A 144,179-nucleotide genomic window follows, 5' to 3' on the forward strand; every position below is an offset into this window, starting at 1 on the left:
GCGGTAAACCACAATACACAATACTTGGTTGCAACGTAATATATTAACAACAAAAATACAGTAATCCACATCTCCCACACACCAACTGCTTCAAAAATGGTTTGCTCCAACGACAGTGCCTGGTTTAAACCAGAATATTTGGTATATTTCTTAACGTCAACCACTTAATACCAAGACACTTTTGTCAGTACCAGTCCTCATTTTTGCTGCATTTAATCGTAGATCACAGTTACCTAAACAGAGGTAGTGAGTTTTTTGAATTGGATCGAGAGAAGTTAGCTGTTGTGTCATGTATATGTGATAATATTAAAGTCAAGGTGCTACTGAATAGGTTACTGACTGGCATAGAGGTTTCTAGATGTTTTTTAGGGGTGCTGTAGCACCTCCAAACTGAATCTCAGCACCCCTAATCCTCTGATCCTAGAAGTGCCCCCGATTTGACCTGTAAATACAGTGTGTTTGAAAGTGCAGTGCAGTCTACCCTTAGAAACTCATTTGGGACTATGAGTCATTGGCCATACGGCACTTAAGAGCCAATGTCAGAATTGCTTGTTGGCATTCACGTCACATCTAATTCTCGGTTTCACTTTTAGCATGAATACAACTGTTCGTAATTACAGAGACCTTTTAATTTATATCTCAAGGTTTATGCAGCTACCGTAGCTGCATAAACCTTGCTTGAATGAAGAATGGGTCCCCCACACCCTATTTAACCCTGCTCACCAATTGAGCTCGCAGTCTTACAAAGTCATGGGAGACCTGCACTGTTAACCTACTTTGCTTAGTCTGATGTTAATTTACTTATGTTCAGCCTTGTCATGTTATGTCAGAGCAGAATCTCTTACTACTGCTTTAAATACTGTTTATTGCATAGGAATCTTAATTAAAGCATTAAAAAAAAAAGCACAACTTTTTACTGAAAGTGCTATCTAACGAAGAAAATTATGATTATTATTCCTCATATCCATTTCTTTGGACTACATTTAGTTCAGGTTTTCTGGTCTGAATCATTTTCTATTATTATTATTTTATTCCAAGAGACCCTAAATGTGTCACAACAATTGTGAGATTGCGTTGTGCCACGCTTGACAGCAATAAATGAAATCAAGTATTTGTGATAACTGATGATGAGTCTTTTGCATCACCGTGGAGTTAATTTTTTCCCATTCTTTTTCACAGAATAGTTTTAACTCAGTCCGATTGAAGGGTTTTCGAGGACGAATTGTGTTTAAGCTCATACCACGGCATCCAAATTGGATCTAAGTCTGGACTTTGACTTGGCCACACCAAAACCATAATTTCTGGGTCTTTTTAGCCATAGTGCCAGAGGTGGACGTGCTGGTGTTTTGGGTTGCTGTCCTGTAGAGTGCTTGAGCTTGAGGGCACAAAGTGATGGCTGGACATTTGCCTGCAGGATTTTCGGGTTAGTAGCAGATTCATTGTTCCATTAATCAAAGTAAGTAGTCCAGGTCATGAAGTTGTGAAGCAGCCCCAGAGCGGAGTCCGGAGTGGTGACGGGAGCACACTGATAAAGGAGCACAAAGGAATCCTAAATCGATAGCCGGAGCATTTCAACATCTTGCACAACAGTAATAACCCTTCAGATGCCTCCTTTTTGCGAGGCCTGCCGTCCCAACCAGTCATCAATCACCTACCAACACTGGATAAAGTGCAGATTGTGGTCTGTGTCTTAAAATCTAACAAAGCACCTGGAGTAGATCACATTCCGGCTGAAATTTTGAAGTTTGGTGGGGCTGACCTTCTCACTGAGCTCCATATTTTTATCGGCTCAGTTTGGGTTATGGGCCACGTACCTCAGCAGCGGAAGGATGCCAAGATTATCACCATATATAAAAACAAAGGTGACCGTGCTGACTGTGGTAACAGCCAAGGCATATCACTGCTATCTGTGGCTAGCAAATTTTTGGTCAGGATAATGCTTGCCCAACTGCTGTCACAGGTGACCAACGTGGTACTACCAGAGACACAATGCGGTTTTCACTCTGAATGCTCTACTGCTGACATGGTCTTTGTAGTTCACCTGCTGCAGGAAAAGTGCCATGAGCAACTAAAGAACCTCTACATTGCCTTTGTTGACTTGGCAAATGCATTCAATACAATCAACCATTCCATTTTATGGACTATCTTAACCAAGTTTGGCTGCCAGCCGACCTTCCTTTCTGTCATCCACAATTTCCACAATGGGAAGCATGCTTGTGTTGCCTGTGGAGTAACTAAATCAAAGTTCTTCCCTGTGAATGTCAGAGTGAAACAAGGATGCGTGATAGCACCAGTCATATTGAACCTCTTCATGACAGAAGTGACCCTGTATGCTTGACAGTCATTCGACCGAGCAGACAGCGTCTCAATTCGATATTGACTTGATGGCAGCCTTTTCAACCTGCGTCGCCTCCTAACCATAACAACAAAGTCTCTCGATCATGTTTTTAAATTACAATCTGCGGATGACACGGCCCTATTGTGTCATATTCCTTGGGGTGTCCAGCCACTTATAACTATCATGGTTGGGGCTTATGCAGATGATCAATGTTGATCAATGCCAGGACAACAGATGTTATGCAGCAGGAATCTGGCTGCTACCACACTAAAAATGCGCTCTACGTGGGGGAAACCACACTAGCCAATGGGAACCAATTCACATACAGCAAGTACAACGGTGTATAAACTTAGCGTCTGTGGTTTTTGGTCAACTCGCCCATAGATTTCCTCAACCCCAACCTCATCATCCAGACAAAAGCGGCTGTATACAAAGCAGTATGCGTATCAACGCTTTTATATTGATGTAAAGCATGGTTTCTTTACCGCCGTCACATCAAGATCCTGGAACATGTTCACATCTCCTGCCTCCATCGCATCCTGGGTCTGCACTGGTGGGACAAAGTCCCTTACGGTGAGGTGTACTAATGTGCAAAGAGTTTCTCCTTGGAGGTGTTGCCGCCTGACAACTTAGGTGCATTGGACATGTAATCAGGATGCCAACCAACCAGCTCCCCTTCCGTGTGCTGGACAGTGAACTTGAAGATGAGAGTCGCTCAGCCGGTGGCCAATACAAGCACTTCAAGAAACACCTGAAAGCTACGTTGAAGAAATGTGGACTCGGACCTGCGCAGCTGGAGACAGTCACTAGCGACTGCAGAAAATGGCAGAGCGTCTGCAAGGCAGGTATTGTCAATCTCCAAACCACGATAGACCATACTGCTGAGGAATGCCGAATCCGTTGACATACCACATCAGGGAACGCACCTTCCACCACAGCTGACACCGATTTTCAGTGCCCTTCATGTCAACGGCAATGCAGGTCACAAATCGGACTGTTCAGCCATCTAAGAACTCCCAGAAGCTGGAATGTACTCGTGATCCTCGACGTACTTCTTGATGATGATGATGTTCGTGGGTTTTGACTGGTCGGCAGCTTGTCAAAAGGTACATATAGACAAACAGACATTAACAACTATGGACCATTAGGAGTCTTCATGAACATAAAATGCATGTTTTTGGAAGCTGGGAGGAATCCGAGGTGTCCAGAGAAAACCCACACAAGGATGGGAAAATTTAAACTCGACACAGTAAAGACAGAGACTGGATTTAGAACTGTGAGGCAAATCTGCTAACCAGTAGTTCACCTAGTTGACGTTTCAAAAAAGCATTTTGAACATAACTGTGTTCACTGTGCCTAATTATGAATTTCCCCATCAATTCAATGTAAAAAAAACGAAACAAAACCATTGTTAGTGTCAGCAACACACATAGTCTTGCATATTACAATGTGTCAGTTCCAGTGCTTTGATTTGATTGTTTTCAAAAGAGCATTTGATCTTTTCAGCACAGAAAAAGAGAAAACGCCAAACTGCAGAGAAAACGTTTAGGTAAATAAGACTTTGTCACAGATGCTACCTTGGTTGTTACTGGTTTCTTATTTTGGTACACTGACTTAGAAAAAAGCAGCTGCTGGGTTTTCATTATTCATCTTGGTACGCTGCGTCGTCTTCGCTAAACTTGATATTGAAATTGACTTTTTTAATTACAGCATCTGCTTGGTGACAAATAAGACAACGTTACTGTTCACGAATGTGAACAAAAACACCTCTTTCTACTCATTAAGAGTCAAACATTTTCATATTTTTCTACAATTCGCTATTGTCCTTATTGCCTGCCAGCGGGAAATGTAGCAAGAATGCTTCTTGGTTACTTCAATGTGTTAACAACCATCCATCCATCCATTTTCTGAGCCGCTTCTCCTCACTAGGGTCGCGGGCGTGCTGGAGCCTATCCCAGCTATCATCGGGGAGGAGGCGGGGTACACCCTGAACTGGTTGCCAGCCAATCGCAGGGCACATACAAACAAACAACCATTCGCACTCACATTCACACCTACGGGCAATTTAGAGTCCCCAATTAATGCATGTTTTTGGGATGTGGGAGGAAACCGGAGTGCCCGGAGAAAACCCACGCAGGCACGGGGAGAACATGCAAACTCCACACAGGCGGGGCCGGGGGTTGAACCCCGGTCCTCAGAACTGTGAGGCAGAAGCTCTAACCAGTCGTCCACCGTGCCGCCGCGTTAACAACCATAATCGTTTAATTCTTAATCTTGGCAATTTCACAGTGAATATGATTGCAGGCATTTTTCCAAGATGTACTCCTCCTCTATCCTCCTGTCTGGATTGTTAGACTTGTCGTTCCTAACTAGCACATGTGATTTGCCTTCCTTAAGGTTAGAGGAGCCATTGAGGGCAGAGGTTCAGCTTCCCTGTAGAAGAAAGAGTTTGGCATAGTTCACGTCAGGTCAGCTTTAATTCAGGAATCGTTCCTGCAAATTTTGCATTCGCTGTAGGGATATGCAACTTTTTTCTCTCTTTTTTTTAACCCTGTAGCACGCTGTTATGCGATTTATGTTATGTCATATTTTATCTGAAGAGTGCAGTGATGAAGTAACAAAGTGTCTGAATATTTTTTAGGCTCCTTTTATAACATGTTTTTACAGCTGCCTGTATGCTTTTTTTTCTCGCCAGTATGATGGAAGTATTGCTCCATTCGTGATAAATACCACTTTTGGCTTGAAAGTAGTATTACTGAACAAATTTGGATTTTTTTTCATGTTCCATTAAATGGTTTTGATTGTGGCCAGATCATTCTTTTCATCCCAAGGATAGTCTCCTTCATTGTCCTTCATCTCCAGACAAACATATACAAATTGCCATCAAATTGCCATCAATGGAGAACTTGTTTATCCAGTCAAATAAAACATCTTATCGTAATGACTTTGATACACCAATTTTGTTGCGTGGGAGAAGCCACATTGGGCTATTTGTTTGGAACAGTATTTAATACAGCTATACTTGTGGCAATGAATTTCAAATAAGATTGAAGAACAACTGTGCGCCTGAGGTGGTGTGATCCTGGGTCACTGAGTTCTTCTCCCTGTGGACCTTGCCTCTCTTCCAGAGGACTATTCGGTTGACTCGTGACATGTTGGCATGAAAAGTGTCTCTCGCATTTTTTTTGCCTTTTCTTGATCAGAACTTACCTAAAAGAGAAGGCTCAGACCTCCCACACCATGCTGTCAGTAAAATGAATGTGTCTAAAGTAAGTGTGAAGGGCAAGTGAAAGAGTATTCATTTCCCATACATTAGCTTGGCTTGGTATCATACATGAGTCTGCAAATTTTTCCCAAGGAGGAAACTGCAGCCCCTCCTGCTCCCGACAGATCAAGGCTGGAAAAGAAAGTTGATTTTAATCCCTCAGAGGATTAAGAACCCCCATGGAAGATTAGATGAGACCTCTGCCTCAAAGAGGACAAATTACTGTACCACCTCAGACTTGGGAACCGCTTATACAATGCGCTGTATAAAACAAGTAGATTAGATTTCCATTTTGATGTTAGCTTTGTGATCAAGGGTTTGACGACATATTTCTGCTCCTTAGAGTCTTGTCAGGAGGATGGAATTGGATTCCGAATCTATCGTATCCCAAGCATATTCACTAAATTATCAAGATTAACTGCATCAATTTAACTTGGAACAATTCTTAATTGAAGATCATGTGATAATTACTCTTGTATTTACAGATTATGCAGTTTATATTGGCGTACCACCTATTTTTACCACTGTCTCTATTATCTCCCACTCACAGAGGACAAGTATGGATAACAAGGCGTTGGAACCTGACTCTGTGAGTATTTCCATGGAGACCAGTATCATTTGTAATGGAGGTACTCAGAAACAGGAGACTTCCATGTTGAAGTCGAAGAAGGTTGAGAACCAGATGACCGAAGCACAGCGCTTCACCCACCTACCCAAACGCTCTCCGGTGGATCTCGAGTTTATTGACGTCTCTTACACCATTCAGGACGGATCGTGCTGTAGGAGGAGAGGTAATGCACATTACATTTATTTTACATACAGATTGTTCAGTTATCCATTTGGCTGTTCACATATAATTTTTGTGATATATATATTAGGAATGGGCAATTAAAAACCAATTACACGTACCTTAAATGTTCTTCAAAAATATTTGAATTCTTCCCCCACACATATGTTTATTTAAATGTTTTTTGTTTTTGTTTTAAATAGGAATTGTTCGAAGTAGCTTAGCCAACATTGCTGATGTTCTTCCTCAGGCCGCAAACTAGTTGACAGTGAATCAACAGTGCCTCTGCTGGTTGCAGTCGAGTAGTGCATTCCCCTTTGCCTCGACTGCGTCAAGACACGATGAATCAATAAACATTTCCCCACTATCTTAATTGACTAATGGATTGATAATTGGCACATTTGTAGGAATACTGTGGCCCACACGTCACTGCAAACAATGCGCTTTATGCTTCATCGTCTTGCCTCTGTACAGCAATACAAACTTGGAACTAAATATCCACGGTAAAACGCAAGGATTATTGCACGTTTCTGACACATGCCTTTCGAACAAAAGTCCAACAATGAATGCACATTAAATCTTAGATCTAACTGAAACTTTCTGTCTGCGACTCACCAGTGAAAATCGCTAGGAAACGATATTCAATTCAAGTTCAAAATATCACATGCTTGTCTTCAATGTTGTTACTAGGAGTCAAAGCCTTATTGAAAGGCCTGTCTGGGAAATTCTGCAGTCGAGAGCTTGTAGGAATCATGGGTCCCTCTGGTGCTGGAAAGTCTACCTTAATGAACATTTTAGCAGGATACAGGTGAGCTCACTTTCCTGTAACGCAAAAAAATAGTTTAGGGTAAATTTCAACATTTTTTAAAGTACTAAGTTCAAAGCAGGTTAAGATGTTTATTGCTGTTTCCCATATGGTCACTTCAGCACTATGTACTGTTTTGCATATGCATTCCTATTTTTCTTTGCACTTTGGTGTTTTCTGTCCAAAATGAATTTATCCTTTATTCTGATTAGGGAAACAGGAATGAAGGGTGAGATTCTTGTAAATGGGAGACCCAGGTACCTGAGGTCATTTCGGAAAATGTCATGCTATATAATGCAGCAAGACATGCTACTGCCACATCTCACTGCACGAGAAGCCATGATGGTAAGCACTAACAGATTATTTGTAAACATTTACATAAAGCGTGTTCTTGCTGATGTGGATTTTTTTTTGTTCCACGCTATTTGTATTATGTAATAATTATGTTACAGGTGTCGGCCAACTTGAAGCTCAGCGAGTCTATGGACGTGAAGAAAAAACTGGTAAACAAGACCGAAAAAGTAAACAAAGTTCTTAGGCGCAATTTGTAAATTCTAGCAGTTTATGAGAGGCTCCAAAGTAATGTAGACGTGCTAATTCATCTTTGGGTTTTCTCACACATAACTGCATGTAGTTACAGAGAAAACTGCCAAACAACATGGTATTTTTGTTTTTACTGTCATGTGTTCACCTTACTGCATACCGTACTGTACATACAATGATGTACCAATTGGCTGAAAAGTTGATCGTTATCAAAGGACATTGGACCACTGATGGCAAAAATGACGGACTGCCAAGCGCTATCCTAAAGCCCCCACAGTGGCATTCTTTTGCTTGAGAGTCTGGAGGCATTTTGAGTGTAGTCGGCTAACGAAAGAGATGTGTCCCTTATGTGCCGATTGGAATTCCACTCATACATTTTTATTCCTCTTGACGTCCGTCTTTCTCTGATAGGTGAATGAGATTCTGATTGCCTTGGGGCTTCTTGAATGTGCTCATACTCGTACCAACGCGCTATCAGGCGGTCAGTGCAAAAGGCTCGCCATTGCCCTTGAGCTGGTCAACAATCCACCAGTCATGTTTTTTGATGAGCCTACCAGGTGAGACAGAGTTCCAATAATTTACCGTTGACTGCTGCACATATTTTCAATTGTGAGCTAACACTTTAGTAATGAATCAGAATCTATTATCAGAATCAGAAACTCCCAAGGCTACTTGTTATGCTAAAACAATGCCACAAAATTACAGAATACAAAAGTCAGATGTTGAAAACATTGCAAGCTGTCATATTTCATTCATTATTCGTGACCTTAGAAGACCAGATCTCAGTAATTAACATTGTAAATACTGTATATGTGGAGTTTTGGGAGGACCTGTTGTATAGCTTTAAAATAAAGTGGTTTCTTGCTCTACAGTACGAAGAAGCAACATTCAGTCATACTGTAGTATTTAATCATCTTCGGATAAGTTGCACAACATTCGCTGTGCTCATTGAACTTGTGTCTCTGTTTGTCTCTGCAGTGGCTTAGACAGCGCATCATGTTATCAGGTCGTGTCCCTAATGCGTTCTTTAGCACTGGGAGGAAGGACTATCATCTGCACTATCCACCAACCAAGTGCAAAACTTTTTGAGATGTTTGACAAGGTACACATTATTTCACAAAAAGCACACTCACTCAAACACGAATGCAACATTTGTATCATACTGTATGTATAAATACTCTACATTATAAAATGTAGTTTTGTAGTTGTTCTTCCAAGTGCTTTCGTTCATTTCATTAAGTTTTGACCCCCTTTAGTGACCTATAGGGTTATTTATTTATTTTCTACTCAAATCTCTTTGTTGTTTTCACCGCACTCATAAATCATCCTTCATTTGCCCTGCCCTGCCCTGCCCTGCCCTGTTACTTTGTTGCATGAGTCATTGATTCTGCTTTCTTCATTCTGTGAACCTGTTTTTGATTGCGGGATTACTCTTGTTTGTATTTCAGGTCTTGTTTCATAACAGTCTTCATTGAAATCCTTGTTGATTTTTCCATTGTATTTATGAGTACATTTTAGTGACCTTTGCTTCTCGTTGAATCTCAAAGTGGTTGGAAAAAAAATAAAAATGGGAAAAAAAAAAACACCAATTTGCTTTCTACTGACTTATTCTCCATAATATCACCCCAAAACGTACCAGTAATTAATTTCTTAAATCTGTCCTTTAACAGCTCTACATTCTTGGTCAGGGTCAGTGTATCTACAAAGGCACAGTCCCCTACCTCATCCCCTATTTGAAGGGACTGGGGCTTTACTGCCCTACCTATCACAACCCTGCAGACTTCAGTAGGTCTACCTTTGTTCTATAGAGCGTTTAAGGTCATCGAACGTCTTAATTTGCGCTCCCTTTCATGAACATTACATCTTTCTGATTCTGATCCAGTCATTGAAGTGGCATCAGGAGAGTATGGAGATTTGAACCCCGTTTTGTTTGAAGCAGTCCAAGGAGGAATGTGTGCCATAGAAGAGAAGAAGAACCAGTGCGATAACAATGGCTCATTGGTCTGTACCTCAAAACACTCCAAGGTGAGCAGTGCTGCTGAATTTTGTTTTCCGCCAAACAAATAGAAGCAATATGCACAGTAAGGTTATTTATATTTACTTTTTTTTTTTTTTTTTGGAATGTTTATTTTGAACATGAAAACAATAACCATTCAAAATAACGACAAACAAGCAACAATGGACACTGAGACATGCTCAAAAAGGAGTGCAGGGTGCACCGTGCCTCTCGACTGAAGATATATATATATATATATAAAATACAAAAATAAATACAAAGTGCCAAGTAATAGTAAACATAAATAAACATATAAATAAATGATAATCGACGAGTGACTGTCTAGCACACTCCCTGTTTCATCGCTGTATCTTGTGAATATGTTGTTTTTCTATTTGGTTTTGAATTGGTTTCTGTTTGTGGTTTCTGTTTGAATCCCTCACCTGAACTGTTCCATGGTCTCACCCCAAAGAATGAAATACAAAATGTTTTTCTGTATGTGCGAATTCTGTTCATTTTGAAATGATATTTTCCTCCCATCTCGAAACATTTTTGGAATGTTTTGTTGTCACATCTTTTTGACTTTGTACACGATCTGTGCTGTTTGCAATTTCATTATATCATCGAATTGTAATAATTTTGAACGCAACAAGAGTGATCCAGATGGCCAACTTTGACACAGGAAGTAAAATACGGCAAGATTATGGAACAGTACAGGATGTGGAGTCAACTATGATCCAGTACCCATTTAGCTTTAATTCAAACTGAAATGCTCGTCGATAGTTTGGTTTGTACATATTCCAACTGATTTTTTTTTCATCCGTTATGACGCCTCGCAATTTATTTTCGTGAACCCTTTCAATCTGCACCTCATCTATCTTTATTTGTACAAGGTGAAAAATTACAGTTGACTGCTTTAACATACTACGCCTACAAACCCATGCCAGCCGACCCCCGATAACTGGACAAAAATGGTTGCACTGCAATTCGATCTCATAATATAGTATAATACCGACTGTCTCAATTTTGCTCAGGATACTGGACACATAGAGAGACATACTTTTGCCACGAGCACACTGACACAGTTCTGCATCCTCTTCAAGAGAACCTTCATAACTATTTGTCGAGACCAGGTAACGAATTACAATGCCGTACAAATGCTTCAAACGCAGTCGAAGTAACACGATATAGACACACGGCAATGAATGATACTGGATTTCCTGTGATTTCAGGTTTTGACCCACCTCAGACTGATGTCCCACATTGCCATAGGTGTGTTGATAGGCTTGCTGTATCTGAACATTGGTAATGATGCCAGCAAGGTGTTTAACAACACTGGGTTTCTCTTCTTCTCAATGCTTTTCCTCATGTTTGGAGCGCTCATGCCAACGGTCTTAACCTGTGAGTATGAAAAAGACCAGAGAGCTGTAACTTGCGCATGTTCGTGATCGTGTCAATCAGTATACGCGTTTCTTACATTTCAGTTCCTCTGGAGATGTCAGTGTTTCTGAGAGAGCATCTGAACTACTGGTACAGCCTGAAAGCCTATTACCTGGCCAAGACCATGGCTGATATTCCATTCCAAGTGGGTTGGTGGTGGAGTATTAGATTAATCACAATCAAATGTCCACATTACTCAGCAGCATGCATCCTTTTTCAATGAAATATGATCAAGCAAAAGACACCTTAATCAGTGAAAGGAAAGTCCAACAATCATCATCATTTCCTTACAGGAGTGTGCTGGTGCTGTAGATGTGCACACTCTTAAAGTTTTCATGCGCCATAAACAACATAAAAGGATCTCAAAAGCATTTTATTGTATTTATTGTACTTTTATATTAGGCCTCTCCATTTAAATACATTTCATCCAATGGACAGATACAATATACAGTACAAATGCTATACTACAAGTAAAGGACACAAAGTAGTAGTACAATAGTGCAAGTATACTACAAATGGCTGGTGGTAGGTAACCACAATGCCTCCCATGGGGCATACAGTCAGTAGTCATTCAACAAAAGAATCTGTAGGCCTATCCAATAATAAAGGTGATGATAATTTTGGCAATCAAATGACATATATTGCGTGAAATTTTGCTCAAGTGTAGTTTACAGTGGTGTAGAAATGCACTGGATCATAATGACAGCTACAGTATGGCTCATATTTCAAATCTCATGTACATTACTACAGTACTGTATTACACTACCATGGGCGGCTGTGGCTCAGTAGGTAGACCAGGTTGTCGAGTGACTGAAGGGTTCGAATCCCGGCTACGGCTGTCCGCATGTCCAAGTGTCCTTGGGCGAGACACTGAAACCTAATTTCGTCCCAGTGGGCCTGGCAGTCCCTTGCATGGCAGCAACCGCCCATTGGTGTGTGTGTGAGTGGGCGTAGCGCTATATAAGTGCTATATCAGTGCAGTCCGTTTACCACCCACCTATAGCACACGAGAATAGGTTGGGCTAAGTTACAACAATATCTGCGTACATATTTACATGATGGGCAGCACGGTGACGCAGTTAGTTCTGGGGTTTCAGGTTTTGGTGAATCTCGTCTCCGGCCTTCCTGTTTGAAGTTTGCATGTTCTCTCCGTGCTCGCATGGGTTTTCCCTGGGTACTCTGACTCATGTTACGCTCACTGAAGAGTAAATTGCCCAAAGGTGTGAATGTGAGTGTGGACGATTGTTTATTCTATATGTGCCCTGTGATTGACGGTTGACGAGTCCAGGGTTTACTTGTCTGTGGCCTTAAGCCAGCTGGGATAGGCTCCAGCTCACCTACGGTCCAATTCGGACAAGCAGTATTGAAAATGGATGGGTATTTACAGCACCAGCCAATGAGACAACGACTCTATGTACAGTACATCGATAATAAATTCGATATACTGTGCATGGGATCCTCGGTTTGAATTGTGATGTTTCAATGTTCCGAATGTCTCGCAATGAAGTAATTTGAGCGGCAGCATACAAATGGCCAATCCCGCGCACCGCACGAGACTTGATTTGACAACTTTATATGATAAAATAATATATATTATGTTTAGTAATTATAGGCAGCAGCAGCATTGCACGTGGTGACTGGATCAACAATACTATATGTGATTATTGTCAGATGGGAAAGAAGCTAGCAATATTCAACCATCACAATGTTCTTTCAGGTGATCTGCCCCATCATGTACTGCAGCATCGTGTACTGGATGACAGAGCAACCTCCTGAGGTCAGCCGCTACCTCCTCTTCATCGCTCTGTCCATTTGCACTTCTCTGGTAGCCCAATCCCTCGGCCTGCTCGTTGGCGCCGCCTCCACCTCACTGCAGGTACTCCACTTGTCAAATAAATAAACAAAAAGGAAGAAAACATTTCACCTTGTGCGTATAACTATTTCCGTGTATCTGCACACAGGTGGCCACGTTCGTTGGACCAGTCACAGCCATCCCAGTGTTGCTTTTCTCTGGATTTTTTGTGAACTTCGACACAATTCCGAAGTACCTGCAGTGGAGCTCCTATGTGTCATATGTCAGGTGTGTGCAGTGTCGGCATCAGAACACATCTGGGTGGGCGGCACAATCTGCCGCTTAATAAACGTTTGATAATGTTACTTTTCTGTCAACAACTAAGACAGCGATCAATCTCTTGTACCAAAACATGCACTCACATTGCCTGAAAATGCCAGTGTGTGTTCTCTCACTCACAGACACACACTGACATAACACATGTACACACACACATTCAGCATGAAGTGATAAAAAAAAAAAAACAGCTATGTCATGCTCGACGTTGTAAGGGAACGATAAAACATGGCTGAGCTTTAGAAGAGTTGAGAATTTTCTACATGCGACGGTGTCCTTCCATTTGTTTTTTTCCGTCTCTCTTTCTTGCCAGCGAAACCCACTGGGCCTTTGATTGTATGAAGCATTGTGAGCTTGTGCTTTGAAAACCCTTTTCTCAGTGGACGTTGAATTCTCGCACATTGCCGTGGAAGCGGCAGTGTACGCATGGCTGCCAGATACGTGTGGTAAAGTACTTTGAGCGGCTGTGACGTTACCATCTGCTAATGATCAACGTTCGTTTTCTTTTCATTTGTTTTTATTCATTTTTTTCCTTTTTAGTGACTTCAATATGTAGCTTTACACAAACCCTTTCCAAAACATTTGAATATTATGGAAAAGTTTATTTGCTTCCATTTTCCTCTTGATGAATCCCCACAGATTCTCAGTGGGGTTTCGATCCGGTGAGTTGGCTGGCCAGTCAACCACTGTGATGACATGGGCATCAAACCGGGATTTGGTGCTTCTGGCGGTATGGGCAGGTGCCAGGTTCTGGTGGAAGATACAATCTGCATCTCCAAACAGATCCTCAGCAGAAGGAATCATGAAGTCCTCTAAAACATTCTGGTAGACTGTTGCGGTGACCTTGGGTTTAAGAAAGCAGAGTTTACCGACACCTGCACTGGACATTGCACCCCAAATCATGACTGACTGTGGATATTTCACACTGGACCTCAATCAGCTTGGGTTCTGTTCTTCACCCGTCTTCCTCCAAACCCTTGGACCTTGATTCCCGAATGAAAGGCAGACTTTACTTTCATAGGAAAAGATGACCATGCACTACTGGCCAACAGTCCGGTCCTTCTTCTCCTTGGCCCAGTTGAGACGCTTCCTACATTGGCTCAGGCTCAGAAGTGGCTTGACCCGAGGAACCCGACAGTTGTAGCCCATCTCCCGGATGAGTCTGAACGTGGTGGTTTTTGAAGCTGTGACTCCCGCCTCATTCCACTCTGATAATCTGCTGAAGCCCACTGTCATCTCTTTTGCTGGTGCATCTACCCCTTCCACATTTTGTCCTTCCACTAGACTTTCTATTGATATGCTTGGACACAGCACTCTGTGAACAGCCAGCCTCCTTAGCTATGAACTTTTGTGGCTTACCCATCCTATGGAGGATGTCAATGATGGTCTTCTGGCCAGTTGTCAAGTCTGCACTAATCCCCATATTGAACCCAATTGGACTGAAGCAATTTAATGACACCTGGGGAAACCTGTGCAGGTTTAGTAGATGATTAGTGTGTGACATTCAGTTTAAAACAGTTTTTTCCCCCTTAATAAATGAAATCACCATTTTAAGTTCACTTGGGTTCTATTCGTCTGATATTTACATTTGTTTGATGATTTTACACATTAAAGTGGGGAAACTATGCAAAAATCAAAGAATTAGAGAAGTGGGCCAATACTTTTTCATGGCACTGTATACAGGTATGTATACCAGTCTGCCGATATATATTAGGGCTGTCAAAGCTAAAGCGATAACTCATGATTAATTACAAAAAAATACATATTGCATGAAGCATGACAGCCTTACAGTGCTGAGGTCAATGGTTCGAATCAGGTCTCCGGCCTTCCTGTGAAATGTTTGCGTGTGGTCCAAAAAAATGAAGAACTCCCCTGTATGTAAAACAAACAATACAAAAAAACGAATTCTACGATAGTACTTTGAATGATTAAGCCCTGTTATTAAAATGTCACATTTATTTGGGTGTTCAATGTGTTTACACGTCTCCCACAGGTATGGCTTTGAAGGAGTGATTCTGTCGATCTACGGGATGAATCGTTCGGAGCTGGAGTGTCCAGGCAAGACGTGTCGCTTCCAGCAGCCCGAAGAAGTTCTCGAGCTGTTGGACGTAGAAGACGCCAAGCTCTACGTTGATTTCATCGTCCTGGGTGTTTTCTTTATCGTTCTGCGGTTAGCCACCTACCTTGTCCTCCGGTACAAGATAAAAGCTGAGCGGTAGCTTGTCTTCCAGAAGGTTTGTACTGTTGCCATTCTAGACCAGGCCATCATTCTCATTACATACATTACATACATTTTTTTTTTTTACTATATGCATTGCTGCTAAAATACTTCCTGAAGGTGTCAACTGTATTTCATTGTTAATTTGGATTACCTCAACGCAATAGACTTCTTCTTTTTTTTTTTTTTTGGAAACACATCAGCAGTTCAATCAGGGCCCCTCAACAGTGCATAAACATATTTTTTGAACATTAAGATGGGTGTGCACATGGATTGTTTCCACTCAGTGTAAGGGGTTACAGGTCAAGCCTCCCTTGGAAAAATATAAGTGTACACGACGTTGTTTAAGTTTGTTTTCATTTGACTAAATGACTTTAGAAATCACCTAATTCTTTATGCTGGATGGATTGTTTTTTATTACTATTGTGTTCTCAAATTTTATATTCTATATACAGTATGTGAACTAAAATCTGTCGAATCTGAATCAAAATACGGCGTTATTTTCATACAATTGTCTCTGTTGTGTTTATGCACTAACAAATGAGTATTTAAGACACAAATTAATGAGTTTACTTTTGTTTTATTTGTGCCTGCACAACCTCCAGTGATGATCCCAGGAAACAACATGCAATCATGTTTGGTGCTAACGATCATGATCAATATAGCAAACTTAATGCATCTGGACCGCATGGAAAAAGTAGCACTTGGAACAACAAGAAAAACTCAAAGCAGCTTTGTATTGTATTTGACATGAAGAGTTATTGTATTTCTACTTAAATTAGTCTTTTGTTTGTGTTGTATGTTTGTTTGTTTTTTTGTTTTTTGTTTTTTAGCTTGACTGCACAATTACGTCAAAAGATTGAAAATACAATAAACAATGATCTGACTGCAATGGAATGTTTTGAATCCTTCATCGCTCGCTTACATTCCCCTGGTGCAGAATAATGGATCATATGTTTATTGTTTTCTGTTAAGCCCTTGATGAGGTCTTTCCGTATATGTAATAATTTTCTCAATATGTCCTGATATAGTGATGCAGCATTATGGACCCTTGTACTTGTACAATGGTATCCATTACATTGACACTGTCAGAGAGGTATTAATCCAACATTATCTTCTTTATTCTGGTTGTCGTCTGCGCTGGTGTAGAACTGTACTGCACCATACCGAAAGCTGTTCCTAATATATCTGACTGTCATAAGTAATCACGTAACACTACAATGGTTAGAGCGTGAAAGGCTCCTACTACTGGCTGAGAGAGGTAACTAGCAGAGCCAAGTATGCTGACTACTTATTATGTTTTCCAAAATGGATAAAGTACAATTTTTGTCAGCGTAGCTTTAATGAACCATACTTTTTTACTTTTACTCGAGTATTCATGATTACAAAAAGGATACTTTTACAATAATCGACATGTCGCTCGCGACTTTCATTTATCAATAATTGCACGTGATCTATTTTTAGACTATCGTTTTCGATTTCCGCGTTGGGCGCCGTTGCTCCAATCCACCGTGATTACCACAGTCACAGCTTGACTGAAATTCACCAATCAAACGACACAAGAAAGTCACATGTCCACACACAAAGTCTTCTTTTGGCCTTTGTGGGCCAATCAAAGTGAGTCGTTACAGCACATGGAACAAACAATCATTCGCACCAACGGGCAATTAACCTACTGTGCATTTGTATATATATATATATATATTGTATTTATTGTATTTAAATACATTTCCCCATTGATTAATTGATTGGTTTCCACTCAGATATTTACCGTGCATGTTTTTGGGATGTGGGAGGAAACCGGAGTTCCCGGAGAAAACCCACGCAGGCACGGGGAGAACATGCAAACTCCACACAGGCGGGGCCGGGGATTTGAATCCCGGTCCTCAGAACTGCGAGGCAGATGTGTTAACCTGTCGGACACCGTGGCGCCTTCATCCTTGCGCAACCAGATTTGACTTTTTATTTATTTTATTTATTTTAGTTTATTTTACCAGGTAAAAGACCAGTTAAAAGAATATGGCTTTTTCAGTGGTGACCTGCCCAAGAAGGTAGCAAGGTAAACGTCAAGCCCAAGTCAATCACATTCAAGTTTATTTGTTTTTTATTTTCAGCTTCCCTCTAAAAAAGATCCAAAAATAAATCAGTTGAGTTGTACAAATTCTAGGTCACATTAATGGTGGAGAAAGTTTGAAAAAGATTTTTCTTGGTCAAAATTCTTTCACAACACAAAAACCTGGCATTTGAACAGGGGTGTGTAGACATTTTATATTCGCTGCAGCCTTGTTCCTGTTTTTGTAATTTGCTTGGTAAGCCTACATTATTGTGCTGTTTAACAAGTAGAAATAATATATAGTCAAAGACCATTTCCTGGAGCTGAATTTGCCTTAATTTGTTATTTTACAAAGATTTATAAAATTGTATTTATGTTTTAGATGAAGGGACGTTCATACTGTGATTAAAAAAAAAAAACAAATCAGAAGTTACTCACTAGTTACTCAGTACTTGAGTATTTTTTTTCACTAAGTACTTTCTTACTTTAACTCAAAGTAATTTGGAGGACTACTTTTTACTTTTTACTTGAGTCATATGATTCAAAAGTAACAGTACTCTTACTTGAGTACAATATTTGGCTTCTCTACCCACCTCTGGTTTTTCATGATACAAACTGTTCAGGCATAGGCATGTCTTTTATGCAGTAAACATTCCCTGCTTCTAATAAACAGGTGTCAGGGTCCAATATAATTCTTAATGGAATGTATGACATAAGTGACAAGCACCAATTTAAATGATGACTAGGAATGATATTGCTCATAAACAAATTATTTTATTTAGAATCTGTTATGAATAAATGTATCCATCCATCCATTTTCTGTACCGCTTATCATCACTAGGCTCGCGGGCGTGCTGGAGCCTATCACAGCTATATTCGGGCGAGAGGCCGGGTACACCCTCTGAACCGGTCGCCAGCCAATCACAGGGCACATAGAGTCTCCAATCAACCTACCCTGCATTTTTTTGGGGATGTGGGAGGTCTTCATAACTGCCACCGTGCCGTCTTAATAAATTTCAATAATAATAATGAAAAAAAATTCCATTACCTTCCATACTGGGGAGAGACACCACCTCTAAAAAACAGGGAGGTGATCTACAGTGGAGGATTTTGTAACACATTTTTTTTTATATGTTGTAAGTGTCTATTGTGTGTTTTGCATGAAAATGTTTTGTTTTTGTTGTAATAGACCAAAAGACGTCTTTACTCTTCTTACGAATGTTCTTATTCTTTGGTGCTTTTTTTCTCGGGCCTTGTTTTGTTGCTATTGCGGTTGGGCCAAAGGCCAATCAATATAAGCGGCAATCACAAACCAACTCTGAATAAAAACCAATATGATTGGCCGAGTCGTGTCATGTGAGAGGCGTTACTATTCACGATGTGTGTTTGTATTTGCTGTGTGCTACATTTGCAACCGAAATATCTGAAAAGGCTGTGCAAGTTCAAAAAGAGCTGCACTGGATTTCAATCGTCTGGATCCGTATCGAAAGTTGTAGTTCGCAAGCAACATACTGCATATGACTAATAACGTTCAGAAATACTGATGACTTTGGGACAAAATTTCTTTCAGCATTTTACTATTAAATGAAATCAGATGAAATACTTCTTCTTTTGACATTTTTTAATAAATGACTATACAATTTTAAAAAGGCTCATAGAGTAATTATTCCTTTAAAAAAGTATTTAAAAAAAACAAAAACGCTGAAACTACGAACTGGAAAAGAGTAACTTCTGCTATTGATACAGTCAGAGCAAGGAAGGAGTCAAGGAAAATGATAATGATGGTGATGAATATTAGTAAGAAATGCAAGCATGTCCATATCATGCACATTGGAACCGTCAGCACATCATTACCTCAGCCTTATCTATCTTCTTTATCAATACTAGTTTGTGTTTAAAGCAACACACCGCTCTTAGAAATCACAATCAGCAAAATTCTGATGATTATTATTTTTTTTACTTTTTTATCAACAATAATTTACATATTTTAAAAAATGAAATAACAATTATGTTCTCATTTTAGTTTGAATGTTTTCATTTATATACACGTACAGAAACATACAGGCTTTACAATCATGCTGCTTCACACATTAAATTGTACAAATTTACATCTTAAATTGAATAAAACTGAATTTATCATCTTTGAATTTGTGTGCGTCTTTTTCTGAAGGTTCAAATACAAATGATGGATACAAATATTTTAGGTCTAAAATTTTGTATATTTTAATCCCAGACAGATTTTTTGGGAGGACGAGTCAAGCTCGAGTCAGGGAGTAGTAATACATCCAAAACACATTTTGTTGATTCACTCTTTTCAGTAGTCATACACAGAAACTTGTGGAAATCATTGGTGCTTTTCATACCATTTACTATGTCTGCATTTTTATAATGAAATGAATGAACACAATCAATGGGTTAAACCCTGCCCATGCGTATGAGGGATGTTTACAGTGTCTTCACAATAAATTAACTACAACAAGATTTGGGGTTATCGGCCATCCCACCCACAAATAAATTCTTATCAAATGCAAATTTTTCATTTATTACACACCAGATTAAGGGCATTGGGCACAAAACAAACAAACAAAACCCTTCATTGCACATTTATGAGCCATGCAACATTACTTGAGTTGTTTTCATTGGTCTGTAATCACTAGCCCCTTTTACACAGTCTACTAAAAATAAAAAAATGTAAGAAAATTCCGTGAATAAACGGCTCTGAGATGGAATGAGGAGGGACCAAGTAATCTTGGCAATATTCCACATTTGCAGGTAGTATCAGAGTCATAACAGAAGCCTGCGTATACCGAGCGATGTAGCCGAACCCGCAGTGTGCTGGGTTCGGCAACAAGGTTTCATGATTGGCTGACAGTGGACCACTGGTTTTGCAGTGATTTGCCGTTGCACGCTGTCGCAACATCGCCGATGTAACAGCCAATCAAAATGCACATGAGCCTTCACACATGCAAACAATACATTTCGGGGTTTTAAGATAGCTAGACCCAGCCTGCCGCCACGACGCCGCCGAGCCATACAAATACAGTATACTGTATAGTGCAACCTCGATTTAACGGACGACGATTTAACAGACTTCAGACTTAATGGACAGGAAGTATTGTCCAATTGGAACGCCAAACTCCCTTTTGTTTATATATATATATATATATATATATATATATATATAGAGAGAGAGAGAGAGAGAGAGAGAGAGAGAGAGACCTGGAGAGAGAGAGATCTGCACGTAGAGCATCGGGTACAGTCGGATACAGTCAGGCAAGACAGCCTCTGCAAATATCCACACTCTGCTTTAATCTCACCCACTTCCTCTCTTTGCAGCAACCTTGACCATCACACAATTATTTGATGGGTTAATACAAGTGATACAGTACAATATACTATATGTGAAGCTTCTGTCACAGCGCATCAATAGATACAATTGCTCAATGTGCAGGTGTGAGTCGCCAACTGTCATTTTTTTGCGATGGCCCATTCCAGTCGGGTTCAGCTGCATCACATGGTGTGGTGGGCCTATAAGGGAATTCTGCAGGGCTGTGAAGTAGACAACTGATATTCACTTTTACTGCCCTTTTGTCCATCCATCCATTTTCTATACAGCTTAGCCTCATCAATTGTCTAATGTTTTAACATGACACCAGACATCATCTAATTATCTGATTAGGGGAAGCCTTCTCGCTGTGTGAAAAACTACACCGTTGCAGCAATATCCTGCCTTTGCTGGTTTCTCCGTAAAAAGAAAAGGTGGATAAATGTCAGCTCTTCTATTATGGCTCTGATGCGTCAATTTTTACGTTTTCTCGGTGTAAAAGAGGCGAGTGAGAACAGTGAAGCTTGAAAGTCATCTGCCCATAGTTCAAGATCTAAAGGACTCGATGCTTTTGCACATGCAGCTTCAAGCGCTCTGCTTTACTTCTTTCCTATTGGATCATTCCACGAACTGAAGAGGTTGTAGACTTTTGGCATGTGTCTGCCCCCTCTTGAGCCAATCCTTGCTCCACTTTGCAGTGCTCCGCCTCCTTCTTGAGCGTGATGAACCTTGAGTGCCTCTCTCAGGTTCTGAGCCCGTACCTCCTGACTCTGGATCTCCTCCACAAGTCGACTTGGGAACCATCCTCTTTCGCCATCGTGTAGCCTTTCCCCCATCATCCAGCCTGGAATCAACCCAAAATAGAGGCACGATGACTAAATGTAACACTGAAAAGCTTTGAAGGTGATATAAGGGCTACAGACCATCATCTGTCCTCTCCAAGAGATTCAAAACATCAGCCATTTCAATGGAGAGTTCATCTGGCTCCTGAGAGGAGTAAGACTGAATACACTGCACCTGCAAAGAGTCTAAAATCCCAACAGATAGATAGGTTGCGTTAATAGCCTAATTTTTGCATGTTAATTGTTTATGTAATTTGATATCTCACCTGATTGGTGTGCGCTTGTCGACATAAAGCGAGTGCGCGGGTTTGGAGTCAGCGTGCACATCCATCGAAGCTTATCACTCCTGTCCACAGGATTTCAGTGACTAGTAACAACTCTAGACATTTACTTGTTACTTAGATTCATCATGAATACTCTACAGCTACAGTTAGTGGTCTGAAGATTTCACCATGGGCATGAATGCCGTATTGATTTGGGAAATGTAATGACTTCTTGGAACCTGTCCTTGTCCTCACGGGGGTCGCGGGTGACCTGGAGCATTCACACCTATCGCACCTAGATTTGACTTTTGTTTTCATTTCAACACATATACAGTACGTATACAGCACCAATCATACATAAGGCACAGGGTGTGCAGTGTCCTACCAGATCCAGCCAATGTGCTTCTTTCTTTCATTGAAAATGTGTTTTTCGAGCACTGAAACCACAAAGGTTGTATGGCTCAGGGGTCTGAGGTTTATCGGGATATAAAGTTGTAATCTTACAAGAAATAAAGTAGTATTTATCAAATTTAAGTCCTCAAATTATTATTATTAAATTATTAAAGCCAAAGATTAACCAGGGAAGAAAGTCATAATTTAACAAGTGATTTTCAGAAACACAACTTTATTCTTGTAACATTATGCCTTTTATTCAGGTAAAGATGGCTTTGTTGTATAAAAACAGGACCATAGTCCCAAAAATAGACCTTTTGTTCTTGGAAAAAATAGGACTTTATTCCTGTGATAATATCACTTTTTTGATTAAAAAAGAAACAAACAACTATTCATGCGGAGGGAGATGTCCAATTTTATTTGGGCCAAAGCTAAGTTAATTGTTTTATGATGTTAGTTTTAACATCATGCCATATATAGGTATGCACTATTTGAAATAATACGACATAATGATTTATTGCAAATATTTTTGCGGATCCTCAAGATACAGCTTGTGGATCCCTGGTGGTCCGGGGACCCCGTTTTGAGAATTACTGCAGGATGGATACAGTGGATAACACATTTATTAGACCACCTGTTGTCAAAACAAGTCCATTCAGAATCATGAAGTTATTCCACATATCTGTTGTCAGGTGACACTTTTAACATTCACTTACTGCTGCACGTGCTCTACTTCGGAATTGCAAATTTGTACTAAACCTTAAGGTGTTGTACCATGTCTCCAATCCCAAAAGGTTCTCTTAAGTGTGAAATTTAGAAGGACAAGGTTTTATGAGATACTCTGATTGCTCTCTAAAAACTCTATTCTACGCTACTAAAACATATATATTATATATCTTATAAATTGAGTGAGAGACAATGTTATTTTTTGTTTCTTTGTTTGTGTGTACATCACTTCTTGAGCACTGACAGTGTCATGAGCTGTGCCCTGCAGTTCATTTGTTGGAGCTTGGGTGGCGCTTTGCGCACCCCTCACCCTCTCTTTCTCTTCCCAGTAATCAAGCCTGCCAGATCCAGGACTCCACTGCCAGAGTATTAACGTTCACCCGTGGCACTCCGGCTCTCATTGTCCATCCGCCTGGACAACCGTTTGAGGGAAAGAGCATGAGAGAGGGGGGAAAGAGCGTGTAGAATGGTATCCTTAGCGGGCACTACGCCGTTAGCACCTCCACCGCATTCTGAACCCCCGACCAACTAACGTATTCACCAGTGCCCCCATCCTGAGGCACCCCGACTCCAGTTCGTTGTGGAGGTTGACGTCTTGGACACTGGGGCGGAGGCTGTTCTCTCGCACTGGGATCCCACTTCCCAGAAACTACATTCCTGTGCTTTTTTACCCCGTCATCTGTTCCCTTGCGAACGGAACTATGCCATTGGTAACCGACAGCTGCTGGACCATTGTCTGGACATTGAAGGAGTGGAGGCATTGGCTGGAGGAAACTGACTCGCCGTTTATCATTTGGACCGATCACAAAAAAATCTTGCCTACCGCCGTTCACCCAAACGTGTTAACCCCCGACATGGGCTTGGATGGGCTCTCTTCCCGAACCGATTTAACTTCAGCCTCTCCTTCCGCCCTGGTTCCTGCAACAGCAAGACTGACGCCCTTTCTCGCATGTACTAACTCCCCTCCAGCCCTGCAGAAGAGGAAACCATCTTCCCTTCTCCTGCTTCGTTGGGGCAGCCACCTGGGAGGTCGAACAGATAGGTAAAGATGCTCAAGAGACCCAACTGGATTCAAAGACCGGCTGTTCGTACCCGACTCGGCATGTTCTGACGTTCTTCAGTGGGCCCACAATTCAAAACTCACCTGTCATCCAGGAATCACCCGCACCATCCAATTCGTACAATAACACCTCTGGTTACCCAGCCTGGTGAAAGACACCCGGGAGTTCGTCCAAGCCTGTTCCATCTGTGGCTGAGGGAAGACTGCCCCCAGCTGGTCTCCTTCGCCCCTTACCTATCCCGAGCTGCCCTTGGTCCCACATCGCCTTGGACTTCATTACCATCTTATACCCCGTTGAAGGTAACTCTATCATTCTTACTATTATTGATCAGTTCTCCAAATACGTCCATTACATATCCCTCCACAAGCTACCCTCTGTCTTCGAAACCGCTAACCTCCTCGTCAATCACTTCTTCAAACTCCACGGAATCCCCATTGACATCGTCTAGGACCGAGGTCCTCAGTTCTCCTCCCAAGTTTGGAATGAGTTCTGTAAATCACTGGGCGCAGCAGCCAGCCTGTCTTCCGGATACCAGACGGAACGGGCAAATAAGAGTCCGGAATCGGCTCTTCACTGCATTGCCGCACACAATCCCACCTCCTGGAGCACATTCCTCCCATTGTAATATGCCCACAACTCCCTCACCAGCTCCACCACTGGTATGTCTCCTTTCATGGCCTGTTACAGTTTCCAACCTCTGTTGTTTTCGGGAACAGGAGCATGCGGTTCCTGTGCTGATCGGAATAAATGACTCGCGGACCTTCGTCGCTCCCCCACGCCTGAGTACAAAGTGGGTCAGACGGTTTGGTTTTCCTCCCGTGACCTCCTGCTCCAGACCGAATCCCGTAAGCTCAGCCCTCACTTTATTGGTCCCTTCCCGATCACTAAACTCAATTCCACGTCAGTTCAACTAAAAGTCCCACAATCTCTCAAGATCCATCCGACGTTCCATGTGTCTCCGCTCAAGCCTGTCTCCACCTGCGCTCTTAGCCCTCCGGGTGTACCCCCTCCGCCCCCCGCGTTATCGACAACCATCTGGCCTTCACAGTTTCGCGTGTCCTTGATGTGAGGAACCGGGGCAGCGGCTTCCAATTCTTAGTGGACCAGTGTGCTTGGTCATGGTGGCACTGTTGCCTTACAGTACTCGTCATAGGCGAGTCGCTTTTGTGAGCCACGAGGAATTAGTGTGCTTCCTAGTTCCAAATCTGTTGCCAACGGTGAACTGCTTGACAAAAAAGAAAACTGTTACTGTACCAAAAATAGTGTTCTTGACTCCAAAGACTTGTTTTTTACTCGTCAGAGTTACCGCTGCAGTCATGCCACTCTCTCTCTGCTCTATGTACAATAGACAATACATAAGCATCGTCACATGGCCGCCACGTTAATAGCCCACATTCAACATGGCTGCCACATAGGCATGGGAGGATCTAGTCTTGTATATCTTTGACCCGGAAATACGTCAGTCCCATTCTCTGCATTGCGCCACAGCGCCAGTAAACAACGGCAGCCAATTCTGGTACTAACAGACTTTGTCACCGGCATTTTAAGTGACAAATGGAAACAATTTTTGGACACATTGTTCAGTCCTGACAGTCCATTTTATCCGATATCCGTTATATCGGGGTTTGCCTAGACACAATAAATATATATATGTTTTCTTTAAAGAATGACACATTACAAATTCTGCCCAGAGTAATCAAACTTATGAGCATAACTGTGTAATGTTCTCTCACTTAATAAATGAAAGTAGGGCTACATTTCAAAATAAGAGCAAGTAAATTAAAAGTGAAAATCGTGTTAAAATAAAGTGCTTAACAGAAAAATAAAGAAACAAGTGTGAGTTTCCCCTTTTCTGTTTAGCATCCTGACACAACAGTGAAGTCTCAAACAATTTTACATATTTTACTTTAACAAATCAAAGAGTAAGGGCAGGCCAACTAAATGGTATTTCTTAATATAATTAAGTTTGGTTTGCATATGTGCTGCGCAGTGTTGACACTTGTATTTGTTTATCTGGATTTGAAACATCTTTGGATGTGGGCTTTTTCATGAGTTCAGTGAAAGTAAACAGTAGTATTGGATATGTGCCACTTGAAATGCTTATGACTAGATCAGAAATGGGCAAGGAGGTGATTGTCGTTACAGCCTTAACAGTCTTTTTAACTTTCCAATAGATGATTCACAAACTTACATGCTTGAGGTCTTGAGCATGTAGCTGACTTGACGGTCCTCTTGGTTCTCTAGCAATCTAAGATTAAATACATAGGCCAGCATCTGGCCTTGATCCTCAAGATCTTCAGTCCTCAGCATAGCCCGTGTGCAGGAGTCAAGAACCTGAAACTTTTCCCCACTGGAAAGACATTACCATTTTGTTCAAGACTGAAACTGACAGATCAAATTTCAAGTGAGAATGATTGAATAGATGGTCACCTCGAGCTGCGCTTGGTGACCAGCAACAGGTTGTTGAAGAGAAACAAGACGACGGGTTGGTAGAGCTTACGACTTCGCAATGTCCTGGTGCTCTTGGGTCCCGCCATGAGCTGCATCTCACCCTTCTTGAGCAGCCAGCGGGAGTGGGAGATGATGGGCACAGACTACGAGGGAAGTAAGAAGGTTTCGTATATTCAGTACGTTTCTACAAAACAGGCTTGCGTCACAGCATCTCAGATGAGCTTGCTCCCATTGGACAGTGATCATATTCACAGTCTGACTCAATTGGCATTGAAGGGGCTTTATTTGCATGTGTAAATGCAGCAAAAAAACTGTTTGCGTGCAGGAGTATTCCAAGGATTTACTGAGAATACATTGCATTATTCTTTCTAGACCTGTATCACTTTGCTCCATACTGTAGATGTAAATGACATGTTCTCTTGGACAATCATCTCTATGTTATAAAGCTTTACACTATTAGCAAACCTCTTTCAAGGCGATCTCACAGAATTTGGGTAAGAGGGAGAAATTCCTATTGTCTGACAAAGAGGCACAAAAAAAGCAGAGAAACCTAAGTCCTGAATCTCAAGACAATGTCCAGGACAGACTAAAGCTACAGAAAGAGGAAACAGAGGTCAAGTATTGAATCTTTGATAGCGCCCTTGACAAGCGAGGTGAGATATTTGTCTTTGTTCTCATAAAATCACAGTTGTATGCATCACAGTATTTGTATTCTCGGTGGCCGATGGTACCAAGCTGATAAAAGTGAAGCATCCGTCTAAAAAACATCTCGCCTACTCTTTGAGGTCAGATACAGCTGCAGTACATGTGGATTACAATCCAGACACTTTCTTAAACATATGGATGTGCAAGTCTTTCCATTCCTTTGTTTTCCCTGCAGTATGTGTTTAATACTCGTGCATCCTAGTGTTCTTGTTCTTCTGCCAGTTGTACCTTTCGTCTTCCACGTTTTAGCAAGTTTAGTTTTAGTTTAATATTGTGTTTTCTGTTCTTGTTTCATTCTGAGCCTTGTGTAGGTGTTTGACTTTTTGTTTTCCTTCTTGTACAGTAACTTCTTCCTGTGGCACTCTGTCCACCTCTTTTAGTTGGTTCCTCTTGTTACTTTTGTTTCACACATCAACCTTTTGTCACAGCACTTTTTGTTGTTTTCATTTTCACACTTAGCGTGCATCTTTTGTTTAATAAATACTTTGAAATCTGCTCAGTTTGCTTTGGGGTCCAACTTATTACTTGATTATGCAGTCATGATAGTCTTCTCGTCATCGTAATTGTCGCCACTTGTGTCCGATTCTCATGTGTATAAATGATATATGGAGTATTTGAGGCTGATTCTGATATTTGGCAGAATAAAATTCTGACAACCAATTCATCTGCCGAATAATTTAAAAAATACAAATCCTGATTCCAATGAAGTTGGGATGTTGTGTAAAATGTAATTACAAACAGGATATGATTTGCAAATCCTTTTCAACCTGAATTCAATTGAATACATTACAGAGACAAGATAATGTTTAAACTGATGAACGTTGTTTATTGCAAATATTCTCTCATTTTGAATTCGATGCCTGCAACGTTCCAAGCTGGGACAGGGGCAACATTGTGGAATGCTAAAAAAAAAAAAAAAAAACTGTTTGGAACATTCCACAGGTGAACAGGTTTATTAGAAACAGGTGAGTTTCATAATTGGGTATAAATGGATCTTCCCCAAAAGGCTTAGTTGTTAACTAGCAAGGTTGGGACAAGTTTAATCACTTTGTGAAGAACTGTATGAGCAAATAGTCCAACAGTTTAAAAACAAAGTTTCTCAACTTACAATTGCAAAGAACTTCGGGGTTTCATCATCAACAGTCCATAATATCATCAAAAGATTCTGAGAATTTTGAGAAATCTCTGCATGTGGGAAGGCCCATGAACCTTCGATCCCTCAGGTGGCATTGCCTCATTGTGTAAAGTACATTGCCATGTGAGCTCAGGAACACTTCAGAAAACCATTGTCAATTAACACAGTTCGTCGCTACATCTACAATTGCAAGTTAAAGCGAACGTCATACATCAACAACACCCAGAAATGCCGCCAGGTTCTCTGGGCCCGACTTCATCTGAGATAAACTGATGCAAAGTGAAAAATGTGCTGTGGTCTGCCGAGTCCACATTTCAAATTGTTTTTGGAAATCCTGGATGTCGTGTCCTCCGGGACAAAGAGAAAAAGAACCATCAGGATTGTTATCAGCGCAAAGTCAAAAGCAAACATCTGTGATGGTATCGGGGTGTGTTACTACCCATGGCATGGGTAACTTGCATATCTGTGAAGGCACCATTAATTCTGAAATGTACACACAGGTTTTGAAGCAACATATGCTGCCATCCAAGGAACGTCAACAACAACCTTTTTCAGGGACGCCCCTGCTTATTTCAGCAAAACAATGCCAAGCCACATTCTGCACTTTACAACAGCGTGGTTTCGTAGTAAAAGAGTGTGAGTACTGGTCTGGCCTCACAGCAGTCCAGACCTGTCTCCCACTGAAAATGTGTGCCGCATTATGAAGTGCAAAATACGACAATGGAGACCCCGGTCTGTTGGGAAACTGAAGTTGTACATCATGCAATAAAGGGACAGAATTCCACCTACAAAGCTTCAAGAATTTGTGTCCTCAGTTTCCAAACACTTATTGAGTGTTGTTAAAAGAAAAGGTGATGTAACACAGTGGTAAACATGGCCTTGTCCTTTTTGGAATGTGTTGCAGCCATCAAATTCAAAATGAGGGAATATTTGCAAAAAAAAAACAAAAAAACAAAGGTCATCAGTCTTTGTAGTGTATTCAATTGAATATAGGTTGGAAAAGATTTGCAAATCATTGTATTCTGTTTGGGCGGCACGGTGGCCGACTGGTTAGAGCGTCAGCCTCACAGTTCTGAGGTGCGGGGTTCAATCCCCGTCCCCGCCTGTGTGGAGTTTGCATGTTCTCCCCGTGCCTGCGTGGGTTTTCTCCGGGCACTCCGGTTTCCTCCCACATCCCAAAAACATGCATTAATTGGAGACTCTAAATTGCCCGTAGGCATGACTGTGAGTGCGAATGGTTGTTTGTTTCAATGTGCCCTGCGATTGGCTGGCAACCAGTTCAGGGTGTACCCCGCCTCCTGCCCGATGACAGCTGGGATAGGCTCCAGCACGCCCGCGACCCTAGTGAGGAGAAGCGGCTCAGATAATGGATGGATGGATGTATTCTGTTTGTATTTACGTTTTTACACAGTGTCCCAACCACATTGGAATTGGGGTTTGTATATAATGAATAAAATATCGTCTTTTTTGTTCCCTTAACGCTTACAACAATAAACTTCAGTTTTACAATACTTTGTCCTTTAAGGTTTGTTTGAGTGTTATCTCTGTCTTATGTTGTTATGTGTTAACATGTAAAAATAAATAAATAAATAAAAGGCAGATTTTCTAATATCGGCGCCGGCCGATTAAACGGTCGGGCCCTAGTATAAATAGTTTGCGTCTGTCCATGGCCTCCTGTAACGTCCTTAACAAGTTCTTGTCACAAGCCTGACTGTATTTCATGTTACCAAGAGTCCATGCGTTTTTGTTTACCCGTTACCCTGAACTGGAGAAGAGGTTAAAAATACATGAATGGCAAATAAATGCTCCCACATCAGTGCCACAGACAAAAGGAACATGTGCAGTTCTGCAGTTAAAATGCCAGAGTAGAAGTACAGTACAGTTTTTTACCTTGGATTTAAACTCTAATGTCTTTTCAATGCTGATAAGCTCCTCTGTACGACTCATTTTTCGGACGCCCTCGTTACACTCTTTCACAATCTGTAGGAGACACGCACATGCGCACACACACACATTACTATTACAGATCAATGAAAAATCATGAATATTATTCTGTTATTAGTCAATGTTTTCCTTTGACAGCAAAATTAAATGACTATAAATGAATGCTGAGGAGAATCACTGTGTGTAACACGTTTTACGTATTATTCTTTTCTTTATTGCTACAATGTTTCGTAGCAATATAATGTATGCACCATTAAAGACCATGTTAATTACTGTATTACTGTATATATTGTATTGTATCAATACTGGAATGTATTATTTACAAGGTCAAAGGCAGGATCCTAGACAGAAAGCAATGATACGCATAAACAAGAATGTCATGGCATTGTTCTGAAGCCCTCCAGCTATGTCTCACAACCATGAGGACATATTAGGGCAATACATTATATGGGAGCTGTTATTATATGCAGCGATATGATTTCTTTTAAGTACTTAACAAAACAATTTTGTGAGGCAAAGTGTAACATTACTCCCTGTAGCTTTAGTTTATTTTTTTTCTGGTAAAGAGTAATATGCTGAATAATATTACATTTTGGAAGAAACTTTCCTAACAATAATTAGTGTTTTTTTTGCACTTATAACAATTATCAAGTTAAAACAAAAAATTTATGGTACTTTTATTTTATTGTGTCAAAAAATTGCCTGGAATGGATTTTTGTAGTTTCCATTCATTTCTAATGAGAAATATGTGGCAGGTTAACGGAATGCATTGTGTGGGGCTTACCGGTATGTGTGTCTACTATTTATTATTATTATTATTATTATTATTATTATTATTATCTGCGATTGTCTGGCGACCAGTTTAGGGTGTACCCCGGCTCCTGCCCGAAGATAGCTGGGATAGGCTCCAGCAGCCTGCGACCCTAGTGAGGATAAGCGGTACAGAAAATGGATGGATGGATATTATTATTATTATTATTTACTCTATTTTGTTAGCTCCATACATACACATACAGAGAGCCAATTCACATTCTAGGTAATGTGCTGAACAGCACGTTGAGTATATACTGTACTGTACAATACATTACAGTCACAATCGTGACTTCATGGAACTTCATTAACACAGGAAGCTATTCATTCAATGTGAGCCTTCCCTTGATATTTGGCAGTTGGTTCGGTCATCTCAGGTAATGGTAATGTCATCAAGCAAGCATTCACTCAAACTCAATACCTTTGTAAACAGACCGTCATCATTTTAATGCTAATGTTTACCTGCTCCAGTCGTTGGTGAGCTTTTATTGCATTTGCTTCCCTCTCAGAGTGTTCGTCAACATTTTTCAGGATATTCTGTGTGAGAAAATTCAGTTAACACAGAAGAACAGTGATAGAAACACTTCAAAACTATGACTGTGTCTTTAAATCAAGTTTGTATTCTCACTTGAACAAGCAACTTGAGCCTTGTGATCCTCTGAAAGGGAAGGATGAGGAATGATGTAAAGGACAGCCCTCTGACACATGGATGGTTCTCCAATCCTGCCATGGTCTCCCGAAATGCCTGGTTTCCCTCTCTGGAGAAACACACATATTCACGGTCCCACAAGGTGGTGAATTAACAAAAGTACTGTACTATATTTCCTCAAATAGTGAGGGGGGAGTTTGTTTACTCAGCTGAAGAGAATACCGGTATGAAGAATACATATATTTAAGAGCAGATCTCAAATGACGAGACAAGATTTACAGCATCCATCCAAAGTAGTAAGCAAAGCATGAAGGGAACTTGACAACTGTCAAGGGGCCTAAAGTATTGAAAGTAATGATGGTATCAGTAGTCAGTATCATGAGTACTCAAAAGTGAACACTTGCACTAGTATTGGTCAGAAAAGCATTAAACGTCGCTGTTTATTTTGCTTGTTAAACGTGTTGTCTGCTTTTTGTCTTTGATCAAATCTGGGTTGCTAGTTATCTGGTAATGCCGGTACAATTTTCGTTTTTTTTTTTTTTTACAATTGTGCAAAAAGATAGAGAGTCCTCTAGCACTTAGAGCAGTTCAAATGACTAATCTCGCAATAGTCGGTGCAATGACCATTGTGCAAAGGGCGCCGAGACTTCAAGGAGTGCATGCGGTTTAAAGTGACGAGTAGTGCGATAATCTGGGACAATGCTGATTGTGAAAATGTTGCAGATACTCCTCAGTCTGTGTGCAAATGGGGCAAATGCTACTCTGGCATGAGTGGCCAGTATTGCTCAACAACAGATATGCAAATAGTGTAGCATGGCAAGACTACTATAGTGAGTGCACGAGTAGTGTATAATTGGCCCGACAGAAAGGTGACAACAAACTCAGACAAAAGAAATTGGTAGCATGTTGCAATGGAATTGTAAGTTAGCAGTTTAAGAAGTTGATTGCAAGAGGGAAGAACCTGTTGGAATGTCTGCTAGTTCTAGTTTGCATTGATCGGTAGCGCCTACCTGAGGGAAGGAGCCGGAAGAGCCGCTGACCGAGTTATACGTCTTACAGTTATTGCTGCCATGATGTTACACTCTTTACCCAGCTTGTGCAGCTATCTGCTACTGTATGCTGATCTAACATCTGCGACACACTCATGGTGGAAAATGCAAGCATATCAGGGTGCAGCATTATGGGTGTACCACTTTGTGGTAACATGGCTGCAGTAATTAGTATTAACAATTACAGCGAGCTCGTGGAACCACCTGTTGCTTTATGTGAGGTGTCTACTTGTTCCGTGGATGACGCACACAGCAACAACACTAGACGTCATTGTCCATCCCCATCTACAACTACATTTACCTATGTTAATCTCTATCTATCTATCTATCTATCTATCTATCTATCTATCTATCTATCTATCTATCTATCTATCTATCTATCTATCTATCTATCTATCTATCTATCTATCTATCTATCTATCTATCTATCTATCTATCTATCTATCTATCTCCACCCCATACTCAAACAAAGATAGTTGATCATTCTCTGTATCTACAGTATCAAGAGAGCAATGTGCAATGTGATCTCTTGTGTATAATCTTTCTCCGAGTGTCAGTTTCAATGTGTGGGCTCAGACACACCTATAAGATAGGTGCGCCTTTTATCTTAAAAGCCGGCTCTTCCAGAACACTCCCTCTTTTTATTTCCACCTCTCTGTTTAGTCTTTATAACTAAATCAGTGGTACAAAATTTCTTGAGTTTGTTTTGTTTTGCCTCTGTACCATCTAAATGGATGTCTAAAAATAGTTGAATGATTAGCAAATGATGATGCAGTCAATTTCAACCTGCACACACAATGCAAGAGTAGAGTAATTTCCCTGTTGCAATGACGCTGCAGTCAAGCCAAAACAAACTATACAACACTCAGTTCAATTGAATAGTTCATCTCAGTCATTCACTGTCAAACCTAGTTTTTCCAGTTCAGAAAAAAGGGAGACAGATAGCCACTGCTCATGGCACTTTGGCTCTGACACCTTCAGCCAGGGCTACAGTCTGATGTTTTGTTCTTTCCACTCACGTTCACACATTTCTGTGTGTAAACATCTGCCTTTACCAACATGACGATGGGTTGCTTTTGACTGAGAGAGAGTGAGAGCGACAGATGCTGCCTATTACTCTTAAAAGGTGAGGCCCAGTGAAGAAGCTGTGCTCACAATAGAGACAGTATATCCTTTGTGGGACAATGGCAAACACATTTAAACACCCTGCCAAGCAGAACAAAGAGAAATGATGGGGCAATTAAGAAGCGTTAAAGACATTAGAGAGGATGGTATGTTAATAAGCGATACAGGTTTGCTTTCTCCACACTGCAGTACTAAAAGGAAAATGTATCATTAGCCACCAGAACAAACAAGAATACAAGCTCACAATTTGCTTATGAACAATGAGCCCAGTGAATATTCTGTAATGGAATCAATCCCAGTGAAAACTGTCAGCCTGCCTGAATAAGATGCTTTAGTACAAGAGACAGAGATGTGTTGTCACCTTTTTTCCCACAGTCAGATCACATTCTTCTCAGGCTGATCTCACTGACACACTTGACTATGTGCTATGTAACAAAGTGGAACTCCCAACACTTTTATGCTTGTAATCTGACTTCTCCATCTACCCATCCATCCCTTTTGTATTCCGCTTATCCTGGGATCACAATAAAGTTGGAACCTATCCCAGGCAACTGAGGGCGAGAGACGTGCTACATTGTAAATTATTGATCAGGACAACCGACTCAAGCACGATGCTTGAAAGTCAGTCATGTGAACCACTACACAACCGATGACGTCTGATGTCATTTACGTCATCAACTATTATGAACTTGTGTTTTTGTGCATCTGTGCTACCTGTCTTGTGCAGTGTGTGGGGACATGTCACTAGTTCCGTTGTGTTCTGGTGTATGTTTGATGGGAAGTGATCGACACTTTAATTTCACAGGCAACCACACCCTGCGCAGTTGTCATTATCATAAACAAACCTGTTTTCATTCAAACAAGTGTGACTTCTAGTGTACTCACATGTTCGCTGATTTTGTTTTTGTAGCTCACACGCGAATTATGCAAATCCCAGTGCAGATATTTGAAAACAACATTTATTGTTTCTGTCTAAATGATGAAAGAACCTGCAGAGATTTATCGAAAAAAAGGGTTGAATATTGATATTTATGTTTCCTACCTTGTTAAATCATTGTTGATAATTAGTGCGAGAATTATTGTATTCATCATTATCATTCATTCTTAATAATATGATATCATTTAAGGTAATTTGAGCAAATCTGTTATTTCAAAAGTATCAAACTGGTAGCCCTTTACATTAATCAGTACCCAGTACCCAAGAAGTAGCTCTCTGTATCAAAAAGTTCGGTGACCCCTGCGCTACAAACAATTGATCCAGATATTTTCCATAAGTTGGAAAGTACTCTAATTTGAATCAAAAAACCTCAAGATGTAACAACCACTTTAATTATAATGTTGTGTTTTGCGGGCAAAAACAGAATTCCTTTCCATATTAGAAAAATATTCAGCTGCACAGTGAATGTAAATTGAAATAATAGTCAAAATATTTTCCCATAATAATGGGATGGAGTATAATTTCAGGTTTTCCTTTCTTACAAAATATAAAAAAATGCTAATGACAACATCACAAAGATAAAGAAAAAAGATAGAAGAAAGATAAAACCGTAATGAAATTTCAGTCTACAGCAAAAATAAGAATTGGGTTCACTGTTCCAATGCTTTTGGAGGGGAGAGTATGCATACTATAACTAGTCTATTCCCACAGTTGCTACTTTGCTGGAACATCAGAAACACTGTAATTTGTGTAGGAGTGCAGTTTTGTGACTGGTTTTCTGTACCGAAAATGGAGCACAGTGAGAGGAGAAAAGACACTCATGGACTCGCAGAGCTTTCCAGGAGAACAGAATTAACTATTGTGACTGGATTTACACTAAATTGTTCAAAAGACACAATAAATTATTTTTTTTTTAGATATGTGGCAACATAAAGAGAAGAAAATGCAGGAAATTAGATATTATAAGATCAGAATCAGACCTCCTTTATTTGTGAATACAAATCCTATATGGATCTGTCAATGTGATGAAAGGGTAAAGGGACAGATCAGATATGTCCTGTCAATGTGAGCCTGAGGTAATACATATACACTGATCGGTGATGTATACGCATGCATCTAACCATAACAATAAAAATAAGCACATTAAAATAAACCTGCTTTAAATGTTAACCACAGTGAATGTGCAAATACATATGGTACAACCCCAATTCCAATGAAATTGGGACGTTGTGTTAAACACAAATGAAAACAGAATACAATGATTTGCAAATCATGTTCAATCTATATTTAACTGAATACACTACAAAGACAAGATATTTAATGTTCAAACTGATAAACCTGATTGTTTTTAGGAAATAATCATTAACTTAGAATTTGGCTGCCACACGTTCCAAAAAAGCTGGGACAGGGTCATGTTTACCACTGTGTTGCATCACCTTTTCTTTTAACAACGTTTCGATAAACGTTTGGGAACTGAGGACACTAATTGTTGAAGCTTTGTAGGTGAAATTCTTTCCCATTCTTGCTTGATGTACACCTTCAGCTGCTTAACAGTCCGGGGTCTCCGTTGTCGTATTTTACGCTTCATAATGCGCCACAGGCGGCACGGTTAGAGCGTCTGCCTCACAGTACTGAGGTCTGGGGTTCAATCCCCGACCCCACCTGTGTGGAGTTTGCATGTTCTCACCGTGCCTGCGTGGGTTTTCTCCGGGCACTCCAGTTTCCTCCCACATCCCAAAAACATGCGTGGTAGGTTAATTGAAGACTCTAAATTGCCTGTAGGTGTGAATGTGAGTGCGAATGGTTGTTTGTTTCTATGTGCCAGTTCAGGGTGTACCCCACCTCCTGCCCAATGATAGCTGGGATTGGCTCCAGCACTCCCACGACCCTTGTGAGGATAAGCGGCTCAGAAATTGGATGGATGGATAATGCGCCACACATTTTCAATGGGAGACAGGTCTGGACTGCAGGCAGGCCAGTCTAGTACCCTTTTACTACGAAGCCACGCTGTTATAAGACGTGCACAATGTGGTTTGGCATTGTCTTTCTGAAATAAGCAGGGGCGTCCATGAAAAAGACGTTGCTTGGATGGCAGCATATGTTTCTCCAAAACCTGTATGTACCTTTCAGCATTAATGGTGCCTTCACAAATGTGTAAGCTACCCATGCCATTAGCACTAACACAGCCCCATAGCATCACAGATGCTGGTTTTTGAACTTTGCGTCCATAACAGTCCGGATGGTTCTTTTCCTCTTTGGGCCAGAGGACACGACGTCCACAATTTCCAAAAACAATTTGAAATGTGGACTCGTCGGACCACAGAACACTTTTCCATTTTGCATCAGTCCATCTTAGATGAGCTCTCTGGGTGTTGTTGATAAATGGCTTTTGTTTTTCAAGTTGTTTTCAAGTTGCACTTACGGATGTAGCGTCAAACTGTATTTACTGACATTAGTTTTTTGAAGTGTTCCTGAGCCCCTGTGGTGATATCCTTTACACATTGATGTCGGTTTTTGATGCAGTGCCGCCTGAGGGATCGAAGCTCACGGGCATTCAATGTTGGTTTTCGGCCTTGCCGCTTACATGCAGTGATATCTCCAGATTCTCTGAACCTTTTGATGATATTATGGACTGTAGATGATGAAATCCCTAAATTCCTTGCAATTGTACATTGAGGAACATTGTCCTTAAACTGTTCAACTATTTTCTCACGCACTTGTCCACAAAGAGGTGAACCTCGCCCCATCTTTGCTTGTGAATGACAGAGCAATTCAGGGAAGCTCCTTTTATACCCAATCATGGCACCCACCTGTTCCCAATTATCCTGTTCACCTGTGGGATGTTCCAAACAGGTGTTTGATGAGCATTCCTCAACTTTCTCAGTCCTTTTTGCCACCTGTCCCAGCTTTTTTGGAACGTATTGCAGCCATAAAATTCCAAGTTAATGATTATTTGCTAAAAACAATAAAGTTTATCAGTTTGAACATTAAATATGTTGTCTTTGTAGTGTATTCAATTAAATATAGGTGAACATGATTTGCAAATCATTATATTCTGTTTTTATTTATGTTTAACACAACGTCCCAACTTCATTGCAATTGGGGATGTACATTGGTAGCGGAGGGATCGCGTTTGATGTGCGTCCCGCATCTGAGAAGCACAAACAATTAGCAGGGACGCATTAAGTACGATTAAAGTACTCTGGCATGGTGCTGGAAATCCAGCGTATGATTTTTATTTTTTTTTGATGAGACTGGACTCTAGGGTGTGACTAATTTTGGTTGCATGTGCGCCCTAATTTCTGAATGATGTGACAAAAAATAAAGATGAGAAAAAAAAAGAAAAAAAAAAAGGGTGCGAACAGGTGCCCAGTCATTTGACGAAGACAAAAAAAAATGTTCACGACTTGAAAGCAGACACACACGATGGGTTTCATCATCGTGGTCTCTAAACCAATCAGAGATGGTGAAGAGTGGGGACCCTCCGTCTGATTCCCTGTGTGCGTGTCTGTGTGCGTGTGTGCGCACGCCCGTTCATGTGTGTAAGTGCGCGCATGCGTGCATGCATTTGAAATGCAGGCACTCGCGTACACGGAGCTAAGTTTTCTGATGGTGAGCCGATAGCTGCAGTTACAGAAAGTTGAGCGGCATAAATGGAATTAGTTCCAAAGCCTAACGCCAACGCGACATTGTGGAAACATTTTGGATTCAAGCCAGATGAACGCAGCCATCCCGCTAACACCAACGAGCTGGTATATCGAATGTGTATGAAGACGCAACAAAGACAACACAACTTCAAACCTCAAATTGACAAAATCTATTTGAAACAAAACCATCCCAAATAATAATGAATACTCACAAAATTCGCCTGTAGTTCTTCTCCTGGTACACCTGGTTAATGACGTACTTGATGAAGACACTGAAGTGCTCAACAGCATGGTTGCAAACAATGTCACACACATCCGAAATCAAAATTGACTTCTCGATTCGGTGTTCGAGATCCATCAGGAACCTGAGAACATAAAAAGAGTTTAATGATTGCTGTAATGGATTAAATCGTGGGGGAATTTGTGTTAAGCAAAACTTTGCCCTACCGTTCACTGGCTTTCATAACTTCTTCGATGTTGGAGAACAGAAAGTGCATATCAGATTGGCTGAGAGTGTTGATTAAAGAAGGGTTACGAAGGAAGTGCGTTTCTAAAATCTCCAAACTCTTGTAGTAGGATGCCTCCGAAGTAATAAGTTCAAACATGGCCTGGACAGAAATAGGAAGTAATAAGTAAGTTAAAAATTGTGGCCTAGCCATAACACAATCATTATTAAAATTACTGTATTAATAATGAATTCTTGAAAGCTTATAGTAGGAGAGGTAACAACTGTGCTCTTTAAAAACCGTGTATATCACGAAATAAAAGCAGATTCATCAAAATCAAAAGTATAGTATTAGGTCCACACTGAAAAATATATAAATACTTTTATACTAATACTAATCTTGAACTAACTATAAATGGTAAATATGCGTAACATACAGGATGTAATACAATCATTTGCTTGCACTATGCTAACAATAAATATTCAGAAAATATTTTTAAAAAAAATAATGTTTTGGTGGACTTTACTCAAAATGGATATGTTGTGCTGTAACCAAAGAACAAGCGTATTAAAAAAAGTAAAACAAAAGAAACTTTTTGGAAGATAACTGTGCCAATTAAAATGCCCCTCCCAGTTAAAAAGGATTTTTAATCACCTCTTGCATTATAATTTCTTTTTGTGGCAACTGGGTAAGTAGTCCACTGGTTTGCACCACGTCTAGGTTCTGCCACAAGGTCAGTGCACGGGCATTGTTTCTCAGCTGTAATTGTAATGCTGGAGGTGATGAGACATTGGATCCTGCCAACATGGTGGAAGGGAAGCGATTCTCACGCTGGCGCCTTTGCTCAATCTCCTGCTTCTTAGATGTATCTCTGTATTCCTGATACAAGAAGGCTGGAAAACAAAACATGGCATTAGTGCTCAGATTTTTTTTTTCCTCAGGCTCCTTTTTCTATACTCGTCAGAGGTGGTCCTGGATCAAATGTCGCCCTGTGCGAGGGCCATAAAAGTCGATGTGTCCTATTCGATGCCCGTCGAATTTAGGTCATAAATATAAAACAATCAAATGGAAAAATAGTGGAACGGTGGTCGACTGGTTAGCACATCAGCCTCACAGTTCTTAGGACCCGGGTTCAAATCCGGCTGCGCCTGTGTGGAGTTTGCATGTTCTTCACGTGCCTGCGTGGTAGGTTAATTGAAGACTATATATTGCCCGTAAGTGCGAATGGTTGTTTATTTGTATGTGCCCCGCGATTGGCTGGCAACCAGTTCCAGGTGTACCCCGCCTCCTGCCCGCAGTTAGCTGGGATAGACTCCAGCATACCTGTGACCCTAGTGAGGATAAGCGCTTTAGAAAATGGATGGATGGATGGAAAACCAGTAAGTACGACGAAAACTGAGTGTGCCTTCTTGCCCCATGTGACGACGTATACTTACACCTCGTGCCATTTTTAACCTCGAAATATCGTCATATGTCGGGAAGAGAACCCCATGTACTTGCAAAAGGTGCGAAGTTGGAGTAAGAACTGAATCGTTACCAGTCAGAATGTGAATGCATGGGCCATAGAGTGGTGAAAATTAAAAGAAATGTACTTAAAAAGGCAGCTGGTTAGCACATCTGCCTGTACGTGAAAAACAAAAAATGACTTAGAATTTTTTTAAACAGGGTGTATGCATAGCTACAAGCTTCATTCTAATATGTTTGATTGTATAGCATTTTTTAAATGTTGTAAGTTCTATTTGTATTTAATCAGTGATTCTTTCGCTTGCCAATAGAGAGAATCCATATACCACTAGTGGTACCCGTACCATAATTTGAGAATCAATGCTATAGGATATATGAAGAAGTATTATACCCAGTAGAAGAACAACTTAACTCATTCACTGCCAGGCCTCCATGTTATCATGGATATTTGAATTCAACAGCCGTCAATGGCAGGGAATTTAAGTGCTACGACCTCCTATATAATATGTACAGTATATACATACATGTTGTTGTTAAGTTTGATGTACAGTATAGTACACTAAGAAGGTAAAGCCCACTCAAAAGGCTAGCATAAAGTAAGCACTCTATATTAAGAAAAGTATTTGGGCACGTCATCACTGCATGAAGTGAACATGGAAAAACAAGATACTTGGTCCCCCTTTGTAGCTCTAACAGCAGCCATTCTTACGGGAAAACTTTCTACAAGATGTTGTAGTGTCTGGAAATTTTAATCCAGAAGAACATTCATGAGGTCAGAAGTCACTCACGCTGGACCTGAGAGAGGGCTTGCTGGCTCGCTATCGGTTGTAATTCATCCCAGAGGTGTTTGTCGGGGAAGAGGCCAGGGCTTTGTGTAAGTTCTGCCACACCAAGCTCACCCAAGCTTTGTGTAAATACAACCGTAAAGTAAGTTGTTCTCACCAAGTTGGAAGTGTTGTACTGTCCAAAAGGTCTTGGGAAGATGAATAATTGAGATTTTATGGGGAATAAGGGGTCTTGTCCAACTCCTGACTGATTAACTAGTCGATTGTCCATCCATCCATTTTCTGAGCCGCTTCTCCTCACCAGGGTCGCGGGCGTGCTGGAGCCTATCCCAGCCATCATCGGGCAGGAGGCGGGGTACACCCTGAACTCGTTGCCAGCAAATCGCAGGGCACATAGAGTCTCCAATCAACCTACCCTGCATTTTTGCAAACAAACAACCATCCACACTCACATTCACACCTACGGGCAATTTAGAGTCCCCAATCAATGCATGTTTTTGGGATGTGGGAGGAAACCGGAGTGCCTGGAGAAAAGCCACGCAGGCACGGGGAGAACATGCAAACTCCACACAGGCGAGGCCGGGGATTGAACCCCACTCCTCAGAACTGTGAGGCTGACGCACTAACCAGTCGGCCACCGTGCCGCCAACTAATCGATTTTGTAAAATTTAAAAGATTTTCTCTTCAGCCATACCCTTCACAAAGTTGTTTGTAGCTCTTGGGTCATCCCTCTTGCTAATGTGAAAGCTAAGCTAAGTGGACCAAATGTGTGCACCCTCTGTTTAATTGATTTACTTTGGTCCAGACCAGAGTACTCAACTACAAGTGTGAAAACAGCCAAAGAGACAGGTTAAGAACCCAGAGAGGCTAATAAATGGAATGTTATTTGTTTATATATCATACTAAATTAAGTTGCAGTGCAGTGTTATTGATGTCTAGAGAGACAGAGTATGAGTCTAAACATAAAGTAGTGCAAGACAATGGATTTGTACTAATGGGGAGAAGCACTGTTGTTGTGCATTCAGTTGTAGGTGTTGGAGAAGCACACCACTTTTTAAGGTGGGTTCAAAGTTCAATGAAAAGAACAGAAATTTTTTTCAGGGCATATAGACTGCATGTATACCAAAAGGTAAGATGAATCCAAACAACAGGAGTGTGTTGCATAATCTCTCCCAGTCATATACTGCAGATTGGTTTGGTGGGCGTCAAACTGGATTGCGAGTTACATAAGCGTGAAAAAATATGCAGCTTAAAAATGCACAGGATAGAGATGTACGTATGTGTAAATAACAATAAGGCATTGTCATTTTCCAATGATTTTCAAATAATGTATGCATTATTTAACCTGAAACATGGATTTAAGCGACAAGTTTTAATGGACCCTTAACCAATAAGAAAGTAGTTACCCCTCTGATACCATTACTACTCTTAACAAGTGTAACACGTCAACTAAGAGTCCAATTTGTGGCAGCCGCAGAGGGGATAACTGTAAGAGAACACGCTGTACACTGTGATGAGTGTTCTCACCAATGTTTTTGACAATGTTCAGGCTGTGACTGATTGTCTTAGAGTAAGCTCCATTGCTCAGCAACCTGAAAAGAAAGAAGAGCAGACAGATATTTGTTCAGACAAGCAGGAGAGCAGGTGGAAGAATATGTTCACTATGTGTCAGAGGATAAATTAATTTAAATGAGGCAACAGTACAGTTGTTATGTCACAGCACATACTGTACACTGTTATTTGTATTTTACCTACTTTTCATGAGCATTCACTCCCTAGCAGCACAATATAACTGCTTATTAAATTGAATTTTCAATTGCTGTGCACATAGGACAGAAATATACATTTTTGCTCCTTGTTTATGTTCCTGGTGTGCTGGTTTTCAGATCATTTAGTTATAGCAAAAACCCACAGGCTTTAATTATTTGCCCATATCCGGTGTTTCGAGTGTAATTTGGTCAAACCTGTGGTTGAAGTTATCCCGGTCAGCTCCCTCAGGGCTAGGCATTCCCGAACTCATGGTACTTCCAATGTCGCGTACAGTGCAGGCTGCGGTTGTTTGCTCAGACAGCTTTTTAATGTCTCCACTCTGAATGCTGTGAGTCCGGTATGAGATTGAGTCGTCTGTTAAAGCACTGTTGTGGTGGTTGGGGGTAGCAGATATGTCCACGCTCCCTCCTCCCACACTCCCTTTTCCCTTATTCACAGCATCCTTGTTGCACAAAGAATAATATCTGCTGCTGGCCTCACCATTGCTTGGCAACACAGGTCTGGAATGAGGGAGATGTGGTGAAATAAGAGACTTGCATTTCATAAAACAAATGCCACTTTAGAGTAAAACTATCCAAGCCATTCTTGGAAGAGAAATTCCAAAGAAAAGTGTGATCATTATCTTTACATGTGTTGGTTTGTTTTCAAGGACGTGCTAAAAGTCTAGCCATATATACAACTATTTGTTGGAATTTCACCTCCCGTATTACCACAATTGCTCACTGATTATGGGTTGTGAACACATACAAGTTTGGGAGCTGAACAATTTGTACATAAATTAGTTTTAAAAAATAAATACATATATATATATATATATATATATATATATATATATACACACACAAACAGTATATGTCTTCATTCAATTCAATTCATTTTCTACACCATTTATCTTTATCAGGGTCGCAGTTGAGCCTATCCAAGCTGACTATGGGCAAGAGCTGAGGTACACCTTAGACTAGTCACCACCCAAAACCCTCATTCACACGAGGACAATTTCGTCTAACATGAGCATGTACTATTCACAAATCTATTCATATATTTTGTTTAACTCGTACTGAAAATCAAGGTCATAGGTGCCACTAGTAATGTTGGTAACACATTTCTCCCAAAAACTGCCATTTTGAGTAACAAGCAAAGTAACACATTACTCTTCCTAGGAAAGTAATTAGACTACAGTTACTTTTGCATCATCGATGCCTTTCACCAAATACTAATTTGTAGCTTGGGACTTGACAAAAGAGCAGTCCAGATGTACAGAAGCATTTGACCAAGACCACTCTTCTTTTCAGCTAACAAGAGAAAGCAATTGGGAAGTAATTGTTTATTACACAATGAACAGTGACAGTGCAGTTCCATAAAAAGCAAAGAAATGCCCGATTTCCTTGTCGCCACACTATTTTTGTTATTTTCCTTAATAAAAAGTGTATTTGATTGTTGTTACTTTTTTTATTTACACATTAAGAATACCATTTTAGTGGCGTGTTAAACTCGCAATCCATTGTGGGTTAATCATTCATACTGAAGTGCGCGGTCATAAATCGGTCGTGGAGGGTAAGGACTGACTCACTGAAGGACTTAAGGCCTCTTTATACTCCCGCGCTTGCGCGGCCGACAGCGCCCGCATTGCATCATATGACCGACCCATAGGGCCGCGCTGTCGCTGTGCGGCACTTGACGCGCACACGGCATAAATTGACGCCGTGCCCAGAATGCCGCAGAGATCATCCCTCGTGATTGGTCCGTTTTAGTCACATGCTGTAATGACATACTCAGCTTTCCCCTTGGTTCCACATACCACCTACGCCGCTGCCTTCTTGATCCATGTTGCAGCATAATTAAATGTATCATCTGGTCATCTAGGTCCATTTGTTCTGGCAGACTGTTCCACGGTCGCCATTGTTGTTGCTTTGTTCCTTGTTCCGGAAAGGAAAGTAAAAACGGCTACCGGAAATGGCCATAAAATGCAGAGGAAACTCCATCCTGTGGCATCCTAGCCAATACCAGCCGTAGCGACACTCCCGACTTGGAGGAGAACTGCAGGACATTTTCAAAACAGCACGTGTGGGTTGCGCTCGAGTATAATGGCGTCAGCGCGGTCACCGCCCACGCGAGTGTAAAGAAGCCTTTACAATACTTATCTTAAATAATATTTACAATGAAAAGTGAAGTCTGGACTGTGAGCTGGTTTAACGCCCTGCACGGCTGACATCACGTAGTAAGAAAAAAAAGTTTTTATCAAAAATTACTGTGGTGGGAGTAATGGTGTGTGTGTTTATGTGTGTGCATGTGTGCGTGTGTCACTCACTTTCACGCACAAACACGTACAGACACACACACACACACACAGTTGCCTTCATGGATCACAATCGGCAGTGAGAATGGTGTGCTTGTTTACCTTTAGGTACTTACTGTACTCTGTTGTCATTTCAAGTCTGCACTAAGTTGCTCATTTAATGAGGCTTCAACTACACTAATATTTAAGTTATTGGTTCATGTTGATGACATAATTCTGTAACTTGTGTGGCGTATATTACCATTGCTTTTTTTTTTTGGACTGCGGATAAGTGCTATTCCTGCCACTTGGCAGCTGCTGAAAGTAACTAAAAAGTAACTTTTTAAAAAATGTGTTACTTTTGAAATCAAGTAATCGGTAAAGTAACTTAAGTTACTTTCAAGCTCAAGTAATCAGTCAAGTAATTAAGTTACTTTTTCAAGGTAACTGTGCGAATGGTTGTTTGTTTCGTGTACCCCGCCTCTCGCCCAGAGTCAAGCTGGGATAGGCGCCAGCACGCCCACGATCCTATTGAGGATAAGCGGTTCAGAAAATGGAAAGATGGATTTTTGTTTTAACTAGTACATGCTTTTCAGTTCCTGAAGACAAGAGTGAAAGCACGTACACTGTTACACAGTCCTGTAAATTCTACAGTTATTTACCACATACCATCCATCTATTTTCTATACCGCTTATCCTCATTAGGGTCTCAGCTGACTTTGGGAGAGAGGCAGGGCACACCCTACACTGGTCGCAAGCTAATTGCATATTTACCACATACTTTCCAGTAAAATTATTCAAAGTGATTTTACAGTAATTAACTACAATTTCCACTGCATCATTGGATTTTGGTTGACGTCGCACAGAGAGGTACTCTATTTTGCACTGCAGCATAATCCATCCATCCATCCATGGATGATGGATGGATGGATGGGTCACACAGAGAGGTACTCTATTTTGCACTGCAGCATAATTGTGATCTGTAAATCTGTATACCTTGTGTACCTCCTCAGCACTACAATGAATCGAAACATTGATTTCACACTGCAGTAAGTTACTGCAATTCAACCCCATGAAACATCTAACAGTGTAGCTTCACCAACAAGAACAAGAGAAGGTACCGGCAGTGAGGTTGCATGCTTGTCTGCTTATGACAAAACATCATTTTGTGTGTACAGCATGATATTGCTTGTATAAAATCACCACACATTTGCAGCTAATTCCCAACATTTTTCACAATTCGTGTTGAAAGTGATTACTAGTTGTACCTCTGAATATTTTATGGCCGTTTGCAATCTTTATAATAATTTGAAGGTATGTGTGCTCTGTTTAAAAAATAAAATAAAAATCACATACAAATGCCTAGAGGGTACCATGAGGTTTGTGACATGTAATTAAATGTGAGTCATAACAGGAAGGTGACTTTACAATATTGTAGCTGTTTTTACAAATACAGTACAGGTTACATAAGGTATAATAAACCACCAGGGTTGGGAGATTCACTTTAAAAATTTATTCTGATACAATTAAAAGTTACCTGTTAAAAACATTTAGTCTGTAACGTAATCCAAGTACCACAATATTAAAGTAATGTAAATTGATTACATTCAATTACTTTTGGATTACGTCAACACCAAATATGACAAAAGAAATTCAATATGCATAGTAGATATATTTGTAAATATGATTTTGTCTTGTTCTGGAAATGTTTAATGTGCACGTTTTTGGAATGCGGGAGCGGGAGGAACACGTACAGAGCACCCGGGATTCAGAACTGTGAGACAGACATGTGAACCTCTTGTTCACCGTTCTACCTAGCTTTATAACAAAGTTTTTAAAACCTATCCACATGCCTGGAAAAGGTTGGGGCTCAAAATCAACCAGTTTCTCCCATCATTAAAATTCTAATCCTGCAAAATAATCCCGATTTTTAATACATCTACCTGTAATCTGATTTCATGTTTTTTTTTCTGTTACTGTAATGGAATACAGTTACTTTTTTTTGGTATTCTGATTACATAATCCCATTACACTTATCGGATAAATGTTATCCCATTACTCACCGAGCCTGTAAACCACATAACAGCATTTAACTTTTACTGTTTGATTAGAATGTTACATACACAAATAGAAAATTGATTATACTCCTATAAAGCTCAATTGATAGAGAACTTTACTCACAATTCGAAGCTCTAGCATCGTGCTCGATGTAAACTGAAAATGCCAGAGCTGGGTCTGTTTTCATGACAATCAAATGGCCCTCAGTGTGTCTGCCAGCAGTGTTTCAACACGCAACATGCAGTAGTTTTTTGTTTTTTTTTGTCGCTGTACTTTTTGGAGTGCTGATTTTGATAGCCAAGGTAAATCAACTCACCGACCAGCCGTAGACAGTTCAGGTGATTTATGGGATGGAGTATTAGAATAAGAGTTTGTTGGTGTGTTGTTGTCCACTCCAGATTTAGGAGAACCTGGCGTAAAAGGTAAAAGTTAGACATGGTTCAGAAAGGAGGGGAAAAAAATTACATTTATTGAAATGAAGTACAATATGACATAACTGCAGTTCTGTTTTTGTTTTTTTTTTGCTGGCAGAAAGGAGTCAGTAGGCAATGAACATTTCAGTGTTACCGTGATTATATTGCAATGGGATTGAGTATAACAATAAATTGAATGTCTTTCAGCAGGTGCAATATGTGCACAATATTCAACATTTTAAATAAAATAGGATTCATTAAGATGCTGGCTAGCCATTCTAGCTAGCTAGCTGCTAGCTAGGACTCTATATCATAAATGGATTGATTATTCAAACAATAGAAAATTATGACTGTCTACACTCAGTTTCAAACTTTTATGGTGTTATGGACAGCTGAGTCAAAGATGAAGTTTAACCAAGATAATGGAAAGGCTAGCTTCAGGACAGGAAGGATTCTCATGATCCCAAACATACAAGCTCATCTGTGGAGGTAATGTGATGATTTGGTTTTGCATGGTATCTTCATTGATGTACAACGTAACACATGACAGCAGTGTCAAAATTAACTCAGAAGTCTACAAAAACATTTTCTCTTCTAATTCAAAGATAGCTGCAACCAAACTAATTGGGAGATGCCTCATGCAACATAATAATGAACCAAAACACAATGCATAAACAACAAATGAGTTGATCGTGGGAAAGAAGTGGATGAATTTAGCCTGGCCAAGTCAGACTTAAATGCTACACAGCGCGCACTTTACCTACTAAAGAGTCCAAGTACTTTAGTGCACCTGAAAATGTGTTCTTTCATTAAAAATAATGCTACCTTCTAAGCTGTATGTCAGATATATTGTAAGTACCCAGGAATAAAGGATGAAATATGGATATTTTGCCTCATATAATCCTTAATGTTCATGAAACAATAATGATTAATGTAACATTGATCATGTGTGTTTATGTTAGCCGCAGTTCGTTGAATGTGTGTCTTATTTAACTCTTGCGTTACATGTACTGGGTCCTGCACTTTTTTCATGAAACGCTGACTGTGGGTTGTGTGCAATAAAGTGACATCCCGCTCAGCTCTACTGTATGCTAAGTGAAGCTAACATAAGCGTTGCCTTGCTTCGTCTGCAGGACGAAAGAGCTCTCACTTACCGTGTCAACCTCATCAGCACCATAATGAATAGAAACATTGATTTGACACTCTTGTCAGTAAGTACTGGAATCAAGTTTACAGTAATCAGCTTACTGGCAACAAGTTACTGTAAAAACCCTATGAAATGTCTAAGAGTCCAATTTTTTTTTCCACTCTATTGCAAAAACAAATGAATTGGCCTCACTGTTCCAATACTTTTGGAGGGGAGTGTATGTGGGAGGTCAGTCAGCATGAACTTGCTGCATGTCACCTAGTACTCTAAGCGATTGCACTGCACCCTCCAACCTGAATATCATTCCACCATATCGTCTGAACAGATGTTTTCTCCAGTAATGTAAAGAATCAGGACATTTTACACATTGATAAAGTTGTTTACATGGCATAACTATGAGGAGAACAATTATGCAACCAGCACGTTGTACGTTAAAGCCATTGCTTTAAGGGGAGTTTGCAGTTAAAAAAAAATCATAATAATTACATTTGAAAAAAAAAAAACTTTTTGTCAAATGTTAAAACTTGTATGGCCTGAGAAAATTCTCAAAATGATCTTTTGAAAAATAATCTTTCTCTGGCCTTTCTTATTATTTTAAAACACACACCATCCGGGTAGGAATACCCTATTACAGACTGGAGAGACAAAAGGCATGGATGAGATGCTGTCAATCATTTACCGTGCACACGCCGCAGCCTTGTTTCCTTGCCTGGATTATTTACCTCCGGGTAGGAACAAAAGTTAAAAAGAAGGAATTGGACAGCTCTCAAGACAAAACATGTGTAAACATATATACACAGATGAGGGCCAGCCACCGCTGGGGTTTCAACATGCACTGCCGCCATCACCATCAACAAGAGCAAGGCTAAAAGAGCTGCCGGTGGCCTCTCTGAGGAATCAGGAGTGAGCATGTATTTGCCCAGCACTAGCTGGCCTGTTAGAGAATCTGCCTTTCAGAGGTGGTAGAGCCACGAGACACATAAGAGGATTCAGGACGGACGTGGAAATGTTTCTACTCTTTTGGATTTTTCATTGATTGTACCTTCCAATATCAAACATTTAGGGCTCTATTTCCATAGACAGCACATCTGCGGTGGGTGCAAATGCCGGCAGATTCTGATTTTCATGCAAGCGCAAGGCAGAGAGATCTGCGCCTAGCTGGGCATTCTGTCATAGTGAAACTTGTGTCCTTGGAGATGCGCCCGGCGGAGCGACAATTTGGTGGCAGAAAGCCAAATATGGACAAAGCGGATACAAAACTGGGTCAAACAGAAGTAGCTGTCAGAGGGGCCTTTTCTGGACACTCGTATGACAAAATCAAGGTGTTACACTTTTATACTAAGTCCATGTTAGATAGTCACTCTATGGAGGTCTAAATAGCCAAAATAAGGGACCTTTAAATAACTTTGTAATATTACGAGAATAGAGTTGTAATACCATTTTATACTGGGCTGAACCCCAATTTAGAGGCACCAAGATGTGGGGCAATAGTTATACCCACACCTGCTTGAAGCCTCTCACCCTAGTCCCATCCCTATCAAGACTGGTACCCGAGGGCAAGCTATGTGTTGAGGTGAGCCCGACTATTTCTCGACCTCGCACACCAGCTCAGGTGCTTTCCCTGCTAGAGCGGTGACGTTCCAAGACCCTAGAGCCAGCCCCTGTAGCAGCAGCTCAGACCATCAAGGTCACAGCCTTTGGCTGCCACCCACCTCACAGTGCACCCAACCCCCTTGGCCACTCCCACAGGTGGTGAGAAAAAGTTGGCGTGCCCTCTCCTGGCCAAGGAAGAACTCCTGCCCCAAGTGGAGGAGTTAAACTATCTCGGGGTCTTGTTCACAAATGAGGCAAGAATGGAGCCGGAGATTGACAGGCGAATCGGTGCAGCGTCTGCAGCGATGCGGACTCTATTGATCTGCCATCGTAAACAAGGAGATGAGCTGAAATGTGGAGCTCTCAATTTACTGATCGATCTACGTTCCTACCCTCACCTATGGGCACCAGCTGTGGGTTCTGACCAAAAGAACAAGGTCATGGATACAAGCAGCCGAAATTAGTTTTCTCCGCATGATGTCTGGGCTCTCCCTTAGAGATAAGGTGAGAAGCTAGGTCATCTGGAATTTTGCACTGAGTCGAGCCGCTGCTCCTCCGAGTACGAGAGATGAGGTTGGGCATTGAGCAGGTCAAGAACGGCACTCCTCATAATATATACTGTATATGTGTATGAGAAAATCCCTTGAAACCTTGGCAAGAGAGGCATAGAAACATTCCCTTTAAGAACCCAGACTCTGTCTGGCAATTGTCTGCCTCGGACTGTTGGGTTGAGATGGAGAGACAGAGTAGAGGGACAGAGGGTAAATAGAGAAAACAGAATAGAGGGGTTAAGCGAACAGGTGAGGGATGAGAGAACAATGGGCATAACAACAGCCAAATCAACAACAGTAATAAAGTCACAATATAACGAGAATACATTCGTAATGTTAACAAGCGAATGACAAACTTGTCTCACAAACATAAATACAATGACTAAGAACAGCACTATATATACAGTGTTATTGTATTACTGTGTATTATATTATTATTTTCAGTGTGGCCCACATACGCTTTTGTACTAAAACAATAAAGTGTTAAATAGCAGCAGAACAGAGACATTCCCTAAAAACTGGCCAAGAAAATATGCACGCACCTGTTAGTAATGTGTCATCAGTGCATATTGCATAAAGTGAAAAATAAATAAGAAACATTTTCTAATTGTATGAAAATGTCAGTCTCAAAAAGTGTGGATACTTTTTCATTCTCAATGGAAAACAAATCTTGTTGTCGCACAAGCAGCAAATGCCAATAAAGAACCGAATATAAATACAATTTGTTCAGTATGCGCACGTATTTTTAGTTTATTAACAAGTGAAAGTAGACCTCACTGAGACATGATCTGATTATCAGCGCTTCCACTTTCCTGTACGTGCTGCAAAATCAACAACCTTATCAACAGATCTCTGACAACGCATTTTGACAGGTCTCTTTTATGACTTGTACTGCCTTTTCAATGCATGCCTGTCTCGTTATGTATTATCACCCTATAACCCTTCCCTTGGTGGCCTGTTTTATTATGCGCAAAGTCCAAGCCCAAACACTTTGGTGTGGCTCAATGAAAATGGTTGTTAATTCCTGCTGAGAACAATGGTTTCTATACATAGTAAAAAATAAGCATTTCTATCATTCACCTGACAGTTGTTGAGTGTTAATCTGTAAATAAAAAGGGAGTTGAATTTAAAAATGTACTCCTAATTATTTTTGCTCTGTCTGATGAAGTCAGAGGTTGACACGTAACATTTAGGTATTACTCAGACAATTGTGTTATTTTAACCCAACAGGTTACTCAGGTTTTACTCACACAGACTTCCACTAGAGTAGAAGACGTGGCAAGCCTTTGTTCCTTTTTTCGTAGCGTCTACATCTATTTGCCAATTTGACAGTCATACAGAGCTACACAATATGGCGTCTGAAGTTGAAACCATAAGTAAAGAGCTCCGAGGTGACAAGTATATTGCTCTCCAACAGAAGGGTGTTCATTTCTTCATTCTATTCAATTTAAAGACACGGAATTTCACTTTTTTGTTTGTTTCGTTTTTTTTCAACATTTCTCAAACTGTTACAGATTAAGGCCCATTTAACCAACGTAAAACTAATATGACAACTACTAAGGTCATGTCCACACATACACAGACATAAAAAAAAAAAAACATTCCTCGCTCTGGGGTAAAAAAAAAAAAAAAAAAAAAAGATCAGAAGCCTGAAAAAGCAACATCAGCTGACTTTGTTGTGCATTCCATCACCTCCATTCCTACATTATGTTTAAAAGCTCTCCAGTCTGTCATTGCGGGGCATTAACTCAGCACATGTAAGGTGATAGCATCATTAGACCTGTTGTATTGTTGAATATTGTTTCAACACATAGGACCATGTTGCACATTTCACATAACTCAAGCCAAAACATGCTGTTCTCTCCATCACAGACACAGATAGTGAAGAGGAAGTTTTGGACATGGACAATGTCTCACTAACTTCAAGAAAATGTAGCAATGACGACGATAGAACTAAAACATAAACTGCTTGTTGCCAGTGGTACTCAAATGTTACGTTTCGCCACACATTTGAATGTTCTCCTGTTTTACTATCAACAACAAAAAATATTTGCACGTACAAAATGGTAAATTATGCTAAAATGCTACTTAAAACATGTACTGTATTTGTAGTTTGTGACACTGTCACAAAAAATACAATATTAGGTAGCTCATGGACTACTTGTGGTGTCTCAGGGACCACTGGTGGTTCCACAGACCACAGTTTGAGAAATGCTGGATGAGATGATTGTTGAAATGCATTGTCGCCATTATGTATGAATTCAACTTGTATCGCAGCAGAGTGAAACTAAATCACTAGATGATTAGATGTTTTCTTACTTTCTGAGTTTTCAGAGGCACCCATTCTCTTTCTCCTCATTGAACGGTAAAAGCGAGAGTTTCTCCGAATAGGCTCTCTGCTAAAACCCACCCTGGATTCATCATCGTCATCATCATCATAGTCCTCCTCATGTCTGTGTAGGGCCACAGTGGTCGGATGCTTGTCAGGGCTCTCCTGGGATTTTGCCCCCCACTTGCCCCGAAACAGGGCAGCCACAGACATGGTGAATGTATCCACGATTTCTCAGTGTGCTAAGAAAATTCAGTAAGACTTGGAGGAAACAGTGTGACAATAATCCATCCTAATCAGCCAGAATCCAGAAGAAAATCCATCTTGAGAAATGATTGGTTTCCGTGACTGTATTCATTAAAAAGAAACAAAAAACAACAACAACAACAACAAAACGAAATCCTAAGCAAGAGCAGTGAATTGTAGTGTAATCAACAAAACAAAAAGATCAATGTTGCTTAGGTCCTCTCCATTCTGTGCTGTTGTTAGCTACGCTGGCAGCCAGTGAGACCAGAGTGCGTTGCTTATTTCTACCTAAACTGTAATTATTGCATTTATGACTCACTCTCCCTCTCCTACTCTTTGTCCCTCCTCTGTTTGGCTCCGTCCCTCTCTCTACACCACCCTGTAATGTGCTGACATTCCTAAACTCAACCTGGCCTGGCTGGCTGCTTCTCTGCTCTAAAATACACTTGGTTGCCGAACCAGAAAAGTGAACCACTGGCACATTACAGTGCAATGTGGTTCTACATTTTAGATTCTTGGCTCCGCCTTAGAGCAAAGTTAAATTATACATCAAAAGCAGAGCATGAAATTACTTAAAATAACTGTTAGCTGGTAGTGTAAGTGACTTCCCATGTGTGAAAGTATGTGCTAAGAACTACGAGTAATGTTCCTGATCCAGTTGAGCCAGGGCCCCATACACAGGTCATTTTTTTCTGGTCAGCTGACAATAAGAGTTTAAAGTTCACGTTCTCCTTTTCACATAGCGAGAATAAACCTGCATGTGTCGCTATTCAACCATGTCCTGTCCTGTCCCCTTTTATCCTAACGGCAGACTGAGGGCACTTTTGAACTTGGTGTCTTTAGGTAGCTTCAGATATATGTATTAGAATTTATAACCATATCAAGAAATGTGCATTCAAATCAGGTGCATGTATCATACGGGCAATCAATGTTTTGTTTCATTTGGAAAAGGTACCCTTATTCTGGGTATATTGTTTATGCATTCATTATTACCAATTAGCTTGTTAGGTTAGTGTCTGTAGCTGATCAATTATATTTCTTAGACCGAATAATGCACTCGTTTGCAACATACGTATAAATAGTTGAAGCTCATGGTGACTGGAGGATCATCACTTGTTAACTATAAGTGTGGCTTGAACTAGCCACGCAGTGAGCAAATCTTGCTGTCAAACCTATATGAGTCAACATTACAACTCTTTATTACAACTCTTTATTAACAAAGTATTTAATTGATATTGATCAACTATTCATTAAGCCTTTTTAAAGCTACCCTTGTTGTACAATGACGAATTGGTATCACCGATAGATAGATAGATAGATAGATAGATAGATAGATAGATAGATAGATAGATAGATAGATAGATAGATAGATAGATAGATAGATAGATAGATAGATAGATAGATAGATAGATAGATAGATAGATAGATAGATCAATAAAAGTCGACAGGCCCTTGTTCAAATGCCAGGTTTTTGTGATATAAAAATTAGAGTGAAATAAACCATTTCAAAACATTTTCCACCATTAAAATATATATCCAGTCATCCATCCATTTTCCGTACTGCTTATCCTCACTAGGGTCGCAGTCGTGCTGGAGCTTATCCCAGCTGACTCTGGGTGAGAGGCAGGGTACACCCTGAACTGGTTGCCAGCCTATTGCAGGGCACACATAGACAAACAACCATTCGTACTCACATTCACACCTACGGGCAATTTAGAGTCTTCAATTAATGCATGTCTTTTGGGATGTGGGAGGAAACCGGCCTACCCGGAGAAAACCCATGTAGAGATGGGGAGAACATGCAAACTACACAAAGGCAAGGCCAAATTTGAACCCAGGTCCTCAGAACCGTGAGGCAGGTATGCTAACCAGTCGGTCACCGTGCCGCCCCCTACACACACACACGCACGCACACACCCACACACACACACAAACAGCGGCTGAAATAAGTATTTAAGACGTCACCATTTTTCTCACTAAATATATTTCCCAAGGTGCTATTGACATGAACATTTCACCAGATGTTGGGAACAACCCAAGTCATCCATACATACAAAGAAAGTAGAACAAATAAGATCAAAAATTAAGTTATGTGTAATAATGTGAAATGACACAGGAAATAAGTATTGAACACTGATATTTATTTAATAATTTGTACAAAAGCCTTTGCAATGACAGGTTCAAGATGCCTCTGGTATGGAGAAACTAGTCACCTGCATTGCTCTGGTGTGATTTTGGCCTATTCCTCCACACAAGCGGTCTTCAAATCTTGCAGGTTCTGTGGGCTTCTTTTATGCACCTCGAGTTTCAGTTCTTTCCATAGATTTCTGATTGGATTCATGTCAGGTGATTGGCTGGGCCATACTAGCAGTTTTTTCTTCTTCTTTGAAACCAATTGAGAGCTTCCTTGGCAGTATGCTTAGGATCATTATCCAGCTGAAATGTCCACCCTCGTTTCATTTTCATCATCCTCGTAGATGGCAGCAGATTTTTGTCAAGATTGTCTCGGTACATTTGCCCATCCATCCTTCCTTCAATAATGTAAAGTTTACCATTTGCGGAAAAGCACCTTCACACCATCATGTTCCCACCTCCGAACTTGACTTTTGGTATGGTGTTTTAGGGTGCATTATGGCATCCAAAGAGTTCAATTTTGCTCTCGTCAGACCAGACTATATTCTCCCAATAGTTAACTGGCTTGTCCAAATATTGTTCAGCAAACTTTAAACGAGCTTTGACACGTTTTTTTTTCCAGCAATGGGGTCTTGCATACAGACCATGCATATAGGCCATGTGTCAGGGTTGCTGTTTCAGTACCCTGAGTCCAGACCGTGTGTGTGTGTGTGTCATGAGTGCTTTGCAGGCTTGACATGTTGGAGTCTAGCAGCTGTACCTTGTGATCCTAATTACACCTGACTGCTCTTAAGACGCTGTGGGACTCCAACTCGTCGCCAGACTATCAACGCTCTACGTCGAGTTTGTAGCCTATCCAACTTGCCTATCTTTTTGCTTCCTGAAGACCTAGTAAGTTACCTCTATCTAATTCTTGTTCTTTGTCCCCAGTCTGCCATCTGTCCTTGGTCCCTGCAAACCAGTGCACCTCTTGCAGCCCACCGACAACACGGACTCCTATCCTGCCAGACCGGTCCTCGTTGGAACCCTGCCAATCCCAGATTTAGTTCTCGGAGTTCCTTTGTTCGCTTCCAAGCTGCAATAAACCGTTATTCACAAACTCACCTCCCTGACCTCTCTGCATCTGGGTCCAACTTGCAACCTGAATCCTGACACCATGGCGGCGGAGTGCATTACTCACGGTTTTCCTTGTGACAACATTACCTGTTAATTCCAGGTCTTTTTGAAACTCTCCACAGGTGGTCCTTGGCTCATGGACAACCCTTCTGATTATTCTTTGCACTCCTCTGTCAGGAATCTTGCGAGGAGCAACTGATTGAGGCAAATTTATGGTGGTATGATTGGCTTTCAACTTACATATTATGCCCCCTACCGTGCTCACTGGAACATTCAGAAGCTTAGATATGCGCCTGTAACCAATGCCACCGTTATGTTTTGCACCAATTAGTTTGCGATGGTCTTGAGACAGCTCTCTGCTCTTACCCAACATGAAATGTGTCTTGACTCACACCTTGGCAATAAGACCTTTTTGTAGGCCATCAATTAGGACCAACTCATATTCATTTGCATTGACAAGGGGCTGGATTGCTGTTTGATTATTGATAGATTTTAGGTGTTGTCTTGGCTTTCCATGCTTTTTTGCACATCCCTTTCTTCATGTGTTCAATGCTTTTTCCCTGTGTCATTTTACATCATGACACACAACTTAATTTCTGATCTTATTTGTTCTACTTTCTTTGTATGTATGGTTGTTCCCAACATCTGGTGAAAATTTCATGTCATGAGCACCTTTGGAAATATGCACCGCATACACCCATCTCTGGGGGGGCAGTGGGTCTGGGGCTTTGGCTGTGAGGCAGCAGTGCCAGTGCCCGTCTCACTGGCCACTCCAGATTTTAAGGAACCACACCAATTGGGGGGGGGCACTGATACACAGGGTAGGGCCAATGCCTGCCAGTCGGGGACCTGGCAGTTATAGTAACAGGGGGGGTTTTCACGAGCTTCATGGTGGCATTGGGTCCTTGCGGCTCCTCCGGGTGGCCGGTTTTCGGGGCACCTCGGTGGGACCGGTGGACCGCCCTGGTTCCCTCGGTGTGGGACGTGTCCTGTCCACCGGGCTGCTCTTGGGTGGACTCCTGGGCCCGACTGTCAATTCCCTTGCATGTGCCCACAGAGACACACCACCGACGACGTATTCGCTGGGTGTGGGGCCACTCGCTCAATGCGACAAATAAATTATGAATAAGTGAATTGCTTGGGTATCCCCTCACTCACACTCTGGTCCAATAGATGTGCATAATTTACACAGCCACTCACACCACACTTCAGTTGTACAGCCAGGTTCGCGACCCTTGTCCTGCATGCTTCCCCTCCTGTCCTTGTCCTGTCTGTCCCTCACAGGGTGTAGCACTACTGCCCCATACAACACAAATATCTAATGTGTCATTTTCCAGGTATATGATTTACTTTCTTCATCTTGTTTACACTTTGTGTTTTGTCTTTTGTTGTCTTCTTTTCTCACTTCCCTCAAGAAACTTTGTTCTGTTCAACTGATCGACTCTGATTCTCAATAAATATCCATTAAAATACTAAGAAACCACAGCGGCAGCTTAAGAAGTCCACTGTGAGACAGTAAAACTGTTTCGGCATAAAGGGATACAGATCCTCCTTTTTGCTTGACCTAACAGCGGAACAGGACACACACACAAAAAAAGTAAATATATTTAGTGAGAAAAATGGTGATGTGTTAAATACCTATTTCAGCGGCTGTTTATTTATATATATATATATATATATATATATATATATTTTTTTTTTTTACCCACCATTAAAATATATAAAAACAAAAAACTGAGACGATGTGGTAGCACACATTTTTTCCACGTGATTTGGAGATATCCTTATGGTCCAATGAAACCAAGGCTTAACTTTTTGACCATAATGGTATATTTGCCACAAGCAACACAGCTCATCACTAAAAGAAGACCATACCTACATTGAAGCATGGTACTGGCAGCATCATGCTTTGGGGATTTTTTCCTTCAGATGGAATTATGAACAATCGGGGGGAAAAAAGGTCAATGTTTGCACAAAACCTTCCAGGGTTCTGCTAGAATTAAACAAAAGTCTACGAGAACAGGTAAACATTATTTGTAGTTATTCATCGGCACTGGTGGCAAGTGTGTGCTGACTCCCATTTAACATAAATTTGAATGTCATTACACTGTTAGACAGTAACACAGTAATTTACAGACAACAGTGTTAAATCAATCTTTCAATTCATTGTAGTGCCAATAGGTTACACTATTAAGTAGTGATGGGCAAATGATACCGAGGCTTTGAAGCTTGTGTCACTCTTCCTGAAGCGGAGTGATTCGAAATGCTGCGTCAGAGCTTGTATCAAAACACCAGTGTCACGTGACCGAAAACGTCATCGCTGTTTCGCTTTGCGCTTCATTCCTTCAAAATGTTTCAAAGCTTTTCATTGGCTCATGGCGTTTCAACGCATTCTGAGCCAATGACAGCTCGACAGGTTTGACAGATTTGAGTGGTTTGGCATAAGATAAATCATTATGCTTCAAAATGGGGTTGTGAGGAGATAGAGATTTGGAGAGTCCCCAAATGACAAACCATTATCTTTAAAGGTTTTCCTTAAAAACACCACACACACACCAACAGCGGCTGAAATAAGTATTTAAGACGTCACCATTTTTCTCACTAAATATATTTCCAAAGGTGCTACAAAACAATGTTTCTGAATTCACACACCATGATCATTGACAAAGTAGGAAGGGTCTCTAATTCTGTTAGGGAATTTTAGTACAGTTTTTAAATAAAGCTCAACGCTTTAAATATACCCTTAACCAACATTTAACCACATTTAACATTGAATATAATTTGCATTTATTCTTTGGGTTAATCTGGAATGTGTTTTAGAGTATGGGGGATAGCATTTGCATATTTTAATGTAATGACGATATAATCATTATTTGATATGAATGGGCAAAACACTTGAATGGCCATACAGATTTTTCTGAACTTTCATTGCTGTCATGGGAAACAGTGCCAGTGCTTCAGTCGTGCTCTTTAGAGACTGTTATGGCTACAGTTGTCACCGTCACTGAAGCCTTGAAGGTTTAAATCTTTTTCAGCAGAATTGCTAGGAAAGCCTCAGTGCTTCATGAGGCTTCACTTGCCCACCACTAAGGTTAAGTACCTCCTAGTAAATCACTTAACACACAGCAGAACTGACCCGTCCGTTAATCTATTGCACACAACCCACAGTCAGGGTTTCATGAAATAAAAAAATTACAAAATAAAAAAATAGTGCAACATACATGTAACGCGAGAGTTAAATAAAACACACATTCAACGAACTACAGGAAACATCAACACATGATCAATGAGCTCATGGCTTCACAAATCTCCAAAATACAGTTGTTTTCTGAAATGATGTTGAGCAATACTCACTTAATTAGAAGACTACTAACACAAAGGGTGTAACAACAATTCATATATGGAAGTACTTCAGTATACAAATATAGTATAAAGTACCTCGGCTGTTTGTTTTGTTTGTATACTGTTCTTTGTATACTATACTTCATACTCGTTCCTTCGATTTGTATCTGAGCATTTTGTAAAAAAAACAAACAAAAAAAACAGGTAACTCTGTGTGACGTCAACCAAACATCCCATGATGCCGTGGAAACTGTAGTTAATTACTGTAAAATCACTTGAAAGTTGTTCACTGTTAGGTATGTTGTAAATAACTGGATAATTTACAGGAATGTCGAACAGTGGTTAATTCGGAAAATAGCCACATAGCAAGACGTGTGCACACTTTTGCAACCACATTCTCCCCTTGAAAAGATAGATTGTTTTAAATTGAGTAGAACAGGTTATCGGAAACAACTCATTATTTCAGTTCCATTTTTAAATCACAATTGAACAGGGGTGTGTAGACATTTCATATCTACTGTAGATTTGTAGATAGAACATTGTCAATTGATGAAATCTGACCCGAAACAAATAAAAATAATTATCAAAAGAAAAAGTGGTGCGAGTTCACTTCACGGAAGCCAATGGAGCTTCCTCGCCACCTAGTGCCGAGTTTTTGTATATATTTTGAGCTCATTGTTATTATTATTATTGTACTTCATCATCAAAAATTTAAAATAAAAATGGCTGGCCTCACCACTGTTTTAGAAACTTTGCCCTTCATCCTAGCAGAGACTCTTCTGTCACACAACACACCTGACACCTTCCTCCACCCGTTCCAAGCTGCTTGGACCCGTTTCTTCACTCCATGACCACACTCACCATTGCTCTGGACGGTTGACCCCAAGTATTTAAAGTCCTCCACCCTTGCTATCTCTTCTCCCTGTAGCCTCACTCTTCCTCAAAGACACAATGTAGCTCCTTCTGACCTTCTCTGTACTTTCCCATCAACATCCTCGAGGCAAATAATCCATCTGTGGTACACTTTATTGGCATGAAACCATACTGTTGCTCGCAAATATTCACTTCGGTCCTGAGTCTAGTCTCCACTACTCTTTCCCATAACTTCATTGTGTGGCTCATCAACTTTATTCCTCTATAGTTCCCACAGCTCTGCACATCACCCCTGTTCTTAAAAATGGGCACCAGCACACTTTTCCTCGATTCCTCAGGCATCTTCTTACACGCTAGAATTATATTGAACAAGCTGGTCAAAAACTCCACAGCCACCTCTCCTAGATGCTTCCGTACCTCCACAGGAATGTTATCAGGACCAACTGCCTTTCCATTTTTCATGCTCTTTAAAGCCTTTCTGGCTGCCGTACTTGCCCATCACTTCTTCATCACCCCTATTTCCTTCACCAACATGTCCATTACAATCGGCACCAATCACGACTCTCTCTCTGTCTGGGATGCTCAGAACTACTTCGTCTAGCTCCTTCCAGAATTTCTCTTTCACCTCTAGGTCACATCCTACTTGTGGAGCATAGCCACTAATCACATTATACACAACACCCTCAATTTCAAGTTTCAGCCTCATCACTTGATTTGATACTCTTTTCACTTCCAAGACATTCTTAGCCAACTCTTCTTTTACAATAACCCCGATTCCATTTCTCTTCCCATCTACACCATGGTAAAATAATTTAAACCCTGCCCCTAAACTTCTAGCCTTACTGCCTTTCCACCTGATCTCCTGGACACACAATATATCAACCTTTCTCCTAATCATTATGTCAACCAACTCCCGAGATTTTCCTGTCATAGTCCCAACATTCAAAGTCCCCACATTCAGTTCTAGGCTCTGTGCTTTCCTCTTCTCTTTCTGCCGAAGAACCCGCTTTCCACTTCCTCTTCGACTTCGACCCACAGTAGCTGAATTTCCACCGGCGCCCTGCAGTTTGACGGCCCCGGTGGCGGACGTTCTTAACCCGGGCCACGACCGATCCGGTATGGAATTCTATGGATGAACGCTCATATTTGTTTGGCAAAGTTTTAAGCCGGATGCCCTCCCTGACGCAACCCTCTGCTTTTATCCGGGCTTGGGACCGGCCTCCAGTTTGCACTGGCTTTTGCCCCTATTGGGCTGCATTGAATAATATACACAACTATCACAAGTCATTCAGATCAAGTAGTGCAATGAAACAACATTAACTGGCAGAATTGGGCTCACCACTTTATTCTGAAAGAGTCGCAAGTACTACCGGAAGTGCTGTTCTTACCTTCAAACGAGAAGAGAAGGCTGTTGTCCAAGTGCAAGTGGTTCAGCTGCACCTAAAACAACTAAATGTCCGGGAGCAGACTTGAGAGGGTTGGAACCGTGTTTTCGCGGTAAGAAAGTGTTTTTAATGCTCTATTTGTTTTGTTACTTAACCTTATTGTAGCCCCAGAGTTAATAGTGGTTAGCGGCGTGGCTCGTGTTTGCGTTCTGTTCGCCTGAAATGACATCTTTTAAAGGAGCATTAATATCTGTTCAGCAGTTCCCATTATTAACACAGTTTCTGTGCATTTGGATGCTATTGTAGTATTTATAAACCACTTGAGCTTTACTGAAAAAGCAACTGCGTTCCTTCTAAAGTTCAAATGTTTACAGTGATAACCACATTTTATTCATAAAGTTAATAATATAGACCATCTATGCTGAAGGTTGTGGACATTTTTACACGCGAATTTGTATGTTTCAAGTGCATATTCGACGTACGTCTTAATGACGACATAGATGTGCGACAAAAGCTGTACATTTACTCGGCGACAACTTTGGATAAGATGGCTACACGATTTAAAACGGGAATGTATGGTTAAAATACATAACAAATTTAATCAAAAACGTCCACAATGCAAAATTAGGGTGATCCAGTCTCGCAGCTATGACTCAATGCTCATCAAGTCTTTTGAAGGACGCTGCCCAATGGCAGCCTCTTATTCCATTTCCAGTTGTACGACATATTACATTCTGACTACATGATTTTAGGCGCAAATCTGCGTATGTCAACACGTTTTTTAAAAGTTTTTTTGTAGCAGAATTCTACTTGCCAAAAAACAACACTCCATGTCAACTTTAGTACCACCTTTTAAACATATTGACTGCAGAAAATGTAAAACACGATTCACAAATCATTGAAATATTCACAATAAAAAAATACTTTCATCACCTCATATTATTAAAATGGTAAATGGTTATTTAGGTAAATCATAGTTAAAACGTAAACTGATGATCTAGGAGTAACACGTTACATACAACAGGTTGGTATTATTGGCATTTAATAGTTAAAGCATTATTGTTGCTGTTTTGAATTTAAATTGAATTTATTAAGCTTCATGGAAGCGGTACGGTGAACGACTGGTTAGCACGTCCGCCTCACAGTTCTGAGGACCCGGGTTCAAATCCGGCCTCGTCTGTGTGGAGTTTGCATGTTCTTCCCAAAACACACTGCCAACACAACAAAGGACTTCATCAGGGGGGAAAAAGTGGAAGGTCTTAGACTGGCCAAGTCAATCACCGGACCTTAACCCAATAGAGCATGCATTTTACCTCCTGAAGAGAAGACTGAGAAACCACCCCCAGAAACAAACAAGAACTGAAACAGGCTGCAGTAAAGGCCTGGAAAAACATTTCAAATGAAGAATACAACAGTCTGGTGAAGTCAATGGGTCGCAGCCTTGATGCAGTTATTGCAATTAAGGGTTATGCCACCAAATATAAAATGTTATTCACTTTAAGTTAATTTAATAACGTCTGTTCCAATACATTTGCTCATTTGACAAGTGGGTGGCTTCAAACAAAAGGTGCTCTGTCCTGAGTTGTTTAATACCACATCTAGATGTAAATACCATGAAATAAAAGATGGAATTCTGAACTTTTGTCTCATATTTATCTTTTGATATGAAACCCAAATGTCTTCAGTATACAACAAAAACAAAGGAATTGACCTTGCTGTTCCAAGTATTGGAACAGCAAGGTCTTCATCTTATTTGCATATATTTTGGCATCAACAGGAGGAGGAAAGTGAATATAATTACATCGGCTACAGTCCTTGTTGTTAGTGTTCCATCATGAATGGCTTGTTGATGGAAAGAAACTTTATGCCCTGCAAAGGAAAGTTTGTTTATTTTTGTTATTTAGCAAGCTCACTCAAGACTGTCCAGGAAATATCTTGTTAAAGCCACATCTTCAGCAAAAGTTGTTTATCCAAGTTGTGTTAATTCCTGTGTGTTTTAATTTGTCTGATATTGTATGCGCTTTATTTTTAATTTGATTGGTTTGCAATTCAACATGACTAACTAATTGTGCGAAAATATGATTAACAGGGTTCGGGATTTAATGCGCTCTGGAGTGATAAAGCAAACGGAGAAACCAATCTGGTATGATGTGTATGAAGCTTTTCCACCAAAACGCCAACCACTTTATGTAAAACCCCTTACAAGATCCAGGGTCAAGAAACCAGACCCGGTGCCTGAAATTTTCTACGCAGAAGATAAAATTAGAGCGTAAGTAAATATCAGTTTTTACTATTTCTTGTGATTAGATAGCGTCTACGTGTATGCCAGTTTATCACTTACAGAGATCGTATAATATACTGCATTATGTAACATTTATGTCTAACTATGCTTTCAGAAAATTTTATGACCAATATGGGATGGGTCTTCGGCCTTTTGATCTTTCCAAATCAAACTTTGTCTCAACCTGTCAGAGGTATGTATTTTGTTTTTCCCTTTTATGCAAAATGATGATAAATGTTTGGGTTTTGTATTTGTGTTTTTTGTACTGATGGCACACTTGGCTTAGAAAGAACATTTCCATAATATTTTATATTTTACTGTAGGTTTGTAGACAAGTATGCACAGTTAAAGAGTCAATCCGAGATGGATGATTCCGCTCTGTTTGAGGAGACCGGAAAAGCTTTACTTGCAGAGGGCATCATACTGAGAAGGAGAGGAGCAGCAACGGTAGGAGTTTTTCCTCCTGGATCATTTGGAAAGGTCCATTCCTCAGACTCAAAAGAACAATTGTTATCGACTAAACTTGTGAAATTCATCAGAATAAAAAAATGTATGTGGTCAATAAGTCTAATTATCAATTACCGTAATTATCAATTTCTCGTGTATAATCCGCACCCATATATAGTTGACCTCAAAATTCTGGAAAACCCTTCTACCTATGTATAATGCATTTTTACAATGCGTGACTTTGCTTCTACCCATGTTCAAGACGAAGTATTATCTGTATTTTGTTTGTTTTTTCAAATAATTATTAAGTTAAGCACTTTATTTGAACACATAATACTTTATTTTTATTTACTTGCTCTTATTTTGAAATTCACAGCCCTCCCTGTATTTAGTAAATGAGAAAACACACAGTTGTGCTCATATGTTTGATTACCCAGGCAGAATTTTTAAGATGTGTACAATTCTTCAAAAGGAAACAGGCGAAACACATTTTATTTTAGTTCAATGGGATTCAAATTAAACTGTCAATTATTTCAGAAAAGCATTATAATTAAACCAAACATAACCATAAAGAAATTAATGATGATTGTTGTTCAGTCATATTAAAAAAAATAATAAATAAAAATAATAAAAATAATTCCCGCAGGTTAGTTAACCCTAACGTTTAACGCAACGTCCCAACTTCATTGGAATTGGGGTTGGATGTAATACATAAACATATTTGCTCTTCTTGGAGCTGGGTGCCCGTCTTAACTGAGCAATTGGGTGGGAAGGGCCTTAGACAGGGAGGTGACAAAGAACCCGATGGTCACTCTCTCAGAGCTCCAGTGGTCCTCTGTGGAGAGAGGAGAACCTTCCAGAAAGTCAACCATCTCTCCAGCACTTCACCAATCAGGGCTGTATGGTAGAGTGGCCAGATGGAAGCCAGTAAAAGGCACATGGCAGCCTGCCTGGAGTTTCCTAAAAGACACCTGAAGGACTCTCAGACCATGAGGGAGAAAATTCTCAGCTCTTATGAGATAAAGATTGAACTCTTTGGTGGGGAATACCAGGCACCGCTGATCAGCTGACTAATACCATTCCTACAGTGAAGCATGGTGGTGGCAGCATCATGCTGTGGGGATGTTTTTCAGCGATAGGAACTGGGAGACGAGTCAGGATTGAGGGAAAGATGAATGCAGCAATGTACAAAGACATACTGGATGAAACCTGCTCCAGAGTGCTCCGGACCTCAGCCTGGGGCAAAGGTTTACCTTCCAACAGGACAACGACACTAAGCACATAGCCAAGACAACGGAGTGGCTTCAGGACAACTCTGTAAATGTCCTTGAATGGCCCAGCCAGAGCCCAGACTTGAATCTGATCGAACATCTTCCGTTAGTCTATTGGTGTGTGAATGGGTGAATGTGAGGCTTTATAACGCGCTTTGGGCACTGTGATAGTGTAGATAAAACGCTATATAAGTGCAGTCCATTTACTATTTACCTTCTCTGGAGAGATCTGAAAATGGCTGTGCATGGACACTCCCCATCCAACCTGATGGAGCTTGAGAGGTGCTGCAAAGAGGAATGGGTGAAACTGCTCAAAGATAGGTTTGCCAAGCTTGTGGCATCATATTCAAAAAGACTTGAAGCTGTAATTATTGTCAAAGGTGCATCAGGTTTTGAGCAAAGGCTGTGAATACTTATGTACATATGATGTCTTAGTTTTTTTAAATTAAATTAGCAACAATTTCCCCCAAAAACTTTCACATTGTTATTATGGGGTGTTGTGTGTAGAATTTTGAGGAAAAATAATGGATTTATTTCATTTTGGGATTAGGCTGTAACATAACAAAATGTGGAAAAAGTGAAAACGCGCTGAATACTTTGCAGTCGTCATGTTATCACGCAGCACAAGTCACGAGCAGTTCATTGTTTTTCATTTGATTACCTTGGTCCACGAACTTAATTTGTTCCAAGACTGTTCCCAAACCAAATTTTTCCCACTTTAAATAATCGGAATTAATCTGTTCCAGAACCAATTTATGTTTGTTCGTTTCCTTGTTCTTAAAAATAGGGAGCATGCTGCAACACGTCAAGCAGAAGCTTCCCCGTGAGGCAGCTCCCCAACAGAGGGTAGATTTGACCAAACTAAACTTGCATTGCTAAATCAAAAACACAAACACTATTCGCGTTTAGCTATTATTTTAACTTTTTTTTCCAACAGTAATACAATTACACTGACTAAAGGTAGCTATCACTTGCATTTATCACTATCTTTGGAGTCATACTGAGGGCTAATTTCCAGCAAAAATGAAGATGCCCTAAACATGTGACACACAGAACAAACAATGTTTACGCTGTGTGAGAGAAAGTGTAACTAAGAATTCCGTGTGGATGCTGTGACTGTTCACAAACTGAAGCATACTTTGTGAACCAAAGCAGTATCACGAAGTGAGGTTGCACTGTATTTTTATATTTATGCTGTTGTTCATACAAATGGCGTTACCATTGTGTTGACATTGCTGAGTGATAGAGTACGCCACGTTCCAACGACTTCTTTAGAAATTTGGGTCACAGTACATCACTGCCGTAGGAACAGAAATCCGTCATAAACAGTAAAGCCCCTGTATATATACTGTATGTACTATATACAGTATATACACATGTACTGCATATGGCTGTATATACAGTAATCCCTCGCAATATCACATTTTATTTTTTGTGGATTCAGTGTGTTGCAGATTTTCTTTAAAGGTCATTGTAGTGCAGTTACTCACCACCCTCTAATACAGTTAGCTTTGTAGGCTAATTGATGTAAATGTGGCAGCAATGACTCAGAGAAGGTCAATCGGGCTCTTGTTCTTAACAGAAAAAGAAAGCGCATTGGCGTCACATGTCACATAAGCAGGGCATACCCAATAGGCATTGTTTGTGGTGTGTGTGTGTGTGTGTGGAAGGTGACCTCAAGTGGACAAATAGAATACATCCACTTCACTCCAAAGTGCAGTTTCACAAATTGGCATTTAAATGCATATATGAAACTGAAATATTTATCTAGTAATATAATAAATTGATTGCGTTTTTCATTTCCTGCAGGGGTTTTCTGGAAAGTAACCCCTGCGATAAACGAGGGTTTACTGTACTGGATTTATACATTGTCAAATATACTACAGTACATTGCAAACATGACAGTCAAGTATTGATTTATTGAAATATTCTTATAACCAAATAAGAGGAAGGTTGAAAGTGCAAGTTTGAAAAAATGATCATAGTTTTACTTTGCTTTTTTATTTTGCAGGTCCCAGCAGAGTCCAGGGATCCAGTGTTGGAGCTAAAGCTCACAGCCATGCTGGCAGAGCAGCAATCAGTTGGTGATGATAGCAAGGAAATGCCAGAAGAGCATATGACACACACACAAACGTTGTAGAACTTTGACTTTCTGCTTACCTGGAAGCTCTGGTCACTTGTGGAAATAACATCATGGTTGTCAGGCAGGGGTGTACAAAGGATCCTATCTGATCTGGGGACTTCAAGTAGCCTCTAGCTCTCTTTGTCAAATGTCACTACTGTCAGCAGGCTACATTCATTTAGTTGTCACATAGATACCTGTAAACCTCTTGATTCTACACTGCATTCTGAATATCAATCCAATGATGTTTCATAATGGTATGTTGTGTGCAACTGCATGGAAACAAACTGGCAATACAATTGTATTTATACCAGACCAAGGACCATGATTGAGAACTACTTAAAAATGTCTCAGTCTTTTTGAATTAATGTAAAGATGAGGAAAGCGCTCAGCAACCAAAATACTTTTTGAGCTCCTGAAATGTTAGCGACATCCTAAATAATAAATGCCAAATGATTCTAAAAGGTAGTTTTTTTTTAAGTATCAATAATGCAATCCATCCATCCATTTTCTGTAGCGCTTATCCTCAATAGGGTCGTGGGCGTGCTGGAGTTTATCTCAGCTATGTTCGGGCGGGAGGCAGAGTACACCCTGAACTGGTCGCCAGCCAATTGCAGGGCACATATAAACAAACAACCATTCACACTCACACCTATGGGCAATTTAGAGTTTTCAATCAACCTACCATGCATGTTTTTGGGATGTGGGAGGAAACCGGAGTACCCGGAGAAAACCCACGCAGGCACGGGGAGAACATACAAACTCCATACAGGTGGCTACGGTGCCGCTTGATGTACATATATGTATACATATACATAATAATCACAACAATTGGGCAGCATCAAAGGAAGGGTACACTTGGAGTCAGAAGTAAGAACCAGAACAGATGTTTAATTATGCACCACTAAATTGAGTGTGGGTTGGACTCTATATGTTGAGTTTCAAATGTGTCCAGTATAGCAGAGAGTTCTTCTGTATTCCCCCCCCCCCCCCCCCCATGTTATTGTCAACATGAATGTTAAAGTCTCCTGTTATGACAAAATAGTTGTAGTCAGTACAGGTAACTGACAGCAGTTTTGAAATTCCTCCCTACATTTTCCATTGTGTCTTGGAGGTTTACACATTATTAAAACAAAAGCCTTTGGGTCACTTTTTACTAAAAAAAAACAACAACCAGATATTCAAAACAGCTAAAATTACCAAATATAATACGGGCTATACTGCATGTTCGAAGGCATACCTGATCCACACTCCATACCGGTAGGTGGCGGTAAGGCATGTAAATGTTTCTCGCCAAACACCATTAAACACGCATAGAAGAAGAAGAACACGCGGACCAGCCAATAAGAAGCCTATTTCTCACCGTCAACAGGAAACCAGGGAAGCGTCCTTGGAGATGTTCCTATTAGTATAAGCTTCACATTTTGCATTCTGAGCGAAAACCATCCCTACGGTAATGAGGTGACAGAATTTGGAGATGCAAAGGGCAGTCGGATAGTTTGAAGGTAAGCTCTTTTGCGACCCACAAGGTTTTAAAAACATTTTTTTTTGGACCTACCTACCTAGCTGTAGCGAAACGGTGCCTAGCTAAGTTCAATGTATTTGAGATGTTTTAACCTTTTCATTCGCGGAAATCCTTGCATTAAATTTTATCAAAGTGTAATTGTTTATTTTATTTATATATCGACCTCGAAAATATATATATTACATTTAATGTATTAAAAATATACAATGCAGCCAGTGCAAACTGTAGGCCGGTCCCAAGCCCGGATAAATGCAGAGGGTTGCGTTAGGAAGGGCATCCGCCTTAAAACTTTGCCAAACAAATATGAGCGTTCATCCAAAGAATTCCATACCGGATCGGCCGTGGCCCGGGTTAACAACGTCCGCCACCGGCGCCGTCAACCTGCAGGGTGCCGTTGGAAATTCAGCTACTGTTGGTCGAAGTAGAAGAAGAAGAAGAGGTGGAAAGCGGGTTCTTCGGCAGAAAGAGAAGAGGAAATCAGAGAGCCTAGAACTAAATGTGGGGACTTTGAATGTTGGGAATATGACAGGACAATCTCGGGAGTTGGTTGACATGATGATTAGGAGAAAGGTTGATATATTGTGTGTCCAGGAGACCAGGTGGAAAGGCAGTAAGGCGAGAAGTTTAGGGGCAGGGTTTAAATTATGTTACCATGGTGTAGATGGGAAGAGAAATAGAGTCGGGGTTATTTGTGGCTATGCCCCACAGGTAGGATATGACCGAGAGGTGAAAGAGAAATTCTGGAAGGAGCTAGATGAAGTAGTTCTGAGCATCCCAGACAGAGAGAGAGTCGTGATTGGTGCAGATTGTAATGAACATGTTGGTGAAGGAAATAGGGGTGATGAAGAAGTCATGGGTAAGTACGGCATCCAGGAAAGGAACTTGGAGGGCTAGATGGTGGTAGACTTTGTAAAAAGGATGCAAATGGCTGTAGTGAACACTTTTTTCAAGAAGAGGCAGGGACATGGGGTGACCTACAAAAGCGGAGGTAGAAGCACGCAGGTGGATTACGTCTTGTGCAGATGATGTAATCTGAAGGAGGTTACCGACTGTAAGGTTGTTGTAGGGGAGTGTGTGGCTAGACAGCATAGGATGGTGGTGTGTAAGATGGCTCTGGTGGTGGGGAGGAAGATTAGGAAGACAAAGGCAGAGCAGAGAACCATGTGGTGGAAGCTGCGACAGGACGAGTGTTGTGCATCTTGGTGAGACTGGTTCTCGGTAGACAGGAGGAGCTTCCAGAAGACTGGACCACTGCAGCCAAGGTGATCAGAGAGGCAGGCAGGAGAGTACTAGGTGTATCTTCTGGCCGAAAAGGAGAGAAGGAGACTTGGTGGTGGAACCTCACAGTACAGAAAAAAGGTTAGCTAAGAAGACGTGGGACACTGAGAGGACCGAGGACAGGTGAAAGGAATACATTGAGATGCGACATAGGGCAAAGGTAGAGGTGGCAAAGGCCAAACAAGAGGCATATGATGACATGTATGCCAGGTGGGACACTAAAGAAGGAGAAAATGATCTATACAGGCTGGCCAGACAGAGGGATAGAGATGGGAAGGATGTGCAGCAGGTTAGGGTGATTAAGGATAGAGATGGAAATATGTTGACTGGTGCCAGCAGTGTGCTAGATAGATGGAAAGAATACATTGAGGAGTTGATGAATGAGGAAAATGAGAGAGAAGGGAGAGTAGAAGAGGCAAGTGTGGTGGACCAGGAAGTGGCAATGATTAGTCAGGGAGAAGTTAGAAAGGCATTAAAGAGGATGAAAAATGGAAAGGCAGTTGGTCCTGATGACATTCCTGTGGAGGTACGGAAGCATCTAGGAGAGGTGGCTGTGGAATTTTTGACCAGCTTGTTCAACAGAATTCTAGCGCGTGAGAAGATGCCTGAGGAATGGCGGGAAAGTGTGCTGGTGCCCATTTTTAAGAACAAGGGTGATGTGCAGAGCTGTGGGAACTATAGAGGAATAAAGTTGATGAGCCACACAATGAAGTTATGGGAAAGAGTAGTGGAGGCTAGACTCAGGACAGAAGTGAGTATTTGTGAGCAACAGTATAGTTTCATGCCTACAAAGAGTACCACAGATGCGTTATTTGCCTTGAGGATGTTGATGGAAAAGTACAGAGAAGGTCAGAAGGAGCTACATTGTGTCTTTGTAGATCTAGAGAAACCCTGTGACAGAGTACCCAGAGAGTAACTGTGGTACTGCATGCGGAGGTCTGGAGTGGCAGAGAATTATGTTAGAATAATACAGGACATGTATGAGGGCAGCAGAACAGTGGTGAGGTGTGCTGTAGGTGTGACAGACGAATTGAAGGTGGAGGTGGGACTGCATCAGGGATCAGCCCTGAGCCCCTTCCTGTTTGCAGTGGTGATGGATAGGCTGACAGATGAGGTTAGACTGGAATCCCCGTGGACCATGATGTGTGCAGATGACATTGTGATCTGCAGTGAAAACAGGGAGCAGGTGGAGGAACAGTTAGAAAGATGGAGGCATGCACTGGAAAGCAGAGGAATGAAGATTAGCTGAAGTAAGACACAATATATGTGCATGAATGAGAGGGGTGGTGGGGGAAGAGTGAGGCTACAGGGAGAAGAGATAGCAAGGGTGGAGGACTTTAAATACTTGCGGTCAACCGTCCAGAGCAATGTTGAGTGTGGTCAGGAAGTGAAGAAACGGGTCCAAGCAGGTTGGAACACATGGAGGAAGGTGTCAGGTGTGTTATGTGACAGAAGACTGTCTGCTAGGATGAAGGGCAAAATATATAAAACAGTGGTGAGGCCAGCCATGATGCACGGATTAGAGACAGTGGCACTGGTGAGACAACAGGAAGCAGAGCTGGAGGTGGCGGAAATGAAGATGATGAGGTTTGAGACAGCCAAGGTTCGATGTTTTGGAGACAAAGTTAGAGAGAGCAGACTTCGATGGTTTGGACACGTCCAGAGGAGAAATAGTGAGTTTATTGGTAGAAGGTTGATGAGGATGGAGCTGCCAGGCAAGAGAGCGAGAGGAAGACCAAAGAGAAGGTTGATGGATGTCGTGAGGGAAGACATGAGGGCAGTTGGTGCTCGAGAGGAGGATGCAGGAGATAGGCTTACATGGAAAAGGATGACGCGCTGTGGCGACCCCTAAAGGGAAAAGCCGAAAGGAAAAGAAGATTAATATTAAAAATATTACCACGGTCATTTGATACTTGCATTTCTATCTGCAGTAATCATGAGTGCGCCTATGGTTATTGGAAACCAGCTCATCCTTGAAGAGGACTTTGATGAAAACTACATTCCCTCTGACCAAGGTAAATATGAGCATGTGGGATTTGGGCTTTAGGTGCCCGGGCACGAGCCCTTGATGCCCAAGGAGATGTCTGTGTGACGCTGTGGTCCTCTTGACTCAATTTCACACCTTCCAAATCAAAGTTAGCATTTTGATACACTGTGTGTCCTAAAGTCAAATCGGAGCCCTGATGAAAGATATTGTTACCAACAGTATTTTAGTTTGCTTGCTAGCTGTTTGAATTTAATAAACAAAGCCACTCACTGCTGTGCACATATTTGTGGAACATTGTTTGGAAAATTATTGAGCCTAGCCTCATATGTTAATCCAGATTTCAAATTGGGCAGACTGTTCACTCGTTGGGAATGTCTGGGTTAATGTTTGATTCCAAACATGTCCGAAAATGGGCAATCATTTCAATCACTTTTCCAAAAGCTGAAGTCCATAAATGGCTTGCTTAAAACACAAAGATAACCTTTTTCCTTTGACAGAGGACTAAGGAAATCAGAAAGTAGTCCAATTTGACTAAAAGTCTCAGGATTTGAAATCTTAATTTATATTTAAAAAGTGGTTCTATTCCTTTTCACTTCCTTTCCATCAGGTGTCATCATTGGACAGTTAATTATCCACCCAGTTGAGATTCAACTTCATTGTCTTTTAAGTCAATTGAAGCTGTGCAATTTTCATTAATGCATTTTTATTTTCTGATAATGGTTTGGTAAATTCAATCCAGATCAGGAGTATTATAAATGTAATTTTGAGATATGAGATATTTTATCTACTGTCCTGCAGAAGGTGCTTAATGAATGTCTAACTTTACACTGTAAAAAAATATTTTTTTTTAATTTACAAAGTAATTGAGGGGAAGAGAACCAATGCTACGTCGTGGATTTAGAATGTGAGGTGGACCTCCTAAAATCAATTTCTCAATTGTTTCATTCAAAATAAAAACAGCTCTAGAGAATAGAGCCACAAACATGTAAAGAGCTCCAGGCATGACATGGGACCATTATATAGTATAGTTGTGACATGCACACAAAATGCTAATATATGACCACAAAATAGGTGGGTTTGTTATCATTCCGATTAACAACTCAGCAAATGGTGCCTTTACGACAAACTGCAATTCCCGGTGTCCTTAAGGCAAGTGTCTTTTCATGTTCTGTTTTCGTGAATAGCCTGCAATGCTATGTTAAGGTGTTGCAAACTCTTGTTCCATGTGCCACCCTTTTAACTTTGAGCACCTGCCCTCTGCACGCCCCTGTATACTACATTGAATGCTTTCATCGTGCAGAAACATTGGAGATAAATCCCCCCCAAAAAATATTTATTGGTCTTTTTTTGTCATACCTGACTCTTTCACAAGTCCACAGTTTTACATATCATTATTTACTTCTTTTGTTTTAACCTCCACTCCTTAATGTGTTATTTTCCCCATCTTACCAGATATCAGAGAGTATGCAATGCAGATAGGCATTGATCTTGACAATGAGACGGAGCTCATGTGGCTGGCCAGGGAGGGCATTGTTGCCCCTCTTCCACCGGAGTGGAAGCCTTGGTAAGTCACGTGATGTACTATCGTCAAGTTTCTATGGGGTTTTGAAAGCGATTAAAACACTGTAATGTAAAGATACAGAGATGAAGTGGCATCCAAACGGGTAATACAACCCCAATTCCAATGAAGTTGGGACGTTGTGTTAAACATAAATAAAAACAGAATACAATGATTTGCAAATCATGTTCAACCTATATTTAATTGAATACACCACAAAGACAAGATATTTAATGTTCAAACTGATAAACATTGTTTTTAGCAAATAATCATGAACATAGAATTTTATGGCTGCAATACATTCCAAAAAAGCTGGGACAGGGTCATGTTTACCACTGTGTTGCATCACCTTTTCTTTTAACAACATTCAATAAACGTTTGGGAACTGAGGACACTAATTGCTGAAGCTTTGTAGGTGGAATTCTTTCCCATTCTTGCTTGATGTACAGCTTCAACTGTTCAACAGTCCGGGGTCTCCGTTGTCATATGTACCTTTCAGCATTAATGGTGCCTTCACAGATGTGTAAGTTACCCATGCCATTGGCACTAACACAGCCCCATACCATCACACATGCTGGCTTTTGAACTTTGCGTCCCTAACTGTCCGGATGGTTCTTTTCCTCTTTGGCCCGGAGGACACGACGTCCACAATTTCCAAAAACTATTTGAAATGTGGACTTGTCGGACCACAGAACACTTTTCTACTTTGCATCAGTCCATCTTCGATGAGCTCGGGCCCAGAGAAGACGGCGGCGTTTCTGGGTATTGTTGATAATGGCTTTTGCTTTGCATAGTAGAGTTTTATGTTGCACTTACGGATGCAGCACCGAACTGTATTTACTGACATTGGTTTTCTGTACTGTTCCTGAGCCCATGTGGTGATATCCTTTACACATTGATGTCAGTTTTTGATGCAGTGCCACCTGAGGGATCGAAGGTCACGGGCATTCAATGTTGGTTTTTAGCCTTGCTGCTTACATGCAGTGATTTCTCCAGATTCTCTGAACCTTTTGATGATATTATGGACCGTAGATGATGAAATCCCTAAATTCCTTGCAATTGTACGTTGAGGAACATTGTCCTTAAACTGTTCGACTATTTTCTCCCACACTTGTTCACATAGAGGTGAACCTCGCCCCATCTTTGCTTGTGAATGTCTGAGCAGTTCAGGGAAGCTCCTTTTCTACCCAATCATGGTACCCACCTGTTCCCAATTAGCCTGTTCACCTGTGAGTTGTTCCAAACAGGTGTTTGATGAGCATTCGTCAATTTTCTCAGTCTTTTTTTGCTACCTGTCCCAGCTTTTTTGGAACGTATTGCAGCCATAAAATTCTAAGTTAATGATTATTTGCTAATAACAATAATGTTCATCAATTTGAACATGAAATATCTTGTCTTTGTAGTGTATTCAATGAAATATACGTTGAACATGATTTGCAAATCATTGTATTCTGTTTTTATTTAGGTTTAACACAATGTCCCAACTTCATTGGAATTGGGGTTGTACAATACTAAATGTGTATCGTGTACAAAGGCATAACCTGGTGCAATTGAAGCTGATTTAAATTGAATTTTGGCCTTTAATTCTCAGATTTGGTGGCTTTTGGGAGCACAATTTACATTCCTATGTGCACATATTGAGTTACCACATCAAGGCTGTGAATCTACCACTGTAACTGTATTAGACAGAAATGTACCATCTGGTCAAAGACGGTTTTAGACATCCGAGAGTGGCAGCGCATATCGACCTTCTTTTGCCATCTCCAGGGAGCTGTCAGCGGCAGGCCATCAACAAGCTACTTATGTTGGTATCATTGGCATTACTTGTTCTTGTATATACAGGGTACGGAAAGTATTCAGAACCCCTTAAAATGTTCACTCTTTGTTATATTGCAGTCATTTGCTAAAATGATTTAAGTTAATTGTTTTCCTCATTAATGCATACATGCAAATCAGTCGCCTTTCGGTGAAAAATGGTTGGCTGCTCTACCAACCTCTGGAGCGGACTTCCTCTATTGCTGCTCTTACGTTTAAGCAACATTTTTGCTCATCAGATCAGCCAGTGTTGTATTTGTTGCACTGTTCTTTTGTATTTTCGCGTTGATGGGCCTGGCTGAAGTTGGAGGCCAAAAACAAAGAAGCAAAGAAATGAGGCAAATTTAATTTTAATCTTAAATTTGTACATCAACATGTACTTGAGCGGTGTAAATAAATGTTTTTCTGTGTGAAGATTTTTTTTTTTTTTCAATTTTGCCTTATTGTACTCTTCAGAGTCATACAGATTTCTTAATTTATGTTAAATAAAAAAAATAAAAAAAAACCTGCGGGGGCCCGCGGGATGCCCCCATTCCCCCGCTACAATGTTTATTCATTGCCTTTGGTGTTTGCAGGTCTGTTAATATACACACAGCACCCCATATTGACAGAAAAAACCGAAAGTTTTTGCAGATTTATTAAAAAAGAAAAACTGAAATATCACACAGCCATAAGTATTCAGACCGTTTGCTCAGTATTTAGTAGAAGCACCCTTTTGAGCTAATACAGCCATTAGTCTTTTTGGGAATGATGCAACTCGTTTGATGAGCAGTGCCTGGTTTGCTCCACATATACCGCATAGAATTAAGGCCAAAACGTTCTATCTTGGTGTCATCAGACCAGAGAATCTTATTTCTCACCATCTTGGAGTCCTTCAGGTGTTTTTTTTTTAGCAAACTCGTTGCGGGCTTTCATGTGTCTTGCACTGAGGAGAATCTTACTTCGGGCCACTGTGCCATAAAGCCCCGACTGGTGGAGGGATGCAGTGATGGTTGACTTTCTAGAACTTTCTCCCTTCTCCCGACTGCATCTCTGGAGCTCAGCCACAGTGATCTTTGGGTTCTTTTGGGTTCTTCTTTACCTCTCTCACCAAGGCTCTTCTCTCCCGATTGCTCAGTTTGGCCGGATGGCCAGCTCTAGGAAGGGTTCTAGACTATATATATATATATATATATATATATATATATATATATATATGCCTGAAAAAGCATTTCAAATGAAGAGTGCAACAGTCTGGTGAAGTCAATGGGTTGCCCTTTCTCCTTATTAACACATTCACTGCCATTGACTGCTTTAGCAGTCAAATATCCATGTTAACTGGGAAGGGTGGCAGTGAATAAGTTAATGATGACCTTGGGTAAAGCCTGAACCACAGCTCCCAATGGATTTTCAACAAAAAAATGTTGATTATTGTGAAACACCGTGGTGACTGTACATTAAAATGTGATCTTAAGGCAAAGATTACTCATCGTTTTGCCATCTTTGTGCAATCTTGTGATCCTCCCTGCAGTCAAGATGTAACAGGAGAAATCTATTATTACAACTTCTCCTCTGGTGACTCCACTTGGGATCACCCCTGCGATGAGCACTACCGCGGCCTCGTTATCCAAGAACGTGAACGCAACCAGCGCACTGCTGCAGCCGGTAGCTCGGGGCCCAAGAAGAAGAAGAAAACAAAGGAGAAAAAAGATAAAAAGAAGAAGGATTCAGCCAAAAGTGGAGTGAGTGGTTCTTCAATTTTCATTTCAGCAGAATGCAGGATGTTATTTTCAATAAATTGAAACATACTACTGTAAGTAATAATATTTCAGAGCTGCCAAATGTTACGGAACATCCGTATTTCACTGAACGTTGACGTTTTTTTTTTTTTGTTACCAGGGTTGAAAACAGAATTGGCAAAAGTGAATTCATCCATAGACAGATATTTTTGATGGATTGTCAAATTCTCATATACTGGTACTTTGATTCAGGCTGCAACTGCGTCCACCATTAAAACGTTGATGTACTAAAAACATCAAAATGACAAATACAGAAGCCATAATTTAGTCATGATTATGACTGTCACACAGAAATGTTCTTGATAACATTTTTAAAATATGTAAATTCAGACAAGTTATTCTGGAATAGAATTTTTATAGGATGGCAGCTCTGCCTTTTACTTTATTTCTTCTTTGTTCAAGAAGCAAAGAAAACAAATCTAACTAATCAAATGTTTATTGTTGGAAAACATCTTTGCGCTAAGCAATGATGTTGTATGACATGCATACAGTATCGGAATGCTTCTGACTTTGTAATTGTTGACCTCTCTCTACCTTGTAGGGCCCGGGTTCAACTTTGAGGTCTTTGCCACCCCCACTAGGAAGCCTAGCTTCTCTCAGTGGTCTCGATGCTCCTGTCCTTGGTCCAATCTCTGGATCTGCATTCCCACGCTCACTCGGATCTGGGGGACTGGAACCCCTCAAAGCATCTCCTGGGCCTCTTGGGGTAATCTATAAGAAATTGTATGCTGGAGTTTGATTTTAATCTATAGTGGAACCTCCAAATCTGAATGACTCAAAAGTTTTACAGTCAAGAACAAAAATGAACAGAAATTTACGGCTTTAAAAAACAAACAAAATGGGGGGTGTTCAAGCAGTTCATGTTTTTTGTAATGTCAACAGATTGGTGAAACAGTAAAAGAGGGGGAAAAAATGTTAACCATAGACCCGGAAATGGAACTGGCTTCGATGTAGGAAAGCAACTGACTGGCCATAACTCAATGAGCAATACAATTACATGGGTCATTTTACACTTAAGACTATGTGAGTCCCGGGATGCACATGTCATGAAAACAATGAGTCCCAACCCGGGAACAATGAGTCCCTGCAACTTATCATCACGGAATACAGATACAGTAATCCTATGCCATATCATGGTTCTTGCTTTCACAGTCCCCCTATATTGTCCCCCTATATATTTTTCTTACAGGTGTTAATCTTATTTTTTATACTGTTTGTACAATATTTATGTGTTATCCATTGCTCATGTTCTCTCTCACTGTATCATATATGTTTAGGTCTGTCACGATAGCAAATTTTTTAGGACGATATATTTTCCCCGAAACTATCACAACAAACGATAGTATCATTGATGTTTTTTATGCCACTGAAATAACATACATGCAAAGCAGTCGCCTTTCGGGAAAATTGGCCGTTTTGAACTCAAAATAGGCCATTTACGTGAATTGTATAAATCGGATGAGTTTTTCTTGGGGGGGGGTCGCCGTCGCTGACGTCATAGACTGTTTCGTACTCCTTGAACGCTGGCACATCCACCATCCACACAGATGTAACTTCTGATTACTCCGCGGCGGACTAATATGCGCGCACATCGGCCTGAGGTTCCGTCTGTGCATTCGGGACCTGCTTTGTTTGAATAAGTCACAGGAGTTGACTAGACCAGAAAAAAACACTTCCGCCGCTTCTGCTGTTAAGAAGTAACGGTACTTTTACTCCGTTACAATGATCTAAATGTCGTTCGCTACTTTTATTGATCAATTATTGCTTATTTATCAACTATTTCCTGCGCGAGACTACGACTTCGACTTCCGCATTGGCCGCTGTTTGCGTCAATCCAAATTAAGCGCTGGTGACGTTTAAGTCTAGTTCACCAATCAAATTACACGAGAGTCACATGACCTCACACAACATCTTCCATTGGGCTTCCTGGGCATAGGTATTAGCACTAGATAAGACAGCCTGGCTGATTGTCGTGCCTACCTGGCGGTCATGTTGGGAAGGTCGTCGTTACCATGAAGGCAATGGCGCGCTACTCGGGTTTACATTTAGACGAAGAAAAACAACAGCTTTCATGCATTGTAATATTTGTCTGGCACTGTCTGCGCAAACGTGGATATTTCAGCTCAGTTCTAACTTGAGAAAACTGATTCACAGTTTTGCTTTTCAATGTGTTTTTTGAGGGGCAAAATGCCAATGTTAACTCGCAAACTGTGATGCGAGACTGCTTAATTCGAGCCTTGTGACGGTGTGAATGAATGACAGTGTGAATGGTTATCTCTTTATGTGCCATGTGATTAATTGGCGACCAGTCCACGGTGTTGTACTCTGGTGGAATTGGCTCTAGCTCCCCGCCATCCTGAACAGGATAAGTGGAATATAAAATGGATGGATGTTGCACAAAGAACCGTCAAGATTAGATTGCCATTTTACCACTGGAGCCCATGACATTATGTATATTATTATTATTCGTATTTAAGGATCCCTCTTTTTTCAAAAGAAATTATGGTATACCGTTTTTTTTTTATTGTTAGGCAATTGGGTGTGTTTACTCAAAGACTGTAAATTCACACTTAAAGTGTTAATTTATTTTCCCCTCTTCATCAGGTACTCCGTAGCAGCGGTGCTACAAGTGTTTTAAGCTCCAAGAAGGAAGAAAAAGTATATCTTACCGTGCCTGGCTTTGATGATGCTGATGAAAATGAGGTACAGTACATCTATTAAACAAATACAATGGTGCCTTGAAATGCAAGTGACCCGAATTTTTTTTCGAGATACGAGCCGTCGATTGGCCGAGTCTTTGCTTTGAATTGCGAAGCCAAACTTACTTAGAGATACGAGTGCTGTATGGCGGCATGTGGCTTCACTCACTTCATAACTAGCAGCAGATATAATTAGTAAATATTCTTAAAAAGGAGGCTTCAAGCTGTTGATTGCCACTAACAGTTGGAATTTACTGTCAAACTAACCATAAAACAAAGAAAATGTGTTTTTTAAACAACCACATAGCCTCCATAAAGCATACAATGGAAAACACCACAGCCACTTGGGCTAGCAATTAACATAACACAAAAAAATAACACCAGCCCAGGGTGTTAAAAAAAAAAAAAAAAATGTGTGAAAACCATTTTAGGTTTGGGACGAGATCCATTATGCCGGAGAAATTATGGAAATACGATGATGAAGTGTGTTCTGCAGAAGATGCGAGCCATTTCATGCTAATGCAATTTGGAGGTTTACACGAGCAGATCAGCTTTAAGTGGCATCTCATCATTAAAGAAGAACTGCAGATTATGTGGGGGTGCAAATGTTACTGTGTGTTCAGTACTGTACTGTTGAGTGCAAGTTTTCTTATTAAAAGATGTAAAATAAAAGTTTTTGGAATCTAACTGCTGACGAGAGACAGAGCCTTCCTGCTGCAGGAGTGCACCACAGGGGCACAATAGGGTGGGGGGCGGGGGTAGGGCGAGTGTTGAAGAGAGAGAGAGAGTACTACAGTGTGTCTGTGAGACTTTTGGCATGATTTGCACTTCATAAAACCAGATAATGTTGCATTGTCATATAATTTTTATGACTGTATTTTACAATAAACTACTTTATTAAAAATGTAAAAAATGTTTTTTTATGGGACTTGAATGGATTAATTGCATTTCTGTTTTGAGATAAGAGCATGGTCACGGAATGAATTAAACTCATATCTCAAAGCACCATGTGTGTTTTTTTTTAGTCAAGTCAGCAGTCTTCAGACTGGGAACTGATGAACCTTCACCTAGATATGGATGACCTCAAAGCGGGCATACAGTATGAGGTACACACGACACGAAAATATATATTTTGCTTTGTTTAGAGCTGCAACTAATGATTATTTTCAAATATAAATTATTCTGTCTGTTATTTTTTGGATTAATTGATGAATTAGATTAAAATAACTTACATTTCCATCACTTTATTAAAATGATCAAATAAAAAGAATATTTGCAGGTATCTTTATTCAATAACAGGACATTTCCAATTGACAGTGCAGAAAATGGATAAACAAATTGATTAGTTACTGGATTGGTCCGTAACATGTCAGAAAATAGACAAAAATATTGATCATTGTTATCCAAAGTAAAAGAAAATATTTGCAAATGTCGTATTTTGATGAAACACAAAGATAATCAGCCTGCTTTATTATTATAATACTAATATTTACTGCTTCATGATTATAATAAATATAATTACTAATGTTTACTGTCGAGAGGCTGAAATTCTGAAGATTTGGACACTTTGAAAATTAAACAAGGTCTGTAAATGATTAATGGATTCTCAAAAATCATTATCAATTTGATAATCGATTAGTTTTCAATTAATCGTTGCACATCTAGTTATGTTACATTTTAGCCTATCTACGCCCTTGTCAGCAAATAATGGGACTTTTTTTTAAATGATAGGCTTTATTTGTTTGATATCTTTTACACCTTACTTTCTGACTTAATATATTGCTCATGTGTGTGTGCGTGCGCACGCGTGTGTAACAGGACAGTGATGCTAGTGCTGTAGCGCGAGCAGAGGAAAGGACTGAACCAGAAATGCAGGACATATCTGGGGGCCAGAGCTCTGAACCACCATCACGACAGGTAGGCTCAATGATACACATGCAAATACGAGATTGTTGTTCTGAATTTTTTTTTCACTGTTATTTATTTTTCATTTAAAATGAAACTTGAATTTTTTGCTTGTGTCATCATTTTTTAATATTCAATTAATTGGTGGTGACTTGTCATATTTATAAGGTCATCTCAGGCATATTCATCTATTATTTCCCCAATCAAGCTAAGCGACAACATACAGTTCCATACACTACTGACAAAAAAATTAGGGATAGTCAGATTTTGGGTGAAAATTCTGGATGGACCTAAAATGAACTTTTGCAGGTGAACTTAATTTGTCCTCTAAACTTTTGAATACACATGTTCAATGTTTCAGTACTTTTTGCACAACTTGCTGTTCTCTCACAAAGAGCTTAATGGCAAAATTCATAACGGGTGCTTGAGCCATGAATCGGCCAATATATTTCCTGTTTCAATAAGCATTGGTATTTAAACAGTCCTCACAGTGATAATGCTGTTGACATTTTAACATCAAGAGACCAAGACACCACCTAGCAATTGCTCAACAGAACCTTGCCATTGCGAGACTTTAAGCAGGATGTTCTCAGAGTTAAGTGACCACTGTGTCACAGAGTGTCTACATGTGGCAACAAAGGTATAGTGTAGAAGTGTATGTCTTTGGAAACAAATGGGGGGGGGAAACAGCTGTTGTGAATTTTGCAAACTTTTTTGTCTCCTTTTTAGAGAACAGAAAATTATGTAAAAAGTACTGAAACGAACAGTTAAAAATGTTATTTAATTAAAATAAAATTTTAAAGTTTAAAGGAGGTCAGATTTCATTTTATTTTGGTCATTTGTGATGAAAATTTCAAAACGTTGAGAGTTGACTGAAATTGAGAGTCCACATTGAAGCGCTTAATGATGCTGGGTATTATATTTTATGAGGTGGTCAAATAAATTTGTTCAGCAAAGTATATCATATACAGTGCTGTGAAAAAGTATTAATCCCCTTCTCAAATTATTTTATTTTTGCATAGTTTCCCCACTTAAATGTGTAAGATCATCAATCAAATGTAATTATCAAACAAATATAACCCAAGTGAATTTAAAGGGATTAAAGGGGGATTTATTAAGGGACAAAAAAAGCTACCTGGCCGTGTGTGGGGAAAATTAATTGCCTCCTAAACCTCATAACTGGTTGGGCCATCCTCAGCAGCAACAACTGAAATCAAGCGTCTTCTATAACTGGCAATGAGTCTTGCACATCTCTCTGGAGATATTTTGGCCCACTCTTCCTTGCGGAATCTTTTGAATTCAGTAAAAATTGAGGGTTTTCGAGCCCGAACGGCCTTTTTAAGGTCATGCCAATGTATTCCAATCAGATTCAAGTCTGGACTTTTACTAGGCCATTCCAAAACCTTCTTTTTTTTTTTTTTTTTTTTTTTTTTTTTTTTTTAAGCCATTCAGAAGTTGATTTTTCTGGTGTGTTTTGGATCATTATCCTGCCGTAGAACCCAAGTGCAGTTAAGCTTGAGGTCACAAACTGATGGCTGAACATTCTCCTTCAGGATTTTCTGTTAAAGAGCAATCACAGCAAGTTGTCCAGGGCAGCCCAAGACCATCACACTACCACCACCATGTTTGACTGTTGGTAATTTCTTGTGTACAATGCGCACGCATGTATAATACGCACCCCCAAAGTTGACCTAAAAATTCTGTAAAACCCTTTTATCTATGTATAATGCATTTTTTCAATGCATGATTTTGCTTCTACCCATGTGATCAAAACATTATCTGTATTTTGTTATTTTTTACGAAATTAAGCATTTTATTTGAACAGGTAATCCTTTTTTTTTTTTTTTTAATTGCTCTTATTTTGAAATTCACAGCCCTACTTTTATTTAGTAAATTAGATAACACACACTTGTGCTCATATGTTTGATTACCCAGGCAGAATTTGTAAGATGGGTTCAATTCTTTAAAGAAAACATGAAGGACCAGGCGGAATTTTTATTTCAATGGGATTCAAATTAAACGGTCAAGCATTTCAGAAAAGCATTATCATTAAACAAAACAAATTTTTTTTTTATAACCACTAGGTGGCGGTGGCATTTTGAAATAAAAGTGTACAGCTTTTTCATAACCAATAGATGGCAGCATACATTTTAAAAAAATGCGCATTATACACGTGAAATTACGGTATGTTCTTTTTATGAATGCTGCGCTACATTTACGCCACATGTAATGAGACACGCACCTTCTAAAGTGCTCAACTTTCATCTCGTCAGTAATTTTTATATTCTCCCAAAAATCTTGGGAATCATTCAGATGTGTTGTTGTTGTTTGTTTATGTATTTATTTATTTATTTTTTTGCAAAAGTAAAACGAGCCTTTATGTTCCTTTTGGTCACCAGTGTTTTTTGCCTTGGAACTCTGCCATGGATGCCATTTTTGCCCTGTCTCCTCTTTATTGTTGTGTCATGAACACTGAACTTACCTGATGAAAGGGATGCCTGCAGTTCTTCAGAAGTTGTCCTGAGTTCCTTTGTGGCCTCCTGGATGAGTCATTGCTGTTCTCTTGGGTTAATCTTTGTAGGCCGTCCACTCCTGGGAAGGTTCACCGCTGTTCCATGTTTTCTCCATGTGAGGTTAATGGCTCTCCCTATGGTTCGCTGGAATCCGAAAGCTTTAGAAATGCGGTTTGTAACCCTTTCCAGACTGAAAAAGTGGGGAAACTGCAAAAATATAAGAATTTGAGAAGGGGCCAATACTTTTTCATGGCACTGTATCATAGCAAGAACCTCATTGATTTGGAGATGCCGGAATTATGATGCGTTAAAAATCTGTTATGTTTGTCTGAAAACTGCTTGCTATTCCAGCCTACTTTTGTCAGCAGTAATCACATAAGTACTTACATGTTTTCTCTGTTTGTAGTTTAGGTAAAATTGTATTTGTCTTTGTAACAGAAGTAGGTTCACTACCTTTTCACCATTTTCTAATTTAAATTTATTTTCATCTTATCCTCCTGTGCATTTTTCTTTCATCTTTCTGTCTTTTGATATTTTGTGACCTTTGCACCATGATCCAGGATGTGTTTAAGTAGCTTCTGTGCTGCTGGGATCTATCCTACGGGCATGGCTGCCACTGTGCCTTCCTCCTTGTGCTTCTGTCTACCTACTGTCACTGCTATTGTTTTGCCATCTGAATCCCAACAGCATGGTCACCCTAGTGTCTCTCGTTTATAATTCATATTAAGTTAGGGCCATTTCAAATCAGTTATTTACACTATGATTGTGGACCTGTGTTTTTGGCAGGATCTTCATGATTTATCAGCATTACTACCATAAAGTTTGGACTAACTGGAACCTTTTTAAACAACTTTAACCCATTCGGCTTAAACAAGGATACTGCATATTTGCGGCTTTTCCCGATCCCGGCGCCGGCATCACGTTTTTGTCTATTCTTAGCTTTTCTTTCACTCAACAAAATCATGTTTACGGGTCATGATTTTTTTTCGATGAGCCCCACAATGAAGTAGTAACTGTGTGTGTGCACACTGAACAAACATATAAACGCAACACTTGTTTTTGCTCCCATTTTTGTGAGCTGGACTCCAAGATCTAAAACTTTTTTTCTTCGTACACAAAAGGCCATTTCCCTCAAATATTGTTCACAAATCTGTCTAAATCTGTGTTCGTGAGCATTTCTCCTTTGTTGAGAGAATCCATCCCACCTCACAGGTGTGGCATATCAAGATGCTGATTATACAGCATGATTATTGCACAGGTGTGCCATAGGCTGGCCACAATAAAAGGCCACTCTGAAATGTGTCGTTTTATCACACAGCACAATGCGACAGATTTCGCAATTTCTGAGGTAGCGTGCATTTGGCATGCTGACTGCAGGAAAGTTCACCAGCACTGTTGCCCGTGAATTGAATGTTCATTTATCTACCATAAGCCGTCTCCAAAGGTGTTTCAGACAATTTGGCAGTACATCCAACCGGCCTCACAACGCAGACCAGGACCTCCACATCCAGCATGTTTGCCTGAGACCAGCCACCCGGACAGCTGCTGGAACAATTGGTTTGCATAACCAAAGAACTTCTGCACAAACTGTCAGAAAACATCTCAGGGAAGCTCATCTGCATGCTCGTCGTCCTCATCGGGGTCTCGACCTGACTGCGGTTCGTTGTCGTAACCGACTTGAGTGGGCAAATGACCACATTCGATGGCGTCTGGCACGTTGGAGAGGTGTTCTCTTCACGGATGAATCCCGGTTTTCACTGTTCACTGGCAGATGGCAGACAGCGTGTGTGACGTCGTCTGGGTGAGCGGTTTGCTGATGTCAACGTTGTGGACCGAGTGGCCCATGGTGGTGGTGGGGTTATGGTATGGGCAGGCTTATGTTATGGGCAATGAACACAGGTGCATTTTATTGATGCCGTTTTGAATGCACAGAGATACCGTGACGAGATCCTGAGGCCCATTGTTATGCCATTCATCCACGACCATCACCTCATGTTGCAGCATGGTAATGCATGGCTCCATGTTGCAAGGATCTGTACACAATTCCCGGAAGCTGAAAACATCCCAGTTCTTGCATGGCCAGCATACTCCCCGGACATTGTCAGCCAGTGAGCATGTTTGGGATGCTCTGGATCGGCGTATACGACAGCGTGTTCCAGTTCCTGCCAATATCCAGAAACTTTGCACAGCCATTGAAGAGGAGTGGACCAACATTCCACAGGCCACAATCAACAACCTGATCGACTCTATGCGAAGGAGATGTGTTGCACTACGTGAGGCAAATGGTGGTCACACCAGATACTGACTGGTTTTCTGACCTCCCCACAATAAAGCAAAACTGCACATTTCAGAGTGGCCTTTTATTGTGGCCAGCCTAAGGCATACCTGTGCAATAACTATGGTGTCTAATCAGCATCTTGATATGCCACACCTGTGAGGTGGGATGGATTATCTCAACAAAGGAGAAATGCTCACTAACACAGATTTAGACAGATTTGTGAACAATATTTTAGGGAAATCGCCTTTTGTGTACAACCCCAATTCCCATGAAGTTGGGACGTTGGGTTAAACCTAAATAAAAAGAGAATACAATGATTTGCAAATCATGTTCGACCTATATTTAATTGAATACACTACAAAGACAAGATATTTAATGTTCAAACTAATAAACTTTATTGTTTTTAGCAAATAATCATTAACTTAGAATTTTTTGGCTGTAACGCGTTCCAAAAAAGCTGGGATAGGGTAATGTTTACCAGTGTTACATCACCTTTTTTTTTTAAACAACATTCAATAAACGTTTGGGAACTGAGGACACTAATTGTTGAAGCTTTGTAGGTTGAATTCTTTCCCATTCTTGCTTGATGTACAGCTTCAGCTGTTCAACAGTCCGGTGTCTCCGTTGTCTTTTTACGTTTCATAATGCGCCACACATTTTCAATGGGAGACGGGTCTGGACTGCAGGCAGGCCAGTCTAGTAACCGCACTCTTTTACTACGAAGCCACGCTGTTGTAACACGTGCAGAATGTGGTTTGGCATTGTCTTGCTGAAATAAGCAGGGGCGTCCATGAAAAAGACGTTGCTTGGATGGCAGCATATGTTTCTCCAAAACCTGTATGTACCTTTCAGCATTAATGGTGCTTGTTGATAAATGGCTTTTGCTTTGCTTAGTAGAGTTTCAAGTTGCACTTACGGATGTAGTGCCGAACTGTATTTACTGACATTGGTTTCCTGAAGTATTCCTGAGTCCATGTGGTAGCTGTGTGCTTAGGGTCATTGTCTTTTTTGAAGGTGAACCTTCAGCCCAGTCTGAGGTTCTGATGACTCTGGAGAATGTTTTCGTCCAGGATATCCCTGTACTTGGCCGCATTCATCTTTCCTTCGATTGCAACCAATCGTCCTGTCCCTGCAGTTGAAAAACACCCCCACAGCATGATGCTGCCACCACCATGCTTCACTTCTTGGGACTGTATTGGACAGGTGATGAGCAGTGCCTGGTTTTCTCCACACATACCGCTTAGAATTAAGGCCAAAAAGTTATATCTTGGTCACATCAGACCAGAGAATCTTATTTCTCACTATCTTGGAGTCCAGGTGCAAACTCCCTGCAGGCTGTCATGTGTCTTGCACTGAGGAGAGGCTTCCATTGGGCCACTCTGCCATAAAGCCCCGACTGGTGGAGGTCTGTAGTGATGATTGACTAGAACTTTCTCCCATCTCCTGACTGCATCTGTGGAGCTCAGTCACAGTGATTTTTGGGTTCTTCTTTACCTCTCTCACCAAGGCTCTTCTCCCCCAATTGCTGAGTTTGGCCGGACGGCCAGCTCTCGGAAAGGGTTCTGATCGTCCCAAACGTCTTCCATTTAAGGATTATGGAAGCCACTGTGCTCTTAGGAACCCAAAGTGCAGCAGAATTTATTTTTTTTTTATAACCTTGGCCAGATCTGTGCCTTTCCACAATTCTGTCTCTGAGCTCTTCGGGCAGTTCCTTTGACCTCATGATTCTCATTTGCTCTGACATGCACTGTGAGCTGTAAGGTCTGATATAGACAGGTGTGTGTGGCTTTCCTAATCAAGTCCAATCAGTATTATCAAACACAGCTGGACTCCAATGAAGGTGTATAACCATTTTAGGAATGAACAGTGTCACAACAATGGGTCTGAATAGTTATGGCTGTGTGATATTTTTATTTTTTATTTTTTAAATAAATCAGCAAAGATTTCAATAATATCTGTTTTGCCTCCTGTCAATATGGGGTACTGTGTGTACATTAATGAGTAAAAAAATGAACTGAATGGATTTTAACAAATTGCTGCAATATAACAAAGAGTAAAAAATTTAAGGGGGTCTGAAAACTTTCTGTACCCACTGTATATAAAGTATTCTCACTCCTTCAATTTTTCCACATTTTGCTGTTAGACTTATTCTCAAGCTGATTTGATTATAGTTTTCTTTTAAAAAAATCTACATCAAATATCCCAGAATGACAAAGTAAAAACATATTTTCAGGCAGTTGTGCAAATTTATGGAAAATGTAAACATTTAAACACAATAGGTACTTAAGTATTCACACCCTTGGCTTAATATTTTGTTGAAGCACCTTTGGCAGCAATCGCAGCCTCAACTCTTCTCGGGGATGTCTCTACGAGCTTGGCACACCTGCTTTGGGGCATTTTCTCCCTTTCTTCTCTGCAGATCCTCTCAAGGTCAGTCCGGTTGGATGGGCAGCGTCGGTGGACAGCCATTTTTTGGTCTTTCCAGAGATGTTCGATTGGATTCAAGTCCGGGCTGTGGCTGGGCCACTCAATGACATTAACTTTATCTTGGCTGTGTGCTTTGGGTCATTGTCGTGTTGGAAGCTGCATCGACGCCCTAGTCTGAGTTGCAGAGCAATCTGGAGCAAGTTCTCTTGAAGAATTTATCTGTATTTGGCAGCTGTCATCTTACCTCATATACGGAGTCGCCCAGTTCCTGCAGCAGAAAAACAACCCCACAGCATGATGCTGCCACCACCATGCTTCACAGTAGGAATGGTGTTAGCCAGGTGATGAGCAGTGCCTCTTCTTCTCCAGATATGACACTTCCAATTCAGGCCAAAAAATTATATTTTGGTTTCATCAGACCAGAGAATTTTGTATCTGCAGATCTGAGAATCCTTAAGTTGACTTTTGGCAAACTCCAGGCGGGCTTCCATGTGCCTTTTCGTGAGAAGTGGCTTCCGTCTGGCCCCTCTACCATAAAGGCCCGATTAGTGGAGTGTGTTAGCAATGGTTGACCCTCTGGTGTTTCTCCTATCTCCGCAAGGGAACACTGGAGCTCCACCTTAGTGACCATAGGGTTCTTGTTCACCACTCTGACCAAGGCCCTTCTTCCCCAGTTACTCAGATCTAGGAAGGGTCCTGGTGGTTCCAAACTTCTTCCATTTTCAAATAATCGAGATCGCCGTGCTTTTCGGGAGGGACCTTGAATGCGACTGAAATTATTTTGTATCCTTCTATCCTTGCCAAAAGAGGGAGGAGTCAGAAGATGCAATTGGAGATGAGGATCAAACTGAGAAGAGAATTATTCTTATATTAAGAACTGGAATTGTTCAGTTTGTTTGCAAATGTTCTATAAAGTAAATTAGAAAAAAAGTATAAAATAAATAATAATAATCATAATAATAATAAGTATTTGTTGTTTTGTCAGTTTTCATTCCACTGCTTTTGCTGATGTTTTCGATTTTTGCCGTAGTACCGTTTCAGTACCGGAATCGAGGTACTTTGTGCAGGTATCGTATCGAAGTCACAATTTTGGTATTGTGACACCACTAAGTCCTCACTTCTCTCAGACCAAAACCTTGAGACGTGCACTATACGTAGTTTGCACTGTAAACAAGCTGACGTTAGCCACAACTGCTATGTTACTAACATGACTTAATGTAATGGAGTGTTACTATATAACGCACATGTTATCGGTCTGACGTTTTATTTTTTGGAATATACAATCCATTAAATATCAAAAAGAGGTGATCAATGTACTAACTTGAGTAGAAATGTTACTACCGCATCACTTTTAAATCCTCAGCTACCTGAGGTCCCTTGCTCTGCTTCTGTTTGCTCGTCTTATGCCCAGTTGTTGGCAAACTAGGGATGGGCATCTTTTTATTTTATGGAGGTGTAAATTCCGTCTTTGTTTCAATAAAAGTCCTGAAGCCCAAGGTGACAGGTTATGGGCGCGGTTCTTTCTTAAAAATTATATAAGAAGTACAAGACGGGGGGCCAAAGAGGGCTTATTTATTTATTTTATTTATTTTTTTTTTTCCGCTCCACAGAACAATTTACAAATTTACTACTGTCAGGTTTACACTGACAGACAAACAAACAAACAAATGACAAAGATTGATTTATTTTTTTTTAAATTATTTTTGTATTTTTTTTTGAAGGGGAAGTGCAAACTACCCCTTTAACTTAAAATTAAAAAAGATATTGAATATTTTAATGGGTGCGGCTTATATAATGGTGCGCTCAAGAGACCAAATTCTATGGTATGTACCTTTTAGTTTGCCCTGAGAAAATTATTTTAATTGATTTAGTAATATGCATGTTTATTTTGTCTGTTTTATATTTTCCATGCATACTGACTGTTTGCTTTCTCATGTCTTGCAAAACACCATCTGTCATTCCTGCTTGTATTTCTCAAAATTATCACTGCCAGTATCTTTGCATGTGTGTTATATTGATCTGACCTGTCTTTGTCTGCCTGCCTCCCTCACCACCCCTTCCTACTTTTCTCTTCCTTGAATCTGTTTGGAATGGATCGACTGTTTACCTCCACCAAGGACTCTTTGGGGGGCCACCGCGTGTCCCCTCTGGCAGTTCGAAACCTTCTCAGTGAGGCTGTGATCGAAGGAGGAGAGGCTTTTGAGGAGAGAGAGGACAAAAAACAAGCCCAAGATAAATACGAGGAAGCAGATGAGAAAAGTGGACACAAAAAAGGGGATGAGGGTGATATCCACCAAGAGCAGGGGGGTGGTCACGGGACTCTAGAAAACGAGCAAAGGGAATCCAGTGATGATGAGAGTGAAAAGAAAGGCAAAGGAGATGGTGGAGGAATAGACTTTTTTCAAGACAGGGAGAATTGGGAGAATGTAGTTGACAAAGATGGCAGACCTGAAAAAAGAGTCCAGCATGATGAGATCTGTGACAGGGAGATGATGGAGTGTGCAGAAGTGATGGAGAAAAAAGATTTGCAAGAGAAAGAGGAATGCAATAATCTCATTGAGCATTCTCAAAATAATGACACAGACATGAAGGAAAGTGACCATGAGGGAGTTGTGCATAAGATAATTGCAGATGATTATGGTGGACAAGATGGAGGAGAGGAAGAAAATGGTGAAAGTCATGCAGATTTGGAGCGATGCTCCCTGAGCCAGAGGAAGTTGACAGATGATGAAGATGAAGTTTTGGAGAGTTGTGTAGCCAGTGATAGAGAAACACAGTGGGAGAGAAAAGAGTTTAAAGATGAATCAGATGGCCAAAAGGCTGAATCAGCATCTCTGAATGAGGAGGAGACCATGGAGTGTTTTGAGATGGAAACAGCTCAATCTGCCTTCCAAGGCAAGAAGGCAACACTGGGTGCCCTTAAAGTGTGCCACCAAAAGAGGAAACCTGGCAAGATGGACAGTGTGAATAATAAAGCCTTCCTTCCTGCAGAGGTAGGGTTTGCTATTAAATCTTTGTGTGCTTTTTGCTCACATGTTGCAAGCTTACCCTTCCACAGTAAGCATGCGGTGCTGGTTCCCAAAATCCAACTCCAGTCTTTAGGATCACAGACAAACAATTTGGCTGTTCATGTTTTAGGTTTTTTTTTTTTTTTTTTTAAATTTAAATGTCATATATTGGATCAGACACAGGACTCCAAATCCTTTGTCATTTAAGTTGGCCTCGTTTTCTGCATGCATGCTCACTTTGTTTTGGCCACACTTGTTGATTTGCACAATAAAACATAGCATTTGCAGCTTTTATGCATGGGAGCCGTACTGCCTGTACGGCTTCTCGAGACACTGCTTTTGTGAATGTGTGTATCTGATGATAAAAGCAGCAAATCTATGTGTCCACATACACAGTAGATGATTGCATGTGTGCGTAATTGCAACACTCTGATGCCAGCGATGGGCGATGACATTAAGGAGGGTTCATCCTCCATAAATATGAAGTTATTGTAATTTCTACTGTCTCAGTGTGACTTAAGTCCCATCTGTCCTCCACTCACTTGAATTTTTATTATGTATATTTTTTTTTTTTTTTTTTTTTAACCCTTCCCTGAACAAAATCTCACTTTCTCCCCCACTTTTGTCAACAGCTCACCCTCGGCAAAGGTCTGTGCTATATTGAGGGACATTCTATTTCAGAGGTGTCCAAACTTTTTCTTTCAAAGGCCGCACACAGAAAAACCTGTACCTTACTCTTGCACTGAGCAGCAGCAGAATCACATCTCCACATTTAGAACCAAAACATGAGCATTCCGTACTAAGCTGACCTTGGCATCACATCTTACCAAGTGATGTGTGATTGGTTGAAAACAAGGAAATGAGAGATGAGAATGAACAACTTCTTTTCTCCTGCCATGCAAACGACACGGGCAAAGTCAAATGTTTCTTTTAGTCTGTGCTGCGTAGTTTGGACACCCCTGTTCTAGTTGGTCATTATAGCATTGCTAGAACAATAAATATCTACAAATTGTGGCCTAACCGTTAGATCATTATGCCACAGTATATTGCAGGCAGCATTAATCTTAACTCATGACTAATTTGTATTAGTCATGTGTGCTCAGTGTGAACCTGCTCTTAAATGTCAAATGTAACACTGGAGAAAACCGGATTTTGTGTCTATCCAGAAAAATCAAAAAGAATATGGGCAGGAAAATAGTTTGCGGCCTGCAATCCATAATCTTTTTGTTGGTTGCTTGCTTACAGTTTTGAACAGTGGACTTGTTACTATATCAGCAGTAATACCAGTTGTACTGGACCAACGTGTTTACTTCTATTTACAAGCTATTTACTTCTGTTTTGTCTCATAAAGATGTCAGAAAAGGTTTTGGACCTTAATGATCTGTCTGGCCCTGTGAGTCCATTTGAGGACAATGATGCCGGAGATGTGGAAGATGAGATGGATAAGTATATAAAGGGCGAGGTTGCCAAGAGGTTAGTTGTTTCCATGCTGTTTATGGAATACTGTTAAAGGTTGTACTGAATACAGACTCCAGCTACTTCGTTGTGTTTCGACTAGTGATGTACTGAAATTTTGGCCGCCAAAATGTTTCTACACATCAAAGTAAAGACTCCTGTACGATTAGCAATCAATGCCCTATTGGGCTTTGCTGACTATTCAGTTGAATTGCCTGGGAGGTCTCTTTATTACACATACCTTACACTCAAGGATTGATCATGTCATAGTGCCAAAAAGCAACCACAAATGTGAAATAAGCATAACCTTTAAATAACACATACATGCAACAAACTACTAGTAACATAAACACACATAACAAAGATGAACAACTTTTTTACTGTAATAATTCAAATTTGCATGTCACACTGAATTATGAACCGCGTGGCTTTTCCGTCATCATGCTAGCAGCTGCTAGCCCAATCAGAGAGTCCCTATTGTCGCCCACCCTCGCTGCTTTCCGCTGTTCGGGAGTGGAATACTTGTTGCACGCTATTATGCGCTCCAGCTACCTACGAGCTACAGCTAACGCGGCTAAATACGAAGCCAAGTCACAGTGGTGAACGTTCGCTTGGCGTCCGTTGTCAGCGCAGGATATGCCTAATCATTGCCTCCATGACAGCAAATGAACTACACTTTTAGACAAGTATCGTAATAACGAAGGACGGAAGATAAAACAAAATGGGTACACTATGCTAATTGCTAAACAATCACATGACGTCGCAAAACCCCAAAATAAGTGATTGTGTGGTACAGTACACTTGTCACATTGGTCTGGCTGGAACCGCGTTATAGCGGATATTAGCCAACTTTGAAGAGCTAAACAGCAGGCAAATTAATACATGTTTATAGAGAAAAATACTGTCTCATACGATGTAGACAGCCATAACAGGGACCGGAACCGAATTAGTATTCACCGCTGCTACATTACTTGACAGAATGAACGTATAATTTACAAGTACAGTAATATAGTAAATAATTATATTGTTTTAAACTGATACATTAATAACAATCAGATTTTCTGTGAATCAGGAGATGTGTTGTTTTAACGAATTAACACTAAAAATGCACTTTCTCCAAAGGCATTTGCAGCCTGCAGATAAAGACAAATCATCTCCTGAAGTAGACAGACTTGTGGTCCACCATTCAAGTGTTCAAAACCAACAAACAGCAACTGGTCGCAGCTCAGCTCTGAATCTACACAGGCCTGAAACATCTAGAGGTCGGCTGTCCCGAACTTCCAGCTCTCAAATCAATGACGCAGAAACTACCATACAGAATTATGTGACTCCATTGGAGAAAGAATCAAACTTTGGAATCTGGAAAAATGAAAAGGAGGAAGAAAGTGAGTTGAGGAAGACTGAAAAAGAAAAAAGTCAAAAAGCAAGGAGCAGGGAGGAAGACAGACAGAGTGGGAATGCCATTTGGGGAGTGGAGGAGAGCAAAGAGCAAATAATGGGGGAGAAGAACAGCAGGTTATTTCATCTCCAGGAGACAATTAGCAGAGAGGAAGAAGATGAAAAGGAATGTTTGAAAAGAGAGAAGGAGGAGCGAATATCTTTCCTCATTGAAGAGCTAAAGAGAGAGGAGGAGGCAGAGAAGGACCAATTAATGCAAGACAAGGAGAGGAGAAAGTGTCTCCTCCAGGAGGAGTTGAGAAGCAAAGAACAGGAGGAGGAGAAGCTTCGAGAAGAGAGTGAAGAAAAACTGAGGTAGGTATAATTATGACTATTGGCAGAGGGTTTCTAATGAGCATTGTACATTTTCATGACTCTTTGTTTTTTAACATCCTCTCTTTGTTAAACACAAATCTTTTGTGTGAGAGAGCTAATCTAATCTTACCCAGCCTGGTCACTCCGAGATGGAACCTTTACATCTTCATTTCTACCACCTCCAGCTCTGTTCCTGTTGTCTCTTCAGTGCCACTGTCTCTAATCCGTACATCATGGCTGGCCTCACCACTGTCTTTTAAACATTGCCCTTCATCGTAGCAGAGACTCGTCTGTCACATAAAACACCTGACACCTTCCCCCACCCGTTCCAACCCGCTTGGACGTGTTTCTTCGCTTCCTTACCACACTCGCCATTGCTCTAGACCAGTAATTTGCAACCTTTATGGAGCCACGGCACATATTTTACAATTGAAAAATCTCACGGCACACCAACAAACAAAAATGTCACAAAAGGTGGATACATTAATTAATGTATTTACTTCCTGCCATCTAATAGAAGAGCATTTATTTGTTCTGTGTGTCATTATTCCTCACTGGCATAAATAGATGAAAAAAGATACATTATTTCTTGGAAATAAATAATTTTTTGAGCAATTAAGTCAAATTTGATAATTTCCCACGGCACACCTGAAGAGGGCTCACGGCACACTAACGTACCCCGGCACGCTGGGTGAGAATCACTGCTCTAGACTATGGACTCCAAGTATTTAAAGTCTTCCACCCTCACTATCTCTTCTCCCTGTATCCCCCTCCACCTCTCTCATTCATGCACATATATTCTGTTTTACTTCCCCACTGAGATTCTTTTAACTGTACGTGGGATGGTGCAATTTGTGAGTGTTCTTTTGGACAGGTCTTATTTTCCACAGTGTCAAAAATATGTTAATCATCAATGATATTGAAACAATCTAGCGGTCCATTAGGCATTGGTACATGCTACAGATCACCTCTAACAGTTTGAAAATATTTGTTCAATCTTTTATAATTGTTTTATCAAGAACTTAGTTAATTTTGAGTGCTATCCAATCCAAGATGTTTCAGGCCACTCAAACTTTAATATGACCCTATACATGCGATGTACATATTGATCCCAAATTACATTTGCTGTTAAAACATCCATCCATCCATTTAGCGCTTATCATCACCAGGGTCGCGGGCGTGCTCGGGCGTTCTGTTAAAACAATCAACTTTAAAATCTGTTATGGGTACTACTTTGTCTATTTCATCAGGGCTCTGAAACAGCATCTTTTGTCCAAGAGGCAAGAAGAGGAAGTCAAGTTAAACAAAGAGTCTCACAGGATGTTGGAGGCACTGAAAGAGTCTGCTCTGAAGGAGAGAGAGAAGCAGCTTCATGAGCTCAGGTCAGAGTCACAAAGGTGTATGGGAGCAGCTACTGCATGCAGTGATTTTATAATTGGAAAACACAAATTCATCTGTCGCAGTCAGACCTTGCAGGAAGGTGGGACTTAAGCAAAAGGACCAGCCACAGTGCAGTAAGGGCCATATTCTCCCGTTTGCTTGTAACGCACCTTCCAACTATGTGCATTGTTCTGTCCCTTATGACACACCCACCTTGCGTAACCTGCGAATTTGTGCACAACCACCGAAGAGGGATGACTCATTGAAGTCTGAGGCTGGCTCTAAATCATGGAGCATGGAGTTTTCCAGCGACCTGTGAAAATAATTTAAATCCAATTGGAAAAACTTTAAATATGAAAATACCTTACATTCCAAATGTGTTGTCGTGCAACATGCACACAGCTGACGTGCACACCACTCTGCCATAGTACACTTTAAAGGAGAGCGTGTTTTTTTTTTTTTTCTATATGAAACAAATTCAATTAAAAATAAATAAATAGCGGAAAGTTCAGTGGTGCCCAAGCTTCACTGCGACGTGGACCAGGCGAGTCACTTTAACGTACTGTATTTGACAACCAACATACAGTAGAAGCAAATAAAAACAAATGTTTCAGTATCTAACGCACTCAACTCAGCTTTGATGTGAGTACATAGTGCCATATTTACTAACCAGACTGAATACTCACATGAACGAAAATTACACTATTAATGTATCACTATTTTTTCATGTTTAGGGAGGAGAGTGAAGCCATGTTAAAAGAATTACGTATTACACTTGAAGAAGAAAAGGCAGCCGAGCGTGACCGGTTGGAGGGTCAAAAGAGGCTGGACATTGAGCGTCTGAAGGCTGAGTCAGAAGAAAAGCTGCAAGCAGAGAAAGAGAAACTCCAGGAAGAGAAGCTAAACCCTTTTAAACAGGAGGTGGTCGTTGTTGTTTTTTTGTTGTTGTTATGAAAGAAACAACAATGACAACAACTCAAAGTCATCATTATGATAATTTATATACTGTATGTTTTTGTCTGTCTGGTAAAGTTAAAAAGGTTCCCTGGCACAGAGAGGAGGAGGGAGCTGATTGGTCCAGGACCTGAACAGCAACTAACAGAGTACCACAGAGAGGTTAGTCCACGCAGTTTTACATATTTTTTCCCACCAGTCGATGAAACTCTACAGGTAGGAAATTCCACTGTAATAAAGCTTTACACTGACTCACGCTTTTCCTGTGTAGCTGTCTGATTTGCTCCTGGAAGTAAGGGAGGAAGTGCAGCGTGACCATGAGAAGAAGCTAGAACAGCTGAGGGAGGAACACAGGCGAGAGCTGAACATCATCAGAGAGAAACAACTGGAGGAGGTTAGAAGGATATACAGCGGGTGAAATAAGTATTTAACACGTCACCATTTTCTCACTAAATATATTTCCAAAGATGCTATTGACATGAAAATTTCACCAGATGTTGGGAACAACCCAAGTCATCCATACATACAAAGAAAGTAGAAAAATAAGATCAGAAATTAAGTTATGCGTAATAATGTGAAATTACACAGGGAAAAAGTATTGAAAACTAGTATTTATTTAATACTTTGTACAAAAGCCTTTGTTTGCAATGACAGGTTCAAGATGCCTCCTGTATGGAGAAACTAGTTGCCTGCATTGCTCTGGTGTGATTTTGGCCCATTCTTCAACACAAGCAGTCTTCAAATCTTGAAGTTTCCGTGGGCTTCTTTTATGGACCTTGAGTTTGAGTTCTTTCCAAAGATTTTTGATTCAAGTCAGGTGATTGGCTGGGCCATTCGAGCAGCTTTATTTTTTTTCTCTGAAATCAATTGACAGTTTTTTGGCACCATGTTTTGGATCATTATCCAGCTGAAATGTCCACCCTCGTTTAATTTCCATCATCCTCGTGGATGGCAGCAGTTTTTTGTCCAGAATGTCTCGGTATATTTGCCATTTATCCTTCCTTCAATAACGTGAAGTTTACCAGTACCATTTTCTGTAAAGCAGCACCATACAATCATGTTCCCACCTTCGGACTTCACTGTTGGTGTGGTGTTTTTAGGGTGATGTGCAGTGCCATTTCTCCTCCAAACGTGGTGTGCGTTATGGCATCCAAAAAGTTCAATTTCGCTCTCATCAGACCAGACTAGATTCTCCCAGTATTTAACTGGCTTGTCCAAATGTTGTTCAGCAAATTTGAAACCAACTTTGGTGAGCCTGCATAGAAAATAGATTCTCCCATATTAAAAAAAAAGAAGAAGAAAAAAAAAAAAAAGCCCTGGCGGGAACGTGCTCCTCCTTTTTTTTTTATTTTATTTTTTTTAAAACAAACGCCTGCCCTGGTTTAAAAAGTAGAGAGAAAAAAAGAAAATGGGCTTCCATACATAAGAGATGTGTCGTAATGGTTCCACAAATAGTGTCACAAAAGATATTTAAAATCAAAAACTACAAACAACAAGATTTTCCCTTCGAAGTAATACCCTGGAGTCTAACACACTTTCCCATCCTTCTCTGCCACACCTGCATGCACTCCTGGGAGGATTGTTGGGGGACCCTCTGCAGCGCCGTCATCATGGCCATCTTAATGTCCTCCACATCCTAAAAATGAGTCCCCTTGAGATAATAAAAAAAAAGAAACAAATAAATAAAAAAAAATTGAGCCTGGTTGAGTGAGAAGGGAGTTTATTCCAGCACAGCAATGTTCTTCTCAGCCAGGAACTCTTGGATGCTCAGGGCATTGTAAGCAGCCACGAGTTGTTCTGCCATAACTCTTGCCTCTTTTTGCACACCTAACAAAGCAAACGGTCTGATTGATTGTCTGGCTCACATTGAAGGTGAAAACTTTGAAGTTTGTAGTTTGGTTTTGAAATACTGTATATCCTTTGTGACACCAGTCCTGGACCTTTTCTGACACACCCATGAATGAGCCGCAGTAACTTTGTGTTGCTTTCAACTTTCAAATTTGAGTCTGTGTGTTGGTTTATGACAGGAAAGTATCCAGAGGGACCGCTTCCTTACAACTCAGCAGTTTGACAGAGACCATCTTCAGGCCTCACATGCTCTACAGCTGGAAAGACTCCGCAAGCAACTTGACAGTGAGATAGAGAAGGCACAACTGACACATTCACACAGGGTAAGATCAGTCTGACTCATACATTGATACGAATGCAACCTGTGTCATATGCTTAAAGAAAATGTTGAACAAGAAAGACAGTTAAAAGAGTCAGGGTATCAGAGACCGCGAGATCGGTACGCTGATGTCAGATGCAAAAGGTGTTACAGGGGCTCCTTGGTTGACAACTGGGTTCCGTTCCTACTGCGGCAACCTAACGGGAATTTGTATGCAAATTCACTAACCTACGCTAATGCAGAAATTAAATCGGAACTATACCCAAGATGTCAAAACTTTCTGTTATATTTTAAATGTGCATAGCTTCTCTATCAGCTGCTGTTTCCTTAAATCTAAATCTAATCTAAAACTTTTAAAACATCGCGTCCACTCGCTTATGGGTGCCACCATTTTAAGGACTTCACTCTCCCGAGAGTGGTAATTTGCGAGTATGTGACGCATGTTCACCAAATTCCTGCCTACTTTATTCACTAATAAAACTATACAGTTAGTAAATGTTCAGCAACTACAAGCTATGTATTCAATTTCATTACATGTAGAAAAGCTACATAACATGTATTACATATATAAAATACGTATTAGCAGGCAAGGCCTTACTTCTGCTTGGACATCACTTTCGGTCTGCAGCTGAAAATGATTTCGCAACGTGGCCCTGCCCTTATTTTGATAAAATATTCTGTTTTATTCATATTCCACAGCTGAATATTAATCAGAGTACCGTGTTTTCGTGAGTGCTTGCACATACAATGTGTTCCTGCTTTAACATGTTGGTGGTTTAGTTCCCCTGTAACTCATCATTATAGAAAATATATTTATGTAAAGCACTTCTAGGCTGTGAATATAAAACAATCAAATGAATAACAGTAAGTACAGTAGTAACTGAGAGTGCCTTCTTGTGCCACATGATTATGTAATCTTATGCCACTAGGCAAATACCATAATTACTCGTGTATAATGCGCATTCCCGCCCCCCAAATTATCAAAAGTCAATAGCGCATTATACATAGGTATAGGGGAAAATGAAACCGCTTTTACATTTTATAAATGTATGCCGCCATCTAGAGGTTACGAAAAAGCTGTACACTTTCATTCCAATGTCACCGCCACCTCGAGGTTATGAGAAAGGAGTATACTTTCATTCTAATATGCCGCCACCGAGAGGTTATAAAAAAGGTGGAGCCTAAACTTTCATTCTAATATGGCAGGGGTATATATGACTGCTTATACTGTATGTACAGTTGTGCTAATAATTTTACACATCCTGGCAGAATTTGTGAAATGTTGTTGTTTTTTTAAAATATGACTGAACAACAACCATCATTCATTTCTTTATTGTTATGTTTTGTTTAATGATAATGCTTTTCTGAAATGCTTGACCGTTTAATTTGAATCCCATTAAAATAAAATTAAATGCGTTTCACCTAGCCCTTCATGTTTTCTTTAAAGAATTGTACCCATCTTACAAATTCTGCCTGGGTAAGCAAACATACGAGCACAACTGTGTGTTTTCTCATTTACTAAATAGAAGTAGTGAATTTCAAAATAAGAGCAAGTAAATAAAAACAAGTATTACATATTCAAATAAAGTGCTTAACTTCAGAATAATTATTTGAAAAAAATACTTAGTTTTGATCATATGGGTCGAAGCAAAATCATGCATTGTAAAAATGCATTATACATGGGTAGAAGGGTTTTCCAGAATTTTGAGGTCAACTTTGGGGATGCTTATTATACATGAGAAATTACACTGTGTGCTGTTCGTAACCTTGAAATGTTATGTCAGTCCCAAGTACTGCCTGAAATCAACCCAATTGCTCAGGAGAATTCAGGTGTACAATACAGTTTTACACAGTGAGTGACCGGTCGGTGCATAGTTTTCCTCATCTTATCTTGCTTTGAGTTCACAGTAACGAAACTACTTGAAAAATCTAATTGATGAGATGCTTTGTAATTAGATGTTTTGAGATTAATTAATCTCAATTAATCACATTTTTAATTCTACAACAATAGTCGTCTTAAAAGCAACATGGTTGAATTAAAATGGATTTTAGTGGATGACTTAATCAAATAATTGACACAGAAAGGAATATTGTCAACTCTGGAAAAATGCATCTAATTGCATTTCAATACAAAACAGGAGAAAAACTAATAGAAAATATCCCTGGCCAAAATTAAACGGACTTGACGTTAAAGTGCCATTTTAGCACTGCTTTTGTTGAACAGTATTGCCTTTAAATGGTTTTTGCGTGGGTTTAAGTGCTTCGGTCGTATGAAAACTCCTTTTTGCACAACTACGCACAACAACAAAACCACGCTTATCAAGGCTTCCATCAGGTAGTTTGTTCTTTTGTTTGTTTGTTTTTTTTGTTAAATTTGCCTCCCATCAGTCCAAGGATTGCGGTTTCATCTAATTCCTCCATTTTGGTACCTGAGCTCTGACATGTGCATCAGTCTAATCGGTGTACCAGGAAATCGTGCACTGACAAAGGTTCTGCATTGTTTGGAACACAAAATGCACTTTAAAGTGCACTTTTTTAAAAACTAATTCATTTGTTTGTAATTAATCACAATAAATCTGATGAAGTCCCACCCCTAGTAAATACATGTTTCAAGGTTACAAACGGCGCGCAGTTACTTCAGATCGTTTTACTCTTCCTGCAGGAATCAGAACTTAAGGATCTAATCAGTCAGTTGGAGCTGAGAGCAAAAGAGCTGAAGAGAGAGGAAGAAATGCTGTACAGCAAGGTACTATTTGCTCACGAACTCATCAGAATACATCCAAAGCAACTGGGTGTGGACTAATATTGTCTCTTCTTAGACAGCGGATCTGAAGAGGAAGAGGAAGATACTTGGGGAAGAAGAGGAAGATGTAGACAAACGGACAGGGGTTGGGAGTTTTTTTTATGTAGACAAAGAAAGCAAATTATATATTGATAAATATTGTATTGGATGTGTGTCCAGGCCTTACACAAAGTGACCCTGGAGAGAGAACAGCTGAAGCTGGAGCTGGAGCGAATGAGGGAGGAGCAATCTCACACTCGAGAACTCCTCCGCGTGGTGCGGGAGGAGAGGAATGAGGCCCGGCAGGAGGAGGAGAGGTTGACGGAGGAGCGAGACAAAGTCAGAGAGGAAGGCAGGAAGGCGAAGGAGCAAAAAGAGCGACTGGAGAGCAAGGTGGCCCTTTTGGAGGAAAGATGCAACCGGCTCAGTCGCAGAGTCAGGTACACTGAAATGTCCAGAGAAGTAGTCATGAAATTGAGAATGAAGTTATTTTCAAATTGGGAGCTGGAATTTAAAAACATAATCATTTCCTCTGCATTTGACTTATTGTATCCTGCTAGTGAGTTGGAAATATGTGGGGGCTGTACCATCAGACAAAACATGGACAAAAACAAGGTGATGTCGCCCCCCAGTGGCCACAGAGACTCATCACTACATGTAAATGACCTGGAGGACCCGCTTCGCTGCACTGTACCTGACAGTAACGGCGACAACATTGAGTAAGTACAGTAGATGCCTTTTTTTAATATATTGACTTTCTGATCACTCTCATTGGTGAAAGTCTAACATTTTATGCCAGCATTGAGCATTTACACTCACCTCTAGAAGTAATGGCACAATGAGGTAAATTCTTTATTTTTGCTATAGACTGAACAAATTTGGGGTTTAAAATCAACAGAGAATAAGCAGTTATTGCAAGCAGGATTTGCAACTGAATATGATTAGCTTTTATTTTATCCTGTTTCTCACCTGAAAACGTGGTTATTGTTGAAAATGCCATCTTTTACATTCCATGTATCAGATGTCAAGATTGTACCATTAAATAAATTCTGAAATGTCTTGTCTCATATTCTTCCTTTTGAAGTAAAACTTTAATGTTTTCACTCTACAGCAAAACTAAAGAAACTATCCCAGCTATCATCGGGCAGGAGGCGGGGTACACCCTGAATTGGTTGCCAGCCAATCGCAGGACACATACAAACAAACAACCATTCGCACTCACATTCACACCTACGGGCATTTTAGAGTTGTCAATTAACCTACCATGCATGTTTTTGGGATGTGGGACGAAACCGGAGTTCCCGGAGAAAACCCACACAGGCACAGGGAGAACATGCAAACATCCTTGCATCAAATATGGCTTTGCATGCAACACGAAACTAATTAGTCATTTGAACTAATAGCCAATTCATATCAGAATTTGCTTAGTATTTCTGACATTCAGTTCTATTTAAAAAAAAATATATATATTTTTTTTTTATTTAAAAAAATACAAAATTTGCTGTGGGGAAAATCAAGACTATTCAATCAAGACATTGTAAAGTTCACAACATTAATACAGGTTTTCACACCTGTCTGTTCAGATTTGGTGGATTGAATTCATCCATCCAAAAGACCAAAATCTTCCTAGAGAAGGAGAGCAACCGACTAATGCAGAGACAGACTTTGCATGTGGCCCAGAGCAATTCCACACAGCAATCCAAGATGGATGGAAGGGTAACTCCGCAGACGGTAGGAAGTGGTGGAATCCATATTCTCATTGCATGTTTAAAGAAACACCCTGTCTTATTGTATTTCCTTTCTCTTGTCAGGAGGCAAGAAATGTGTCTGAACTGCAGGAGATGGTTAAGATTGGAAATCCTCTCAACTGTAGAAAAGAACAACTTAAGCAGCTCGACAGTTCTATAGCTGAGGAGGTTAGCCCGGAGTATCATATCATATACAGTTGAACTAGACGTTTATATCCACTATATTAAAAGACACACTTTTTTTTCTCACTGCGTGACATGAAATCAGACGAAACTTTTCATGTTTTAGGTCAGTTAGAATTACCAAAATGACACTATATTGTCAAATGTATTCACTCACCTGCCTTGACTCACATATCGATTTAAGCGATATCCCATTCCTCATCAATAGGGTTTAATATGATGTTGATCTACCCTTTGCAGCTGTAACAGCTTCAACTCTTGTGGGAAGGCTTTCAACAGGGTTTATGGGAATTGTTTCCCATTCTTCCAGGAGCATATTTGTGAGGTCACTCACTGATTTTTGGACGAGAAGGCCTGGCTCACTGTCCACTCGAAATCAACCCAAAGGTGTTCTATCGGGTTGAGGGCAGGACTCTCTCCAGGCAAGTCAAGTTCATCCATACCAAATTCTCTCATCCATGTCTTCATAGACCTTGCTTTGTGCACTGGTGCACAGACATGTTGGAACAGGAAGGGGTAATCGTTAAACTGTTTGACTGTGCAAAATCTCTTGGTATCTTGAAGCACTCAGTTCATTTCACTGGAGCTCAGGGGCTAATATTTTGGAAATTTCCAACTTTGTGGGAACAGTTTGGAGATGGCCCCTTCCTGTTCCACAATGACTGTGCATCACTGCCCAAATCAAGGTCCATATAGACATGGATGAGAGAGTCTGATGTGGATAAACTTGACTGGCCTGCACAATCCTGACCTTAACCCTGTAGAACACTTTTGGATGAATTAGGGGAGAGACTGAGAGCCAGGCATTCTCGTCCAAAATCAATGTGTAACTTCACAAATGTGCTTCTGAAAAAATAGTCATAAATTCCCATAAACACGGCGGCACAGTGGCCGACTGGTTAGCACATCTGGGGGGTAGTGCCCGTAAAGACAATAAAAACATTTTAATTAGTGGAGGCAACAGTTGTGTATGTGTGTGAAAAATGGTACCTGACTACTAGATGGTGTTTAGGAGAGGACAAGGATTTTAAATTCAGGTCAGAGCTAGTATAGTGAATCTATTACTGAAGAATTGTGATGTCTTATACTACCTCTAGTCGGTACATGGGCAGCAATATTTTGGAAATTTCCTGGAGCAAATTGTCAATAAAGGATAATAATCCATCCAATTGGTTTAAAAACAAACAAACCAAAAAAAGCACTAGTTCTCAGCATCAGCCAATGACTTTTTTTTCCTGATATTATACAATTCCAATGAAGTTGGGATGTTGTGTTAAACATAAATAAAAACAGATTGCAATGATTTGCAAATCACCTATATTTAATTCAATACACTACAAAGACAATATATATTTAATGTTAAAACTGATAAACTTTATTGTTTTTAACAATAATCATTAACTTAGAATTTTATGGCTGCAACACGTTCCAAAAAAGACTGACAAAAGTTGACGAGTGCTCATCAAACACCTGTTTGGAACATCCCACAGGTGAACAGGCTAATTGGGAACAGGTGGGTATAAAAGGAGCTTCCCTGAATTGCTCAGTCATTCACAAGCAAAGATGGGGCGAGGTTCACCTCTTTGTGAACAGGTGCGTGAGAAAATAGTTGAACAGTTTAAGGACAATGTTCCTCAACATATAATTGCAAGGAATTTAGGGATTTTTTTTAGAAGAAGTAGTCTTGAATCTAGGTCCCCCACGGTAGCAGGCGATCTTAACCATTGGGCCACGGCTTTTCCTCAGTATGGTACGAGTACCACTTGTTATACCAGGGATCCCTCTAGTGGTACATGAAAGAATCACTCCCTCAGGAAAGTCCAGACTGATACATTTGCATTGAATCTATTAGAACTGTTGATTTTTTTAGATGGTCACTGATGGTATAGTGGTGCACTCGCCTGACTTTGGTGCGGGCAGCGTGGGTTCAGTTCCCACTCAGTGATGTTGCGAATGGTTGTCTGTGTCTATATGTGCCCCGCGACTAGTTCAGGGTGTAGTCCGTCTTTGGCCCGAAGTCAGCTGGGATGGGCTCCAGTGACCCTAACCAGGATAAGCAGTATTGAGGATGGATGGATGGATTTATAAGCTTTTATTTAGGTACGCTTTTAATTTAGCTTTTGTGCAATACATTTTAATTGCATCATTATTTCAGTACAGTTTTTAGTTTCCTATTTGTAAGCGCTGTGTCAAACTGCATAATAATATTAAATATACAATATACTTTTTAGGAATGAAACTTCTGTCTCATTTTTGATAGCTACTTCGGTGTACTACGCTGGTCTATTTAAATGTCATTTATGGTGGTGGTACTTGGAGAGTTTTTTTTAAGGGTGGTACTTTGTGTAAAAAGATTTATAACCACAGCATGTTGCTCTCACTGAATACTTTTTCTTTCTTTATTCCCGTTACAGTCATTCCTTCAAGGTGCGTCGCTTTTGGCTGGAGAGAGGAAGGTCACCTTTAATGTAACAGATTCAGACCTCAGCAGCACTGTTGACGCACCCGATGTGACAGGTGACACACAATGGTCTTCTGCCCATAAACATTTAAATAAAAAGTATCTTGACTAAATGTGTTCGTCCTCTTCTCATCTCTGTATCCTTTCACTCATCAGGAGGCAGCATGACATTTTTGGCCAAAGTCCAGGAGTTAGCAGAGTCCCAACAGCAGATCTCAGGCCAGCTCAACACTGTTTTAGGTGCTCTGGGCTCATTAGCCCAGAAGCAGAGCAACACATCTCTCCCAGGCTTCCCCGCAACACTGTCTCATTCCACACCTGCCGCAAGCGCTTCACCCACTACAGGCCCAACCTCTTTAGGCCAACCTAACCCACTTTGGAAGTCATCAACCCAAGGCGGCTCTGGAACGACTACCTATCCGGACAGCTCCATCACGAGTGGACTGAGATCTTCTGAGGATGTCACTCTCCGCAGATGGAGAGAGATCTTTCCTGGTAAACACAATAGAGCCATTCTGTATCACTTGTTTGATACGGGTAGTGATTGTTTTTGTTCAGCCTAAACTGTTGACTATTGTTGTTGTTGTTTTTGTTGTTCCCCAGAAGCAGCAGCACTCAACTCCATTACCCTGAGGACATACACATCACATGCATCCTATACTCCTGCTAGGTATAGTACTCTGTGCCTTTAATCGCAGAATTTTCTAGAATCGCTTCTTTCAGTAATGTCAAATGTACACACGACACTTTGTGTGTCGCCATAGCCTGCACGTTCAAAAGTCAGTGAAAGTGGATGGCCGTAGACTGCAGAAACTGATTGACAGCAACAAGAGGTGGCTGGAGATGCGAAAGAAAGACAGCAGCATGTATCCTTTTATGCACACATTCTGTAACTAACGATGCGTGGTTGTTTCTTATGGCCTTTTACGGACACTCTATCACGAATAACAGTTTCCTAGAAGTTAGGGCTGCATCATCATAGCGATGTACGTGTGTGCAATGGTCACATCGCAGGGTCTGCTGCGATGTCAGTGTACTGTCATATACAATTAATCAACTGTAATATTAAAAGTGTCCAGCAGAGGGACTGGTTTGGACATGCTCAAAAGACTAAAAGATTTCTGCATTTCGTATTTCGCTATTCAGAATGAAACTAGGCAGGCACACGGCAGCTGCTTGAGTGCTCGAGGTGCGTTCAGGGACACTGCATAAATGGGAGTGAATGTGGTATTTTGTAATACTGTACATAATTGTAAAAATGGATTTAATAAAATTATTACCATAATTTCTCATGTATAATGCGCACCCCCAAAATTCTGGAAAACCCTTCTACCTATGTATAATGCATTTTTATAATGATTGATTTTGCTTCTACCGATATAATAAAAACATTAAGTATTTTTTTCAAATAATTTTTGTGAAGTTAAGCACTTTATTTGAACATGTATTACTTTTTTTTATTTCCTTGCTCTTATTTTGAAATTCACAGCCTTACTTTTATTTGGTAAATGAGAAAACACACAGTTGTGCTCATATGTTTGATTACTCAGGCAGAATTTGTAAGATGGGTACAATTCTTTAAAGAAAACATGAAGGGCTAGGCGAAACGCATTTAATTTTATTTTAATGGGATTCAAATTAAACTGTCAAGCATTTCAGAAAAGCATTGTCATTAAACAAAACATAACCATAAAGAAATGAATGATAGTTATGATGGTTGTTGTTCAGTCATATTAAAAAAAAATATATATATGTATATTTCTGCCAGGCTATGTAAACTTAACAGCACAACCGCACATACAGCATATGCAGTCGTACCCCTGTCATATTGGAATGAAAGTGTAGGCTACACCTTTCTCATAACCTCTAGGTGGCGATGACATTGGAATTAAAGTGTACAGCTTTTTCATAACCTCTAGATGGCGGCAAAGATTTATCAAATGCGAAAGCTTTTTCATTTCCCCCTATACCCATGTATAATGCACAGTATTGACTTTTGCCAATTCTTTGGTGGGCGGGAAATGCGCATTATACACGAGAAATTACGGTATTTGTATCGGAATTATTTTGTTAAAACACGACAATCACACAATATGGAATTTAGTTCTGTCATAAGAATAGATAAAATTATTTTGTTAATATAGTCAAACCAGAGCTGCGAGGAATGCAAAGTTACACATTGGGGGGAATGTGAACTTGTTTGTTTTTGGACTGGTGAACTTAGTTCTAAATTTTGAATTATGAACTGAACTAGTTAGTTTTTGGAACAATTAACTGAACTTTGAACTACTTAGCGTAGAAAATGAACTATCACAACACTGATCCTGTATTATTTTACATTGCAATATATGTCGCAGGTTTAAAAAAAAAAAAAAAAAAGTCATTTTTTTTCCCCAATATCGTGCAGCCCTAGTAGATTTCCAATTTCTGTACCAAGTTGCATTCATGGGGCTAATTCGTGGAATCTGAAGTAACTGTACTGTTTTGGGGATACAATGTTCATGCATCTCCCCAAAGTGTAAAGGACAATGCTACAAAAGAAGCAAATGCAAATATTCTATGAGCTTGATTAGGAACGCTGTTATGATTGGGGGGCCCTGTAACTTGAATACTGTAACTTGAAAAGCGGTTGGCTTTTTGAACAGTTGGGACATATCTGAATAAAGCCACAAGGGGATCAAAATTAAATGCGTAAATAGTGTAAATCCAGCTAGGGCTAAAAATCATCAGTCAAAAATTCAAGAAATTCACTCCAGATATGAAAGGGACATAGGATGAACCAATGCCTTCCCAGTCCACGTATAGAAAAACTCCAATGTAATTTTATAGTTGTTTATTGTTGTTTATTGTTGTTGTTGCTTTTACTCTGTTCACTCTTTTCTCACTTTCTGTTCCCTCTCAAACTTTGTTCGGCGTGACTGCATATCCAATAAATATCCATCACAACACAAATTGCAACAGGGGGCGTACAGTGCATCAAACCCTCCTGTTGCACAGCAAAACTATTCCGGCATGATAAGACATACTGACAGATCCACCACGGAGCCGAACAGGACAGGGTTAAAAAAAATAAATCCATCCATCCATTTTCTGAGCCGCTTCTCCTCACTAGGGTCGCGGGTGCTGGAGCCTATCCCAGCTGTCATCGGGCAGGAGGCGGGGTACACCCTGAACTGGTTGCCAGCCAATCGCAGGGCACATACAAACAAACAAACAACCAACCATTCGCACTCACAGTCACACCTACGGGCAATTTAGAGTCTCCAATTTATGCATGTTTTTTTGGGATGTGGGAGGAAACCGGAGTGCCCGGAGAAAACCCACGTAGGCACGGGGAGAACATGCAAACTCCACACAGTCGGGGCCGGGGATTGAACCCGGGTCCTCAGAACTGTGAGGCTGACGCTCTAACCAGTCGCCCACCGTGCCGCTGGTTAAAAAAAAAAATAAATAAAAAAAGGAAGTAAGAAACAGACTGTTGTGTGAACCAAGTGTCCTTAATTGAGTGATTCAGACCTCTGTTCACCCGCTATCAGGCTTCGTCCTCCCAGAGCAACCTTGTCCAGCTGGGCCTGGATGACAAGGACCAGATCAGAGTCTACCATTACTGATGACACAACACACTGCGGAGTCCTGCTGGACTTGCTCTCTGAGGACTTTGGAGAACAAATGGCAGCACAACTGCCATAATGCTTTTCCAATGTGACACTAGTAATTCAGTTCTATAAATAATTTGTTTATTCTGTGAATCTTAGCTATGTGGTGCTATAGGTCGGAGACACAGCCTCCATCAAGGTCTTTTCCTATTTTTGACTAAATACGTTCAGCTCTGGTCCACAACAAGACACAAAAAGTCCTGCATTTATTTATTTAGACTGTTAGAGATGACCATGTACCTGAAGTTGCTACTGATGTGTCATTTTTCTACCCGTCCAACTATTCAATGTGGTTGCATTTGAAGCAAAAACCCTGTGCTGGACACAGGCAGCCTTTAGTCAGTAATTTCCAGAGATTCCTTCTCATTGTTCAAGCAAGAATCTTACTTAATATGTCAGAAAACTGAAACGAGGCCCTCAAAGGTCATCAGTCATGGTTTCATGTTTTTTTCTGTTTAAAAACAAAACAACAAAATCAATCTTTCAAGCACTACACTCTGTGTTCTGTGTGTTTTATAGTTGTTCTTAATGTTTGATGATAATTTTGTCTCTGTAAATGTTTTTGTGAGAGACTTGTATGTATTATATTTTCCCCGCTCGAATCTTTAAAACCCAAATAAATGACTGCTCATTAGGTTGCAGCCACTTCACCTCATCAGTAGTTGCGAGCTTTACGTATTTGTATATTTGTATACTAAATGTTTCCATAAGTCAATTTTTTTAATGTCATTAGTATATTTTTGCATTTTATGTAAACAAAGTTATTTTAAATTCGGAATTGGACATATATGTGCTGAATATGAATCACTTATTGTACAGAGCATATTCCAGTGGAGTAAAAGGTCACATTGTAAAACTGGTTTCTTCTCACAGTTTGTGTATCACCTTGCATTTTTCTGCAGTACAACATAAAGTTAAATTCATACTTTTTGCAACAGATTATACAGTTGGTGCATAGATAGTTATACAGCAAATAAGATTGTTTTGTACCATATAATTGTAATAAGGGATGTAATTTAATACATACAAAAATGTGACTAGATGTTTATTTCCACCCCAGAATGAAGGAATGATTCCACAGGTAAGTAGTGTAGGTTCATTTTTTTTTTTTAAAACATTTATTAATGAACTACCATTAACTCTACAAAAAGCTAAGATATCGTTGTGTGCGGATGAGTCAACAATATACACAACAGAAACAACTATACACAAACTTAGAGGTGTCATGAATCAGGAACTGCAGACAGTCGTGGAATGGATAACCAACAAGTAATTAGTGCTTAATGCTTGTAAAACAATATGTATTTTATTTGGGACACAAGCTATGTGAATGAATGAGCCAAAACAACCTGTTTATAAGTAATGTGGCAGTAGAAGAAGGTCAAGAAACCGAACGTCTGTGGATAATTGTCGGAAGTAAATTATCATGGGCTAAACGATAAAGTAAGAAATAAAATTGGTAGAAATTGCTCAATTATGAAAAAGATGCTCAAATATTTTACAATTAAATGCTAAGGGAACTGTCATTAAAAGTCTTGCGTTATCACATATCAGAATCATATTTATTTGCCAAGTATGTCAAAAACACACAAGGAATTTGTCTCTGGTAATTGGAGCTGCTCTTGTACAGATAGTCAATTGACAGAGAATGGTCGGCCAATCAGAAGCCGTGTCGCGTATGACGTAGGGCTAGGCTGGCTCGTCTATCAAGACGCAGACGTGCCAAATGTGGCCCGTGTCCAAATTTCCTCCAGCCCGAAGCATCATGTCATAAAATCAATAATATGTGGCCCGCCAGCAGCGTTTACCACAGTAAACAATACATACCAAAAAAAAAACATTTTATATTTCAACAGAGGGTGGCAGTAGACCTGTGGCTGCACTCTCGTCACGTGACCCCTGTGGTATGTTTTTAGCCCATTTCTAAAATGGCAACTGAAACTAAAAAGAGGAAAGTTGACAACGCGGGCCGCCGTGTCCAGGACAAGTGGATTTTTTCACTGACATACGAAACAACTGTGTCTGCTTAATTTGCCAAGAGACTGCGGCTGTTTTCAAAGAATTTAATATTAAGAGGCACTACCAGACGAAACATGCTAACTACGACAAGCTAACGACGAGCAAACGCGCCGAAAAACGGAAGCCACTGGAAGCTGTTTTGATAGCAAGCAGCGCTTTTTCACAAGAGCCGTGACTCAAATGAAAATTCTACAAAGGCGAGCTACAAGTCTCAGTGAATTAATTTTTTTTGTGATGATCAATCCACAGTTTTATCAAATTTCTGTCATCTGACTATACTATAATCAAATCAGATGACAGAATAGTATAGTCACTATACAATTTTTTGTCAAAATGCACTGGGATGTGATTTGTTAAAACAAAATCAATTAATACATGTTTCTAAAAAATTTCAGTCAACTTTCATAAAATAGTTCATTTGTATTTAATTTATTATGATTTTAACCTTTAGCTATCCTGGTAATGCAATTGAAAACTGATTCTCATTTGCAATATCGACCTAGTTGCAGAGAGCAAAGTGATATAGTTACATATTTACATGTTCATTTACAATGGTAATGGTTCGAGGAATGTCAGGCCGAATGGTCGGCCCCCATACATTTTCATCTGACCAAATCTGGCCCTCTTTGCAAAAAGTTTGGACACCCCTGATCAAGAGTGAGGTGCCATTAATCGGACTCGGATGCTGCCGAATAAATATGCTTTTCGGGCTAAAGCGCAGTGGACGTGTGTTTACTCCTGGACTCAAGACAGAGTTTCAACACCGCTGCGTTACAATCTGAAACTTATACGGTTCGTTGCAGGCAGGATAGTCACGTTAAAGGTCCCCTGCGCCGGTATACCCAATGAGGTGGCAAAAGGGAATGAAGGAATTTTATTGTCGTAGTGAAACTCGTGTCATAGATATGCACTCCAGACTACACACACTCAGAGTCAAATATTTCATGACTTTTTTTAATATAGGTACATCTCAATAAATTAGAATATAGTTGAAAGGTTTTTCTTCAGTACTCATAAAGTGATTCAACACTGAAGTACTTTTCAGAGGGCAAATTCCAGCCTAATTTCTATAAATAAAATCACTTTATTTCTTAAATTAGTTCACTATTTCGTTTGATGTTATATTTTAGTTTCTCAATATGGGGAATTTTTTTATATGCTATGGGGTATAATCATCAAAATAATACATATTTTAATCATGGAATACTTCATTCTGACTGTGTGCATTGTGCAGTGCATCTCTATAATTTGACTTTTTGAATTGAACTACCTAATAAAAGATTTACACTATTCATGTGTGAGCATAATCGATGTGTGCGTGAGCATGATTGACATGAACTCGTGAATGCCAGTGACGTGCGCGAGAATGTGATTGACGTGCTCGCGTGAACACATTTGAGTAGTGTTAATGAGAATGTTTGAGTAGTGTTAATGAGAGTGTTTCAGTAGTCCTTATGAGAGCAAGACTCGTGTGTGTATGAGAGTGTTTGAGTACTGTTAATGAGATTGTTTGAGTAGTGTTAATTAGTACTTGAGTAGTCCTTATAAGAGCAAGATTTGTGCGTATAAGAGTGTTTGAGTAGTGTTAATGAGAGTCTTTGAGTTATCCTTATGAGAGCAAGACTCGTGCGTATGAGAGTGTTTGAGTACTGTTAATGAGAGTGTTTGAGTAGTGTTAATTAGTACTTGAGTAGTCCTTATGAGAGCAAGACTCGTGCGTATGAGAGTGTTTGAGTTGTGTTTATGAGAGCCTTTCAGTAGTTGTGGGTGTGTGAAAGCATTTGTAAGTGTGAAAGCTAATCCTGAATAATGTCCCTAACAGCCCCTCAAAATACACCCTGAACTGGTTGCCAGCCAATCGCAGGGCACATATAAACAAACAATCATTCGCACTCGCATCCACACCTACGGGCAATTTAGAGTCTTCAATCAACCTACCATACATGTTTTTGGGATGTGGGAGGAATCCGGAGTACCCGGAGAGAACCCACGCAGGCACGGGGAGAACAATGCTACAGATGTAAATCATTATTGTAGTTTTAAATTGTGATGATCAGATCCACATACATTCTTTTTATGTCACTTATTTAATTTTTCCATCAAAGAAAAATACTGGGATGAAGTCTAATACACAGTATGTTGATATACCAACCAATCTGACCATTTATAAACTGTGCTTTCCTGTACACTGGGGAAATACTGTAAATTAGAACTAGGTCCTTTAATATGCGTTGTAGTGTGTTGTAATTGTTGTGAGGTTGTTTCTGTTTTTTAGTAATGGTCCATCCATCCATCCATCCATTTTCTGAAACGCTTGAAACGTGCTGGCGCCTATCTTAGCTGACTTTGAGTGACTTTGAGTCAAGATGACTGCAGTTGTTGCGAAGAAAAGAAAGTAAAGGATGGACTATCATTATTCACTTAAATATGATCCATGTTTTCCCTGTAACCTTGCTTGCACTGATACTGATACTCCCACCGACCTCACTGGCAATGTCGAACGTGATTCTAGGATTTATTACATTTAATTACAGTACTGCGCATTATTAATAGATAACTTGAAAAGTGTTCTTTATATGTATTCACATTGTCCAACTTAATACAGCCCTAACCTAATTAAATAGACCAAACAAAATTATCATGATCTGGAAAAGGTTTATGGTCAGAACGTACTTGCACAAAATAGAAATTATAATAATTGCTACTTTCAAAAGCTTCTCATGACACTCATATTGATTCACAATAAATGATTTATTAGCCATGGATTTTATCAAAGGCAGAGTTTTATGTGCAGAAATAGAATACATGTAATTTTTATTTTATGGTACCTTTGCAATTAAAAAGGGAACAGGGCTGTCTAAAAGTGACATACTTCTGAATATTATTGTTTACCTTTGTTCATATTTACATATCTTTACAAATAACATAATTTGCAATAGCACTTCACCGGGTGCAGTGGACATTTTTAAAAAGCCTAAATCCTGAACCAATACTGGAAGCGACATTTAATGGCCAAATAAGGGAAGATTCCGTATTTAACCGGACGGTTGGCAACCCAATCGGTAATGTTCAACTCAGGGGCAACTGGGAATTTCGGGACAACTCCCGAACGGTCGGTCCATTCCAGGCCGACCTGGCCAAGCGTCTTTTTTAAAATAATTTGTTTTAAATAGGATAATTCCTACATAATTTCCAATAAACACAGCCATCTTCCAACAAAACATAATTACAGACTACTATTCAACAAATACAAGACGACTTATAAGGTAGCCTTATTCCAACAGCGCCGTGCACGAGCACATCGGTCGCGTGCACCGTGCACGCCAAGCCGAGTGTCCCGGCCGCCATATCAGATTATCGCCTGCAGTGCAGGTTGCAGCGTGTGTTTATGATTCGTGACTTCGTCGGACCTTCGCTGTTGTGCCGTGCGTGGTGCGACCAACAATTGACAAGCCCTAAGCGGGTCATCTCCGTCCCCCTTACCCACACAACAGACATGAACCCAAATCTGCAAAGCTGACAGATCTTTTTAGTGGAGAAAGGATCCAGCAGCAAAGGGATACTTACATATCATTTGATATGTCAACAAAGGAGCGGGATTATGTCAACCCTGCAAAAGGGTGTGTGTGTGTGTGTGTGTGTGTAGGTGTGTGCGTGTGTGTTAGTGCGCGCGTGTGATTTATGGCATTTTAATACATGAATTGCCTTTGTATATTAACAGCATATCTCCTGTTATAACTCCTCCATAACTGTTATGATGATGATGATGATGATGATTATTATTATTAGCAGCAGCAGCAACATCAGGAGTGAAGGTCACTCGCAGAGGGGTTATTGAGGGACCGGGTGACCCCATGGCGGCCGTGAGGAGGTGGTGCTGGTCTTGGAGAATGAGGAGGAGGAGGAGGAGGAGGAGGAAGATGTGGCGGTCTTATTGAGGGAGAAGGAAGAGAATGGAATAGGAAGCAGCAATAACGAGATCGGTGGAGATGCCGCGTGTAAGGCTGCCATCGTGGGTAGGCAATTCTATTTATGCATACATTGTATACAGCAAAAATGATGAGACCTAAAATCACAGTCGCTGCTCAATGGTTAGTATTCGGGTCTTTTTTGCAAAGCAAGAGGAACAAAAAAAAAAAATTTAATTCGGTATTGGGTTGTGGGCACCGGGGGCCTCTCCATCTAAATTTCCCGGGCTGAATTTCGTGCACAGTACGTCCCTGGTTCAACTTATTGTTTGAATTTGCCTCCCAATCTCCGTTGTAGTTTTGTGTCGTTCAAGAATGACTCGTTCAAACGAACAAATCGTTTGCGTGAAAGTACTGAATGGAATCGCTCCATGAACGTGTTCCTTTTATAGTTCCTTTGCGCTCAGCTGCGAGCTTGCCTTTTGCCACACCGGAAGAACAGTGCCAGCCCACTTCGGAGTGAGATTGGAGTTTTTACAATGCTGAGAGGGGAAAACCAAATGAACAAGCGCACCTCTTCTCTCGCTTCCACTCAGGCACCAGCTCTGCTAAAAAAACAAAAACAAAAAAACAAATGCAAAATGTCCGCCTACACTGAAAAAAAGAGTCCTTTTAATGTACTTCATTTGAACATGTACATCGGTTGCACATGATTAGAATCTGTTAAAATGACATAATTGACCCCTCTTCTCCTAAAAAAAATATATTTTAACACATTTTAATCATGTGCAACCGATGAACATGTTCAAATTAAGTACATTCAAAGGACTTTTTTTTCACTGCAGGCGCGTTGACACAATTGAATTTAGTGCGTATTGAATTGTTTCACACCTGTGCACCACTTATGTGCACCCCTGTCCATAATGTATAATGTGCCTGTGGATGAAAAAGCGAAGCTTGTGACTGAAAATGCAACCAGTATTTTATGTTCAAATGAATAGAGTCTTTTCTCATGCAAATGAGTCATTGCCCCCCCCCCCCCCCTCCAGCGGAGTTTAGTAAATATGGTAGTTACACCAACCTCGCGACTGTTATTCCAAAAAGCGACTCGCAACAAATCTAGGGACTTTTTCTGGCGTTGTTGTTGATTCTCTGAGACCCCCTAAGGAGATACTCAGTTCTGCAAAATATGGATATGTACTACTTTGTGAAAACAAGGTTTTTAAGTGTAAGTCCTGACTGCCAGTTAGTCCTGGGTGACCACCACCCACCCACCCCCCACCCCCTGCTCCTCTCTCATTAGACCAATATCTGACTCTTTACAATAGTCTACTGCTGTCCAAATCTAATCACGATTCGTTAAAGTAAAACAGTAAATAGGAATACGGAAAAGGAAGAATGAACACAATAAAAAATGAATCAGAATGTATTTCCCTCCTACTTGATCCACATTTTCTCTTAATTTCCCCCACTGCATCTAGTTCTTCTCGTTTCCCCCGACTCCCACTCTTTCCTCTCATCTCATTCATTTTCCCTGAATGCCTAAGTGTGAGTAGAGGGGTCTGTGTGACCCTAAAGCAACACATTTCCTGCAAAACAGTCCCAAAATCTAATTGGGTTTCAAAGTACCCTCCTACACACCTTTGCCTTTTTCATTTTAACTATTTGTATTTAAGATCAGTGGCATGAAACGGCTTATGGAACATCTTCCTCTAAGAACTTGTCCTAGTTAAAAACCATTGATGAAGAAAAGGCTTAAGTTAAGCTTACAACATAGACCCAAAGACCCACAATGAAAGCCTTTTTACTTATATCGAGCTTAGTTTCTATTCCTTTTTGATCCAGAGAAAAACTATTATATTTTTTACTTCCTTTTTTTTCCCATTTCATTCATATTTGTCATTGGTTTGTCATGCCAGTCTCAATATTTGTCTCCAGCTAACTGTTGGAGTCACTGCAATTCGCAAATTCTACACAATAGCAGGTGATTATTATTATTATATAATAGATTAGGTTATTTCTGTTTATTCAACCAACTTTTTTTTTAACCATTCCAAAACATTTCATTTTATGTTTCGTAAAATTGAGCTCCTTCGCCCGTTCACTCGAGTTGGGAGATTTGAACTACAAGCAAGGCGTCCTGAGGGACACTTACATGAGGAAAAAGCGTGGAAAGAGGTGGAAATACTTTCTTTCGTCGACCCCTTTGTTATCCCGAGAGAGACGAGTGGGAACATGGGGCAGAGGGCCGAGGAAGAGGAGACTGCAGAGTACAGCGGTGCAAATGCTGATGGAATTGGACTGGAAGATGGTCCTGCGGAATGTCCATGTCCCTCTCACACAAAGTATTGATTTCTATTTATAGATCAACCTGATCTGAATGATGAGGGGGAACAGGATGCTGCTGCAGGACTGCCTGGGTGTATGTATGATATACATACTTCCTGTATATGCAATTATGGTATGCTTTTCACCATGACTGGTACTCTGTATTATTCCCTTCTGGTCATTTTGGGTTCCAATGTTTTTTTTGTCTAGACTCTGATTTCCATATTTTAACAGGCATATTCCTAATGTTAAACTTAACTTTTTTGGTTTGAACTACTTTGACCTATTATTGTTGTTTACTGTGTTGCTGTATTTGTATTAATTTAATATTGCTCTTTTCACCCTGTAATATGGCAGGGATGTCAAAGATACGGTTCCTGGGTCATTTCGTGTTAAGACTGTTTACTTACCTGTAATATCATTTTAAATGAGGCAACACCAGCAAATTTAAATTTTATGAACAAGTGTTGAAGTCATTATTTCAGTGCAGAAATTATACTAGGTGATTTCAGCTCTTTTGAATAGCTCTGTTTTTTTTTGGGACATTCACAGGGTAGTATGGCCGTAAGCCACACAGATCTCTGTAAAGCAACATTTTATCGTTTAAAAATATCCTATTTGGAGGCTTGTCCAGATTGCACTACTTGTCACTTTATACTGCTTACATTTCTTGCAGTCTCTGCGCCATTTGCACAATTGTCAATGTAACAGATTATTGCCCCATTAGTCATTTCAAATTGCTCTAAATTGCTAGAGGACTCTGCATCATTTGCACAATTGTCCAAAAAAAAGAAATCCAAAATTTGCATCAACATGACCACATTACTGGTAACCTTTCATTGTTCAGCGAATCTCCAGGGGTTCTGTGAGAAATGATCAAATTTGACTTAACTGCTCAAAAAAAAAATGTCATTTACAAGAAATAATGTATCTTGTTCCTCTATTTATGCCAGTGAGGCAAAGTGACAGACAGAACAAATAAATGCTATTTATCTATTTATCTATTAGAAGTATATACAGTAATTACTGTGTATCTATTTTTTGTGACATTTTTGTTTGTTGGTGTGCCGTGAGATTTTCCAATTGTAAAGTATGTGCCTTCTCTCCATAAAGGTTGGAAATCAGTGCTCTTGTCAGGTCATGTTACAATGAGATTGTAAATTAACTGTTCGAGCAAGCTTTAAATGAACGTAATCTCCCGAGCACCAGTGACCACCAACACACGTTTCCCCCCATTTTGCTTTCATAATACACGCATGGCGATGTCGTCGCCATGGTAACGAGTGCATCCGTTCGCGTTTGAGTTGACAAGATAAAGCCCAGTGATCATAAAAGGCGCGATGTGGTGGTATGGGAATACAAGATTTGAATGCCGTAGTCTGACATTGTGCAATCGTGAAAGAGCAAATTTGTCTTGTAGTCTGATCCAGGCATTACATGTTGTCTGTCTCAGACATGTTGTCTGTCCCACAACGCCAACATCCATCCATCCATCCATCCATCCATCCATTTTCTCTACCGCTTATCCTCAGTAGGGTCACGGGCTGCTGGAGCCTATCCCAGCTATCTTCGGGTGGGAGGCGGGGTACGCCCTGAACTGGTCGCCAGCCAATCGCAGGGCACATAGAAACAAACAACCAATCGCACTCACGGGCAATTTAGAGTCTTCAATCAACCTACCACGCATGATTTTGGGATGTGGGAGGAAACCGGATTGCCTGGAGAAAACCCACCCAGGCACCAGGAGAACATGCAAACTCCACACAGGCGGGGCCGGGATTGGAACCCCGGTCCCCATAACTGTGAGGGAGATGTGCTAACCAGTTGTCCACCGTGCAGCCCACTGCCAACATGTTTAAAAAAAAAAAAAACTTTATTGGTTGTCAGATATTTACAGTACTATCTGAAAAGACAAGCGCCAAGGCTAAAAATAAACGGAGTAAATGTCTTTTGTGGAGCCGATCAAAGACGTCATCGATTAGATCGGTGAATTATGACATTAAAGCCGATCAGCATAAAATGCTAATTATCGGCCGATACCGATCAGGCCAATCAGATCGGTGTAAAGTCTACTTATATGCCAGTTAAGAATGCTTAAATTGTACTTAAAATACTCTGTTCACTTTCCAACAACAGCAGCACAATAAAAACACACCTGGAGTCCAGGTGTGTTCGTCCAGGTCCTGGACTAACCCTTCCCATTCCTCAGTCACACACAAATGCAAAATGCATATGCGTGAATATACATGCACATACATTATGTGAACAGGTATAATTAATTAATTTCACACTGAATTCATGACATTCATAAACAAACAGTCTGTTAGCTCCCATAACACTGTGTGACATGGCAAATGCATACAGTACATTACACACCCAGGCCCTCACATCAAAGAGTGCGTCTTTACGTGCACATACACGAATAGGCATGGTACTGCATTTTAATCCTGGGGAGGGAGCAGCCATCATTCAAACACCCTTGTATTGTCCTTCGTCTTCATCGTGCATGTGAGTTGGGGGGCTGGCACTGCACCAGACTGGCTCATTAGACACAATGACAAGCAGCCAGGCAGGCACACACACGAAACGTGACACACAAAGCAATGTCATATAGACAAAGAACAAGTGTAACCATGTATCTTTGAGTTATTTGGGTTTTTAACCAAGCCTCTGACTCGTGCAGGTAGGATAGATTGGACAGCAAAACCAGGGATTAGGAAACAGGTGAAGGCTCATTGTCTCCTTGCGTCACCTTTGCCTTCATGTGTGCTGTGGTGTTTGTCTGAGGACAAGTCATGAATGCCGAACAGCTTGCATGTGTGCACTGAAAGAGGAGTAGAAGACTACTGATGGAATAAAATACGACGTGTGCTGTGTGAAGTGGCTTGCCAGTTAGCCCGCAAAGAGTACTGCACATTCTCAAGACGAAAGAGGAAATTTACAGACCTAAATGGGGACCAGAAATTGTAGACATTTTTGACCAGCGTTCAGTATTGACAGTGTCTGAACATTAGCCAGATGTGTTGAATGCATATTGACCATTTTACCCACATAAGCTGTTGCATACCTATTTCTTCTAGTTTTGTTGGCTGTTTCCATAATGCAGAGTTGGTCAATGGCCAAAATGCTCCAGACAATGGATATCAGTGGGCTATTCAAACATTATTATAGAATATAGAGCTACAGTTACATCTTTGAAGCGCAACATTTTAATTTATCTGTCCGTTAACGATATTCGGCAAATTGCAACCTTGTCCCAACCTTCTATAAGAGATAACACAAACATCAAAAAGAAGGAGTTGTGTTTCGTGCAATAACTGTTTTCAAATGAATGTATCTCGTTACAGCCTTTGATGGTGTTCCCAAATTACAGTTTGGCTAAGACTCTCAACAGTTTTTAGGTTTGGTTGGAAGTTCTCTGAGACGATTCTAAAAAACTGCAATAATACAGCGACTGGGCAACTGTCACGTAAAGTATAGCAAAGCTTGATGGAAATTATGTAATTCCTCCTAACCAGTGCAGCAGTGCTACACTTTAATTTTAATTTGCCCTTATATAAAGGGGAAACTAGCGGAGTAATCTAATTATTTAATTTCACACTCAAGTAATTCATTCTCGAAGTCATTGATGGCAGTCTACTTTAAAGGACCACCTTTTCTCATTATCTCTGCTCCCCTTGTGTCAACCAATGAGCTCTTCATTTGGCCCTTCCTTTTTATCTCCACATGTATTTATAAATTCTGATTTTTCTGATATTCAAGATTCATATACGGTACGCCCACCTTGGCGCAAGCCTCGCACTTGCTTGAAAATCAAGATATTCCACCATTTGTGCACTGGCGCATGTTGCACAGTCTACGAAAATACAGTCCCTTGTGTCTGGAGTCCCAGACACCCCACCAAACTGGCCTCGATGGGCCTCTTCCTGTCGTTCCAGTCAACGTCCAGAACAACCTGTACTCGCGCCCAGCTCCGGCCCGCTCTTCTGCCTAGAGTGTTTTGGACAATTGTTTTGTTTTGGGGGCTGTCTTGTCAGCCCTGCTTCTCTTGTGTCAACCAATCAGCTCTCTCTATCTGCTTGTGTCTCGTCCAGGTGTGCCCCCTTGTTTCGTCAGTATATTTGTATTTAATTCCATTCTCAATGCCCTTGTTCTCTGACCATTGTTATACTGTATGTCTGATTCTTTTTTTTTTTTTTTTGCTCTTTATTAATTACTGTAGGCGGCACGGTGACCGACTGGTTAGCACATCTGCCTCACAGTTCTGAGGACCAGGGTTCAAATCCCGGCCCACCTTTGTGGACATGTTAACTTAACCAAATTGCCCATGAATGAGTGTGGTTGAATGTTTCGTGGGGATCGGAGGGCCCTTAAGCGCAAAATGGCAGCCACACTCTGTCAAACTGTCCCGGGCAGTTGTGGCTACACAAGTAGCTTATCACCACCAGGTGTAACTGTGGAGTGAAGGAATAGTGTGTGCACTGTAAAGCATTTTTGAGTTTCATGAAAAAGCACTATATAAGTGTAATGCATTATTATTTATTTAACAGTGATGGATTATTATTAGCCACTTAATACAAACCGTGAAATTTATCAAATGCTATTGATTACATGATTATCAAATTATTATTAAAGGTCGTAACATATTTTCAGATCTTGAATGATTTTAACAAACTGGAACTGTACGTAGTTGATTTTACAAACCTAAACACACATAGGGAGGAGTAGTGTATTGTTTTATTACACTTGCAAATTGAAAGACATAACTACTACTAATGTACTAAATTGTACCCCTTATTTCATCCCCAATCGCAAATAGGATTTTTTTCAGTGGCACATGCCTCTCTGTATCGTCTTGCCTGGTCCCAGTTCCTGGTCTGAGTTAACTCAACATTTTCACTACGAGGGTACACAAAAGTCCCTAGTCCAGATGAGGAGACCAAAAAGTCCCAAATCCAGATGAGCAAATCAACATTGTGTTCCCTGTCCAATTAAATGCCAGATTGTGCCTTAGCCCTCCACTTCTATTTTGGTAGCACATTGTAAAAGCACTGGGCTTTAAGTGGCTTGGTTCTTTGTTATGCCACTTCACCTTCTTTCACCCGATTTATGCTGGCAGGTTGAGGAGACTGTACTGACCTTTCCACTCATAATCCATGCCGACAAAGCCTGTGAGTACAACTTGTGGACACGCAGGCACACACACACACACACACACACACACACACACAAACATGCACACACGCACACACACACAGAGGAAGAAGAGCATTCCAAATCTATCCACTCACCTCTGCTCACTGCTCATGTTGTCACTGAAGCTCAGGAGAGGTCGAAGGGGAAAGGGAAATGTTATGTAGAAGTACAACTGAGATTTGAGAAATATAAAAAATTAAGTTCACTAAATAAAACATCTCACATTCTATCGCTGCCGTCGGCCTGAATCCTCACCGATGCAAAACATCGACTTTTCACAAAAGTAAAAATATTGGATGTTTGTTGAGCCATTAACATTGGAGTGTCAAAGAGAGGAAGCCATTTTCAACACTTTAGATTGGTCGAATTTTTTTTTGAAATTATAGACCCAGGTGGGGACTGACCAATAGTATTGAAAAAATATGAAATTGACTAATTTTGGACATATGAAGTTTCCACCCAACTGTGATGCTATGCATAACAGAGCTCTCACTATTATGTAGGAAGGCTACAAATGACATTCTGACACTTTTTTCTTCTCTGTTTGGGTCATGTTATCATTGCAGTAGACTCTCGCTTTCATAAACTGATTCGGTTCACATCGTTCACTAAAAAGATTCGTTCTTCTCAATGAAACAACTCTACTGAATCTAGCTAGCCTCCACTACTACTTGAGGGTCATCAACTTAGGATTCCCCGAGGGACACGGTCAAACGCCTTCCACAAAGTCCACAAAACACATGTAGACTGGTTGGGCGAACTCGCATGCACCCTCGAGGACCCTGCCGAGGGTGTAGAGCTGGTCCACTGTTCCACGGCCAGGACAAAAACCACACTGCTCCTCCTGGATGTGAGATTCGACTTCCCGATTGACCCTCCTCTCCAGCACCCCTGAATAGACCTTAACAGGGAGGTTGAGGAGTTTGATCGCCCTGTAGTTGGAACACACTTCTTAAAAAGGGGGACCACCACCCCAGTCTGCCAATTCAGAGGCACTGTCCCCGATGTTCACGCGATGTTGCAGAGGCGTGTCAACCAGGACAGCCCAACAACATCCAGAGCCTTTAGGAACTCCGGGCGAATCTCATCCACCCCCGGGGCCCTGTCACCGAGGAGCTTTTTAACCACCTCAGTGACCTCAACCCTAGAGATAGGAAAGCCTTCCTCATTGGCATTTCCCGTTTCTCGACAGCTTGCAATTATGAAAACCCTTTGCCAAAAAATGCAAATACAAATGTGAATATGGCGCATGTATGCTCACATTATATACAGTATACAGTAGCGTTGCTATTGTAAGACATGCAGCCATTGAGCATGTTGACGAAGCAGCGTTTAAAGAAAGGCTGCAGACTTTTACAAATCTTGAATCAAAACAGGTTGCTTTGATCTAATTGAGTTGTCATTAATGTTGATACTTGGCACTTTTTACTCCTAAACTGAAAACTTGATTGGCAGTATATTGCCTGATAAGGCATTAGTGGCTGTTTATAGCGCTGTGCTTGTTGAAGTGCAATTTTTGTGAACAGAGCCCGAGTCTGTTTTATTTACATTTTTGTATCGAACATTTTATGTATTGTTCTACATTACAATGTCATTGTTCATTGTTCTTAGAATTAAAAGTGAATTGTTCTTAAAAAGGATGTTCTTGAATTATTATAATCTACTATCATTATATCAGCGGCAGGAAAAACATAAACAATACTATCGTCTATCGTGATAGTTTTTGTGAAATTATATCGCCCTCATGACAGCCCTAAACACATAATATACTGAGAGAGAGCTAGCGCAATGGATAACACATAAATATTGTACAAACAGCATGAAAAATAGAGTAACAACTACAATAAACATCTACAGTATATCGGGAAAGAGAAGCAGCAACTGTCATATTGCGGAGGATTACTGTATCTGTATTCCATGATGATAAGTTGTAGACTCATTGTTCCGGGTTGGGAGTCATTTGTTTCCATGACATTGTGCGTCCCGGGACTCACATAGTCTCAAGATCATTTTACGATCTATGATATGCAACAGGAACGAGATTTTGGGCTAAATTGATCTTAAAAGCTGGATGGATTTTGTTAGTAGGTTTTCCCTACTTGAGCTCAGCTACCCTCATAAACCAAATTATTTCAGAAGTGATATTCAGTTCACACACACATATGCAGGCATGAAAGGAGAGATGTCAGAGTGTTCAAATACATTACTTATTTTGTAATTTAGGGGAACTTGAGGGTGAAATTAACTATTTTCTACTGGCTGCTGTTTGACGATCTAAGATCGAAGTTATGTACTTTTTAGTTTAAATTACAAAAACTTTGGTTGGTTCAATGATTAAAAGTCTTGGATTTTATTTTAGAAGAGGTGTAAAGTGTGGAAAATGGAACAAACCTAGTATTTGTATAAATTTAAGACACTGTATAATACCTCTGCAACTAGTGAAGAAAATAGTGTCTCGTGGGATTGGCACCTTCCATGTAATAGACTAAAATAAACCATTCAATAGTTTTTATGTATTTAATTTTTTCTAGAGAAAAAAAAAGTGACAAATATTTTTCTTTTGCAATAAAAAGTAGTAAGAAAAAATGGATCCAGGGCCACATGTTGGGTAAAGGGTGGTCTAAAAAATAGCTTTAAGGATCATTTCCTCCAAAAAGATGTAAATATTGGCACGTTGTCATCATTAATTCATAAACTGTTAGTTTCAGATAGTTTCCGTAACACGATGAGCTGCGAGATCACAAAGTCAGAGTCGACCACTTTGGTAACTGATGAAAAAATACTGTACAGTATAGAGTACTGTAAGCGATATTGGGCTGTTTGCACATGCTATATCTTTTCAAACAATAAGACAGGTTTCCTCTTGAATAATTTATTGGTTATTCACTAAGATAAGAGGAGAAGTTCTGGGAGTGAAGGTGAACGTGCACCTAGCTCAATGCTCCTGTGAGAAAGTAGAAAATGCAAATGAGTTGTTGGGACGGCTCGATGACTTCGGAAGGTGGTCTCGTCCTTAGACTATGACTTACAGCACGTGTCAGCACCGTTCCACTAGACTGCTATCTGTTCCCACTTATAAAGGAAATGTATACGGAAAGAGGTGGCTCGAGCAAAGGAAGGATGACGAGAGAGGAGAAAAAAGAAACAGATGAGAAATAGGACATTATTTTTATATACTGTATTACTTTAATATTTTAATAATTATATACAGTAAATACATTCATGATAGGAAATGTGCCTCAGTGGAGGTTACCACATTGATTGAAAGTTCATAGTATATTTATTTGTATCACTAGAAAAAGCAGACGCTAGTGTGACAGCTTAAAGGAATGCAGAGAGGAAACTATGATATCGATTTTAATGACTGTCAAGAAACTAAGATGTCCAGCAATCATTTAAAAAAAAAAACAAACAAAAAAAAAACATTGATTGGCCTTCAAGAAGAGCTCTTTAAGAGTGCTGCTCATTTTGTCAACAAGAGTGCTCTTTAATGTAAAAATGTTTGTACCTTAGCTCACAGCATTTCAAGTACTGTACATTGTCGAACACCGCTTAGCTCTGAGGTTGTTGGAGGACAAATTCTTCCATTTTCTTCACAATGCTCTCCAAAAGCATCGGGTAGTCTTTTGTCGGACACGTTCTCTTATTTATGTCTCTCGGGGCTTCTAAACAAGTGACTTCAGCTGGGAATACTCGTGCATTAAGATTCTCTTCCACCCTTTATTGACGTTTTTATTGGACACTAGTGAAAGAGTTAGAGGACATGACGGACAGCGACACAATGAGGAACTTCAGTATCATCCGTCAGGAAATCTGCTCTTCTAGTTTATTGTTCACCTTCAGTTTTGTGGAGATGGGCGACAGATGCAACGTGTATGTATAGAAAAGAGATGAAAAATGAGATGAAAGATGAAAGGAGTGAATGGATACCACTGAATCCTTCATTTCATTTCAAACTAGTCTGGGTACTCACAATACAGTTTTTAGATCTGAAACCAAGTAGCAGTCCAAGTATCTTTGAACTAAGCCCTTGGGTGATTACAAATGTTCACAGATACAGTAAATGCTTGCTATAAGGATGTTTTTTCATCTTCTTGTTTGCATCGTCATTAATCAAAACATGGGAAAAGCCACTAAGATTTAGGGAAGTCCAAGATCCACTGCAAACTGCTAATCAACACAATGTTAATTTAATACAGCGATTTCAGTGTAAATCTGAACAGAGTTTTTTTTTCTTTTTACACAGGCTTGATTTCATTGTGTCGGTATATCCAATTGTGTCCTGTGTGTGCCTGATTCCCATGGACACCTAAAAGAACAAGTTGATTAACTTGGGGAGAGAGGCAGAATATTGACTACATGATAAAATGATGGATTGCCTATAACGTCGGGTGAAAACAAAATGACTTCACAACCGTCATGACATCACGGTCCCTCGCGTTTTTTGTCGCATGACATCATGTTCTGGGACACCTGTAGGAACAAAGGAAAACAATGGGTGTCATATCGGCAACAAAAAAGGTCATTTGTGATCATACCTGTGAATGTGATCCCTTCCAACCACGCCCCGCGTCGATGCTGGGTGTGAGCGCCTCCCACGGATTTTGCCACGGCAGCTGCAAAGAATGGGGTCGTCACGTGACTTGGGCACACAACAGCAAGTAGAACGTACTTTATTCGAGTCCCTGCGGAGGTTTGCGAGATCTTGTTCCATTTGTAAGCTGTCTAACTCATAAATCCACTGTCCACTGTTGTTAACGGTCCCGAACTTTCATATTTGAAAAGAATTTGGGAGGCTTTTAAAACCTTAAAATTCTTCAATCAGTCCGCAGAAAAAGGTCTTTGTTGGAGAAACCAGTAAGAATGACTGGAGGAGAGCTGATGACCAGTTCATGGCTCAGGTGACAAACCAAATTTCCTGTGTCTTGTGGAAACAGGCCGGCTTGTTGAGGGTCAGAAGGCAGGAATGTGGTTATGAGCTTGTGGGCGGGCATACGAACCAGTGACACTCCAGTTGCAGGGCATACTCTTTGAGCACAGAACACAAAATCACACCACTCCATGCCTGTAATAAGCCAAAGCAACTCTTGCCAATGATACAGATTGCTATCCCTCAATTTGTATATGTCGTTATCAACGGTAAGATATTTGCAGTCCAACCGTATATCTTGGTACGGTTGGGTGCTCAAATTCAACTAAGCCAAGTGATGGTCTTTCAAGAGGGTCATATATGAGTCCGTCAGGTGATACACCCAGCCATGGTGCATCTGGGTTGCTGACTAGGCTACAGCTTCGTAAATAGACATTGTTCATTTTGGCATAGTCTAAGGCACCGTTGTCCATGTCCTGACCTCTCTTTATGAGCACTGTTTGTTGTTGTGTCCCTCGGATGATCCTCTCAGCCTAGTGTTCTGCGGAAGTGTGTCCCCTGACAAGGCATCGTTCTCTGAAATTGGAAGCAGTCACATGCTCTTTCCTTAGTCAATGCCATTCTGGTGTTGTATTCTGAGACTGTGGTGCCTTTTCTATAAGGTGTAACTGCGACAAAGGTTCCACTGTAGATCCATATGGGTATTTCTGACTTGTCTTTAATAAACATCCATTGATATGTTTTACCGACTAAATATACCGCTAGCTATCAGCTCAACTATCCTGTGACGGCACTGCCACAGTTTTATATGTTGAGATGTCATGCAAATGGTCCTCATCATAATGAATAATATTGCACCATAACCATTCAAACCAAATAAGGTCATCCACAGTATTTGCATGTGGGTATTTAAGTTAGAACAAAAAATGAACATGTTCAAGAGGTCTTTGAACATGACACGAACAAGCACTAAAACGAAAAAAAAAACCATGTTCAAAAGGTGTTTCAACGTGTCACTAAGTCTTACTGTCAGCCGGTGTGGCCCTTCTGTTTTCTTTATTGCGCGGTAGTAGTTATAGCTACCGCTGTGATGTCATTTGTGACCCTGTTTTTACCTGATACTTTAGGACACAAAGCCGAGCCATGTGAGGACATGTTTCATATATTTAGAATACCTTGGCAGTGATCTGGGGTTTTGTTCTGCAGCAAAAGTTCTACCTTGTCATCAGTCCACACAAATGTGTCCTTTCTTGCTCTTTTCATTCTCCATCATTGTTGTATGTTTCCATTTCTTATTCTTAGTTTTTGGTGACATCCTGTGTCAGCGTTATTGTGCCAATAAGCCAGGCCTAGCTTTACAAACTACAGCATTTCAGCATCTTTGTTGGCTACATACAATTCTTGAAATGATTACGTGTGTACGATAAACTTTTTAAAAACTAAAGACAAATAAATCACCTTTTCTGTGTGGACATGGCCCAAATGTATTTCTTTTGTTTTGCCATATTATGTTTTTGAAGATTAGTACTGTTTGTGTATACTGTAGTGTATAATCCACTATTGCCAATTCATCATTTTCATCACCACTGTTCTATTAAAATAGAATCTACCATCCACAACAAAGAAACTGAAGCTGTAAACCAGTTCAATCAAATAAAATGCAATTGATGACCGTTTCTGGGTTTGAATTAACACTCCAATTTATTTATTTTTCCAGAAACAGCATGTTCTTAATTCCCACCAGGCAGGGATCTGTTATGGTTTGTTGAATACACGGGGTTAAAGCTTTTTTTTTCCCATTCATCAACTGATTTGCTGTTTTCCATTCCACGTTATATTTCAAATGTGGTACCCTAGCATTCACACATTTAAGGCACGAGGACAAATATGAAATATTTTAATTTATTTTAAATGGAAGGGACCGACTGGTTAGAGCATCTGCCTCACAGTTCTGAGGTCCGGGGTTCAATCCCCGGCCCCGCCTGTGTGGGGTTTGCATGTTCTCCCCGTGCCTGCGTGGGTTTTCTCCGGGCACTCCGGTTTCCTCCCACATCCCAAAAAACATGCGTGGGAGGTTGATAGAAGTCTCTAAATTGCCCCTAGGTGTGAATGTGAGTGCGAATGGTTGTTTGTTTATGTGTGCCCTGCGATTGGCTGGCAACCAGTTCAGGATGTACCCCGCCTCCTGCCCGATGATAGCTGGGATAGGCTCCGGCACTCCCGCGACCCTAGTGAGGGTCAGAAAATGGATGGTCAGCTTGGACAGAATGCTTGAAGCGAGGCATTTTGCCACCTTTACTGTGCACCAAATTGCCAGAGAGTTCTCCCCAGCTCCCACCCAGGCTAACACTGAGTTTTCCTTAGCGATTTGGTACCAAAGGAGTCCTGTCTATGTCTATTGATCATTGGTCAATGTCCAGGTATCGCAGTAAGTAAGGGAGTGAGAACCAAGACTCCTAAGACCCTGCACTTCATTCATCTAGCTGAAAAGGTAAATGAACCTGTCAAAAATGTCAATAAATGCAGTTGCAGGCATTTGGATACCTCATGATTCCCCACACAGGTTTTGAAGTGCAATAACTAGGACATCAGCAAATTGAAAGGTATCTCATGCCACTTCATGCAGATGACCACCAGATTTACTTTTCTTATTACCTTGATAGAGGTTATAAGACAGCTAGGTGTACTGCATGATTGCTTCACTCCATTTAAGGGATGGATAGCTCTCAACTCACTTCAGTCCTCAGTAACAGACGTTTTTCTTCCATGTGGCCTGAAATAAGGTCATTTGAATTTCGTCAGTTTAACGAAGCAAGAGCGACACGAGAGCAAAGCTCTCCGTCTACCTCTCCGCTCCAGAGCCAGCATCTTCTAAAAGGAGGCAACAAATCAGAGAAAAGGGGGCCAAATATGGACAAAGCGGATACAAAACTGGGTCAAACAGAAGTAGCTGTCAGAGGGGCCTTTTCTGGACACTCCTACGACAAAACCAAGCTGTTTTTTTTTTTTTTTTACATGAAATTGCGATGTATACAGTAGTTACAGGCAGAACAATTAATGGTCTTCTATTAGATGGAAGAAGGTGCAATAAACCTGCATAGCCATCAGTTGCCATTGATACTGGCTTCCTGCAATTTTATCAGCTTTGTGTTCAATTAAACAGGCCCAGCCTTCTCACTGGGTAAATCAATTTGTGAGTAAGTTGAGACACGATCATTATCATGTCAGTAATCACACTTTTGGGAATTTTTCTTTGGTCTTTGGTGGTGTATAATGAGCATTTGTAATGCAAAATGGATGCCTTGGCTCTTTAAAAGTTGGCAAACACTGACCTAAACGACTGCGTTCAGCAGTCAAATTATTCATTAACATAAACAAACCGCCTTCACATGAGGCTTACAAATGGTATTAGTTAGAATACGAGACTAAACAACACATTAGCACAATTGTTATACATGAGCGAACAAATTTGTGTATTAGCACACAAACATTACAATGTCAATCTCATCTTCGGGGATTTACACACAACAATAAACTTAGAGGTGGTACGGTGGAAAACTGGTTCGCACATCTGCCTAGCACATCTGCCTCACAGTTCTGAGGACCCGGGTTCAAATCCGGCCTCACCTTTGTGGAGTGGGCACGGAAAGCGGTACGGAAAATGGATGGAATAAACTTCGGGAATACTGTACAAGCAAATGCAAAAAGGCAAGTAAATTTACTTGGGCTATTGGTAGCCATTTCCAGAGAGAAGTAAACTAAACCTCACCTTTTGCCCCACAGTGTGAGTTAAGTTTCACAACTGTCCATTAAATAAACATCTTAAATGTTGACAGAAAACAGAAGTGTTCGATCAGTTAATGAAACGCAGTGACAACAAGCATGTAAAAATTTTAAGCTTTCTAAATGTGGGTACTCCGTTCATAAGACAGATCTTAAATAATATTTTCGGGCAATTAAAATGCCTGTAAAAGGACCCAAAACATATCTCGGAAATTTAACACATGACCGAGAAGAGTATTGTTAACAAGCCTGCGAAATTTGAATTAATACAAAAATTGCCAACGACATAAGGCTCTAAAATCATGAAAAATAGAGCCCACCTTCAAACTCCAGGATTGTGTTAGTTGGTCTGCTGTAGGTGCTGGAGACGAACTCTTCACCTGTCAATCAAATACGTTCATTAGCACGCTATGTGCTCAAGTGTCTGTCGTAGCTACTGGCTGAATAACGTGTGCCACTGGGTTTCATTAACACACAGTTAACTTTCCCATCTCTCTGTTATGTGGGGACACACGCAACACTGAGCAAGGCAATGACGTATTTGACGCCTGCTGCGGTTGAGCGAGCTCCTTAGCTCACAGGCTAGCAAAAGTAATAAATAGTTAACTTTCCCTTAAGTGTCTCTGTTGTGTGAATGTGTGGAGCAAGGCTGTGGAGTAATGGACGGGACGGACCCAATGCTGGTTAATAACTACTACCACTAGTAGCATGCCACTTCGCAGTGTAGCCGTCCAACTCGACGTCGGCTTGCCGCGTGAGACGCGTGGGTCACCACAACAGAGACACTGTAGCCCAAATAACACATAACAATTCAGGGAAGGTGCATTTTTGGGGGTTGTACGCATAGGTTGATTGCTAACTGCACTACGTACTGATAGAAATGAGCCAAGCTATTATTACGAAGTAACTCGCAATTGAGGCGAATAGCCATTAGCCACTGATGGAAAGTTGCCGCTTGGTACTTACGGTATATAGTGCGGGACGGCCAGCTCACGACATAAGGTACATGGGCCAGCCTATATGCATTATCAGGCTAGTTTTAAGTCCTGCCCAAAAAATCCGTCCAACTGAGAGAGTGAAAAACTGTTTAACGCTACATTTCAACAATTCAGTGCTAAATTGTTCCACCTCTTTGCATGTTTTCAGCACTTACCTTCAAACATGTTTAATGTATTTGAAAAAAAAAAACCACACAAATGACTTTACAGGCACTTTAATGTGATCTCTTATGGGATGCTGATGTACTGTTGCACAGTGGTTGGAAATCACTGGTCTAGAGCCTGTAGGTTTAGCCACATCACTCCTGTTCTGTCATATTTGCACTGGCTCCCTGTCAATTTTAAGATTCAGTACAACATTTTAAGTCTTACAGAGCTCTTAAAGTTCAGGCTCCTCCATACTTGGTGGATCTCATTTTATTTTCCTGTTAGGTCACTGTGGTCTGCTGACTGACACAGGATTAAAAACTAAAGGTGATAGAACCTTGCAGTCTGTTACTCCCAAATTGCAAAATTCACTTAATTTGACCGAAGAGCTGCTTCTTCGGAGTACATTTACAAAAAGCAGTTAAAAACACTTTTGTTTAGCTATCCAGTTAGGGGCGGTGTTTTTTCAAGTTGTGGGCATAGTTTCATGCCCAATTGCACGCTAAACTGGTAGAACTGGGTCAAGTTATTTATTAACAAAGGAAGAGCAATTCCACCGAATGGCCACTGCATGGAATAAGGGCACTTGGTTTTTATATCGTGGGGTATATGCCAGGTGCACATAAACAAACAACTATTCACATTCACACCTACAGGCAATTTAGAGCAGGGGTGGGTAAACATTTTGGCTCAGGGGCCACATTGACTTTTAAAATTTGACAGGTGGGCAAAGCCAGGACCAAATGCTGACATATAAAAAATAAACAAACAAAAAAAGGCATTGTCGTGTTAATACTTTGATTTACTTTTAATGGGAACAGCATTGTTTTAATGATGACTTTTTTTTTTTTGCCAGTGCATCAAAGTCTGGTGTTAGTTTTGTTGTGGCAATTCTCAGAACACATCTGAGGTGTTCATCACTCAGCTGGGATCTGTTGGATGTTTTGTTGGCGTTCATCCCACTAAAAGTCTGTTCACACACCTATGTAGAGCCAAACACCACAAGCATCCTCTGTGCCATCTTCTGGATTTTGGGAAATTTGTCTGCGCTTAACGAAGCATAAAACTCATCCAGTATCGCATTGGAGATCAATCAGTTCCATTTGCAGCTCCCGTGGCGCTGTTTCAGGGTCTTGTGTGACTGAATCTTGGATGGCATTTTGTCAGACAAAGGTGTTTTGCTGAGCCTGCAAGCTTGATTTTAACCGCTGAGCCGTAGCCATCAGTTCCTGCGCTGTGAGCATAATTTAGCATGCTTGATAGAAAAGTGACGGCTGATGTTATATTCCTCTAAAGCCGCAATGGTTTCTTAACAAATTAGACATACAGCCTTTGACCGGAACAACGTCAGTGAAAAAGTATTTCGTAGTGCATTCTATATATATAACACTCGGCACTCTCTGTCGGCTTTTCTTTTCTTTGGCCCACTAATGGTTGAAGAAGGGAGAGTAGCAGAGCAGTAGCAGAGTAAAAATAGAACAGCCAAAGTCAAGTCAATGTATCACTGTACCTACTGCACTACCTGGTGGAACCACTGGGCATTACAAGACAACCTGGCGGAACCACTCAGCATTACAGGACAAGGTCAAATGAATGCAGTGAAATGATCAATGCACCGGATGTGGCCCACGGGCCGTAGTTTGCCCACCGTTTAGAGTCTTCAATTAACCTACCATGCATGTTTTGGGGATGTGCGAGCAAACCAGAGTTCCAGGAGAAAGCCCACGCAGCCACGGAGAAAGCATGCAAACTCCACACAGTAAGGCCGGATTTGAACCCAGGACCTCAGAACTGTGAGGGGGATGTGCTAACCAGTCGGCCACCGTGCTGCCCTACATGGCATCAAAAATAAATATTTCAAAATAGTCCAAATTTCTCCATATTAAGTTGATATCGGAGCGTTTAAATCAATATCAAATCAAATTGCAACCTATAGAATCAAAATTAAATCGTGAAGTTCTTAATACCGAAATCTGCAGGATTAAGCTAGGTTTGAAGCGAAAAGACAGTAATCAGTTAATATCAACTATTTTGTACATTTTACAATCCAGGGATGGAAAGAAAAAAAGATGAGTGCTTAAAGGTTGACAGAAAATAGGGAAACTTTGCACATAAAGACACGATATATTGACAACAATATATCGTAAACAACTACAATTCCTACACATTGAAGTGTTCCACTGACATCGAGAAATGGGCAAATGAGGAAAAAAAAGCTCAACATTCGATTTAAATAATGTCTGTAAGTGGTTGAAATAGCCATAAGCTGCTATTTTCATTTCCGTCTTTGGATGTTACTATACAAATTGTGTGTTTGTATCCTGAGCTTGTGTCTTAGTGTTTGTGCTGCTGGCATAATCAATATGTTATTTGTGGAAACTCACTCGGTTGTGGTATGTGAAGAACATGCATAGGTAGTTTTGCTGCCAGCACATATACCATATGGGATTTTGTGTGGGTTTCCTTTCAGTCGATTCAGTCGGTACAACACATTTGGTAAGGGATACACACCCTTTTGTACCTTGACTGAAGATACAGTAGTTCTGTAAAAACAGTCTAACCTCATCTGTCAGCCTATCCATCACCACTGCAAACCGGAAGGGGCTCAGGGCTGATCCCTGATGCAGTTCCACCTCCACCTTAAATTCCTCTGTCACACCTACTTTCCACTGTTCTGCTGCCCTCGTACATGTCCTGTATTATTCTAACATACTTCTTTGGCACTCCAGACCTCCGCATGCAGCACCACAGTTCGTCTCTGGGTACTCTGTCATTGGCTTTCTCTAGATCCACAAAGACACAATGTAGCTCCTTCTGACCTTCTCTGTACTTTTCCATCAACAACCTGGAGGCAAATAAAGAAGAAGAAGAATCACCATTTATTGTCATAAACATGCATGCACACAAAATTTGCTCTCTGCATTTAACCCATCACAGTGAACACATACACATGTTAGTAGAACACACTGGAGCAGTGGGCAGCTGAAGGTCCCGGGGAGCATTTTGGGGTTTCAGTGTCTTGCTCAAGGACATCACAGCCGTGAATCCAGGGGATGTTGGCGGATGGTCCAGTCGGGGTCTTGAACCTAGGTCCCCCACGGTGGTAGGGGATGATCTTAGCCATTGGGCCACGGGCTGCCCGTGCATCATCATAATAATAATAATAATAATAATAATAATAATAATAATAATAATAATAATAATAATAATAATAATAATAATAATAATAATAATAATAATAATAATAATAATAATAATAATAATAATAATAATAATAATGGCGGCACGGTGGCCGACTGGTTAGAGCGTCAGCCTCACAGTTCTGAGGTGCGGGGTTCAATCCCCGTCCCCGCCTGTGTGGAGTTTGCATGTTCTCCCCGTGCCTGCGTGGGTTTTCTCCGGGCACTCCGGTTTCCTCCCACATCCCAAAAACATGCATTAATTGGAGACTCTAAATTGCCCGTAGGCATGACTGTGAGTGCGAATGGTTGTTTGTTTCGATGTGCCCTGCGATTGGCTGGCAACCAGTTCAGGGTGTACCCCGCCTCCTGCCCGATGACAGCTGGGATAGGCTCCAGCACGCCCGCGACCCTAGTGAGGAGAAGCGGCTCAGAAAATTGATGGATGGATAATAATAATAATAATAATAATAATAATAATGCATCTGTGGTACTCTTTCTAGGCATGAACCCATACTGTTGCTTGCAAATACTCACTTCTGTCCTGAGTCTAGCCTCCACTACTCTTTCCCAGAAATTCATTGTGTGGCTCATCAACTTTATTCCTCTATAGTTCCCCAGCTCTGCACATCACCCTTGTCCTTAAAAATGGGCACCAGCGCATTATTCCTCCATTCCTCAGCCATCTTCTCACCTGCTAGAATTTGGTTGAACAAGTTGGTCAAAAACTCCACAACCACCTCTCCTAGATGCTTCCATACCTCCACAGGTATGTCATCAGGACCAACTGCCTTTCCATTTTTCAACCTCTTTAATGCCTTTCTAACTTCCCCCTTACTAATCATTGCCACTTCCTGGTCCACCACACTTGCCTCTTCTACTCTTCTTTCCCTCTGATTTTCCTTATTCATCAACTCATCAAAGTATTCTTTCCATATATGCAGCACACTACTGGCACCAGTCAACACATTTCCATCTCTATCCTTAATCACCCTAACCTGCTGCACACCCTTCCCATCTCTATCCCTCTGTCTGGCCAACCTGTAGAGATCATTTTCTTCTTCTTTAGTGTCCAACCTGGCATACATGTCATCATATGCCTCTTGTTTGGCCTTTGCCACCTCTATCTTCGCCCTACGTCGTATCTCAATGTATTTCTTTCGCCTCTCCTCGGTCCTCTCAGTGTCCCACTTCTTCTGAGCTATACACCAAGGATTCTCCTGACTGTTTCTCTGATCACCTTGGCTGTAGTGGTACAGTCTTCTGGAAGCTCCTCCTGTCCACCGAGAGCCTGTCTCACCTCTTCCCGAAAAGCCGCACAACACTCTTCCTGTCTCAGCTTCCACCACATGGTTCTCTGCGCTGTCTTTGTATTCTTAATCTTCCTCCCCACCACCAGAGTCATCTTACACACCACCATCCTATGCTGTCAAGTCACACTCTCCCCTACCACTTCCTTACAGTCGGTAACCTCCTTCAGATTACATCGTCTGTACAACATGTAATCCACCTGCGTGCTTCTACCTCCACTCTTGTAGGTCACCCTATGTTCCTGCCTCTTCTGGAAGATAAGTGTTCACTACAGCCATTTCCATCCTTTTTGCGAAGTCTACCACCATCTGTCCCTCCAGGTTCCTTTCCTGGATGCCGTACTTACCCATCACTTCTTCATCACCCCTGTTTCCTTCACCAACATGTCCAATACTATGTGCACCAATCACACCTCTCTCTCTCTGTCTGGGATGCTCAGAACTACTTCGTCTAGCTCCTTCCAGAATTTCTCTTTCGTGGCATATCACATTATACATACCACCCTCAATTTCAAGTTTCAGCCTCATCACTCGATCTGATACTCTTTTGACCTCCAAGACATTCTTAGTTAACTCTTTCTTTAAAATAATCCCTACTCCATTTCTCTTCCCATCTACACCATGGTAAAATAATTTAAACCCTGCCCCTAAACTTCTAGCCTTACTGCCTTTCCACCTGATCTCCTGGACACACAATATATCAACCTTTCTCCTAATTTGGTTTCAACACACCCGATGCCACAAGTTAATAATGTAAGGATAATCTTTTAGAGACGTCTGATAATCAGATTTTTGCTGATCAGTATGTGTGTACAGTTATAAGATTATCATGAGAGAATGGCAGTCTAGGTTGGGAATATATCCACAGGTCGCTAAAGCGGGTGAGGGCAAGGTGTGCTTCATTGTTATGCAGAGCCGGAGTGCTTCTGATGAGCAGAGTGGGGGAAGGAGTCCAGTAGAATGAGGCAGAAACACTCTTTCCTCTCGCATGGGTGACCTTGTGACATAACGTGTGATAACTCCCGCATGTGTGCTGCAGTCTCTTCTCTGGCCTTAGACTGCAGCAAAAGCCAGCATTTTTCAGAGTCATCAATTTCAGCACATGACCAGAAGCAATGGCACGTTAATGTTTTGCATGATTGCCTCCCATGTCTGCTAGTTGTCCTGTGATGTCATGACTGTTCAAAATGTGTATTTAAGTATGCCTCTGTGCTGTTCTATACTAATTGTGCAAACAGTAAGCATTGCTTTTATGTCCAGTTGGGATTTCTGCTTCGTCAAGGATTTCAAAATCAAAATTAGAAAATCAATACAAAAATCAATCCATCCATACCGCTTATCCTCACTCGGGTCGCGGGCGTGCTGGAGCCTATCCCAGCTAACTCTGAGCGAGAGGCGGGGTACATCCTGAACTGGTCACCAGCCAATCGCAGGGCACATATTGACAGACAATTATTCGCACTCACATTCATACCTATGGGCAATTTAGACTCTTCAATTAACCTACAACGCATGTTTTTGGAATGTGGGAGGAAACCAGAGTACCCGCAGAAAACTCACACAGTCACGGGGAGAACAGGCAAACTCCACACAGATGAGGCCGGATTTGAACCCCGGTCGCCAGAACTGTGAGCCACATGTGCTAACCAGTCGCCCACCGTGCCAACAAAAATAACAGCATGGTTTCAACTTTCGACTTACTGGCATGATTTGTTTGGAACAGTTTTTGTTGAATACCCTTCTGGGGGCAACTTGGGACTGGCAGTGGCAAGGTATCGGGGCACTGAGTGGGAATTGAACCAGCACCATCTGCATGAAAGGCACCAAAACAGCATACAACAAACTACATTTAAAAAAATTCTGCATTTGTTAATCATATAATGCAGAGCTATTGTGCATCTCAGTATTGACTATGTTTAGTATTTAATTTAATATTTCTGTCTCCATATGTAATCACCCGTCACCAACATCCAATTTATATTCCTTATCATTATGAATTATGTTGTGGATTGCGGGCAATGCAATGTTTTGATGAACTCATTAACCTTGGGGAGTGTGTTGCTTACCTCCACTTATATTGACAATATAAAAGCTGGGAAAAAAAGACAATATACTGTCCAAGTTGAGGGGAACATAAATTCTACCCTCAGGGCTCATAGACAACTATTCTCCTTTCGGAGTCATTATTAATATAACAAATGTTATCCCCACAAAAAAATCAACACAACACAGGTGATTTGTCCTTCTGGTGGTAAATCAGTCTTGTAGTCTGTGCCTTGCTTGCAAAACATTTGTACACTACCTTGCTCCTGAAAAAAATGCATGTACATATTGAATATTAATGAAATGCAAATGAGAAATGGGTACGTTTCTTCAATGTGTTTTTTTTCCCATCATTGAGCTTTGTTTTTTGTGTACCTTGTGCAACAGACTGCTTGATTGTACTCCTTACAAAATACAAACAGCCTGTCAGCACTGATATAAAAAGTGAGCAGTTTGGCACTTATATGAAAGCATATATAGAGTACATTGGTGTCAGTGTTTTGACAGTGTCAGTTAAGCAGCCTGGAAGACCAGCAAGCCAGGGATATTTTGACCATTTGAGCTAAAGTGAGTCTTCTGTCCTCATGAAGGCAAATTACAATCAACAAAGAACAGTGCATTTGTTGTATGACAGTTTTAAAAAAAATATTTTGCCTAAAATGTCACAAAAAATGTTATGTATAAATTACTTCATACAATGCAAATAAGCACAAACTCAAAATGCAAGACCCCAAAATATGATAAGCTTGTTGCATCATCTAGCTGAATGAAACATTTAGAAAACGTCACCACTATTGCATTAGTCTCGGTAATACATGTAAATTATCTGCAAATATTCATGTTTGCACAGCTGCTGATTTATCTGTTTGCAATCAAATCCATGTTCATGTCAGTGTATTGCCACGCTCAAATGAATCATATGTGCACACATGGCAGCTGATTAACATCATCCATTGAATCCTTTCCGGGTTTTTGTTTTAGAAATTGGGCAATAGTGTATTGAGAGCTATTTCTAGATAGCAGTTTTAACATTTGGAATTTCTAAGGTGAAATGAAGCCGTTTGATGACCCGTATTTGGGATTGTTCTTTTATAAAAACGTAAGATGATTTTCAAATCTTATTTGTACAGATGCTTCTTCAGTCCACAGACTCTTCTCATTCAAATCAGATGCCAGAAGAGTCTTTGCGTTACTTGGAGTGCACAACGCTTACAATTATGAAGACATGTCTGTCTGGTGTGGCAGTGAAGTATTTGTATGTCTGCATGTATGTTCCACATTTCAGAAATCAGAGTCGATATTCTGCATAGTCAGCTCACAATGTGCCACCTACACATATCGACAAGGGACATTGTCACTTCTCAACTGATTTAGAAGAGAGCAAGTGTCTGTGTGTGTTTGTCGGAATTCACTCTTTCCAAACCTTAATGTGAGCATTTTATGCACTGTGGCCGAGGCAAGCTGAATTGCAATTGACACAAAGATTCCAAAATCATTTTGTTTTTCATATGTTAGCATATCCCGCCTCACAGTTCTGAGGACTGGGGTTCAAATCCGGCCCTGCCTGTGTGGAGTTTGCATGTTCTCACCGTGCCAGCGTGGGTTTTCTCCGGGTACTCCTGTTTCCTCCCACACCCCAAAAACATGCATGGTAGGGTGATTGAAAACTCTAAATTGCCCGTAGGTGTGAATGTGAGTGTGAATGGTTGTTTGTTTATATGTGCTGGCGACCACTTCAGGGTGTACACCGCCTCTCGCCCGAAGATAGCTGAGATAGGCTCCAGCAAGCCCGCGACCCTAGTGAGGATAAGCGGTACGGAAGATGAATGAAAGAATATGTTACAAAATCTCAGTTCGGAACCCTGTGGAAATATAAATATTTAGCATAGATGGACAATTGTACATTTCCAGATAAGGGCAGAAATAATGTATAGATAATTTACAAGAATGTAAAGTGTACGGCAGGACTGTTTACCGAGACCATAGAACAGCTGATTCCGGCAAAGACAAAGGAGGTGGGGTGTGCATATAGGTGAGTAACAACTGGTGCACTACTACAACTACTACTGAGCAGTTCTGCTCTTCTGATTTGGTGTTTTTAACATTCAAATGCAGGCGGTTTTAGTTGTTCCTCAGTGCTGGTTTTATCCCCCCAAAAGCTGATGCTAAGCTAGCGTTTTCCTCTTCCGGGCCAGAGGAGATAAACACCGGCGCGAGGCTGGCCAGCGGCATAGCTCTGATCCAATCTAGTCAGTCATGGGGAAAAAAATAAAAAATAAAAAAACCTTCCGTTCACAAATAAGTATTTGCAAAGTGCAGTCTGTTTATGTTTTTTCATGCAAACACATTTACGATACCAAATAATTCAAACTACTGTATTTAAAAACTAAGAGCTGTCCATGAAGTC

At 40.5% G+C, this 144,179-nt stretch overlaps 4 protein-coding genes and 1 long non-coding RNA gene across 9 annotated transcripts in view; 3 read left to right on the forward strand and 2 right to left on the reverse strand.

Moving 5' to 3' along the window:
- Positions 1–16,412, forward strand: part of LOC133481857 (ATP-binding cassette sub-family G member 4-like) — a 21,001-nt gene extending 4,589 nt beyond the window's left edge. Inside the window, 14 exon segments of the mRNA XM_061781081.1 lie at positions 6,154–6,394; positions 7,081–7,198; positions 7,408–7,540; positions 7,648–7,698; positions 8,150–8,295; positions 8,717–8,840; positions 9,409–9,523; positions 9,621–9,763; positions 10,769–10,867; positions 10,967–11,135; positions 11,219–11,319; positions 12,892–13,050; positions 13,136–13,254; positions 15,296–16,412. Coding sequence (XP_061637065.1) covers positions 6,154–6,394; positions 7,081–7,198; positions 7,408–7,540; positions 7,648–7,698; positions 8,150–8,295; positions 8,717–8,840; positions 9,409–9,523; positions 9,621–9,763; positions 10,769–10,867; positions 10,967–11,135; positions 11,219–11,319; positions 12,892–13,050; positions 13,136–13,254; positions 15,296–15,521 — 1,944 coding nt within the window. The 3' untranslated portion in view covers positions 15,522–16,412.
- A 3,858-nt stretch (positions 16,413–20,270) lies between these two features.
- On the reverse strand, positions 20,271–54,068 carry ngef (neuronal guanine nucleotide exchange factor). Of its 2 annotated transcripts, XM_061781079.1 has the most exons (16): positions 53,457–54,068; positions 47,750–47,843; positions 43,295–43,600; positions 42,858–42,922; positions 39,736–39,974; positions 39,083–39,243; positions 38,848–39,000; positions 31,857–31,986; positions 31,691–31,765; positions 30,365–30,454; positions 26,614–26,777; positions 26,375–26,533; positions 22,007–22,086; positions 21,822–21,926; positions 21,660–21,742; positions 20,271–21,122 (listed from the first exon to the last, which is right to left on the reverse strand). In XM_061781079.1, exons 1-16 carry the CDS (start codon positions 53,677–53,679, stop codon positions 21,102–21,104), a joined length of 2,148 nt encoding a protein of 715 aa, XP_061637063.1. In that variant the 5' UTR covers positions 53,680–54,068; the 3' UTR covers positions 20,271–21,101. The 2 variants fall into 2 exon arrangements, with proteins under 2 accessions (XP_061637063.1, XP_061637062.1); XM_061781078.1 differs by having other exon boundaries at positions 20,271–21,742; positions 53,457–54,063.
- Positions 54,069–62,475: 8,407 nt separating this feature from the next.
- Positions 62,476–68,997, forward strand: mrps23 (mitochondrial ribosomal protein S23). The gene is made up of 5 exons (XM_061782954.1): positions 62,476–62,673; positions 64,651–64,830; positions 64,958–65,035; positions 65,166–65,289; positions 68,572–68,997. The coding sequence occupies exons 1-5, from the start codon at positions 62,630–62,632 to the stop codon at positions 68,698–68,700; spliced, it is 555 nt and encodes a 184-aa protein (XP_061638938.1). The 5' UTR covers positions 62,476–62,629; the 3' UTR covers positions 68,701–68,997.
- A 1,030-nt stretch (positions 68,998–70,027) lies between these two features.
- LOC133482074 (centrosomal protein of 164 kDa-like) lies at positions 70,028–112,861 on the forward strand. 4 transcript variants are annotated; one of them, XM_061781676.1, is made up of 27 exons: positions 70,028–70,187; positions 73,417–73,500; positions 74,925–75,036; positions 78,356–78,566; positions 79,165–79,329; positions 81,228–81,326; positions 82,348–82,428; positions 83,141–83,239; positions 92,563–93,438; positions 94,805–94,926; positions 96,031–96,660; positions 97,911–98,042; positions 98,775–98,961; positions 99,073–99,156; positions 99,266–99,388; positions 101,022–101,165; positions 103,824–103,907; positions 103,981–104,049; positions 104,124–104,383; positions 104,504–104,662; positions 105,527–105,674; positions 105,755–105,859; positions 108,289–108,391; positions 108,492–108,830; positions 108,939–109,005; positions 109,100–109,201; positions 111,850–112,861. In XM_061781676.1, exons 2-27 carry the CDS (start codon positions 73,422–73,424, stop codon positions 111,944–111,946), a joined length of 4,677 nt encoding a protein of 1,558 aa, XP_061637660.1. In that variant the 5' UTR covers positions 70,028–70,187; positions 73,417–73,421; the 3' UTR covers positions 111,947–112,861. The 4 variants fall into 4 exon arrangements, with proteins under 4 accessions (XP_061637660.1, XP_061637661.1, XP_061637663.1 ...); XM_061781677.1 differs by having other exon boundaries at positions 108,942–109,005; XM_061781679.1 differs by lacking the exon at positions 92,563–93,438.
- A 15,791-nt stretch (positions 112,862–128,652) lies between these two features.
- Positions 128,653–134,577, reverse strand: LOC133482494 (uncharacterized). The gene is made up of 3 exons (XR_009789811.1): positions 134,416–134,577; positions 129,981–130,058; positions 128,653–129,915 (listed from the first exon to the last, which is right to left on the reverse strand). It is a non-coding gene; the product is annotated as an uncharacterized LOC133482494 (long non-coding RNA).
- Positions 134,578–144,179: the final 9,602 nt, after the last annotated feature.

This window comes from Phyllopteryx taeniolatus, chromosome 8, assembly GCF_024500385.1.
Source record: "Phyllopteryx taeniolatus isolate TA_2022b chromosome 8, UOR_Ptae_1.2, whole genome shotgun sequence".
Taxonomy (NCBI): Eukaryota; Metazoa; Chordata; class Actinopteri; order Syngnathiformes; family Syngnathidae; genus Phyllopteryx; species Phyllopteryx taeniolatus.

Excerpts from the sequence above, each read along its gene's own strand:
- LOC133482074 (XM_061781676.1), top strand. The coding sequence starts at position 73,422 with ATGAGTGCGCCTATGGTTATTGGAAACCAGCTCATCCTTGAAGAGGAC. Across the intron at positions 79,330-81,227 it reads CATCTCCTGGGCCTCTTGGG|GTACTCCGTAGCAGCGGTGC; the intron begins GTAATCTATAAG and ends CCTCTTCATCAG. Across the intron at positions 98,962-99,072 it reads TAAACCCTTTTAAACAGGAG|TTAAAAAGGTTCCCTGGCAC; the intron begins GTGGTCGTTGTT and ends TGTCTGGTAAAG.
- mrps23 (XM_061782954.1), top strand. The coding sequence starts at position 62,630 with ATGTCCGGGAGCAGACTTGAGAGGGTTGGAACCGTGTTTTCGCG. Across the intron at positions 62,674-64,650 it reads GTTGGAACCGTGTTTTCGCG|GGTTCGGGATTTAATGCGCT; the intron begins GTAAGAAAGTGT and ends TATGATTAACAG. Across the intron at positions 65,290-68,571 it reads GAAGGAGAGGAGCAGCAACG|GTCCCAGCAGAGTCCAGGGA; the intron begins GTAGGAGTTTTT and ends TTTATTTTGCAG.
- ngef (XM_061781078.1), bottom strand. The coding sequence starts at position 53,679 with ATGTCTGTGGCTGCCCTGTTTCGGGGCAAGTGGGGGGCAAAATCCCAG. Across the intron at positions 26,534-26,613 it reads GTCACCAAGCGCAGCTCGAG|TGGGGAAAAGTTTCAGGTTC; the intron begins GTGACCATCTAT and ends ATGTCTTTCCAG. Across the intron at positions 21,927-22,006 it reads GACAAGCGCACACCAATCAG|ACTCTTTGCAGGTGCAGTGT; the intron begins GTGAGATATCAA and ends TTGGGATTTTAG.